The following is a 144,179-nucleotide window of genomic DNA, read 5'->3' as shown; positions in this document are numbered from 1 at the left end:
GTATTATTGAGATCCAAGGGGTAACATTTCTCATTGTGGAAAGTGACATGTCAAGCCTGACATGCCAAGGTGAGGAGACTTTTAAGCTTTGCATGCTCCTCTGAGAAATATGCAAATTGTCTCTTCAGAGAGGAGGAGGACTAGAACTCTAGTGCCACCTATAGGAAGTAGCAATCCTAAAAGTTTAGGATTGCTACTTCCAATAGGTGGCATTAGAGTTCTAGTCCTCTTCCTCTCTGAAGAAACAATTTGCTATTTATGATTGTAACGAGTGGACACGCTGTAAAAAATCAGATACAGCGAATGCGAAACATGCGTTGGGGCACGATCTGCCTGGTGTACTAGTATTTTGCTTATGCGTTGAGGATTTCTAGTTTATTTTTCACTGGTTTGTATTAGGCTAGAGTTACATGGCGACTTTGGTCGCGCGAGCGATGTTCATTCAGTGACACTGTTATATGCCGCCACTGTAGAAGTGAATTGGGTCGTATTGTGAGCCCTACACTACCACGACAAACAAGTGTCAAAAAATCAATTGGATTTGCGGTAGTGTAGGTCTCACAATTTGACCCCATTAACTTTTATAGTGCCAAGATATAGCCTCGCCATCTAGTAAACTTTGATTACATGATGACTTTCTCAGCTAAAGTCGCAGTGTAGACAAATGAGGAATGAGAGCTACATTGAATCTATTGTTAACCTTTCTCCTTGTCCTTATTTTTTTAAATGCCACTCGGCTTTATTTATTCTTCCTCTTTATTCTATGGATTACTGAATATTATATCACTATCATACCATTTTCAAACATGTTTGGCTATTATGTACTGGCTATTATGTATTTGGCTTTTTACGAAACAAAAGTGGTGTAAAAGCTTTGAAATATTGCCAAATTGTGTTGTGCAAAAAATGTTGGGACTTTTGGAGTTTCTATGCCACTTTGGATCAGCTTCGCTGAGATGGGTGAAGCTGGGGAGGAACCAAGGCAGGATTGAAAAAATTTGAAAAGTCGTAAAGTTTTTGCACAGCTTGGAATTGCACACAAAATGTTGGGACTTTTGGGTCTCCATGCCACTTTGGATCAGCTCCGCTAAAATAGGTGAAGCTGCAGAGGAACGGGGGCAGGATGGGGAAGCTTTAAAAAGTCGCAACGTTTTTGCACAACTCGGAGTTGCCCCAAATTTTTGGACTTTTGGAGTTTCCATGACACATTGGTATCTGCTTCAGCTTCACTGAAATGGGTGAGGCTGGGGAGGAACAGAGAGCATGGTCATATTTCTGGCTCATCGCACGGAAGCACACGCCCGTTAGAAGAGGTGTAGAATTCGTTAAGTGAATGAATGAATTTGGCACCATGTCCAATGTCAAAGCTGGCATAGCGCAAGCTCGCCTGACTAATCGGTCCCATTGAATGTCCTTTAACGCATGGGTTTTTGCTGTTTGTAGGTTTTCGTATCTAGATAGTTGTAGGAGAGTATGTTCACACACACATAGACGTGATATTCATTAGATCACCATGATTTATACTGCAGCTTTTGTTTCTTATCCAGAATTCTGTACATATAGAGCTGGTGTCCAATACAGCAAAGGCAGAAAAAAACAACAAATAAATCACCAAAGATAGAAAAAATAGCTGCACACGAACTGATATAAAAACCTCTTGGAGGAAACAGATAAGTGCTGGAAGAAGTGACTTTACACCAGGTCCAACAATGGAAAACTAGCAACAACGTGACTGCCACAAATACACTGATAAATCTGCCCCTTAGCAGCTGCTGTGAGTTATGATACTGCAGAGGGGAGGGTCTGTTACTGTGTATTGGCAGGAATGATTGATAGTCATAAATGTATTATCTGCTCCATTTTGACCCCAGGCATATAGAAATCCTGGTGAAATGTGCACTAACATGATGGAACGAAGGCAGATTACCGCACATTCTCTCCGCTCCATGATTGATATGTTCTTGCTATTTGTGCATCTCCAGGAATGAGACAGGAAACAGATTTGTAAATTAATAGCAATCAGCCGCTCCTCATTTACCCGAGGATGGCTACGCAAGGAAGGAACCGACTGCCATTTGTCAAAGAGAGACTTAATTTTGGAGAGAAGGAGCATTGTGTAAGTCAGTCACATCTCCAGGTTTATTGTTAGCTTCATGGGCGCAGACACTGACACGGAGACGCACAGCGGCCATGTCTGTATCCCAGTATACACTGTTTATATTCATTCATATATGAATGATCAGTGGAAGCTGCAGCATCTATTCAGCTTCTGCCCTAATAGATGGATGTAGGAGAGGTGAGGCTGGCATAAGCCACGGCTCACTGTAATTAAAATGTAAAAAATCGGATGGCACTTGGACCAATGTTATTCAATGAGCCAGTGTAGATTAATGTTTTTTTTTCTCTATCCGAATCTACATGGGAAAAAAATTGCAGCATGCACAAGATTCTTCTATAAATCGGATGAGACTCGCCCATTCAAGTCTATGGGTGCGTAAAAAAATCAGATGTCGTACAGAGCCACAGTATAACATCCAATTTTTACAGATAATACACTGATGACAAGTGAGAAAAAAATCGTCCCACTCTTCTGGATGAAAATCTGATTTTTTTATACACTCGTGTGAGCCTGGCCTAATATGAGGATTATCGAGATGAACAAGTTTTGGGGTAACTATCGAGATATGGGGTAACTGACCTCTGCAACATCCTGTTTGATTTATGTAATAAATTACAAAGCCACAAATAAGTTATTTTTTGGGGTCACTTCATAGAGTTTCTTTCTTGTTAAAACTATTGAATTTATATAATGTTACATAAAACAGAACAAAACATGTCATTCCAGGAATGATCATCAATTATTCTTCTAATCAATCAGACACTGATGTGTTAGGTTCAATTCCCACTATGAGTTTTTGGCTCTGAGTATTTTCGCTGCACAAAACGCAACATCTTAAAGTTCCAGCAAAGTGGACGGGATTTATAGAACTCTCCTGCCCTCAGTTATTCTGTCTTCACTCAACGTAAAGTGACCTGTGGTCCTAGTTTCAAATCCGCATCATGCTAATTTCTAGTTTTATATTCAGATTTTTCCCATAGACTTACATTAGATATGGAAAATCCACAGGTAAAAAACCACAGTAAAAACGCAAAGAACATTGAGAGAATCTAGTCGATATGTTCCCAATATGTAAGCTGCAATCACGTGACTACAGACTCCCACTGCAAATATAGTGGAATCATATAGTGACTACATTTTTTTTTTCAGCCTGGAAAAGGCCTTTAAATCATTGCTTCTGAACCAGTTTTGCTCTTCCTGGCAGAACACTATTTTTTCAACTTTGGAATGCTTTGCTGAATCCACTGATTCTGAAATTTGCTTTTTTACACAACAGGTTGTCTTGCACCTTCCACCACCTCAATCATTGCCTCCTCCCGCACCACCACCATTGTCCTTTCCACCACTACCATCTTTGTCCTTTCCACCACAACCATCATTGCTTTCTCCCCCATCGCCCCATCATTGCTCATTTCAACACCTCCATCATTGCCTACCCCCACCACCTCCATCATTGTCTTTTCCACCACAACCAACATTGCTTTCTCCCCCACCGCCACCCTCATTGCCCATTTCAACACCTCCATCATTGCCTCCCCCACAACCATCATTGCCGTCTCCCCCACCACCCCATCATTGCCCATTCCACCACCTACATCACTGCCCATTTCAACACCTCCATCACAACACCTCCATCATTGCCTTCTCCCCCACCACCCCATAATTGCCCATTCCACCACCTCCATCATTGCTCATTTCAACACATCCATCATTGCCTAACCCCACCACCCCATCATTGTCCTTTCCACCACAACAGTCATTGCTTTCTCCTCCACCACCCCATCATTCCCATTTCAACACTTCCATCATTGCCTCCCACCACCCCATCATTGCCCATTCCAACACCGCCATAATTGCCCATTTCAACACCTCCATCTTTGCCTCCGCCCACAACCATCATTGCACACACAGCACCGCACCACTCTGTCACACACACACACACACAAAGCACCGCACCGCATACACACGCAGGCACACAAACACACACAGCACCACTCACCTCTCTAAACGTTCCCCGCGGCCGTAGCACATCCCGGCAGCATCTCCGTCGCTGGCAAATTTCTGTCTGAAACAGCCATGCGCTGAATGATGATGTGATGTCATCCAGCCATGCTGTGTGAGACAGGAAGCACCGGGCAGCGGGCAGGAAGCAGGACGGCATCGGATCCCTGCAGCTTCGCTCCGCTGCCAAACTGCAGGGATCGCTCCCTGCCCGCCGATTGCCCTCAGGGATAGCTGCCCTGGAAGGGGCCCACCTCCGGGGCCCTGATTCAGCTGCACCGGCTTTACATGTGGGCAGTGTTAGCCTCAGCCTGCGGCTAACACTGCCCGCTATTAAAGTGAAATAAATGTTCACTCCTCTCCATGTCCACGCCAGGCACCGGACAGACCCCCTTGACTCAGGGGCCCCATAGCTGCTGGGTGTGCTGCTATTAGCGACACACCACTGGCTGGGAGCCCCTGGAGCTGTGGTTCTCCGGTGGGCCAGTCTGACCCTGGTTGTGCAGAACTCCCGATTGCAGAACCCGCCGAGCTGGAGAATGTGGTAAAAGACTCCCGGCTGCAGGAGCAGTGTAATGGACTAGGGGCTCAGCGGACAAAACCGGTGACCACCTGCTGCCACCAGAAGTAGGACCGTTTGTTAGGCGGAGAAGCCTGAAGACTCAGCACCAGCCTCAGCTGGCATCCAAACAGCCATTGGACTCTGAGAGAGAAACTGACGACCGAGTCATGATAAGTGAAACTGATAGACTGTTAGTCCGAATAACTGTTACCCTGTTTAACTCTCAGCCCTTTAACTGTATTCCCCTTGTTTTCTCCCTGCGAAGAGGTTATTCCTGTATAGATAAAGTGAATAATTGTTTAATTACTGTTAGGGCAGTGAGAATCTGGAATTGCTTGCCTGAGGAGGTGGTGATGGCGAACTCAGTCGAGGGGTTCAAGAGAGGCCTGGATGTCTTCCTGGAGCAGAACAATATTGTATCATACAATTATTAGGTTCTGTAGAAGGACGTAGATCTGGGGATTTATTATGATGGAATATAGGCTGAACTGGATGGACAAATGTCTTTTTTCGGCCTTACTAACTATGTTACTATGTTACTATGTTACTATGTAACCCTTGCGCTGTGCATCTGTGTCACTGCATCCGTTTACCTGCTTTACATTTGGCGTAGTCGGCAGGATGCAGTCCTTGGACATAGACGCTGCAGACCAGTCCACTATGAGTACCCCCAGGTTCGGCTTGCCCTTGGGTGCGATGCTTAGTAATCTCCTAAAGTTCACGGAGAGCAACATGATGTTGTGGGAATGGACTGAAAGGGCTAAGATGCACCCCATGGCTCCTGCACGGCAGGCAGTTACAGCGTTAATGACGCTAGATGGCGAGACCCGGTATTCCGTAATGTTTCGCCCTCCACATGAGGGATACGCTGAATAAAGTGGTGCAGATCCTGGAAGAGATGCATGGGGACCCCACTGATGTTGGGGAGCTGCGGATATGTTTGTTTGGCTGCGTTCAGCGAGAAGGGGAGACGGTGACACAGTATATCAATGTGTTACAGGAGGTGCGTGCGCACATTGCTAAGAGGAAAGATGTAGGGACAATGGGAGTCGGACCCCTGATAGGATCTTGAGAGATCAGTTCACGTCAGGTCTTAGGGACAGGCCGCTTAAGCACTCGCAGGCCTTGCAGGCTTTGCGAGAACGCTTGCGCACTAGCCCACGTATGACCTTCTTAGAAGTGGAGGCAGAGTCACGGGTGCGAGAGCAGGAATAGGGGGTGGTAGCCATAGCAGGGATGGTCTGGAGCAAAGAAGTACCTACCCCGCCCACAGCAGAGCCGGAGTGGGCCTGTGAATTACAGCAGTAAATGCAAGAAATTAGGGCAGAAATATGGAGCATAAAAGAAACCCTTACTGCTACCTTGGAATCCAATCCCATACCCCGAGGTAACTTACTGTAGAAGATAAGAGAAATTAGAGGAGAAATACGGAGTGTAAGAAAAGCTCCAGCAGCAATCAGAATTTAATCCTATATCCTGGAATGAAGAACGATTACGGAGGTGGTATGCCACTCCCGGAGGACAGCGATATAGAGCGAAGCGCCCACCAGACATGCTCAGAAATGAGTGTTGGACTTGTGGAAAAATGGGACACGTCAAGGAGTTGCTCTACATGAGGCAGCCAATGACGAAGATTCGCCTACTCCCCCAACGGTCATGCCCACTGGAGAGAACGCTGCAGCAGGTAGGAGACTGTCCTTGGACAGAAAAGCCCGACCCTGAGGAACATAGTGGAGGGAGAAGGTCCACCCGTTGCAGAGTGACCATAGAGGATGGATGAAGACCTGGAAGGAATGGAAAGGTGAGCAGAGGGGAGTCTCACCTAGAGCAAGGCGGAGCCATGGCGGCGAACGCCTAGAAGTGAGGGAGAAGGTGTCGTTTGCCTGCAGCGTGATGTCTGCGTTACTCAGGAGCATGGAAGTGAATTGGGTGCAACCAGGCAACCCCCACATGTACTTATGCTGGCTAACAGATGTAAATCATTCAGCTGCGGCAAGAAAAACTAAAACTCCAAGCACTAAAAAATACTCGGAGGACCCCCGAGCATGCTCGAGAAATCTCGAGTAACGAGTATATTCGCTCATCACTAATAGAGACATACCCCAAGCGACTTGCAGCTGTAATCACAGCAAAAGGTGGCGCAACAAAGTATTAAGTTAAAGGGGCCGAATAATATTGCATGCCCCACTTTTTAGTTTTTGAATTTCCACAAAAAGTTAAAATAACCAATAAATTTCGTTCAACTTCACAATTGTGTTCCACTTGCTGTTGATTCTTCACCAAAACCTTACATTTGATATCTTATGTGCAGCGCCCCAGAGTTCTGTTCGTTGCAGTAACGTCATTCTTCCACCAGGGGGAGTGATATTACGTCTGAAGGTAATAAAGGAGATCTCTTTACCAGGTATCACAAACCATACACCACACTTCACACTCCAGTCCACCAGGGGGAGCCTTGCTCCTATCTATTAGGGCACTCCTCACAATAGGGTAAAACTGGTGGGCTGGATAGGAAGTTAGGCAGAAGCTGACTGGGCTTCACCCAGGCAGCATCCTGTCGGGCAGCCGGAGGGGAAGGAGGAACATCAGAGAGCTGCAGACACAGGGGTCCTTGACAGGGGTGGGATCCTGTCAGAAGCCTAGACAGAAGGCGATGGAGCTGTGCCTGCCCCACGTGCGGCAGCATCCTAAGGAAGGACACGAAAGAGAATCGTATTGTAGAGGGTGAGAAACGAAGTCATAGCACAAGGAGAGAAATCCAGAAGGAGTTCTGCCCTGCAAAAGGCTGCCTCCTTTCTGAGGTGCAGAATCCGGTAGCCGGAGCACCGAGGGAGTAATTGTCTCCAAGCCTTGCTCCAGAGATCGGCAGGACAGTTAATTCCACGTTAGCTGCCCGACCCATACCCAGGGGGCACGGTGGCAACTTGTGGGGGCCGGGGCGTGATAGAGTCCCTGTAAAAAGCCTCAGGCCACCAGTCATACGGGTTTGTCCTATCTAGTCCATCAGGGGGACAGAGAGAGAAAGAGACATAACATCTAGAACACCAACATCAGTTATGAGGACCTTACCGAGAAGCTCAGCAGGGAGGTACTACAACATCCAGGCGCTAGAGGAATGCTACTGATTTCCACCTGGATAAGGGGACTCTGGATTTGCCTTCAGACCGGCTGAACTCTGCCTACCCTGTGGTCTGTACCCTGGACTGTGGATGCTGAAGCCTTCAGTAAAGGTAAAGAGACTGCAACCTTGTGTCCTCGTTCTTCACTGCGCCTCACACCATCCACCATCTACACACTGGGAAGCCCTGGGGATACACTTCACCTGTGGGAAGGTATACCATCTAGCTGCCATCACATCACCCCAGCGGACCCCTAAGCAGCATCGGTCACCCTGACCGAATACCACCGGTGGCGTCACGAACATTATCCCTTTAAAGACCTTTCCCCCCATTTCTCAACGGACGTCCCTAGGGCCACGGACCGGGTCAGCCACCGTGACATCCCCACCGAGAACCGAAGGGCCCGGTACCGAGTACCCCATTGCCCTACTGGGGGCGCTCCATATGTTTGAAGCATGATATGTGGGAAAAGGTATTTCGCAAGGCACTGTATATTCCCCATCCTGGTATATGTCCCCCGATCTGCCACTGTTGTTTAATGTATAGAAAGAATAAACCATTATACTCACCAGGGCCGTACATAGAAGTCATGGGGTCCCATTGTGGAAGTATAATGCACTCATCATAGTTCTCCCTATTGTGTAATTCACAGCTCTAGTCCTCCCTATAGTATAATACACCCCCCATAGTCCTTCATATATTATAATGCACTCCCCATAGTCCTTCATATAGTATTAATCACCCCCTCCATATAATATAATGCACCCCTCATATTCCTCCATATAGTATAATGTGCTCCCATAGTCTGCAATATAGTAAAATGCACCCCGTAGTCCTACATACAGTATAATGCACCCTATAGCCATCCATATAGTATAATGCACCCCATAGTCCTCCATACAGTATAGTCCGACTACAACCACATTCGGATCCTTTAGACGGAACCTGAAAACCCACCTCTTCAAGAGAGCTTACAGCCTGCAATGTCTCTGCTGCTTCCTCACCACTACCGGAGCTACCACCTCACCAACATAGGAGCTGCTGCAAGTTGCAACCCCCCAACTTACTGTCTCCTTCCCCACATCCTATAGAATGTAAGCCCACAAGGGCAGGGTTCTCTGACCTCTTAATCAGTCTGTCATTGTTAGTTTGCTTACTGTAAGTGATATCTGTAATTTGTATGTAACCCCTTCTCATGTACAGCACCACGGAATCGATGGTGCTATATAAATAAATAATAATATAGTATAATGCACAGCCCATAGTCTTCCATCTAGTATAATACATAGATCATAGTCCTCCATATAGTATAATGCACAACCCATAGTCCTCCATGTAATATAATGCACAGCACATACTGTAGTCCTCCATATAGTATAATGCACAGTGCATATCCCACGTATAATATAATGCACAGCCTATAGTCCCTCATATAACAATGTGCAGCCTATAGTTTTCCATAAAGTATAATGCATAGCCCATAACCTTCATATAATGCACAGCGCATAGTACTCAATACAGTATAATACACAGCCCATATCCTTCATATAATATAATGCACAGCCCATTGTCATCCATGTAGTAGTATGGCCAGCGTGTACTAACTAAAAATAACTCACCTCCCCTCCCTGCCACGCGGTGTCCTCTTCTGAAGCCGGCAGTTGACTTCAGAGTGCAAGCGATGGGAGCGTATGATGTCACTGCCATGCATCCCCAGTCATGAGCACCCCAATGTCAGCTGCTGGCCTCTGATTGGCCATCAGCGCATATTGCCATGCACAGATCTGATGGGCCTGTGCACCACAATACACTTCAACTGGATGCACATGTGCAGCGCCCCAGAGTCCTGGTCGTTGCAGTACTGTGGCTCCGCCACTAAGGGGAGCTATGGTACGTCTGATGGCACTGAAGGAGTTCATCTGACCAGGTATCACAGACACCAATACATTTCACAGTCGGGCCTCCGGGGGGAGCTAAGGGTTCTATTCACTAGGCCACTCCCCACCATTGTGGGTAAACTGGGGGTCAGGCAGGAAGTTAGATCAGAAAGCTGACTGATTGGAACCAGGCAACACCTTGTGGCAGAGGGTGTTGTGGGGAAGATACAGTAGGGTCTCTGTCAGGGGTGGGATCCTGACAGAGGCTTGGCAACTTGAACGAACGTAACGGGACCGTGCCTGCTCAGGATAGCGGCGGTGCCCAAGAAAGGATCAGAAGCGAGATAGATTGTGCTGAGTGAGAAACGGGATCAAAGCAAGAGGAGAAATACCAGTAGGAGTCGTGCTGTAAGATCGAGGCAACATCCTACTGAGGCGCACTACCGGTGGCCGGAACGCCGAGGGAGTATTATAACATTCAGCTTCAAGCAATACTCCAAACAGTGGCAGGACAGTCAGTCTAAGGCGGGCTGTCTCACTTAAATCACCTATGCAGTCTTGGGGGGCAACTTGTGGAGAGGGGCGACTCTAGGGTCCCGGAAGAGCTCCGAGCCTACCCGTCAAACGGGTGCCGCCCTAACCAGAACATCAGGGAGGGACGGAGGATTATCAGAACATCATCTAATCGAGTTGTGAGGGAACTTAAGAAACAGACACAACAGTTGTGGGGACTTTCTGTAAGCACAGCAAGGAAGGACCACAACACATAGCGCTAGAAGGAAGGCACAGATTTCCACCTGCAAAGAGAGCTCTGGAGGTGCCATTGGACCGGCCGGACTTGCGCAGCCTGGTAATCCGGATTTCGGACTGAGGGCCCAGAGATCTTATTCTTCAGTAAAGAGGTAAAGAGACTGCAAACCTGGTGTCCTCGTTATTTATTGCACTGCACCATCACCATCCACATCTATTATTGAACGGTGCGCCCCTCGGCAGGGTCACGGACCGGGGCCTAGCCGCCGTGACAACCCCAGAGCAGAGACTCAGAGGCTCGGTACCGGGTACCCCTCGGCCCTGCGGCAGTGGGGGCGCTGCAAATTTGGCGTCACGAACAGGATCTACTTAAGCCTGAAGAATTAGGTCATGTGTGCCTTGGAATTGTGATTTACTGTGCTCGAACTGTATTTTATTGCAAAGACTGTGTACTGCCATTTACCGCCAAAAGTTCCCGCCAAAAGTCGCCACCATTGCAGCGCCACAGGGAGCGCAGAGGAAGAAGAAGGGCGTGCCATGGGAGGATACTACCAAAGTGGCGCCAGAAGTGGCGACCGCCCCCTCCAACTCATGCTGTGAGAGGACGACCTACCCAGCAGTAGAGCAGAACCGCCCCCCGACGTGCAATGGTGGGAACGAGGTGAAGGAGGAGCCGGACCTCGGAGAAATGGCGGAGCCAGGTGCATGCATTGCCGCCGAATGCCAGACAGCGACGACGAGCAGCAAGTGCCCGAACAACGGCGAGGTGATCCCGGCTCACCCTCACCCATCAGAGGCGGACTCGCGTCCACCGCCGGTGGGGGACCTGAACTCCTTGGAGCCGCCAGTGGAGGAGCCGAGTCTACCTATCCCAGCCACGGAGCCATGGAGGGCGGAGCCACATCAAGAGGCCACTCCAGAAGAGCCGCGGTCCGGGCTGCAGCCGATTCCAGTGTCCTTGTCAACGGAACAGATCGACATCGGTGGAATCACATCAGGCGCAGGTATGGACGGCACCCCTACTCCCCCGGCCGATTCTGCTCCCCTGACCAATCCGGCTCCCCTGACCGATCCCGCTCCTGTGAGCGCTCCTCACCCCAGCAATAATCGTTTCTTCTCGGTGGAGCGGGTGATCCTCACCTCTAACGCGATGGGGAAGCTAGTGCCTCCGCTACCAACCAAGATGGGAGAACCCATAGATGTGAGCCCAGATGGGGTGATCCTCCGGTGGGACACCCCCTGGACCGGGCCGGATGGAGCCCGGGAGGATGGCCTCACCCTTGCCGTGCTCACTTGGGAGCAATATAAGCAATGTCTAATCCACCACTGGAAGGATCGAGACGAGGCCGAACAACATGATTCACAACGTAGAAAGTCTGCACACGGCAGGAAAGACGGGGTAAAGCGGGGAACTGTGCTGGCCTACCACCCGAAGAGGGGATGGGGCTCCATACAGGAACCGGGACTACCAACTGATGTCTTCGTTACTAGTTACAACGTGAAAACCCCCTGCTGCAGTCGAGATGGTGACCCGTTGCAAAGGGGGGATCAGGTGACCTACACCCGTCACCGGAATGCACAAGGATGGTGCGCCCGGAACGTACGGCGGTGTGAGCCTGAGAGGGCGCCCCCTGTTGCCCCGATCATGACTGAGCCTGATTTGCCAGATCTTGTTACTATCACCACCGTGCGCCTTGTAGCGGCTACCGAACTTGCAAGCAGGATTAGCCTTCAAATCCAGACACCGGCTGATCTGATGGCATCAGAGAGACCAACTACCAGTACAGGTGCTGCATCAGCTGGGGAACAAAGGCCACCCCCAGACTTGGAAGGATAAACCTCGATACCATGAGTATGTATATAGTTACTGTTCTTCTGTGTTGCTAAACCCGTCCAGGGTTAACCCTTAAAGGGATCCCTTAGTTTACCCGGGATCCCTATTGCTTTTATTTTTGTTTTTATTTTCCTTTTGCTCCTTGTTTACCCAAGTTTCCAGAACTGCCGCAATCATGAACAGTGCATGATACAAACTCTCTGTAAATAGTTTGCACCTTATTAAGGGTGCTCCCTACTGGTTTTACTTCAAAAAGGACTCTTTGTGAAGATACCACACTGGAACCTTTGCTGAGTATGGACTGGTAGCTTGAGAAGATATGCTACCTCATAGAGACTTGGTCCCCTCTTAAAGGGGACGTTCATGTGTTGCACCTAGAGAGTAATATTGCTTTAAGACTGAGAGATAGCAATAATGTTTCGCTAAAGAGAACGTGATGATAACGTTTATGTGAGAAGGTTATATGTATCCAACTAGTTAATTGTAAAGAAATGCTGATGATGTTCTTGAAAGAAAGTGGAAGCTAGAAGAAAGTTTAATGTTCTATAGGAAATGCTTGATAATGTTGATAGATAACGAAGATAGAAGGTGAACCCTGAGTCCTCCTTGGAGTCATGTAGAGATGGCTCGGTGCTCTTAAACTGAAAGTAATGTTATGTTCTATACTGTGTATAGTAGCTGAAAAGACAGAAGGCTCGGGCTGGAAGGAGCGGTCCTGTAAGAAAGGAGAGGCAGTAGGTCTGGTGCCATAAGGACAGGCGGTCCTGCAGATTTAAAGAAGGAGTATGAAGTTAATTGCCTTATAATGTGTTATAAGAAGGTCTTTAGTGGATTTAGAGTGTACATCCTTAAAGGCAATGTTAAATTATTGTTCAACAATTTTGCACTAAGTAGAATACCCGGTTGGGTAAAAGAAAGTTGTCTATAGCATGTTGCTATAATATTTAACCATGTTTTGTAACGTTTAAGTGTCCTCACCTCCCATAAAGGGAAGCCTGTTTAAATATGCTTACTGTTATTGCACTCACAAAAATTGTATGTCTTTTTGCTAACCTGTATTGTTGTTTTCTTCTCAGTCCCGGAGTACTGTGTTTAACCAGGGGGGAGTGCAGCGCCCCAGAGTCCTGGTCGTTGCAGTACTGTGGCTCCGCCACTAAGGGGAGCTATGGTACGTCTGATGGCACTGAAGGAGTTCATCTGATCAGGTATCACAGACACCAATACATTTCACAGTCGGGCCTCCGGGGGGAGCTAAGGGTTCTATTCACTAGGCCACTCCCCACCATTGAGGGTAAACTGGGGGTCAGGCAGGAAGTTAGATCAGAAAGCTGACTGATTGGAACCAGGCAACACCTTGTGGCAGAGGGTGTTGTGGGGAAGATACAGTAGGGTCTCTGTCAGGGGTGGGATCCTGACAGAGGCTTGGCAACTTGAACGAACGTAACGGGACCGTGCCTGCTCAGGATAGCAGCGGTGCCCAAGGAAGGATCAGAAGCGAGATAGATTGTGCTGAGTGAGAAACGGGATCAAAGCAAGAGGAGAAATACCAGTAGGAGTCGTGCTGTAAGATCGAGGCAACATCCTACTGAGGCGCACTACCGGTGGCCGGAACGCCGGGGGAGTATTATAACATTCAGCTTCAAGCAATACTCCAAACAGCGGCAGGACAGTCAGTCTAAGGCGGGCTGTCTCACTTAAATCACCTATGCAGTCTTGGGGGGCAACTTGTGGAGAGGGGCGACTCTAGGGTCCCGGAAGAGCTCCGAGCCTACCCGTCAAACGGGTGCCGTCCTAACCAGAACATCAGGGAGGGACGGAGGATTAGCAGAACATCATCTAATCGAGTTGTGAGGGAACTTAAGAAACAGACACAACAGTTGTGGGGACTTTCTGTAAGCACAGCAAGGAAGGACCACAACACATAGCGCTAGAAGGAAGGCACAGATTTCCACCTGCAAAGAGAGCTCTGGAGGTGCCATTGGACCGGCCAGACTTGCGCAGCCTGGTAATCCGGATTTCGGACTGAGGGCCCAGAGATCTTCAGTAAAGAGGTAAAGAGACTGCAAACCTGGTGTCCTCGTTATTTATTGCACTGCACCACTGCACCATCACCATCCACATCTATTATTGAACGGTGCGCCCCTCGGCAGGGTCACGGACCGGGGCCTAGCCGCCGTGACAACCCCAGAGCAGAGACTCAGAGGCCCGGTACCGGGTACCCCTCGGCCCTGCGGCAGTGGGGGCGCTGCACATGCAGTTGAAGTTTCTGCTTACGTCGGTAGGAACCTACCCACACAGGGCCACTGTGACTGCGGTCGTTACACCCATGGGCCTTCATGAGGGAACACCTTTCCTTCCCCAGGGGTTATGGTATGGGATGGCATAATGTTTGGTAGCCGGACCCCTCTGATCTTCATTCTGGGTGCACTTACAGCTCGGAGTTATTACTCATACTACTATGAGTAGCCTGCATGGCCTAAACAACATGCTACCATGGCCTGCAGCATCTCTGGACTTATCTCCCACGGAGCTCATCTGTAATGTCATTGGTCGGTAATTGAAAAGGGAGCTGCCAGCAGCGGGTCTTGATGATTTCCACACCTAAGTGTATTCAGAGTTGCAAAACATTCATCAGACAACCATTAATAACCTCACTAGTGATGAGTGAACGTGCTTGCCACTACTCACCCAAGTATCACTATGCTCGTGTACTCGGCGAGCACCGTGTATTTCCGGGATTATTTGGCGGGAGCTCGGGCCTCCGCCCTGCAATTCTGGCGCTCTTTAGAGCACCAATGACAGTGCAGGGATTGTCAGCCATGCACTGTAATGCCGCAGAAATCTTTACTGTGGTATTACAGTGATTGGCTGGCTGCACAGCATCATCAGGTCTATAAGAGACCTGACGCCGCCCTGCTCGCCGCATTCTGCTCCGGACTTAGCGAGTGTAGGGAGAGCTGCTGCTGAGAAAGGGTCAGAATCGTGGTTTTAAGAGTTAGTGTAGGTCTGCAATTGTTCAGTCCACAACTCCTGAGAAACCAATAGTCCTTTTTAGGGCTAATTTGGGGGTCCCGGGATTGCAGCGCTAGGTAGGCAGGGGAGTCTATGTGCGCATATCCACATCAGTGCAAGGCCTGCAGGCACTGTATGTGAGTGCATAGCTCTCACTGCATACCTCCAAAAGCTCCATTACTGTCTTCTCCTGCTGCTTATTTAATATATATCTAGCTGCAGTTTTCTGTGGGTTTTTTTTTCTTCACCTGATACCTGCTCCTTTTATTCTAAAGCAATCCATTGCCCCCATATTTTAACATATATTTGCTTGTTCACGCTGGCTACTACAGCCAGGTTATTGAAATCTAAGAACATGCAAATCTACCATTTTTTTTTGGCCCCAGACACCAGATGTGAGTGCCCCCAAAAATATTTTTTTTTGTATCATAGCCAACTTGTTGACACAATTTAGTTGTGCCCAAAAAAATCAAGGCCGCATTTACAATTAAGTCCATATATATTTGGACAGACACAACATTTTTCTAATTTTGGTTATAGACATTACCACAATCAATTTTAAACAAAACAATTCAGATGCAGTTGAAGTTCAGACTTTCAGTCTGTTATGTCAGGCTGAGGCCTGTTGTATCTGTAGTGGAAAAATCGTAGTTTTGCAGGCACAAGTTTCATAGTTCTGTCTGCTAGCCTTGTTCCACTCTTTTTTTGTTATTTTAAAAATTCTCCAAACCCCCCCCAAAAAATTATACACTCTGTTATGTCAGGCCGAGGCCTGTTGTATCTGTGGTTTAAAAATCGTAGCTTCGCAGGCATAAGTTTCATAGTTCTGTCTGCTAACCTTGTTCCACTCTATTTATGTTATTTTAAAAATTTTCCAACCCCCCCAAAAAAATTATACAGTCTGTTATGTCAGGCTGAGGCCTGTTGTATCTGTGGTGGAAAATTCGTAGGTTCGCAGGCACAAGTTTCATAGTTCTGTCTGCTAGCCTTGTTCCACATTTTTTTGTCATTTAAAAAAATCTCCAACCCCCCCCCCAAAAAAAACATTATACAGTTTGTTATGTCAGGCTGAGGCCTGTTGTATATGTGGTGGAAAAATCGTAGCTTCGCAGGCATAAGTTTCATAGTTCTGTCTGCTAGCCTTGTTCCACTTTTTCTTAAAAAAAAAAAAATATCCAAAAACAAAACAAAAAAATATAGTCTGATATCTCAGGCTGAGGCCTGTTGTATCTGTGGTGGAAAAATCTTAGTTTCAGAGGCATGCGTATCATAGTTCTGTGTGCTAGCCTTGGTCTCCTTTTTTTCTTTTTTTTTTTTAAATTCACCACAAAAAAATGTATATTTTATACAGTCTGTTATGTCAGGCTGACGCCTGTTGTATCTGTGATGGAAAAATCGTAGCTTTGAAGGCATACTGATCAGATAAAATTTTGCTCCAAATAAATACATTTGTGTTGAGCTTTTCAAATAGTTCAGTAGTCCATTTAAAATGGGCAAGTCAAGGGGCAAGGGATGGGGACGTGAACGTGATGCTAATGGTGCATGCAGAGGACGTGGCCATGGCCAGCTGAAAGTGGGTCACAACAAAGACCCACATCTTCTCGCTCAACCTTCCTGTCCAGTTTCTAGCGGCTCGCAGCACACCACTATTGAAGCCAGAGCAGTGTGAAACGGCTGTTGGTTGGATAGCAGATAATGCTTCCAGTCACCACCACCATGTCTTCCACACGGTCAAGTCTGAGTAGCCGTGAGTGTGGACCGGATACTCCTCACCCTGTTCCTCCTTCCTCTCACGATGCCGAGTGCCCTGAAACAACTGATCCCACACTTAGACACTCTGAAGAGCTGTTCGGTTTTCACTTTCAAGTTTCCGTACTCTCGGCTGGTCAACTCGAAGTGGGGCCAGACGAGATCGCATGTAGCGATGCCCAAAGCTTTGACCAGCCACGGTCACACGAGGGCGATGGTGGGAAAGTGTCACAAGAGGTGGACGATGATGAGACACAATTGCCAGAAAGTCAGGAGGAGGAGAAGGGTGCAGATCTAGAAGACGAGGTGGTGGATAACATAGTGACTGACCCAACCTGGCAGGAGGACATGCAGAGTGAGGAGAGCAGGCACACATTGGGAAGGAGGCATATCACCCCAACAGGCAGGAAGAAGCAGTGTGGTGACAACAGACAGAAGGCGTGCATCTGTTCCCTGCAACATCAACATGAGGGTGTAACAATTATAGGGGATAATTCAGGAGACTCTTTGCGTGGAACAAGACAACAGGACACAGTTTTATAAGTGGTAAAATTTATATTATCACACGGTGATTCAAACAGGTGCAGAGAGAAACTCAAGTCCACAACACTTGGTGCAAATAATAAACGCAGCTTAGCAGTCAATAGGAAACTTCAGAGGTAGATGCAAACAAACAGAAAGTCTATGAAGCACAGTTATTCTTGAGGAAACTTGACACGAATAGATCCTTGACTTAGTCCAGACACAGATAGATATGCTATAAGACAGTTCAAATCATATCTTAGCTCAACCAGGGAGGCCTGGTTAATAGTCTCAGGTTTTGCAGAGCAGCAAACAGCTTACATGTCCAACAAATGCAGATGGAAGTAACACGAGCAGCAGATGAAGGAGGATTACTGAACACTGGTGTATGCAGCAGGAACTCAGAGCAGAGTGGCAGGATCTCCAACAGGTTCACAGGAGCAGGTGCAGGTGCAAGGCCAAAGAGTAATCAGGAGCTGGATGCAAAGCAGAATAATCTAGCACAGACTGAAGGCTGGGGTGGAGTTTTATAGCAGGAAGACAAGTGCACATGAGACCAAAGACGCCATGTTGGAAAAGGGCAGTAATGCACAAAAGGTAAAAAATGTTCAGAGTCCTGACATAGGGAAGTGGCCATTCCAACTGTTAGATCTTCCCAAGTCTGGTTATTTTTTAAATACTCTGCTAATAACCCCAAACAGGCCATTTGCAGCACCTGCCATGCCCGCATCAGCAGGGGTAGCAAAACTACCAGCTTGACCACCACCAGCATGATCAGGCACATGGCAGCAAAGCACCCGACTTCGTGAGTCCTGACATTACTCCCTCCTTAGAAGCGGCCTCAGGACGATCCTGGACCTGGTTTCTCAGGGAATCTCTGATGAAAATGAGAAATCTTCTGTTGCGCATTGATGTTTTCCACAGGTTCCCAAGAGTCTTCCTCAGGGGGATATCCCTGCCATCTTATCAGATATTGGAGCCGATTCCTGCGAATCCTGGAATCAATAATTTCCTCCACCACAAATTGTTCTTGCCCATCAAACAACACAGGCTGCGGAGGTGGCACAACACGTCCCTGGAAGGTATTAGGAGATACAGGCTTTAGTAAAGATACATGAAAAACTGGGTGTACCTTCATTGTCCTAGGTAACTTCAGCCGGCAGGCCACAGAGCTCACAATACCGTTGATCTTGAAAGGGCCAATGAATTTCTGTCCAAGTTTTTGTGAAGGAACGTTTAACTTCAGATTTTTAGTTGCTAACCACACGGAATCTCCTACCTTGAACATGGGTGCAGGTTTACGGAATCTATCAGCCGATCTCTTATAACGTTCTTGAGCCGTGGTCAGGGAATCCTTCAGAACCTCCAGATTTTGTCTCATCGCAGTCAGCCTTTCCTCCACTGCTGGAACCGGAGAATTAATTGGAGACCTAGGTAAAATACACGGATGATAACCCAGATTGGCAAAGAAAGGTATAAATTTAGTGGAGGCGCTCTGAGAATTATTATATGAAAATTCGGCTAACGGCAACAACTCCAACCAATCATCCTGGAGATGGCTGACATAGCATCTTAGATATTGTTCCAGCGTCTGGTTAGTACGCTCAGTCTGACCATTTGTCTGGGGATGGTAAGCAGAAGAGAGACAGACATTAATATTGAGTGCAGAGCAAAACCCCTTCCAGAATCTTGAAGTGAACTGTACTCCACGGTCAGAGATGATCTCATCCGGCACCCCATGCAACCGAAAGACATTCTGTATAACTAAGTTCACTTTATCTTTAGCTGAGGGGAGGCCGGTGCATGGAACAAAATGAGCAGCTTTAGTCAGGCGATCAACTACCACCATGATTGTATTCATGCCCCCCGATGTAGGCAGCTCCACAATAAATTCCATTGATATAGACCCCCAAGGGCGGGATGGAACAGGTAATGGTTGTAGAAGACCCGTAGGTGCCACATGAGGAGTCTTGTAACGGGCACATACCTCGCAAGAGAGAACATAGTCCTTGGTATCCTTCAGGCAAGTTGGCCACCAGAAGAATCGTCTCAGGAACTCTTGTGTCTTCTGTACCCCCCTGTGACCAGCCAACTTGGAGTCATGTACCAACTTGAGGATCTGCAGACGGACGACCTCCGGGACATAGATACGTCGATCTCTGAACCACATGCCACCCTTAAAGACAAGATTAATATCCACAGGTGGGTTGGCCAGAAATACATCACCTTCATAGGCCTCCCTGCACTCCTTCCACAAGTCCTGATCGTGGATAACTCCGATGAAATTGGCATCAGATAGAATGGTCTTGGACGGGGCTCCAGGTACAGAATCTGCAGCATGGATTCGGGATAAAGCATCAGCCTTCCCATTACGAGAACCTGGACGGTACGAGATAACAAAGTTAAATTGATTTAAGAATAAGTTCCAACGAGCCTGACGAGGAGAAAGACATCTAGCGGATCTAAGGAACTCTAGATTGCGATGGTCAGTTAGCACTATGATCTGTTGTCCAGCTCCTTGCAGATGATGCCTCCATTCTTTGAAAGCCGCAATAATAGCCAGCAATTCCTTGTCTCCCAAGTCGTAATTCTTCTCTGCTGAGGTTAGTCTACGGGCAAAGAAAGCACAAGGATGTAGCAGACCCTTCTCTCCAGTTCTTTGGGAGAGAATAGCCCCCAATGCATTATCAGAAGCGTCCACCTCCACAATGAAAGGATGTGTTGGATCTGGGTGTATCAACAGCGGTGCTGATGTGAAACAGATCTTAAGCCGATCAAAAGCTTCTTGAGCCTGTGATGACCACTTAAAGGGCTTTTCCTTCTTTGTCAAGGAAGTAATGGGACGGACAATATCAGAAAAATTTTGAATGAAGCGTCTGTAGAAAGTAGCAAAACCAACAAAACGTTGGACCTCCTTAACATTCTTGGGTGCTGGTCAGTCAAGGATAGCCTGAATCTTACCAGATTCCATGTTCAGCCCCTGGGGAGAGATGATATAACCCAAGAACTGTATCTCAGAACGATGGAACTCGCATTTCTCCGGCTTGATATACAGTTGGTTCTCTTTCAGACATCTTAAAACAGTTTTGACATGTTCTTCATGTTCCTGTAGAGAGTCAGAAAAGATTAGTATATCGTCCAAATAGATCACCACAAACTGGTCCAACAAATCTCTGAAGATGTCATTAACAAGGTGTTGAAATGCTGCAGGGGTGTTACAAAGCCCGAAGGGCATCACAAGAGATTCAAAGTGTCCATACCAGCATCTGAATGCTGTCTTCCACTCATCCCCTGGACGAAAACACACCAAATTATAAGCCCCACGAAGATCCAGCTTAGAGAACACCTTAGCATGGCGGACTCTTTCCAGTAATTCAGGAATCAGAGGCAAAGGGTAACGGTTTCGTATGGTTACCTTATTGAGTTCCCGATAGTCAACACAGGGTTTCAGGGTCCCATCCTTCTTCTTTACAAAAAAAATGGGTGCTTCTGCTAGTGAGGAAGAAGGACGTATGAAGCCTTTGGCCAGATTTTCATCAATATACTCCTTTAAGGCTTGAAGCTCAGGTGCCGCCAAAGGGTATACGTGACCAAAAGGAATATCTGCCCCAGGAAGCAACTCAATGGAACAGTCATAATGCCTGTGTGGAGGAAGCTGATCTGCATTCTTCTTGTCACAGATGTCAGAGAACTCTTTATATGCTGGAGGTAAAGAAAATACCTGTACATGTGGTTTCGTAGCCGTGGACTCAGGGACAGCTTCTGTTAACGCTGAGTTGCTCCTTGTTTGAAAGATAATCTCCTTTGTCTCCCAGTTGATAATTGGGTTCTGAGAACGCAACCAAGGAATGCCTAAAATCACAGGAAAATGAGGAGAAGAAATTAGCAAGAAAGAAAGTTGCTCCTGATGATTAGGCTCCAACAAAATTTCAAGGGGTACGGTCTCCTGATCCACAGGCCCAGAGATTAAAGGTGACCCATCCACTGTTTCCATGGTAATTGGAGAGGCTCTTTGCTGAATTTTAATACCATGTTCCTTGGCAAATGCGATATCCATGAAATTGCCACCTGCACCAGAGTCAATCATAGCTGAACTGGAAATCCACTGTTCTGAACACAGGATCTTAATAAGGAGAGAACAGTGAGAGTCCTTTTCCTTCAGCTCATTGGGGGGGGTGAAGTCATAGAAAGTGAATGGAATACAGCGTTTAAAGGCAGGCTACATTCAGAGATGTCAGATTCATCATCACAGTTGTCATACTCCCCTAATGCTGCTAGCACCTTGTTAGGCCGTCTAGGACACTTAGGACAATTGATCAAGAAGTGGTCAGACTGGCCGCAGTAGAAACATAGACTTTCACGAAGGCGATGCTCCCGGCACTCATTGATCTCGCGTCTCTGAACAAAATAAATTTGCATGGGCACCTCCTCCACTTCCCGAGATGTTTTACCTGCAGGCTCTTTGGAAGGAAGGGAAAAGTTAGAAATACGGTTATATGCAGCAAATTTCTCCTGCCTACGCTCAGTAAGGCGAATGTCTATGCGCACACAATGCTGTATAAATGTCTCTAGTTCTTGTGGTGACTCCGAGCGAGCTAGTTCATCTTTTATAATACTAGACAGACCCCTTTTAAAAATAGGCAATTGTGCATAACTGTCCCAATTGGTATCTACCGCCAATCTCCTGAATTCAGTAGCATACTCAATAACAGAACGTTTAGCCTGGCGTAAAGACAACAAAGCAGATTCAGCGGTTGCACGGTGATTAGGGTCATCAAACATTAATGCCATAGCGGCCAAGAAATCATCCAAGTCATTTAACTGTGGGTCACGAGACTCAATCATCGGATTCGCCCAGGCGAGCGCTCGTGAGGTCAGTAGCATTATTACACACAATACTTTGGATCTATCAGTAGGAAAACGGTCAGCATGCACATCAAAATATAGCATACATTGATTCACAAAGCCACGAAATTTTCACGATCACCATTAAATCTGAATGGGGGCAACTTAGGTGGGCTAGCTGGTGGTGGTTGCCCAGAGGGTAAAGTCACTTGTGCAGCTATTTGCGTGCTTATGTCCTGAAAAGCCCGTCCATACTGGGACTCTATGCCAGCAAGTTTGTTTTCCTGGGCTGCCATGCAATTGCTTAAGTCCTGCAAAGTTTGTCCAAACACTTGTTAATTGTGTTCAAAGCTTCCAAACTTCTTTTGCAGACCTTCCACATCTTTCTGCAGTGATCTAATTATGGAAAACACCTGCTCTAATCTGCTCTCTGCAGTCATTGTTCCAGCAGTCTCCTTTTTTTTTTTTATGGCTAGATTATCCTGTAACAATTATAGGGGATAATTCAGGAGACTCTTTGCATGGAACAAGACAACAGGACACAGTTTTATAAGTGGTAAAGTTTATATTATCACACGGTGATTGAAACAGGTGCAGAGAGAAACTCAAGTCCACATCACTTGGTGCAAATAATAAACGCAGCTTAGCAGTCAATAGGAAACTTCAGAGGTAGATACAAATAAACAGAAAGTCTATGAAGCACAGTTATTCTTGAGGAAACTTGACACGAATAGATCCTTGACTTAGTCCAGACACAGATAGATATGCTATAAGGCAGTTCAAATCATATCTTAGCTCCAGGGGTGAAAGTAGCAACACTGCTGCCTGAGGCGAACTTCAAAACTGCACCCCCCCAAACACATATACAGTACAGCCCCCTATAGGGATCCCATCTCATATACAGTCCCCCCATACATTACATGAGTGATAACTATTGTACATTCTACAATAGGTCATAAATCAGACAGTATAGTCCTCCATACAGTATTCTGGGCACCACAGCGCCCCATACAGAATAATGAGCCCCATATATTGCTCCATACAGTATAATGAGTCCCATATATTGCTCCATACAGTATTGTGGGCACCGCACAGCGCCCCATGCAGAATAACATGCTCCATACAGTATGAGCCCCACATGATGCTCCATACAATATAATGGCCACACAGTGCTCCATACTGTATAATGGCCACACATGATGCTCCATACTGTATAATGGCCACACAGTGCTCCATACTGTATAATAGTCACACATGATGCTCCATACTGTATAATAGCCACACATTATGCTCAATACTGTATAATGGGCACACATAATGATCCATACTGTATAATGGTCACACATGATGCTCCATACTGCATAATGGGCCCACATGATGCTCCATACAGTATAATGGGTACACATGATGCGCCATACTGTATAATGGGCACACATAATGCTCCATACTGTATAATGGCCTCACATGATGCTCCATACTGTATAATGGTCACACATAGTTACTCCTACACACACGGCTGCGCTCCGTACACCTTGCACTCACGGCTCCACTCCATACTCATGCAGCTTCGCTCCATACACCTCGCACACACCCAGCTCTGCTCCATACACCTCATACACACACAGCTCTGCTCCATACACCTCGCACACACACTTACCATGGCAACCAGCACAGCAGAGTCCTGCAATCCATGGAGGTCCCGATCATGTGACCTCTGACTCCTCCCCTCCTGTGACCTCATCACAGGTCCTGTTTGCACAGAGCAGCCAAGGTGCAGGGATGACCGGCTGGTGGGTTGTGAGCAGGGGCGCGCTTGGGACTGCAAATGTCAGGGATTATGGAGAGTCGGCACCAGGTGTTCTGGCTGCCGCTCTGCCGCCCCCTGTCTTTCAGTGATGACTGCCACCTGAAGCAAAGGGCTCAACTTGCCCCATGATAGCGGCGCCCCTGCTTAGCTCAACCAGGGAGGCCTGGCTAATAGTCTCAGGTTTTGCAGAGCAGCAAACAGCTTACATGTCCAACAAATGCAGATGGAAGTAACACGAGCAGCAGATGAAGGAGGATTACTGAACACTGGTGTATGCAGCAGGAACTCAGAGCAGAGTGGCAGGATCTCCAACAGGTTCACAGGAGCAGGTGCAGGTGCAAGGCCAAAGAGTAATCAGGAGCTGGATGCAAAGCAGAATAATCTAGCACAGACTGAAGGCTGGGGTGGAGTTTTATAGCAGGAAGACAAGTGCACATGAGACCAAAGACGCCATGTTGGAAAAGGGCAGTAATGCACAAAAGGTAAAAAATGTTCAGAGTCCTGACAGAGGGAAGTGGCCATTCCAACTGTTAGATCTTCCCAAGTCTGGTTATTTTTTAAACACTCTGCTAATAACCCCAAACAGGCCATTTGCAGCACTTGCCATGCCCGCATCAGCAGGGGTAGCAAAACTACCAGCTTGACCACCACCAGCATGATCAGGCACATGGCAGCAAAGCACCCGACTTCGTGGGCCGACCCCCAGGCTCAACAGCAGAAAAAAAAGGCAGCAACACTTACCTGCCCAGATCTTGGAACAAATGCACTGCAGGGTGCAGCCAGCCCATAAAGCAAGATGTTAGCAACACAGGTGCAAAACACCAGATCAACAGCCACTCTCCACATACCCACTCCTGGAGGGGGTGACTGCCCAGTATACAATTGCACACTAAAGGCCCACATAGGGCGTTGTTCACACAATGGTACTGCTTAGTGTCTTGTTCACAGCCTATTAGTCACGCCCCTACTTTTCGATTAGGCGGGCTGGCCAGCACACTCTCAATGCATCCCAGTGCAAACACTCCTTATGCGAGACCAAACGTGTTTGGGCTTGGCTGCACCCCGAAAAATATAGTGCAAAAAATATACAAAAACAGAGAGGTATTGGTTGATATTTTGGCCAAAATACGCAAGCTCGTAACCCACGCCAAGGGTCCCCACGCTTACAAGTCCTACACTAAACTAAACGGCAAAGCCACTAGAGACTCAACGTCTCCAAAAATTAAATTTTCAACAGCAAAACCCCCAGGCTCCAGGAACACTGTCTGCAGGGGACACCACCTCCTCTTCCACTGTTTTGCATAGAAGCCAATCCCTAGTCCACCGTGCATGTGAAGATGCAGCACCATCATCAAGCCCGTCCACGTCCTTGTCCCTGCATAGCCTTCAGTTGTCTATACCCCAGTCATTGGAACGCAAGCGGAAATACCCAGCCAATGCCCCACAGGCCACAGTCCTAAGTTCTAACATTTCTCTTCTGCTTGCACTCGAAATGTTGCCCTTTAGGCTCATTGAGACAGAAGCTTTCCGCTACCTGATGGCGGTGGCTGTCCCAAGGTACTCGGTCCCCAGTCGCCACTATTTCTCCCAGTGTGCTGTACCGGCATTACACCAGCATGTGTCCCACAACATTACCTGTGCCCTCAACAATGCTGTTATTGGGAAAGTCCACCTAATCATGGACACGTGGACAAGTGCTTGTGGCCAGGGACGGTACATCTCACTGACGGCACGATGGGTTAACATAGTGGAAGAGGACCCAGTCGGACCTTGGGATGGAACACATCCTCCCCACGCTGAGGATTGCGGGCCCTACGTCAATCAGGTTTGCCCCCACAGTCTACAGCTCCTGCACCTCCTCCTCCTCTTCATCCTCCATCTCTGAAATCAACACATCAGTCAGAAGCTGGAAGCACTGCGGCACTGCCTCAGCCAAGTGGCAATGGACTGTGCTGAAGCTAATCTGCATAGGTGACAAACCGCACAATGCTGAAGAGTTGTGGACAGTGCTGAAAGAGCAGTCAGATATTTGGATGACACTGCTGAACCTATAGCCAGGCATGGTTGTGTGTGACAATGGCCAGAACCTGGTGGTGGCTCTGAGTCAAGGTGAGCTCACATATGTACCTTGCTTGGCCCATGTGCTTAACCTCGTGGTTCAACATTTTCTGAAAAGCTATCCGGAGTTGCCAGATCTGCTAGTGAAAGAACGCCGTCTGTCTGCCCATTTTAGAAAGTCAGCTACAGCTTCAGCAGCCCTTGCCATGCTTCAGCAGCGTTTGCAGCTTCCGGCTCACCAACTGGTGTGTGATGTCCCCACGTGCTGGAACTCTATGCTGCATATGTTGGAAAGGATTTGTGAGCAGAAGTGAGCAATTGTTGACTACCAACATCAACAAGGCCATCGATATTCAGTTCAGACTCCACACATAAGACCTGTTATGGACCTGGTGGTTAGGAGCACCCGGAATGACCTGATGAGTAAACTCAAAATCAGAACTAGCTCTGGGAAAGTGGAAACTCTGCTGACCGCAAACTCTACTCTTTTAACACACACTAGAAATAGCCGTGGAGCGTACCTAACTCTCCCTAGACGCCTCTTCACAGCCTAAGAGCTAACTACCCCTAAAGATAGAAATAGAAGCCTAACCTTGCCTCAGAGAAATTCTCCAAAGGTAAAGGCAGCCCCCACATATATTGACTGTGAGTTAAGAGGAAAGTCACAAACACAGGAATGAAACAGGTTTAAGCAAAGGAGGCCAGACTCACTAAATAGTCAGAGGATAGAAAGGAAACTATGCGGTCAGCACAAAAAAACTACAAAAACCACGCAGAGTATGCAAAAAGATCCCCACACCGACTCACGGTGTGGAGGTGCAACATTGCACCCCAGAGCTTCCAGCTAGCAAGGAAATATCATGATAGCAAGCTGGACAAGAATTTAGCAGTACAAAGAAATATATTCAGGCAGCAGTAACAAAATAGCTTACAAACGAAAAATAACCCCCATAAAATGGAATACTTTATTCAATGATGTACTAAAAAACCAAACCCCTATCTAATAGGTCAGTATTGAGGGGGCAATAACCCCGACATTCATAAATAAACACCCTATACTGGAACAATACCAGAGATAAATAGTATAAATGCCCTATGGAAGTGATAAAGCGTTAGTGGTATACAATATATAGCTAAAAGGATGTGTGGATGTACGTGCACTACCCCTACCGATCAAGCAAATAATAATTTGCGACCCTAGGGTCTCTGAGAGGTTTTCTGCGGAGTTTTTTTGCCCTGATTCACTTTGTGAGCCACTATTACTGGATGAATGATCGGCTGGGGTTGATTATTGCAGCAGATGAGTATACTATAACTATTACTAATATGTATCTCTACTACTTACTGCATTCCCTATTGAGCTGATTGTATTAATCTATTTATATCCAGGTACATTTGGTGGGGGCTTGTTCTGGTTATTTCTTTTTATGGCATTAGTATTTGCTATGGCATGAGTATTTTTTATGACTATATACTTGTCAGCCCTTTACTATACTGGTTATACCTTGTATGTGCATTAGATATTATTTGTCCTATGGTTTCAGTTTATCATCTTATATCAAGTTATATTTAGTTTCTATATCTATCCCTACCTTACAGCACATTGCGGGGTGTGGGCCTGGTATGCTGTATTAGTGGTATCACATATTTTTACAAGTTATTGACAGCCACCTGGCCTTCTGTTTCACACTCTATCCCTTATAGGGAGTTTATAGGAGACCAGGGATAGCCATCGTACGAGCGGGGGCGCCACTCTCGTCTTTTCGTAGGGTGCCAACCCCCGCACCTGGGTAGGTAGAGACCCTAGGGTCGCAAATTATTATTTGCTTGATCGGTAGGGGTAGTGCACGTACATCCACACATCCTTTTAGCTATATATTGTATACCACTAACGCTTTATCACTTCCGTAGGGCATTTATACTATTTATCTCTGGTATTGTTCCAGTATAGGGTGTTTATTTATGAATGTCGGGGTTATTGCCCCCTCAATACTGACCTATTAGATAGGGGTTTGTTTTTTTAGTACATCATTGAATAAAGTATTCCATTTTATGGGGGTTATTTTTCGTTTGTAAGCTATTTTGTTCTTCCCTCAGTTACATATTTGTTGTTTAGTAAGGCAGCAGTAACAACAAATGAACTAGCAGGGACTTAGCTTCTGCTGGAGTAGACAGGTCCTCAGAGAAGTCCAAGAGAGATCTGAACCAATACTGATACATTGACAGCTGGCATGAAGTAACGATCTGAGTGGAGTTAAATAGGGAAGCCAGCATAGCAATAAACGAGAGCAGGTGATAAAGCCAACCTCAGTGACCAGCAGTTACGCTCGAAGCCACCAGAGGGAGTCCAAGAGCAGAACTAACCAAAGTACCATTCATGACCACAGGAGGGAGTCCGAGAACGGAATTCACAACAAAGACCTCAGCAGTGGACATAGATGTCAGACATATGTACCATCCTACAAAACTTTGAGGACTGCACCAAGATGGTGAGCGGCGATGACGCCATAATTAGCGCAAATAAATAACACGGCACTCTGGAATAATACTGCTGTTGGTGCTCAAGTTGGGTGTCCAACCCATATAATTAAGCAAAAAAATTACTTGGCACTCAATATTTGAAAAAAATTGATTCCTTTTTTTATTGTACATCCAGACCAAATAACTTAAATCAAAAGTTTTTGGTCCGTCATAGAACCTTCATCAGAATATTCTTATTGGAGAAAACTGGAGGACATATGAAATTATGGGAATAAAGGTGGCTGTATGCAGTCTGGTGACGGTAATGCCAACTGGACCTGGTGGGGCTATTCACATAACAGGAGAGGAACAGCGCTACTTGAATATGCAAAGGACTTGCGACAGGAATGGCGCTAAGTGCCTCGGTAAGTGATATGGCAAGCCCGCCCTTCAGTAGGGACGCCCAGGAGGGGGAAAGCTAATGTGACCCTGTGGGGCTGTGACGTGGTAAGAGATAAACAGCACTCCAGTACTTGGCAAGAAACTTGCAAGGGGTATGATTCTTATTGCCCAGGTACGTCATGTGGGGATACCACCTGTGAGTTAGAGGGCTCTGGAGGACGGCTGCCATAATTAGTGTCACCATCCCGCTTCTCAGCATTCTGAAAACCTCTTTGCTCACAATTAAAGAGGATGCATTGCAGGCAGAGCACGAGGACATGGATCAAGGAACCATACAGGGAGATTCAGCATCACAGCCTCATGTCTTCCCAACGTGGATTGGTAGGCATTGAGGAGGAGGAGGAAGAACAGGAGCTACTTTCATGCGCTATAGAGGGTACTACAAGCACAGCTGTCATACCGTCTGCTCAGCGTGGATGGCCTGAGGACATGGAGGAGGAGGATGAGGAGGAGGAGAAGGACAGCATGGTCAGTCATCCTGTTGGTGAGGACACAGAAGTCTTGCCTGTTAGCAGTCTGGCACGCATGACTGACTTTATGTTGCGCTGCGTTTCACATGACCCTCGCATTATAAAATTTTTTGGTGACACTCATTACTGGTTGGTGACACTTCTAGACCTACGCTACAAGGAGAACTTTCAATCTCTTCTGCCAGAGGCAGAGAAGTGTACTAAAATGTTGCAGTATCAGAAGGCCCTTGTAGCGGATTTACTTAGAAAATTCCCATGTGAGAACACTGGCAGCAGACGTTAGAGTTTGTTGTACAACCAAGGAGTCCAAGCGAGAGAGACAGAAGTACAATCCAGCTTGGGCAGGGGAAAAATGGCAAAGTTCTGGGACAGTTTTCTCAGACCCTCCCATCGAGTCTGGACAGAGGCAAGGGGTGCTGTCACCAGAAGTGCAATGTTTGGGAAGATGCTGAGGGAGTACCTTGCAGATCGTGGCATGAACTGGCTCTCTATGCCTTGTAGGTCCTGGTTTTGTCAGAGCGGGTATTTAGTGCAGCTGGTGGAATTATAACAGATAAGCGCATCCGCCTGTCAACTGAAAATGCTGATAGGCTGACTCTTATAGAAATGAACAAGGGCTGGATTGGGAAAGCCTTCTGTATACCACCAAGTTAAAACAGCAAAACATAATCTCTAATACATTCTCTTTTTTTGGGAGGTGTATTCTCATGCACCTCTTCACAACCACACATGGGTATACGCTTCCAGATTTGGTCTGTTTGTTGTTATCCTCCTCCTTATCCTCATCATCCACAACCAGTAGAACACCAGGGTGAACGGATTCCATGATGCCAAAGTCACAATTTTTTTTGTGCAAGGGTGTTTTTATGATGCCCGTTACTAATTGGAAACCAAAACAAATGTTACTCCCATTGGGGAAATGTCATAAAAAAGAGATGTACGTCTATTATTCCCATTTATTCTTATATTTTCCATTTTCCCTATCTCTGGCTAGTCCTTTAATGAGGCAGTGTATACCTCTACAATAGAAAATTATTCAAATACTTTTATATTATATTTTTATTTATAGCCCTGTCTCTGAGCTGTTGCTAGGGGCAAACATATCTCGTTGGACACATTCTGGCTTCAAATATATGAACCTGTGTTCGCCCTTCCCTTTTGTTATTTACTTTCATCAGTGGATTCACATTTTTTATTTATTTGTTTGATTTCATTATGATTTATCTTTGTCTCCTCATTCTCCACCACTAGATCACCAGGCTTAACGTCTTCTGTGCTGCTACAGGCAGTCCATTTTTTGGCAAGGGTGTATATGATGCCCATAGTATATTTTTAAAAAATGTATCCCCCTTGGGGAAATGTTTGTCAGCCCATGCACTGCGTGGATGGGCATTACAAGTCTAGGAGACACACTCCTTTACATTGGGCCTAGTTTTTAATGAGGCCTTCAGCAATGTCACCTCATTCTCCACCACTAGATCACCAGGCTTAACGTCTTCTGTGCTGCTAGAGTCAATTTTTTGGCAAGGGTGTCTATGATGCCCATAGTATATTTCAAAAAAATATATCCCCCTTGGGGAAATGTTTGTCAGCCCATGCACTGCGTGGATGGGCATTACAAGTCTAGGAGACACACTCCTTTACATTGGGCCTAGTTTTTAATGAGGCCTTCAGCAATGTCTCCTCATTCTCCACCAGTAGATCACCAGGCTTAACGTCTTCTGTGCTGCTACAGACAGTCAATTTTTTGGAAAGGGTGTCTATGATGCCCATAGTATATTTTTTAAAAATGTACCCCCCCATGGGGAAATGTTTGTCAGCCCATACACTTAGTGTATGGGAATTACAAGTCTAGGAGACCCGCTCCTTTAAATTGGGCCTAGTTTTTGATGAGGCCTTCCTCCACCTCTCATCATTTCCCACTACTAGATCACCAGGGTTCACGTGTTCCGTGCTGCTACAGACAGTCAATTTTTTGTCAAGGGTGTCTATGATGCCTATAGTATATTTTTTAAAAATTTACCCCCCTTGGGGAAATGTTTGTCAACCCATAAACTTAGTGTATGGGCATTACAAGTCTAGGAGACATGCTCCTTAACATTGAGCCTAGTTTTAAATAATTACTTCCTCCACATGTCATCATTCTCCGCCACTAGAACACCATGGTGAATGTATTCTGTGCTGCTACAGCCATTACATTTTTGGTCAAGGGCGTCTATGATCCCCATAAATAATTTTTAAAAAATGTAACCCCCATGGGGAATGTTTGACAGCCCATATGAGTCGCCCATCAGGGTAGTGGGGTACTTGGCACCGGGTCCGGTCGCACTTAAAGGGGATGTCACGGTGGCTGCGACCCGGTCCATGGCCCTGGCACTCAAGTAAAAGGGAAAGGTCTTTGAATGGTATTTTGGAATAAAGTCTACTCGTGACGCCACCTGTGGTTCTCGGACAGAGGGGACTGACGCTGCTTAAAGGGGTCCTCTGGGGTGATGTTGTTGCAGCAAAATGGTGGCGCTTCCCACAGGTGAAGCGGGGTCCCCGGGGCTCCCAAGGTGTATGGCAAAGATGGTGGGTTGCAGTCTTTACCTGGTTTACTGAAGTAGTGGTTAGCCTCAGTCCAGGGTACCAGCAACAGGTGAAGAAGGAGTCCAATCAGCCTGAAAACAAGTAGAAATCCCCTAGGCAGGTCAGGTTGGGAGCCTTCCACTATGCGCTGGTCTTCTGGTCCTTTGCTACCTATAGTTTGCTGGCAAGGTACCCCTTTCTCTCTCCTGTCCTGGGACAGTACCTGCATGGTAGGCAACTTGAACAGTTCCCTTGGGGTCTCAGACGCGGTGACTCCAGGCTCTAACAGCTGCTGTACCTCAGGCATTATATGGGCAATTTACGTATAGTCCTATGCCCTCCAGTTCTGCTGTGGAACTTGCAGTTGTCCACAACCTCGGGCTTCCGGTGCCCAGATTCTGCACTCTTGCTCACAGAAGGCCCAATCGCAGCCTCCTCGAGCTCCTAATCTCTCCTCTCCTCCTTCCCTGTCTCTCTGTCCACTCTCCACTCAACTGAACAGACTCCTCCTCCAGACCAGGATCTTTATTGAGGGAAGTTCCCCTAAAACCGGGTTTTGAGCTTCCCGTTCTGGCCTGGATTCAGAATGTGTTGTGTGTAAGATTACCTGCCAAAGGGATCCCACTTGTCTTCAGGCATGGCACTACCCTCCCCGAGAGGAAGGCAGCACCACTGTGGTACCTGAACTCCTGGGGTGCCACACATACACTTAGTGTATGGGCATTACAAGTCTAGGAGACACACTCCTTTGTAATGGGAAAGGTTTTTTTATGACCTCCTCCATGTTTCTTCCAAAAGGGATTGGGGTGCATGCAAATTTGGGTCAAGGTGGAACTTGCATTCAATGTATAAGGAAACAGTATGGCAGGACCAACTGAAGAAGGGAAGTGGCTTTTCCTGTGGCCATCCAGTACCTGGGTTCAAAGGCTTATTGGGGTGCATATAACTTGATAGCAGGGCAGGCCTTGCAGGTAATACATAAGAAAACAGTATGGCAGGACCAACTGAAGAATGTGGAGTGGCTTTTCCTGTGGCCATCCAGTATCTGGGTTCAAAGGCTTATTGGGGTGCATATGACTTGATAGCAGGGCAGACTTTGCATTCAATGCAACATTTTTTCAGGAGGCCCTCCTGTACCTTTCGTGAAAGAGGTATTGGGGTGCGTTGTAATTCTTGGCAGCCCAGCCACTCACTGCATAGGCAATAGCAGCATAGGAGACCCACTGTTTAATAATGGCCCTTTAAGAATATTAATGCCGCCTGATGCCCCTCTAAAAATAGGCTTTGTGACTTTCAAAGTCTCTCCTTCATAATTGAAACAAGATGTGTCTCCTTATGTGTCACACACCACATGGCCAGCTAGGGTTGTTAAATGTTACAATGACATTTCCCAGTGAATACATTTGTATTGGTTAAAAGCAATGTTAAAGTTGAAAAATGCATCACAAACGCTGCGTGTGAACACAGCCCAAGTGGTGGAGGATTTGGTCTGGGGTTAATTATTTTGCCTTATATACAAGTCATTACCCTGGAAAGGATGTACCTTAACATCTTTCCCAGCAAAATCCATTTTGTTTCATTTTTGTATGTTTTTTGGTGCACCTGTAAAAATGGCATGAAACTCTGACAATATTGCTTACAGCTGTGACCTTGGAGTCAGAAATGCTTCCGGGGGTGATCCCCATGATGTTCCCATGTCATTTGAGCATGTTTTTAGACCTTAAAAGGCCCCCCCCGGGGGGAAGGGGAGGGGAATCGTGGTAAAAATACTCGGGTTTCCCATAGACTTACATTGGGCTCGTTGCTCGGGCCGAGTACCTGAGTATTCCAATTTGCTCGACCCGAGCAACGAGCACGCGAGCATTTTAGTGCTCACTCATCACTAAACCTCACTATTAGCAGCCAAGGCTGTAAGTGCGGGGATTTCGTTCTGCCCCTTGAAGCTCATATTCCATACTGAATAAATCAAGATGTTTTGAAAATGTTTTTTTTTTATCATTTGACAATCCATTTGACATTATCTATCCATTCCTGTAATTTCCATAATTCCACGACTTTTATGTATATTTATGTATATGTGTTTTGTGTGTACATGTGTGTATATAATCTTTTCTTGACTAGAGTGGCCAATATAAGAAGCTTGAAATCTAATTACTCTTGCCCCTTTCACTAGGTCATATAACCATGATTGTTCCCCCCTGGAAAAAGTACCAGTTTGATGAATTAACATTTTTAACCACCATGTAATTACTTTACAGCATCAATAATGGGGATGGAGAAGGATATTTGGCGCTATTTGGGGTTTTATTCCAGGTACCTCATAATGTAAGCATATACGGCTTTTGATCTCCAGATACCGTATATCAGTTTACTTTATTCTGTTCCCTTTAGCCAGTGTTGACATTTTGAGTATTATTATGTCCTCTGTACTGGTGAATGAATAGGCCCATGGTAAAGACAACACTGTTGTCCCCGATTGTCTTACTGTATGCAAATCAATGCACATTTGAGCTGTGATTCTCCCCATCAGGACAGTAAATAACACACATCCTGCGCTGATTTTCCTTAGCGGCATAACACATATTTCAGCTAAAATACCAGAATGCAAAATTTTTTTTTTATTCCATGATATGATTAATGGGCTCCATTAATTCATGTTGTTTGACCAGATGGTAAATCACAGAAACTTACTGTACTTTGTGAAGCAAAGCACTTTTTATAAAACTTGGAATGCCTTCATGAAATAGCAGGTCAAACAATGTTACTGCATAGAAGAGCATTAACTGGAGGCACTCCGCAGCCGCTTTCTGGCATTCAGGGTCACAGCAGCGACCGGGGCAGTGGGCTGTCATGATATTACCTATGATGTAGTTCTTTACAGAATGATGAATCACTGAAGCCTGAGAAATGATCGTTACAGCCAGAACATATTTTATCACGGCAATAGCTACACCCTCAGGTTCATCAGCTTTGTGCAAAGTCCTTTATTCGGACATTGGTCATTGTTGGATCTGATGATTCTGGTTCTGGATTATTCCTGGTTTTGGAATCTAAAATACTTTAGCTTCTTCCACTTTCCACAGCAGAATATCAATGGTCATCTATAAGATCTCCTTTCTCAACAAAGCCCACCTGCCAGACATAACAAAGGCCAGCTGCAGTGGTATAGAGGCCTCACATATTTGTATTGGTCCCTCTGGATGTGTGTGAAGCCCCCAAGTCCTAGTAGAAGTTTTTTGTTTCCTGATATTAAAATGAATCTTTCAGCAGAATTTTGCACCCCAAACTATTTATATGTCCATGTAGCTCTTTGAAAGACAAATCCCGCAATACCTTTACATGGCCAGTCCGTTCCTCTGTTGCTGAGATAATCAGACTTTTAATTGAAATGCAAATGAGGCTGAAGTGCTATGACAGATCTAAAGTTTTGGTCACTCCAGTTCTATTTCCATGCCCTACCCTGCCTCCATCTGCTTGACTAACAGCTTCTATGTTGCCTGACGTCAGTCAAAGGAGCCATCAGTCAAGCAGGAAGAGGCGGCACTGAGCGGAGGAGAATAGAGCTGGAGTGACAGAGTCTTCAGATCTTCAAATGGTTCTTCAGCTTCATTTGCATACATGTCATCCTTAGGGAGCAGTCACAGGTCCATATAAATTGGTCAAAATCAGAATGCAGTTCACAGGCTAGCAGGCGGTTCTTCTGGCCGAAGCGTGACCGCTGCCTAGAAATATTTGAAGCTGCCACTCTTGGGGCAGAAGAGTCACCAGCTAGTCTGTGCATTGCAGTCCTATTTGCACTAACGGCTGACTGCGCCCTTATACTGGTAACATGATACCCCATAATGGTCCCATTTCTCTGTTCCTTCTGGATGATGATGAATAGAATGGGGAGATGTCCATACAGCCTTGGATGACCCATGATCTCTGTAGTAATGCACTTTATTTAGCCATGGTCCCATAGCATCTAGCAGAGGGACAGAGATTTTCCATCTTTTATTCTTTCCTAGGCCCAGAGCCGAGCAACTGTTTCGTATTGTTTGCACAAGATCTTGACATTATTTTAAGTAATGATGTCTTGGAGGCCATTTGTCAACCAAATGCCTCATATCATCAGAATACTGTGGAATGCAGCCCCGCAACAGGACCAAGCATTTATTAGAGAGACAGGCTTATAGTGAGATGTCATCAATCAAATTTACATCTGTATAAGGAAAAATGCAAATGGTTTCACTCAGCTTCTTGCGTGCTCTTGTTATATGTAAGCAGATAATGATCATTGGCTTCCAGGACAAGGTCTCTGTTAGGGATCACTGCTAAGAATCTGGGGAGCAGGGGTCAGATGTACTCCCCAGTGAAAAATAGTGTTGGCAGATTATGGCTGTAACCAGAGAAGATCCTTTGGCACTAAAGTACAAAGGTTGCTCATGGGCGCTGCTGTGGCTCTTTATCTGCTACTGATTGAAGGACATTTATTGTAAATTCTAAATTTGCTATTGTTTGTTTCTATTTCTTCTTACAGTGATTTATTAATGCCTGTACATCCATGACGATTGCATCAGCACACTAATACAGTCAAGGTATTACCTCATTCAACAAGATGTAATCAGCCAGGTCAAAAACCTTGTATGGCCAAGGAAAGCATCAGCACCTCACTTAGGCTAGGGTCACATTGCGTTAAGGCAGTCCGTTTAGCGCATAGCGCTAAGGACTGCGCTATCGCAATGTCCCGATCCCCGATCTGCGCAAGCAGCGTTCGCGGGCCGTCACTCAAATGACGGCACATCGCTAGCGCACGCCCAATGTGGGCGGGCGCTAGCGACGCGTTCACCATTACAGGCTATGGCGGCGTTAACGGACTACGTTAACACCGCGTTATGCCGCGATGTAACGTAGTCCGTTAAACGCGGTCACATAACGCAATGTGACCCTAGCCTTAGTCTTTCAGATTATTACTAGTGTAAGAAACTATTTTAAAGACTCCCCAAAAAACAGCTTTAGCACAAATGTATGTCCAGTTGTCATCTTAATTACATCCTGTATTATACTCCAGAGCTGCGCTCACTATTCTGCTGGTGCAGTCACTGTGTACATACATTACATTACTTATCCTGTACTGATCCTGAGTTACATCCTGTATTATACTCCAGAGCTGCACTCACTGTTCTGCTGGTGCAGTCACTGTGTACATACCTTACATTATTTATCCTGAACTGATCCTGACTTACATCCTGTATTATACTCCAGAGCTGCACTCACCGTTCAGCTGGTAGAGTCACTGTGTACACACATTACATTACTTATCCTACACTGTTCCTGAGTTACAATGTTTCTGATACTTCTGTGACTATTCTGAGGGTTCCAGAGCAGTATGCATTTCCTTCTTGTTTAGTGCCTGCGCAGAGCTTTATTTTTAGTTTGGGCTATTTGCATCAGGCTCTGTGCTGTTATATGAAAAATTCACTCCGCTAAGTAGGTAGGGATAAGTTCTGCCCACAAGCTTTCTGACTCCCTCCAAGTTAATCAACTATTTCATTTTGATTATTATGCAACTAGAAAATTGCAGTCAGTGGTGGAGCTATGCACTGGCGGACACTGACAGAAGAGGTTCCTGTGCAAGAACAATATATGGGTCCTCTGTAGTCCAATTGCTCCTCAATGTGCACAATTCTACCAGCTTTGGAGGTGATAGTAGCCCCCTAATTTCTTGGGCCCCTGTGCAGCTGCACAGGTTGCACCAATGATATTGTAAGAGGAAGCAATGGCACCCCTGAAGAGCCCTTGGGTGACATGACATTAAAGAGGTAGGACTGCCATCTGCTGGTAGGATGAGATCAAGAGCACCAATTAGCACCAGTAGAATTGGAAGGGGGGACCAGTTCTTCTGCTGGACCTGGTCAGGAGTCTCACATAACAGATTTCCTGGGTATAAAAGCCATGTGTGCCAAATGGCAGGAGGATTTGACACCAAGCAGAAAAGCAAAGTGGACGCAAACCAGGGTCAGAGCTGAGGCCAGTATGACAGGCCTTAGCAGAAAGCGCACGCCACCAAGGTGTCGGTTATTGTCCGACAAAGTCCAGGTAGCGCCAGGTGAACTACAGAGGCCCAACTACACCGGTTAAGTCTCAGAGTTTTACGCCGGTCAAGACCCAGATTCCAGACTGTGCTGGTCAATACCAAGAGCCAAACAAATCCGTTGACAATCAGGACTTAGTCTTTTCCACCCCATGCCTAGGAGACCTTCGCCAATGTTCAAGCACCAAAGATCCGCGAGGAGACGACAACCAGAAGTGGATGCCTTAGGTCACAGAAGGACTTTACACGTGAGCAAAGCTGTCACTTCCAGCTATGACTGACATATGGTACCAGGGTTGGCCTGGGTTAGGACAGCAGGTGAGGAGGGGACTGGTTGGTGCACGGGAAGCTCAACTCGCCTTGGTAGACTTTGTCATGAGGACTTGCGGCCTAGCGGGAAATCCCGGTGACACCCGCTAGGGCCAATATTCCTGGAAGAACTAACGTGGTAGCTCCCATGAACGGGCGTGCCACCCTTATAAGGAGAATATTAGCATAATATTGCGAGGAACTTTCCCTGTTATTATAATTGTATTGTTGTACGGTTCACAGTTGATTTGCATTGTTTGATATCATTAATTGTCTCTTATCTACTCTGAAAAGAATGAAACCATCCATTGACTGATCCTGCCTTGTGCATTCTGTTACCTTGCATCCGGTCACCTGCATTACAATATGTCTGCCCCTGGAGCTACAGATGAACATAACCATTCTTCTTGATGTTCACAATGCAGAAATTTGGCTTCAGAAAGGTGGTAGCTCTGTATAGTGAGGAATTTATGCGCAGACTGCTCGCAGCTCTCCACCATCGTTGCATAGGATTCCTTGTCACTGTAGGGACAGAATTTTATTTATTTAGTTTTTTTTGAGAGGGAGGTTCAGATATGCTGGCCTTGGTATAGGATATCCACTACAGTACTGGTTGGGGAGGGAGTAGTTCCCTTTCATTTGCACCGCTATGTGAACAGATGTCTGAGATTCATCCATGTGACATGTCCTTCAGCTTGTTAACTTCCATTCAGATCTTGAAATATTGTAATTAAATCATAATATTGCTGAAGAGGCTGATTCTTGAATGTGAGCCAAATGTTAGAAAATCAGCAGGGAGGACTACATTTCTAGAGCTCTGATGGACAATCCATAATGATTCTGCGCACTTGACTACCTGCCTGTTAGTTCTTAGCCCCATACACAAAAATAGGAAACGTTCTGAATAACCTCTTTAACTATGATGACTTGTCCATACCCATATCATGCACTCACATGCCAATAACTCACATACTTATAAATGGCTGGTAAATATCTATAATTAAGAGCACAGTATGAGGGATTTCGAATGGTCATGATTGAAGTCATGTATCTAAATGGAGATGGGTAAAACGACTTGCACCTCTCTTGTCCGGCATCCCCTTTGGTACTCTGTGGCAGCTGGACCAAGGCAAAATTAACAATTCCTGGTTGCTTCTTGCAATTAGACTGGGTTCACACTGCGTCTGTGGCGTCCGTTAGACGAACTACGTTACATCGCGGCATAACGCGGTGTAACACAGTCCGTTAACGTCGTCATTATGCCCTATGTCAAACGCATCGCTATCGCACGCCTACAGTGGGCGTGCGCTAGCGCTGTGCCGTCATTGAGTGACGGACCCTGGGACGCGAGCTGCAGCATCTGCTAGCTCTATCTGCGCAAGCGTGATGGAATGTCGGCACTTGCGTTAACAGCAGCCCGTTAACGCATGTGTTGAATGGGCTGCTGTTAACGCAATGTGAACCTAGCCTTACTGGTCCCTGTCGTTTGAGGACTAGTAATCTCAAGAGGTACCCTTGATGCCATCATTCGAATGTCAGCCAAGGAAGTTCACGCTGCTGTGGTTCGGCTAAAAGCCTACAAATATCAAAGGTAGGTAATAAAGGTCACTTGAGTTCAGTGGGCAGTCCTATTCATACTAGATGGTGGCCCGATTCTAAGGCTACTTTCACACTTCCGTCTTTTGCCCTTTGTCGCAATCCGTCATTATGGGCAAAAAACGGATCCTGCAAATGTGCAACATCCGTTGGTACGTCGGGCCGACGGTTTGCAACGGCCCCGTACCGACGGATGTGTGAAAGTAGCCTAACATATCGGGTATTCTAGAATATGTGTGTAGTTTATTTAAGATTTAAGATCCTACTGACTGCATAGCGGACTGCAGGAGAGAAGTCAATTCTTCATCACTTTCAAGATCTCTGGCAATGGGAACAGCCATAGTTTAAAAGTTCTAGGCTCAAAACCAGGCTATACAGGCACCTGTGGTGCAGCATATCAGTGTGAGCTTAACATATCAAATCCCTCTTTTTGACCAATTTAATATATCAATGTAGGTAAAATGTATAACTCTGGAGACATATATAGATACTTAGAGAGACAGTAGTTATTTAAAAGGAGTCTGCCACCACTAAAATGTGTTTTAGACTAACTATACAGTGATATAGGGGATTTCACATATGCATTTTGAGGACTGCCGTAGCTTATGATGGGCAGTGACAGTTGTGTGCACATGTGCAGTGATGCTGGCTGTGTCGGCCGCACACACACAGTGGCTGGGTGCTTTCTCTTTCCTGGTTCCTCTCTGCCAATGCCACTATATACCAAAAATGTAGCAAATGGCATCTGGAGAGAGCCAGGTAAAAGACTGCGCCCAGCCATGGTGGGCACGCGCACTTGGCACAGCCAGTCTGAGGCACGCGCATGTCACAGCGCATGCACACACACGATGCAGATTTCGCTGTATGAGTGAGCGCAGTCCATCACAAGCTAGGGTTGTATCCGGGATGCAAATTAAGGGGTTGTAACATTGCACTCAGCTGATCGCTATGACATGGGTGCACTGAAGCTCCCTCATTTGCATATAGATTAAAACTTATTTTCATAAGCACCATACCAGTAACAGTTATATTACTAGTATGATTTTTATAAGGGTGAAGTCCCCTACATCACTGTATAATTAGTCTAAACCCATTTTATGGGGTGACAGACTCCCTTTAGCGTGGTTGTCAAATACTTGTAAAATGTTTGGCAAGCCATTAGGTCTTAGTACCGCAGAAGTTTTCACATTTGCTTACTTACCTTCACGTGTTGACAAGATTCTCAGCTGTGTCTCTCAATAAAACATTGCAAGATGCGGCTGAGACTCAAGTTGACAATTCACCGCTGGAACCAGCAAACAAATCCATCCTAGCCATCCTATTGGATACGGCAAAGCCAAAGTAGCCGAAGATTTCACCAGAGGTGGACAACCCCTTAAAAAAAAATATATGTTTAATGGTTCCAATTTTTGCATCTCGTTCATTAATACTTTTCTGTTTCCTAAATAAATTGTTATTGTTGAAAACCGTGTTCTACACAGCCCGGGATGTAGTGTGGTGTAGCACGCCTCTTATCTGTGCAATCTCAACTCTGATAACAAGATGATTGATTCCAGTGTGGCTGCACATGGATATTACCGATCCATCCTCAGCTAATACACAGATATTAAGTATGCAATGAGTTACAGCTTTTGTCAAAGTGGCAGGATATGAAAATATATGAGGACAATCTGTACAGTGGACAAGCTGCTTGTTGTCACATTTGCGGCAGGATCACAAATGGTGAGCGAACTTTTAATGCCAATATGCCTGCCAGTGCTGCAGAATGATCACCCATCGATGACTGATTTCTGAAGGGTTTAACAATAGTCACGCAGTTTAACATGCAGACACCATTTCATGAAGAACCTGAATCCTCTGAATAGTATTTGGCACATCTTATTACAAAATGATGAAAGTTGTTCAACTGCAAATATGACACAATAGGAAGACAGTACAACTTATATGAAAAAAGCCACAATTGCATGACTTTGTAGCTACTTAGACAACTTTCTGCAGTGGATGTGTAACACCCCAGGTAACCGATTGTTACAGTGGTATTGCCTTCCTCATGGGGAGGGTGATGCCATGCTTGGAATCTAGGAAGGATCCCTTTAACAGGTAACACATACATGCAACATGTTCTGACTCCAGGCCAGAAGGGGGACCTCGGGGCCCGGATTCAAGGGAACTTCCCTATATATTCTGGCTGGAGGAGGAGTTAGAGAGGAGTCTGTAAGAGGAGAGTGAGGAGAGAGGAAGCAGACAGAGAGAGTCTGAGAGAGGAAAGCTGGGGCCATGCAGACAAGTGGATCTGCAGCTCCTGGAAGGAGAGAGAAACAGAGCAGTCTGTAGGAGACTGAAAGGAGAAGAGAAGCACAGGGGAAGTGAAGAGCTGGAGGGAAGCTGCGACTGAGCTTCCTCCATGCTGAAGTGCAGAATACTGGTAGCCAGAAGACCAAGGTTGTGGGGGTAATTGTATGCCCCACAGCAGAGACCAGCGGACAGGAGATTGCAGGTCGCCTGTCCACCATTAACACCCGAAGGCACAGTAACACAGAGAGCCCGGAGTCATCCTGAGAGACACCTGTAAAACGGCTCGAGTTACCTTCCATGCGGGTAGTGTCCTACCAACAAGGGGGACAGAGAGAAAGTGAGGACCTTGTGTGAGGCCTAAGGCAGCAAGGGACTACAACACAGCGCAGAGAGGAAGGCTTCCAACCCCACCTGGCTGGGGGGATTCCTGAATTGCTTCCAAACTGGCCATACCACACCAGCAACTGTGATCCGGTACCCTGGACTGTGGCTGCCTTACACCAGTAAAAAGGTAAAGAGACTGCAACCTTGTGTCTAGTTCTTTCTACACCATCTACCATCTGTCCCTACTACACCGGGAGCCCTGGGGACCCAGCTTCACCAGTGGGAAGCCATACCATCCTTGCTGCAGTACCATCACTTCCCAGAGGACCCCTTTAAGCAGCGTCGGTCACCCCTGATCGAATACCACAGGTGGGGTCACGAACATTCTTATTTCTGATAACCCCTTTAAAGACCTTCCCTTGAATTTGGATGCCCAAGGCCACGGACTGGGTCGCTGCCACCATGACTTCCCCTTTAATGACCACCGGACCCAGTACCGAGTAACCCCAAGGCCCTGGCGGGTGCTCCACATGACTGGTATGACTTGATGTAAGCTGGACTATAGGTTTATTATTATCAAAATGTTTTTTTATTATGCACATTACCTTTAGTGCACATTTGTGAAAGAGTACCACATTTCCAAACTGAAAACGCTAAGACAGAAAGGAAAACACACAAAATGGTTGCAAGATTCCTTATAAATCTTACAAATTTAGTATATTAGCAAAACGTACTAAAATCCGGTGTTTGCAATAAATCGATTAAGCAAGAATAATTTAAATATTTCAACACGGCTAAAATAACAAATAGTTTCTTCAAATTCATCACAAAATGCCACTTTTTCTGACTACTGTAGTCTGGGGTTCAAGTGAAGCTGCTGACAACAACTTCAGATTCTCTTAGGAATTCTTCTAAAATGAAGCTTTGGAGGACTTTGAGGTATGCTTGGGATCGTTGTCTGTTGGAAGGTCCAATGGTGCACACAGCTTCCTCACAGAAGGCATAATATTTTCTCCTAGGAATTTGTAATAATTCCTGATATTTAACTGAAACTATCTTGGCCTGCAGCCCCAGAACATCACCGAGCCACCACCATTCTTCACTACAGGAATTCGTCAAGCCACCATCATGCTTTACTGTAGGAATCACAAAACCACCGATATACTTCACAGTAGACATCACCAAGCCACCGCCATGATATACTATAGGCATTACTGAGTTACCACCATGTTTCACAGAAGATGTCACAAAGCCATCACCTTGCTTCGCTATAGGCATCACTGAACTCCCACCATGCTTCACTGTAGGTATCACTGAGCCACTGCCTTGCTTCACTATAGGCAACACCAAACCACCACCATGCTTCAATACAGACATCTTCAAGACACCACCAAGCTTCACTCTAGGCATCACCGAGCCCCCATCATGCTTTACTATAGGCATCATTGAGCCACTGCCATGCTTCACAGTAGGCATCACCAAGTCACTGTCATGTTTCACTATAGGAATCACCAAGGTACTACCATGCTTCACTGTAGTCATCACCATGCTCCAATATAGGCAGGGTGTTCTTTTCAGCATATGCTTCATTCTTCTTCGTCCAGACATACTAGTACCTAAAAGTTTCACTTTCATTTCATCACTTCATAAAAAATAATTCCAAAACTTCTGTGGCTTGTTTACATGGTTTTGAGCCAACTTTTCTTATGCTTTTTGGTCAGTATGAGTGACACCTTTGTGACTTTTTGTACTGCATTCTTTTCAATTATGTATTCTCATAACACTGTCAAAAGCAGCAGGGCATAACAGACAAGGGTAGTCTAATAAGAAATAAAGGGGTTGAATAATTTTGAGACTACAGTAGTCATTATGAATTACATTTTGTGATGAATTTGGAGAAACCTATAGTTATTTTACTCATGTCTAGCTATTTAAATTGTTTGATTGGTTTATTGCAATCAGCACAAAGGTAGTACATTTTTAATAATAAATCAGATTTGCAATGTTGCTTAAATAATTTTGATTGCAACTGTATAATCTGTACGTCATTCATTTCTAGCTCACCATTGTTTGCGCCATGGTCCTGGAAAGTCATCCTGCTTTTTGTAGATGTACTCAAAGTGAACGTTTCGGAGAGACTTTATAGACAAACCTGAGTGATTGGGGGTCGGGTCCTATTATTGGGCATTCAAACTTTAGAAAGGACTCATTAATGATTACAGATTTCATTGTGGATAATACCTTGTCTGCACATCAATTACTATACCTTCTAGAGACACTTTATGCAAAAAGTGTACAGTATATTACGCCAAGTGCGAGGCCTGAAGAAAAATGGTGTACTTGCAATATTGGGCTTAAACGAAAAGCCTTGGATATCTTCCCTCAAATATTCTTAGCTAAACCAAGATTCCCAATGTTGGAGCCCATATTATGCAATCTAAAATCATGAACCTCAGTGATATAAAGCTTCCATGCCATGCTCCAGTCTATCGCCACCTTTAGTGTCCTACCACACGGGTAATGTCATCTTCAAATAAATGATCATGAAAGAGAAACAATGCAGGCACAATGCATCCTCTTAATGTTCATTACCTTCATCGACAATGGGTTCATCTGAAGGGTCATTCGCTTTATAGGTCGGTGTCTTAATTACAAGGATACTCCTCTTCCATAACAGTCTGAGATCCTGGATAGCTCCATAAATCATTGACAGCGTACTATCTTCCAAATGAATCATACTGACACTCATTTCATTAAGCTGCCAGACTAAAAATGGATGTGAAAGTCAGGCAGAGCGCTTATCAACCTTCATCTACACAAGTCACCACACAGGGGGTTATAGGGAAGCAGTGGACGAACCCCTACAGACCCAACAACTATTATCATCTATATTGGAAGAACTCGGTGGCACTTTAGACTTCAAATGCCACTTACATTATTTCAGCGTCCAGTTTCATTCTTCCTCATATTTCCTTATACATTAGTAAAGGACGGTTCGTGAAGTTTAGATATTAGCAGCACACTTCTGGGTGCAATTACAGTGTAAGCAAGCTAATGAGCAAACAAAGCAGCTCAGAAAGTGAATGAATAATAGAAGAAAGACAGGTGGTCACCCAAAATACCAGGTGAAGCAGCAACAGATACAAGTCAGGGACGTAACCGGACCTGTGCTGGAGGAGGGCAGGCCAACACCATCAGCCATTTCAGCTAGATGTGTGTCCGATGAAACACATTCAGCTGAAATGTATTGCACCACAGAGGCCTGACAGGTCACACTGATGTCCGTGTGCAAATCACTGGCAGCGGGTGCATGTGCAGTGACGTCATGCCTTGCCTGTCAGTTGTTGGCTTCTGTGACGGTTATGGAAGAGGACAAAGCACGATGTGGGAGTGGGGTCAGGTATGTACAATTGTTTATTTTTTTATATTTGTTGGAGAAGAGTCGCAGAACAGGGACATTGTTACTGGAAGAAGCTCAGGATGGGGCACGTTACAGTAGGATGGGGGACATACAGTGCCTTGCGAAAGTATTCGGCTCCCTGGAACTTTTCAACCTTTTCCCACATATCATGCTTCAAACATAAAGATACCAAATGTCAATTTTTGGTGAAGAATCAGCAACAAGTGGAACACAATTGTGAAGTTGAACGAAATTTATTGGTTATTTTAAATTTTTGTGGAAATTCAAAAACTGAAAAGTGGGGCGTGCAATATTATTCGGCCCCTTTAACTTAATACTTTGTTGCGCCACCTTTTGCTGCGATTACAGCTGCAAGTTGCTTGGGGTATGTCTCTATCAGTTTTGTGCATCGAGAGACTGAAATTCTTGCCCATTCTTCCTTGGCGAACAGCTCGAGCTTAGTGAGGTTTGATGGAGATCGTTTGTGAACAGCAGTTCTCAGCTCTTTCCACAGATTCTCGATTGGATTGAGGTTTGGACGTTGACTTGGCCATTCTAACACCTGGATACGTTTATTTGTGAACCATTCCATTGTAGATTTTGCTTTATGTTTGGGATCATTGTCTTGTTGGAAGACAAATCTCCGTCCCAGTCTCAGGTCTTTTGCAGACTCCAACAGGTTTTCTTCAAGAATGGTCCTGTATTTGGCTTCATCCATCTTCCCATCAATTTTAACCATCTTCCCTGTCCCTGCTGAAGAAAAGCAGGCCCAAACCATGATGCTGCCACCACCATGTTTGGCAGTGGGGATGGTGTGTTCAGGGTGATGAGCTGTGTCGCCTTTACGCCAAACATATCGTTTGGCATTGTTGCCAAAAAGTTCGATTTTGGTCTCATCTGACCAGAGCACCTTCTTCCACATGTTTGGTGTGTCTCCCAGGTGGCTTGTTGCAAACTTTAAATGACACTTTTTATGAATATCTTTGAGAAATGGCTTTCTTCTTGTCACTCTTCCATAAAGGCCAGATTTGTGCAGTGTACAACTGATTGTTGTCCTGAGAACAGACTGTCCCACCTCAGCTGTATATCTCTGTAGTTCATTCAGATTAATCATGGGCCTCTTGGCTGCATCTCTGATCAGTCTTCTCCTTGTTTGAGATGAAAGTTTAGAGGGACGGCCAGGTCTTGGTAGATTTGCAGTGGTATGATACTCCTTCCATTTCAATATGACCGCTTGCACAGTGCTCCTTCGTATGTCTAAAGTTTTGGAAATCATTTTGTATCCAAATCCGGCTTTAAGCTTCTCCACAACAGTATCACGGACCTGCCTGTTGTGTTCCTTGGTTTCATGATGCTCTCTATGCTTCAAACAGAACCCTGAGACTATCACAGAGCAGGTGCATTTATACGGAGACTTGATTATGTAGCGCCCCCACTGCCGCAGGGCCGAGGGGTACCCGGTACCGGGCCTCTGAGTCTCTGCTCTGGGGTTGTCACGGTGGCTAGACCCGGTCCGTGACCCTGCTGAGGGGCGCACAATGATAGATGTGGATGGTGGTGGTGGTGCGGTGCAGTAAATAACGAGGACACCAGGTTGCAGTCTCTTTACCTCTTTACTGAAGGCTTCTGGGTCCTCAGTCCGGAGTATGGTTAACCAGGCTGCGCAAGTCCGGCCGGTCCGATGGCACCTCCAGAGTTCCCTTTGCAGGTGGAAATCTGTGCCTTCCTTCTAGCGCTTATGTGTTGTGGTCCTACCCTGCTGTGCTTATGGGATAGTCCCCACAACTGTTGTGTCTGTTTCTCGTGTTCCCTCACAACAACTCGATTCTGATGTTCTTCTTAATCTCGTCCCCCAGATCTTATGGTAGGACGCACCTGTATGACGGGAAGGCTCGGAGCTCTTCCGGGACCCTAGAGTCGCCCCTCTCCACAAGTTGCCCCCTATGTCTGCGTAGGTGATGTAGGTGAGACAGCCAGCCTATAGCTCTCTGTCCTGCCGTTGGTTTGAAGTAATGCTTAGAGCTCTGTACTTCCTCGGCGTTCCGGCCACCGGTTAGTTACGCCTCAGTAGGATGTTGCCTCGGTCTAACAGCACGACTCCTACTGGTATTTCTCCCTGTTGCGTTGATCTCACTCAGCACAATAAATCTCGCTTCTTGTCCTTTCTTAGGGCACCGCCGCTATGAAGTGCAGGCGCGGTCCCGTAGCTTTCTCTCTGATTGCCAGGCCTCTGTCAGGATCCCACCCCTGACAGGGACCCTACCGAATCTTCCCCTACAACACCCTCTGCCACAAGGTGTTGTCTGGTTCCAACCCAGTCAGCATTCTCCCTAACTTCCTGCCTAACCCCCAGTTTTACCAGACTGTGAGGAGTGGCCTAATGAATAGTACCCTTAGCTCCCCCTGGAGGCCAGACTGTGAAATGTATTGGTGTCTGTGATACCTGGTCAGATGAACTCCTTCAGTGCCATCAGACGTACCATAGCCCCCCTTAGCGGCGGAGCCACAGTACTGCAACGACCAGGACTCTGGGGCGCTGCACTCCCCCCGGTTAAATCCAGTACTCCTGGACTGGGAAGAAAACAACAATACATGTCAGCAAAAAGACATACAATTTTGAAAATGCAAGTACAAGTCAACTTTTTAACAGAGCTTCCCTTTATGGGAGGTGAGGACACTTGAACGTTACAAACATGGTTAAATACTTTTAAATAACTTGACTATAAATAACTTTTCTTACCCAACCGGGTATTCTACTAAGTGCCAAATTTTTTGAACAATAATCCAACTTTGCCTTTAAGGACGTACTTGCTAAATCCACTAAAGACCTTCTTATATCACATATAAGGCTAATTAACTTTTATGCATTCTCCTTCTTTAAATCTGCAGGACCGCCTGTCCTAACTGCTCCAGACCTACTGCCTCTCCTTTCTGTTACAGGACCGCTCCTTTCCGCCCGAGCCTACTGTCCTTCCACTACCATGCACAGTATAGAACATATCATTTTTCTTTCAGTTTAGGATCACTGAGCCATCTCTATATGGCTCCTAGGAGGACTCACTACTAATCCCTACGGGTTCACTTCCTGTCCTCATTCTTCTATTAACATTATTGAACATTTCTTACAATCAACTAGTTGGTTACATTTTAACTTTCACATATCAACATCATCAGTACTTTCTTTTCAGGACATTATTGCCATTCAACCATCTTAAGGCAACACTGTTCATAAGTGCAGGATGCGAACATCCCCTTTAAAAGGGGACCAAGTCTCTATGAGGTAGTGCAACTTTTCAAGCTGCAAGTCCGTATGCAGCAAGGACTCCAGTGCAGGTTCCAAGAACCGTATCTTCGCAAAGAGTCCGTCTTTTATGTAAAACCAGTAGAGAGCACCTTTAAGAAGGTGCAAACTATATACAAGGAGTTTGTATCATGCATTGTTCATGATTCAGCAGTTCTGGATAACTTGTGCAAAAAGTAGAAAACAAACAAAAACAATAGGGATCCCGGGTCAACAAAGGGATCCCTTTAAGAGTAACCCTAGACGGGTTTTAGCAGCAAAACGGTGAAAACAATTAACTTATTTACAGTCATTAAAGCATTTTTGCTTACTCTGATGGTGGCTGTGCAGAAGGTGGTCTTCTGTCCCTGGCTGATGCAGCACCTGTGCTGGTAGTTGGTCTCTCCGGTGCCATCAGATCAGCCGGTGTCTGGATTTGAAGGCTAACCCTGCTTGCAAGCTCGGCGGCTGCTACAAAGCGGACGGTGGTGATAGTAACGAGATCTGTCAAATCTGGATCAGTCGGAGTTGCGGCAACAGGTGACGCTCCCTCAGGCTCACACCGGTGAACGTTTCGAGCGCACCATCCTTGTGCATTCCGGCGGCGAGTGTAGGTCACCTGATCCCCCCTTTGCAATGGGTCACCATCTCGACTGCAGCAGGGAGTTTTTACGTTGTAACTAGTAACGAAGACATCAGTTGGTAGTCCCGGTTACTGTATGGAGCCCCAACCCCTCTTCGAGTGGAAGGCTAGCACAGTCCCCCGCTTTACCACGTCGTTCCTATTGTGCACAGGCTTCCTGCGTTGCGTCTTCGGCATATCAGATTGCTCTGTTTCGTCTCGGTTTTTCCAGTGTTGGATCAGACATTGTTTATACTGTTCCCAAGTGAGCACAGCAAGGGTGAGGCTTTCCCCCGGAGCTCCATACGGCTCGTTCCAAGGGGTGTCCCACCGGAGGATCACCCCATCTGGGCCCACATCTATGGGTTCCCCCATCTTGGTCGGTAGGGGAGGTACCAGCTTCCCCATCACATCGGGGTGAGGACCACCCGTTCCACTGTAAAGGCGCGGTTATTGTTGCTGGGGTGAGGAGCGGTCACAGGAGCGGGATCGGTCAGGGGAGCCGGATCGGTCAGGAGAGCAGAATCGGCCGGGGGAGTAGGGGTGCCGTCCATACCTGCGCCTGATGTGATTCCACCGATGTCGATCTGTTCCGTTGACGAGGACACTGGAATCGGCTGCAGCCCGGACCGCGGCTCTTCCGGAGTGGCCTCTTGATGTGGCTCCGCCTTCCATGGCTCCGTGGCTGGGATAGGTAAGCTCGGCTCCTCCACTGGCGGCTCCAAGGAGTTCAGGTCCTTCACCGGCGGTGGACGCGAGTCCACCTCTGATGGGTGAGGGCAAGCCGGGATCACCTCGCCGTTGCTCGGGCACTTGCTGCTCATCGTCGCTGTCTGGCATTCGGCGGCAACGCATGCACCTGGCTCCGCCATTTCTCTGAGGTCGAGCTCCCTCTTCACCTCGTTCCCGCCGTTGCAAATCAGGGGGCGGTTCTCCTCTGCTGCTGGGTGGGTCGTCCTCTCGCAGCAGGAGTCGGAGGGGGCGGTTGCTACTTCTGGCGCCGCTTTGGTAGTCTCCTCCCATGGCACGCCCTTCTTCTTCCTCTGCGCTCCCTGTGGCGCTGCAATGGTGGCGACTTTTGGCGGGAACTTTTGGCGGTAAATGGCAGCACACAGTCTTTACAATAAAGTACAGTACAAGCACAGTAAATCACAGTTCCAAGGCACACATGACCCGATTCCTCAGGCTTAAGTAGATCCTGTTCGTGACGCCAAGTTGTAGCGCCCCCACTGCCGCAGGGCTGAGGGGCACCCGGTACCGGGCCTCTGAGTCTCTGCTCTGGGGTTGTCATGGTGGCTAGACCCGGTCCGTGACCCTGCTGAGGGGCGCACAATGATAGATGTGGATGGTGGTGGTGGTGCGGTGCAGTAAATAACGAGGACACCAGGTTGCAGTCTCTTTACCTCTTTACTGAAGGCTTCTGGGTCCTCAGTCCGGAGTACAGTTAACCAGGCTGCGCAAGTCCGGCTGGTCCGATGGCACCTCCAGAGTTCCCTTTGCAGGTGGAAATCTGTGCCTTCCTTCTAGCGCTTATGTGTTGTGGTCCTACCCTGCTGTGCTTACGGGATAGTCCCCACAACTGTTGTGTCTGTTTCTCGTGTTCCCTCACAACAACTTGATTCTGATGTTCTTCTTAATCTCGTCCCCCAGATCTTATGGTAGGACGCACCCGTATGACAGGAAGGCTCGGAGCTCTTCCGGGACCCTAGAGTCGCCCCTCTCCACAAGTTGCCCCCTATGTCTGCGTAGGTGATGTAGGTGAGACAGCCAGCCTATAGCTCTCTGTCCTGCCGTTGGTTTGAAGTAATGCTTAGAGCTCTGTACTTCCTCGGCGTTCCGGCCACCGGTTAGTTACGCCTCAGTAGGATGTTGCCTCGGTCTAACAGCACGACTCCTACTGGTATTTCTCCCTGTTGCGTTGATCTCGTTTCTCACTCAGCACAATAAATCTCGCTTCTTGTCCTTTCTTAGGGCACCGCCGCTATGAAGTGCAGGCGCGGTCCCGTAGCTTTCTCTCTGATTGCCAGGCCTCTGTCAGGATCCCACCCCTGACAGGGACCCTACCGAATCTTCCCCTACAACACCCTCTGCCACAAGGTGTTGTCTGGTTCCAACCCAGTCAGCGTTCTCCCTAACTTCCTGCCTAACCCCCAGTTTTACCAGACTGTGAGGAGTGGCCTAATGAATAGTACCCTTAGCTCCCCCTGGAGGCCAGACTGTGAAATGTATTGGTGTCTGTGATACCTGGTCAGATGAACTCCTTCAGTGCCATCAGACGTACCATAGCCCCCCTTAGCGGCGAAGCCACAGTACTGCAATGACCAGGACTCTGGGGCGCTGCAATTACACACAGGTAGATTATATTTATCATCATTGGGCATTTAGGACAACATTGGATCATTCAGAGATCCACAATGAAATTCTAGAGTGAGTTTGCTGCACTGAAAGTTAAGGGGCCGAATAATATTGCACGCTCCACTTTTCAGTTTTTTAATTTCCACAAAAATTTAAAATAACCAATAAATTTTGTTCAACTTCACTATTGTGTTCCACTTGTTGTTGATTCTTCACCAAAAATTTACATTTGGTGTCTTTATGTTTGAAGCATAATATGTGGGAAAATGTTGAAAAGTTACAGGGAGCTGAATACTTTCGCAAGGCACTGTATATTACTGGAAGTTGCCCAGGATGGGGAGCATTATACCAGGATGAGGGATATACAGTATATTACTGGAATGGACCCAGGATGGGGAGATTATTTCAGGAAGGGGCCAGAATAGGGGCCATTATTACAGGAAAGGGGCACAGGATGGGGGACATTATTACAGAAAGGGGCCAGGATCGAGGAATTTTATGACAGGATGGGGACATTGTTGCCTGAACGGGCGAATACATATGTCTCCACAGAATCTGGAATGCTACAAGGAACCATACATCTGACAAAAATGCAGGTGAGGGTTAAGTTCCAAATTTTGCACCATGGCCCATCCTCTGTAGTTATGCCGCTGATAAAAGGCAATATGGATAAATCCTATGTTTAGCCTTAATGAGCAGTGCTAAATAATAAATAAATATAGGACAGTGAAATGAGTATGATGACAAAATTCACCATTGAGATGGTGCTACAAAGTAAACTGTAAACAATTGGCCCTGTAAAGTCAGTGTCACTTAGTGACTAGGAACTATAGGTGCCTATCCAATCCCTCGAAATAGGGATGCCATAGTCTTTCCCTGCCCCCTGGATTACTCCTTAAGGTGGAGACATCGGGGTCATGTGCCTTGCTATGCTCCTATATTAACCCTTATCTGTTCCCTCCCCCACCCAGGGAGGTGTGAGGCAGAAGTGTATAAGATAACACGAACCAGACAAATAAGGGAAGATCAACAGGGATAAATGAATACTACAACATACAAAATGCACTCACCAAACAACAGAGTGGAACATAGGGGAGGCACAGAAAGGTGAAACCAAATAAGAGAGGATGAGGGTGAACACACAAACAAACTCCATGCAACATTCTGCTGAACAATTCTCCAAACACATACTCTAAATACAAACTTCACCTCTAACTCCTATCCAGGCAATAAGAACTAACACTGGCAATTCCCAATTGCCAGTGGTGAGCAAATATAACAGTGGGGAGTGGCTAACACTGAACAGCTAAGACAACCCAGGTTGGCGAGATCCAGGAGATTAACTGAACTAATTTACCCTTGCGCTGCCAATGTAAGGAAAAAACCTGCACTGTTGAATAAATTGGTGAAGTAGTTCTAATCAGTGCAGGATCTCAGGACCCTCAGAACTAGGTTTATCTTGATGTGAAGCGTGATAAGACTGGACCAACCTGATTGCATGGACATCCAACTTTGGTACCCACATTTTCTCCTCTGGACCGTGACCCTTCCAATGTTCCAAAAATTGAAGAGACTGGTGTACAAAGCAAAAATTGATCATCTTTATTATCTGGAATTCCAGATTCCCATCAACAATGACTGGGGAAGGTGGTGGTGACAATGATTCATAGAAAGCAATTTATTTATTGAGAAGTGATCGGTGAAACACTAACCTCCACGCAACCTGGGCTTCTTATTTTTCCGGCGGCTGTTTGTGGTAATGTAGGGATGGGCCAACAAAATGACCCATCCTCCCACAAAAAAAACCCACACTCCCCTTTTGTAGCAAACTGCTGGTGGACCCTTGTAATAAGTTGACCCCAAACGCATAGGTTCCTCAATGGACTCAGGCCTAGGTAAATTAAATACATGACTCCCTGAAAATTGAGATGTTACCGTTTGTCTATCTTTGAGTCGGTGGTCTACACGGATCATTAAAGACATGGCAGTCTCCAGGGAAACTGGGGTCTTATTCAAGACAAAGGCATCTTTTACCTTTTCTGACATCTCTTGACAAATTTCACTTCGGACCAGGGGGTCAGTCCACCTAGTGTCCGTGGACCACTTACGGAACTCAGAGCAAAACTCCTCTGCTGGCCAATATTGCTGCTGAAACTCACTTAATTTAGACTCGGCCAGATAGACTTGGTCGGGATCATTATAGATTAGACCCAGAGCTGTAAAAATACCTCAACTGCTTTAAGCGACTGGAAATCAGTTGAGAGAGAAAATGCCAAAGCTTGAGGGTCGCCTTGGAGCAGTGAGATTACAATCCCCATTCGTTGCTCCTGAGAACCCGAGGAGTGAGGACAGAACCTAAAATAAAGTTTGCCGGCATCCCTAAAGAACACAAACTTGTCCCGACCCCTATTGAACCTATCCGGCAAAGCTATCTAGGGCTCCACCAGGAGTTGCCCGGGAGCTGCGGGCTCAAAGCCTGGAGTCAATGGGTGCTGCAAAGCCACAGAGCATAAGTCGAGGCTGAGTTGTTGTAGTTGCCCTGCCAGAGCAGCCACATGATTCATCATGGATCCAAAAAGGTACTCACTGTGACACTGTGTCACAGTGACTAGGGACTGAGGGCACCTTTCCTTCCCAATCCCTTGAACTAGGGGTGCCCTACTCTATCCCTACCCCCCAAAATTACTCATGTGACGTCGGAGTCACATTTCTTGCTATGCTCTGATATTAATCCGAATCTATTCCTTCCTCCACCCAGGGAAGTGTGAGGTCAAAGTGTGATGGATAACACTTACCAGACAAACACGAGAAGTACAGGGATAAATAAATACTACAAACATACAAAATACACTCACCAAACAACTCTTCAAACGCCTACTCCAAACACCAACTTCACCTCCAACTCCTAATTAGGCAGTAAGAACTATCACTGGCAATTCCTAAGTGCCAATGGAGAGCATATATAGCAGAATGAGATCAACCGAACTGATTAACCCTTGCACTGCCAGCAGATTAGCCAGTTTTCACCATCAGTGTTTCATCAGTAAAATTTCTACTGATAAAAAAAGATAAAAAATGCAAAGTTTCTATCCACTATGATGTTAAAATGCATTGCACACGGATGGCATTGCACATGGATGGCATCTTCGTGCTGGTCATGATTTTTATGGACCCATATGGGTGATTTTGCTCTCAGACTTGGATCAAAACATACACGTATTCCTAATTTTTTTTGCAGACACTCAGCCCATGAAAAAAAAAATGAACATGTTAACAGCACCATAGACTGTAATGTTTCGGTGTCATAGTCCTTCAAAAACACAAATAGGACATGTACTAGATTCTGAATGAGGCATTGCTTTCACGAGTGTGTCACATCGTCCTAGGAGATCTGTGGTTATGAAATCATTACATATTGTGAATTGCAGGTCTTCCATATAGCCTTTGTGTTTTGTTCTCAATATTAAATGGATGTCGTTTACTTTGGTGCTGAAGAGGTTAACGACTCTTTTTTATGCTAGTTAGAGACATGCAGCTTCATCTCCTGACCTACTCATTTCCACTCTATAAAATCTGGCCAGACTTTCTCTTCCTCGCCACTAAAGTTTACTTCCTGGTTCGCTGGAGTTGCTGTGCTAAAGTTGGAGATCGTTGTTGTTGCTGGAGATTGTTGTATGCTGTTTTTGGGTGTATGCTTTCTTCATTATCTTATTCCCATTTGGTTTGTACAATCCTACCCTTCCCTATATTCCTCTCTACCTCTGGTGAGTGTTTTTATATGTGAGCTGTTTTTGTTATCCCTGTTTGTTTTATGCACTAGCATTTCTGTCCCAGGACTCCAGGGGGAGGGGACAGCTTAGAGTATAAAAGGAGAACAGTAAGGCTAGTGGCCCAAACCTCCTCACCTTCAGAGGCATCTTTGGGAGCAGGGATATTTAGGGCCCCAGCCCTAGGGATGGTGCAGTGCCCCTTTCCCTATTCACGTATAGTTACAGCAAGACAATTACAGGTCACATTTAATCAAAAACCCTTCAGGGGCAATGAAGGGTAAAAAATTGGAGTAATTTTTTTGGGACTGGAAGAAAACATTTTGACAATAAATCGAATTAATGCTTGTGCTTTGAAACAACCTTCTCCCAGCTTCTTTGAAGATAAGAGAAGAATGGATTATTATATGGTCAATGTAAAGCTTACAAAGTTTAGAATCTCAGGACACAGTACACTTTCTGCCCCATGGATCCACACCAACCTAAATGCTCTTTTCACGGGCTCACTCCTCTTATACGTAAACCCTAAAACCATAAGTGCCCTTTTAGTGCCCTCTTTCCCCCTCCAGACCGTGTCCTCTCCTACCCTGCATTCACTGGTTATCTGATTGACTGTTCATTTGATAATCTTGATGGATAATTTATCTCTTTAAGATGTAGAGTTACATTCCCTGATGATGGTGTCCAATCACATATGTGATTCAGCATTGCAGGACATGTTGGGAGTTGTAGCTATACTGAATTGTCACTGGCTGATCTTTGTGGATGCCAGGCTTTCATTTTTCAAGGTACCCAGGCGGCACCTACTGAGCAGACAGCATTCACTTTGTCTCCATTATAGATCGGAGCTGTGCCGACTCTTCTCCGCTCAGTAATGCGCTGAACAGACATCAGTGCCATCTGATACAGTGACTGCGCCGTTACCTTACCCTGAGTGACTCATCCCCCCTCACAATTACAATTTTGAGCATTAATGCCTAGCTGGGATTATTTATTTTGACAGGACACTGCAGGATAAACAGAGTCGATGAAATCTATATTGACAGTTACCATTATGTTGCTGTTATGACTAATAGAAGCTGACGAGAAATAAAACTAAATACGAGGAGGCGGGATATTGGGTCAGAGATGGAAATTCCACCGGCCTAGAGTAATTCTTAGTGGTAGCAGCCTGATCTGATCATTTCGGATCAATGCTGGTAATGATTGAAGCGCCTTGTTGGATGGATATCCAGACCGGGACTCTTTATCACATGTCAGAGGCTCATCACATCTGTCAATCATGTCTAAATGGTGCATTGGCCAACAACGCCGTCTCCACAAGGGTTCACTAAACTGCTCCATGTAAATGCCAATAAGCATTACAGGGAACGGCAAGTAAAAAAAATCAGTACTCAACACTATTGAGAACTCATGTAGGGTACATCAACATCAGTAACTCCACATACATTAGTGGGGTATCATGCCTCATAAGGCACCTTTATTTTTTATATCCTATTTCAATCAATTATTTTGTTGGCACCACAAATGTAAATATTATTTACGTCTATAATTAATATTTATCTCATTAGCGCATTCTAATGATAGAACCTGATGATACTACAGAGGTAAGCAGACTCTAATTATGTCTTCCGGATGAAATAATCTGTCACAGATCACTTTTACATAATGTTAGAGATCCCTTGAAGGGAATCCGTCAGCAGCTTTTTGCTATTAAACCTAAGAGCAGCATAATGTAGGGGCAGAAACCCAAGTAATGTGTCACTTGCTCAGCAATTTGCTGTAGTTATAATACAATCAGTGTTTTATCAACAGGAGATTATTTCTAGCGGACTAGGTCTCACATACAGACCAGTCAGGCTAATTTTTATAACCCCACCCCCACCAGTGATTGGCAGCTTGCCGACAATATACACTGTACACAAGAAGCTGCCAATCAGTGGTGTGGGCGGGGTTAAACACAGCTCAGCATTGGCACCACTTCTACATCTACAGCAGAGAAAACAGGGATTGTTAATGAGTTAATGAGACACAGATGCTGACCCATCACTGCCATCATCTATACTCCAAGTGATTAAACTGTGATATCAATACAGTTAGATGCAGGAAAACAAACTGGGAAAAGCAGGGGTTTAGAAGCCATTTATATTTAATTGTTTTTTTTTTTAAAGGAAGGCAGCCCCCTAATAAACTGATTTGAAACATTTTATACCTTTCCATGTTGGACAAAATTATAGATATGAAAAAAGTATATTACTCTTTAAATACAAAGCTGGGGCTACCCGGTAATGTCAAGCAACCAAAACCAATACAATTTTGCTATAAAAAAAAACAGATAAACTGCAGACAAGTCACAATTGCATGTAGCTTCCTATAGTAAGACATGTGTGCGACCAGCAACGAAAAAAATCCAATATATTTAGAATTATTTGATACCTTGTGTTGCAGTTGCACCATAAAAAAAATCATTATCTCAATGTCATGCAGCCCTAGCCTATATAGATCAATGGTGAAAACAAAGCAATTTCTGCCTTACACTTTAAAAGAGGTTCTGTGGCAGCTGAGGCTTGGATTATAAAGTAAAAAATATTATAAATGTTAAGACTAATTTAAGTCACTTTAGAGTATTGTGACCATATAAAAATATGAAGTTGTAGCCAGACTGCATTAATAAAGGTCCCAGAACTCGGAGGTAAATCCTAATATTATTATTATTTATAGCTGACCAGAAATGATCCCACATACAAAATAAGAAATGATATCCTAGTGTGCTGATGTTCCAATTTTGCTGCAGACAATAGTAAAGCTGAATATTTCCATTGCGTGATTACTGTACAACAAATCCACTAATGGTCAGATCCGGCATTTACATTATTTATAAGGAATATTGTGTTTTTGGTGTTTGGGAAATAAACATGTTATTATCAGGAAAGGCGGCTTTAATTTCCGCTCGTCTCCCTATTAGTGCAGCATGATCATTAACACCCAGTTGTTCAGTAAACCAAAGCAGATAGCCAATTAAATTAAATGAGTAGAGCGAGGGGCCGGGAGATGTTCCTTCATCACTTCCACGCCGACAGCGCGCTGAGAAATGACAATAGAATCTTTTACAAGCAACTAAAATTAACATTTTCATTTCATTGTCTTCTGCGAGCACTTAAAGCCCATTGTCCACACAAAGCTGCGTTCATGAATTTCTAAAACTAGTTAATGGGATGGAACCTGATCTCGATTTAGTGTTTAACTAGTTCAAAGCTCGAGGATTTCCTTATAGTATAGATTGTCTTTGTGTGTGTAGAGAACTCATGCTAGTATTTATTATTATTATTATTATTATTTATTATTATAGCGCCATTTATTCCATGGCGCTTTACATGTTAGGAGGGGTATACATAATAAAAACAGGTACAATAATCTTGAACAATACAAGTCGCAACTGGTACAGGAGGAGGGAGGACCCTACCCGCGAGGGCTCACAGTCTACAAGGGATGGGTGAGGATACAGTAGGTGAGGGTAGAGCTGGTCGTGCAGTGGTTTGGTCGATCGGTGGTTACTGCAGGTTGTAGGCTTGCCGGAAGAGGTGGGTCTTCAGGTTCTTTTTGAAGGTTTCGATGGTAGGTGAGAGTCTGATATGTTGTGGTAGAGGGTTCCAGAGTAGGGGTGATACGCGAGAGAAATCTTGTATGCGAGTGTGGAAAGTGGAGATAAGAGGGGAGTAGAAAAGGAGATCTTGTGAGGATCGGAGGTTGCGATTTGTTGAGATTTGTGAAATCTCCTGTAGATTCATTAATTTTTCTCTATATATACATTTCTGGATCATTTATAAACATTTGAATTATAAACGACTTTAGTGCAGCGCCCCAGAGTCCTGGTCATTGCAGTACTGTGGCTCCGCCACTATGGGGAGCTATGGTGCGTCTGATGGCACTGAAGGAGTTCATCTGACCAGGTATCACAGACACCAATACATTTCACAGCTGGGCCTCCGGGGGGAGCTAAGGGTTCTATTCATTAGGCCACTCCCCACCATAGTGGGTAAACTGGGGGTCAGGCAGGAAGTTAGATCAGAAAGCTGACTGGGTTGGAACCAGGCAACACCTTGTGGCAGAGGGTGTTGTGGGGGAAGATACAGTAGGGCCTCTGTCAGGGGTGGGATCCTGACAGAGGCTTGGCAACTTGAACGAACGTAACGGGACCGCGCCTGCTCCGGGTAGCGGCGGTGCCCAAGGAAGGACTAGAAGCGAGATAGATTGTGCTGAGTGAGAAACGAGATCAAGCAAAAGGAGAAATACCAGTAGGGGTCGTGCTGTAAGACCGGAGCAACACCCTACTGAGGCGCACTACCGGTGGCCGGAACGCCGAGGGAGTAGAATAACATTCAGCTTCAAGCAATACTCCAAACAGCGGCAGGACAGTCAGTCTAAGGCGGGCTGTCTAACTTAAATCACCTATGCAGTCTTGGGGGGCAACTTGTGGAGAGGGGCGACTCTAGGGTCCCGGAAGAGCTCCGAGCCTACCCGTCATACGGGTGCCGTCCCAACCAGAACAACAGGGAGGGACGGAGGATTAGAAGAACATCATTTAATCGAGTTGTGAGGGAACTTAAGAAACAGACACAACGGTTGTGGGGACTTTCCGTAAGCACAGCAGGGAAGGACCACAACACAGCGCTAGAAGGAAGGCACCGATTTCCACCTGTGAGGAGAACTCCGGAGGTGCCATTGGACCGGCCGGACTTGCGCAGCCTGGTGAACCGTATTCCGGACTGAGGACCCAGAGATCTTCAGTAAAGAAGGTAAAGAGACTGCAACCTGGTGTCCTCGTTATTTACTGCACCGCACCACTACAGCCTCACCCCCATCTACATCATCCACTCCTAGTAATCCCCTGTGCGCCCCACGGCAGGGTCACGGACCGGGGCCTAGCCTCCGTGACAACCCCAGAGCAGAGACTCAGAGGCCCGGTACCGGGTACCCCTCGGCCCTGCGGCAGTGGGGGCGCTACATTAGCAAAAAATTCAGTGTGAAGACAGGGTCATTTTTGAAGAAATAACCATGCATGACATGATGTCTTACCTGCACGTATGATCGGGGAGGTTTCTGTTAGGCCGTTCCCACCAAGGTGAGCATTACAAGAGCTTGATTGCCAACCATGCGTAAGAAACATTGTATGGCGATTTGTAGGAAACATGGTTGTCGATGTACTTCTACTGTCTGTTTCCATGGACAAGGGGTAGACAGAGTAAGCAACCGCTGAGGGCACCTTTGGAAAAGGATGGTGCACTGACACATATTGTGTCTGGAGTGTATTCAGACTTTAAAGCCTGGTGAGTCCCAAAAGGCTCCTTTACCCTCTGCACACTTTTGTTTTGTGTGTGTGTGTGTATGCATATGATTAATGAGAGCTTGTGGCAGCATTCCTAAGGAATCTTAGTCCTTGTCTATTGGCAGTAGCTTCCAGTTGACTTATGCTTTATTCTTGAGTTGTCCAGAGAGTGGTCCAAAACGTTAAGGGAAGAGATCACTGCTTTGCAAAACTGAGGGAAAAGGACACAAAAAGACACAGACGCATTTGAGTTAGAGTATTAAAAGGGTCACACTGGCGCTCATCCTAAGAGCCAAAAATTAACCTCAGCTGCTGGGATCAGGACAAAGTAGTGCCAACTGTGTCTATAATCATAAAACTGTAATACTGTATCCATCCCGCGCTTAAGGATAAACCACAAGAGAAAAGTTTCCAGTAGGTCTGACTACTTACTTATACCAAAGCCTCAAATTCCACTCAGGTAAGTAACTGTGTAAATACCTGCAAAAACAACTGGTTACGAACACCACTATAGTGTATGCCTGACAATTCTACCCACTGACCACAGCGGTCAAAACAGTATATAGCTGCGAGCTTACCTATGTGTATTGGGTGCTGCGGCGTGCAATGTAATTTGATATCTGCGCGGTGCAGGCTCCCTTGTTCAAGGCAGGCGTCCGGGGCTGTGGCGCTGTATACCAGATAGTGGAGCGTGATGTGCTGCCAGGGATGCTCCGGCCGGTAGCGTGCCTGGATATCGCGCGGTGCAAAAGAAAGATGGCCGATAGGCTCCACCTACTAGTGATGTCACGTTCAGGATGGAGCGCTGTGGTGCTCAAAAAGAAAGGGAATGTAGCTAACCAATGCGTTTCAAAGAGACACGATCTTCTTCCTCAGGGTTATCGCTCCCTAGAATGTCCCTGCCATATATACTCTCTAGCTGAGTTCATGTGCCACCCATTCTTTTAACCCCCGACTATCTAGTGCTTGTGTGTTAATGTATTCACACCCTAACACCAATCATAAAAGGTTAGTAAAAGGCTAAGACATTTGCCTACAAATATATACATGATGGATATTGAACATATGCACTCTATAATAATCAACTGCATTAATTTGTACTCTCTATATGCATTTTAAAACCACATTTTTTTATAACATTAAAATACAAATATTCCCCCCAAGTCAGTGATACATACAGCTATAGAAGGGTCATTTTCCAGTGTATATAATATTATTACTGTTCAAGAAAAAATATAGTGAAGCATGATGGTGACTTAGTGATGCCTACAGTGAAGCAGGGTGGTGGCTCGGTGATGCCTACAGTGACGCATGGCAGTGGCTTGGTGATGTCTGCAATAAAGGATGTTGATGCCTTGCTGATGCTTTGGGCCTGCTTGGCGTCCTTTGGCACTGGAAGCTTGCAGCATGTGGAAGGAAATTGGATTCAATCAAGTATCAAAAATTTCTAGAAGAAAATGTCATGTCTTCTGTGAGAAAGTTGAAGCTTTCATCAGAGCAACAGCCCCAAGCATATCTCAAAGTCCCCATGGCCTGGTTTCAGATGAAGTCCTGCATGATTCTGGAGTGGCCATCACAGACACCTGACTTGAACCCCATTGAAATTTTTTTGTGGAATTTCAACTGATGGTTACAGCATGCAAACTCAAGAATATTGGCCATGAGAAATGGCATAACATCCCACAAGAACATGGCCAGAAGCTGCTGTCTGACTATGCATCACGTCTGCAGCAGGTTATTACAGCCAAAGGTGCTCTGCTAAGTATTAAAGACAATTGTCAAGAAGGGGTGAATTATTATTTTTACTATAGTAGTCAGTAAAAGTGGCATTTTTTGCAATTGTGATATGAATTTTATTGAGTTACTTACATTGTTCATATTTCAAAATGGCAGAAAGTTTTATACAAACCCTCAGGAAAGGAAGAAGGGCTGGATTTCTGGAGTCTGTAAGAAAAATTTATAAAGGCTTGAACACCCAGTTATATCCCTGTTATAATGGTTTGACAAATGAGGCACTTTAAAGACCACACAAAGGAGTATGAAGAGTAATAACAAAATGAAACTAAAATAATTTTATAGAAGGGATAAAATCAGATTTTTATAATTATTACTATTATTAGTTGGGGCAGGGGGTCTGCCCTCCGTGCTCAGAAAGGGTTGTATGATACTAAATTTTGTCATATATTACACAAGTATCACTCATCATATGGATCCAGGTTAAAATCTAAGAGGAAGATCCTGGTTAAATTATGACAATGAGATTTTGTTATGAGCTTCAGTAAATCCAATGGGCGCTTGAGATAATAATATTGTCCTGTAATACTGTTGGGCGGCACTAAATCAGCACGATTCACGAGCAGCAGGAGGGGTGCATCTTATTGAAATTCATAAGGTCAAAAAGAAAGCTAAAAATCAATTTAGAAGCTATGAAAATGTAGGTTACAACTATATTCAGCAGCAATAAAAAACATATAGGAAAAAAAAATCAGTTACAGAACATGAGGGGCCGGGGGACGAGAGAATTATTATCTGTACATATGAAGGAGAAGGAGAACATTTCATTTTGTCAGATATTACCAAATTCCTGAGTGTAATATAGGAGATTCTGTGATATGCACCTGGCTGGTATAACCTGGGCATCTTATGGCTATACTTTTCTATGAACATCTTGTATAAGGTTATAGAGCTTTTTAACGTGATATGGAGCATGCTGATAAAACCTGGGTATATTCTGAATAAATATAGGTACAGCTTGTTATATACTGGTGCGTACTGTGGTACACACACAGTATATACACTGCTCAAAAAAATAAAGGGAACTCTAAAATACCACATCCTAGATATCACTGAATGAAACAATCCAGTTGAAAATCTTTATTCATTACATAGTGGAATGCATTGAGAACAATAAAGCATAAAAATGATCAATGTAAATCAAAATTAATATCCCATAGAGGTCTGGATTTTGAATGATACTCAAAATCAAATTGGAAAAACAAATTACCGGCTGATCCAATTTCAGTGGAAATGCCTCAAGGCAAGCAAATGATGCTTAGTATTGTGTGTGGCCTCAATGTGCCTATATGACCTTCCTACAATGCCTGGTCATGTTTCTGATGAGGCAGCGGATGTTCTCCTGAGGGATCTCCTCCAAGACCTGGATTAAAGCATTAGTCAACAGTGTGTGGTGCAACGTTGCGTTGGAGGATGGAGCAAGACATGATGTCCCAGATGTGCTCAATTGGATTTAGGTCTGGGGAACGAGCAGGCCAGTCCATAGCATCAATGCGTTCATCATGCAGGAACTGCTGACATACTCCAGCCACATGAGGCCTAGCATTATCATGCATCAGAAGGAACCCAGGGCCCACTGCACCAGCATATGGTTTGACAGTGGGTCTGAGGATCTCATTCCAGAACCTCATGGCAATCAGGGTACCTCTGGCTAGCACATGGAAGGCTGTGCGGCCCACCAAAGAAATGCCTTCCCACACCATCACTGACCCAAAGCCAAACTGGTCATGCTGGATGATGTTGCCAATCTTGGTGTTTGTTGGAAAATGTCAATCGCCCTGCACGGTGTTGAGCTGTAAGCATAACGCACACTAGTGGACGTTGGGACCTCATACCACCCTCATGGAGTCTGTTTCTGACAGTTTGAGCAGACACATGGATGTTAGTGGCCTGCTAGAGGTCATTTTGCAGGGCTCTGGCACTGCTGCTCCTGTTCCACCTTGCACAAAGGAGGATGTAGCAGTCCACTGCTGGGTTGTTGCCCTCCTACAGCCCCTTACATGTCTCCTGCTGTACTGCTCCATGCTCTGGACATAGCTACCCTTCTTACCTCAGCTCGCATTGATGTGCCATCCTAGATGAGCTGCACTACCTGAGCAACTTCTGTGGGCTGTGGACACTGCCTTATGCTACTGTACAGTACCTCTAGGGGTGAGAGCAAAGACAAAATGCAAAAGTGACCAAAACAAAAGCCAAAAAGGATGAGAACATAGAAATGGTCTGTGCTCACTCCCGACAGAACCACTATGGGGATTGTCTTGCTAATTTTTACCTGTTGTCTGTTCCATTTGCCAACAGCAGGAGAAATTGATTCACAATCAGTGTTGCTTCATAACTGAACAGGTTGATTTCACAAAAGTGTGATTGACTTGGAGTTACATTGTGTTGTTTAAGTGTTCCTTTTATTTTTTGAGCAGTATTTATATAGCAATATATAGATACCTCTCAAGTATCTTTTTCTCTTTTTGTCTATATTACAAGTGTGTTTCTGTGTCTGTTTCTTAAGATGCCTTGCTTACTTTGTTATACCATGCCAGATGAAGAGAGTTAAGCAGTCTCAAAAGCTTGCTTTGCAACATCATTTCTGTTAATTTTTTTAGCTATGAAACAGAACCTGTGATGTAAAAAAATGCTATTAACCTTCAGATATTGGGTTAATTGTACAATACCTCTAGGGGTGAGAGCAATGCCAAAATGCAAAGTGACCAAAACAACAGCAAAAAAGGATGAGAACAGAGAAATGGTCTGTGGTCACCCCCTGCAGAAGCACTCCTTTATTGGGGTTGTCTTGCTAATTGCCTATCATTTCTACCTGTTGTCTGTTCCATTTACACAACAGCAGGGGAAATTGATTCACAATCATCTCTCCATAACTGGACAGGATGATTTCACAGAAGTGTGATTGACATTGTGTTGTTTAAGTGTCCCCCTGTTTTTAGCAGTGTATACATATATATCTTTTATCCTGGTACATGAGTTACATTGTGTTGTTTAAGTGTTCCCTTTATTTTTTTGAGCAGTGTATATGGAAATATATACACATATGCAGCTAGTATAAGCAAATATTTGTGAAGTGTAAAGTAAAGGTTACAATGTTTTCTAAATATTTTAAAAATCTAAATCTTAATAATGTGACGTGAATTTGTATTCAGCCCCCCAGTCAATACCTTGTAGGACCATCCTTTGCTGCAATTACTGCTGCAAGTCTTTTGGGGTATGTCTCTGCCAGCTTTTTACATATAGAGGCTGAAAGCGCTGCCCCTTGATCAGCAATCTTCAAGTCTTGAAACAGATTATCTACTGTATCGGATTAAGGTCTGGACTGTGACTGGGCCATTCACACGCATGAATATGTTTTGATTTAAATCATCCATTGTAGCTCTGGCAGTATGTTTTGGACTATTGTCCTCCTGGAAGTGAACCTACGCCCCAGTCTCAAGTCTTTTGCTGCTTCTAACAGGTTTTCCTCCTGGATTTCTCTGTACTTAGCTCCATCCATCTTCCCATTAACTCTGACAGCTTCCTTATCCCTGTTGAAGTAAAGCCTTCCTACAGCATGATCCATGTTTGATGGTGGAAATGGTGTTTTCAGGGTCATATGCAGTGTAGGTTTCCATCACATATAGTGTTTTGCATTTAGCCCCAAAAGTTCTTCATTGGTCTCATCTGACCAAAGCACCTTTTCCACATGCTAGCTGTATCCCTTTGCTGCTTTTTCAAACTGCAACTGGGACTTATGGCTTGCTTTCAAAAATGGCATTCATCTTGCCACGCTTCCATAAATGCCAAAATTGTGAACTATACCACTAATAGTTGTCCTGTGAACAGATTCTCCCATCTGACCTGGAGATCTCTGCAGCTCCTCCCGAGTGACCATGGGCCTCTTGGCTACTTCTCTAATTAGTGCTCTCCTTGCTTGGCATGTCAGGTTAGGTGGACAGCCATGTCTTGGAAGGTTTGCAGTTGTGGCATACTCCTTAGATTTTTTGGATGATGGATTGAACATTGCTCCTTGGGATGTTTAGAGCTTGGGCTATTCTTTATATAACCTAACCCTGCTTTACTCTTTTCCACAACTTTATCCCTGACCTGTCTGATGTGTTCCTTGGTTTCATGATGTTGTTTGATCCCTAGTATTCACAAACAAAGGTCTAAGGCCTTCACAGAACAGCTGTAGTTATACTGAGAATTATGCACAGGTGGGCTCAGTTTACTATTTAAGTAACATCTGAAAACAGTTGGTCACTCAATATTTTTTTAGACTGCAGATGACTGAATACAAATTGATGTCATAATTTTCACATTTATATTTTAAAATAATTAGAAAACCATGTACTATTTCCTTTAGACTTTATATCACGCAACATCCCCAAAATAATACATTTAAGTTTGGAACAGGAAAAATGTGTAAAAGTACAAGGATTAAGAATAAGTTTTCAAGGCATTATATATATCTTCTTGTATATAGTGATGTGGAGCATGCTGGTGTAACCGGGTATATTCTGTATACAATTATGTATATATAACTGTTATAACCTGATTTCAGGTGAATGTATGTTAGATTTAGCTTTTATATCTTCTACATAAAAATGAATTTGGCAGCTATGTGTATAGGATCAACCTACTATCTCCTGATGTTCACTGTGAGCTGCTCCAATAAATATATATTTTCTGTGGCGGAAGTTTACAGATATTAGCTGGTAGTTGTTGAATTACAAGCAAAGAGAAAAAAAGCTTTTATTCAAATATTCTTTGCCTTCTTTAAACAAATCTTTCCAGTTTTATTAATGTAAATCAGACATTTTGTAATACATCTATAACTAGTTGTGTTCCCTCTCAGTTATTTTTGACCAACAGTTCATTTAATGTTATTTTTTTCACAATAACAATCTAGTTGCTGATTTGCCCTTTCTGCCATATAATGACTTCTTTCCTTTAGTAATAGAAGGGGCATCAGGAAAGGTGAGCACGCTGCCTCTAAATGACTCTCTAATCACTACAGCCGTGGTCTTATGACCCTTTTATCTAATTTCCTAATTGTTGATTTAGCCTTATGACCATGAAGCCAAATATTACCAGTAATGGAAATAAAGTAAAAAGTCGTATTTCAAAAAAAATCAAAAAAATCAGAACCTTCTGAATTTGTAGCTATGGACTGCGAATATGTAAAAAAAAAGCTTACTCCAGACTTTGCCCACGCTGAAAACCTGCAGAATGAATAAAGAGAGAATCATTCATATGCAAAAAACAAAACATTAAAGAAGACTTCACATATGAGAGGCAGAAATGAAAGAATAAATTAGAGAAGGTTAAGATCCTCGTAGAGTTTTACTAACAAAGCTCGGGGGGATTCTGAAATTCTGTGTTCTTTTAATCAAACAGGGTAAGCGACCATAGAAAGTTGAGATAAATTAGCATGAGGAATAGGAGCTTCACAGAACCAGGGTCCCAAATATAGATCAAAGGAACAGGTTCAGACATTGGCGAATGAGTGCGAAAATAATGTTTAGCACGTCCTGGTGCTACAGTCACCATGTACCCACATGTGTGGCTTTATCAATGGCTCAAGGGGCAGACATTTCTTGTAGATGTCAGCAAATAGCTAGAAGTTATATCATAGGTCATGTTGGAAAAACTTTATAGTTGACCTAATGTTTTATAGATTTGGGCCATAGGAAAAAATTTACCTGCATAGTTGATGAAGTTCTAAAACTTTCATTTAACAAATGCCTCAAGAAATTTGGAGAAATCCTCTGTAGGTCCCATTTGGGGAAGAGCACTGGTGATAAATCAGTTATTTTTTGATCACCCATGTTGACCACCGTGATAGACTTGCTAGGTAAGATCTAGTGTGTCTTCTGATCTTTGGTCTTGCACAGTTTTGCGGCAAAGACCAGACTGTAGACGTGAGCAGATCAATTTATGGAAGATCGAGGTCAAGATGAATTTTCTGAAATTCGCAGTTTCACGTGAATTCAAATACTTTGAGATCTGATTCGTCGTTCACATAAAAAGAAAACTTGCCCGTGGCATCACCCACACTGCTGAAGCCTTCGAGAGCAGGCTAACATCATATTGCATGACCTCGCAGTCTTCCCTATAATGCCTTGCTGCTATGACATCTAGCAGATTATCGCACCTTGTGCAGTGGTGCTCACTACCGTGGCCATTACAGATCAGTGGTTTCTAACACTGCATAGGCTGTTCCGCTTTTTTCTATCTCCAGAGTCACTGGTTAAAGGGAGCCTGTCACCCCCAAAATCGAAGGTGAGCTAAGCCCACAGGCATCAGGGGCTTATCTACAGCATTCTGTAATGCTGTTGATAAGCCCCCAATGTATCCTGAAAGATGAGAAAAACAGGTTAGATTATACTCACCCAGGGGCGGTCCCGGTTCTGTTCTGGTCCAATGGGCGTCGTGGTCCGGGGCCTCCCATCTTCTTACGACGACGTCCTCTTCTTGTCTTCACGCATCGGCTACAGCACAGGTGTACTTTATCTGCCCTGTTGATGGCAGAGCAAAGTACTGCAGTGCGCAGGCGCTGGGAAAGGTCAGAGAGGCCCAGCGCCTGCACACTGCAGTACTTTGCTCTGCCCTCAAGAGGGCAGACAAAGTACGCCTGCGCTGGAGCCGCAGCGTGAAGACAAGAAGAGGACATCATCGTAAGAAGATGGGAGGTCCTGGACCGGACCACGAGGTCCATCGGACCAGAACAGAACCGGGACCATCCGCCCAGGTGAGTATAATCTAACCTCTTTTTCTTATCTTTCAGGATACATCGGGGGCTTATCTACAGCATTACAGAATGCTGAAGATAAGCCCCTAATGCCGACGGCCGCAGCTCACCTTCGATTTTGGGGGTGACAGGTTCCCTTTAAGTGTCTCCTGTAGTCTCCTGGCTGTCATTTTTATTACATTTCTCGCTTGAAAAAGGCCCTTCATTCATCTACCTCAATTGTATTTCACCTTATGATTTTTAAGGATGGAACAAAGGTTATGTTTTATCCCTATTTTATCTGGTGCCTCTGAATTCTTGGATTTTTTTCTCCTGTAAAGTGTAAGCTCTTAAGGTTAGACTCAGCAGGGTCCTCTTACTCTCTCTTGTAGAGTGTATACCCTTATGATTAGCTGGGTTCTCTCTCTGCTGTAGAGTGTAAGCTCTTATGGTCAGCAGGGTCCACTTATTCTCCCTTGTAGAGTGTACCCTCTTATGATCAGTAGGGTCTTGTCTGTCTCTAGTGGTCAGCGGAGTCCTCTTTCTCTCCTGTAGAGTGTAAGCTCTTACTGTCAGGGCTGTCAGGGGGTCCTCTCTCTCCTGTGGAGTGGAAGCTATCATGGTCAGCAGAGTCCTCTCTCTTCTGTAGAGTGTAAGCTCTTATGGTCAGTGCGGTTCTCTCTCTCTAATAGAGTGTAAGCTCTTATGGACAGAGAGATTCTATCTCTAATAGAGTGTACGCTCTTATGATTAATGGGATTCTCTCTCTTTTCTCTCCCTCCATATATTTTTAAGAGCAATTATAAGCTTTGCAGCATTGAGATTTCCATGAATATCTTCACAGCAAAACTAAATTTTAGGGAAAATTCGGCAGAGCTGGCAAATTCGAATTTCAAGATCTACTCATCTCTACCAGATTGGTATGTCCTAGAGCAATATATAGTAAACACTTTATAGTAAATGTATTATTTAGTACCACAAGAATGACATTTTGGAGGTACAGAGAGACAGACAGATTTGGGTCAAGGACTGAACTCCCCTGTCGCATTAGTGTCAAGATTTACAGCTGGTAGATCTATGGCAAGTCTTGAGTATATAAAAAATTGTTTTAATCTGTGATACTTTGGAGTCCACTGTCTTTGATCAGGTGGCATCACAGCCAGAAATGTTGCACTAAAGCCCCAATCTTTATCTTCATAGTTCACTGGTGTGGCTCTATTCTGGTTTTGGCTGACAGCTCCTTGCCTTCTCTACTCGATCAAGGTAATTCTTCTGTGATTAGACTGGAATACGATTTATGCGTCTTTGCTTTGGTTTAGAGAAAATTGTTTCCAATGTGTCTAATTTATATAAATTGTAAAAATAGATCACATCACTGTGTTACCATTGGGACAAATCCATCAAACATAGCATGGATTTTAAACTGCTTTTGACTAAGAGTTCTCTTTTAGACGGTGGTCGTCATGTTGGAGTCTTTCAGATGTTTGTGTAAGGAGAGTTGAGTACACCTGATAGTTTTTTTATTTTTTCATGTCAGACAATAATTGGATAACAATAAGCTATATACAAGATCCCGTTGAACATGTAAAGGGATAAATTGGCCACGATGTTTGTACAATTCATCCCACTGTCAGCTTAAAGGGATTGTCCCATAAACAACATACCAGCTTTTCACGGGTGATAACTTTACGATCATTGGGCAGTCTTGTTCTTTGGATCTGTGGAGTTTTGGGCAGCCATTCCTCCAGTAATTATAAATTTATCATCCATTCTGTGGATAGATGACATATTACTAATTCACCAACAGGTCCTGTTGTAAAAATGTTATTTCCCAGATCTAAGATCATCAGAGCAATCAAGGAAAAAAGCAAGATTTCTGGAAGATTTTAGCTCAGAAGTTGGAAATTTTATAAAGTTACTTAAAGAGTAATCATCATTCTAATTTTTATTTCATGAATCAATAGTACACATGAAAAGAAGCAGCTTTGTAATATGTTTTATCTGAGAAATCTGCTTCTTTTACATCAGGAGACTGATTTTTCACTCTTAATTTTTGGGTAAAAACATGTATTCGGTCTGTACAGATTTTATTACTGAGATAGAAGATGACTATTGTTGCTCGTAAAATTCTGTGGAGGAGGAGGAGCTGGAGGCGGACACACATTCTGCGGCAAGTTCTCCTGAAATGACAGTTACAGTTCTCCATAGATCTTTATGAGCACCAACTGCCATCTCCTACTGTATCTCAGTAATGGGAACGTCTGTCTTCACTGAATACAGATTTTACTTATGAATTGAGAATTTTGAAAATGAAAGATCAGTCCAGGAGGAGAAAGAAGCATATTTCACTACTAACTAAGATATATTAGAAAATGTTTCTTATTTTCATGTGTACTATTAATTTATGACATAGAAATTAAAGTGGTGGTTATTCTTGCACATTTGCATAAATTATTCTATGTGCTCGAAGGTGGACATAAGGGACTGTCTATGAATTTTCTTTATTATGATACTAGATCTCTGCTTATGTTTTCTATCATACGTTATTATTCCTTCCTATGTTGCTATGTCGTCTATGTTTATCAAGCGCATTATAACTAATGACTTTTCATGTGATGTGCAGAAGCCATAACGCTCCCCTCCCCCCAACATAAAGACCATCACTTATCATTTACAAAGCTGAACCTGGTGGGAGCTGTTAGTTATGTGTATGGATGGGAGTAGGGTGTGGATGTCCCCAGCAAGGTAATAATTGTCTTAGAGCCTCACATCATGGACACCGGCATCATCCTCAGCCGTTCACACATTAATAATAATTCCTTTTATTTCTCTTGGAGGCAGATATGAAATATGTTTTCAATTTGCCCTAGAATCCTGTATATAGCGCACGTATCACAATGTGCGCACGGCATCCTCAGCGTTCATCATTAACAAACTGTCCTCTCTCTCCTGCATTAGACCAAAGCTAGCACATCAATCTGACCATTTCTAATGAGATATGGGATAATACTGCATGGCGTACATTCCCTGTCAGCCACTGGCTGATGGCTTTAGAATAAGAAACGATCCTTCATTAATTAACCTTCACTTTCTATGTAGATTCACTCATTGAGATGCAGGTAATTAAATCAAGGTCACCCCAAGGACTGACAAGAAAAAAAAAATAGAAATGGAAAAAAAAAAAAACAGCCGCGTCTTATGTAGTCGTAGTGAAGACGTTTTGGTGAAAAGAGGGAAAATTCTGCAGAAGTGTCACATTTTGTAACCTGCTTTACTTTCAGGTCGTATTTTGCTTTCGTACCTCTATCATACAGGGAGATGATGAGCGAGTGATGGCGCCCTCATGTTTGCTGGGATCAAAGCCGCCATAAATTACTTCAGTACTAATGGAATATTCCCTTATATAAATAAAGTAAGCTTCTCAGTTCCCATCATCAGGCCACGGGGCTCACAATTGGGTCATTGTAATCTTGTGGTTTCCAGGAGTGTTAAAGGGGTTGTATCACTGATGACCCAACTTTCAGATAGGTGATCAATGTCTGATCATTAGGGGTGGACACTCGGCACCTGCCCAATTCAGCTGCTCTTGGTGACTGCTTAGTTGTAGAGGTGCACACCACAGCTGCGTCGAAGAAATAGTGGCCGTGGTGGGGTACTGCACATCCACCCCTATTGTTTTGAATAATGAGTGGATGTGCAGTACCTGGTCGCCGCTATTATTCCGTCGACAGAGCTGTAACTAAGCAGCTCCTAGCCGCCGAAACCGGGAACAGCTGATCAGCGGAGGTGCTGGATGTCACACCGCCACCACTCAGACATTGATCACCTTTCATAAGGATGGGCCTGCGCCGGAGCGTGAAGACAAGAAGAGGACGTCATCATAAGAAGATGGGAGGCCCTGGACTGGACCGCGACGCCCACCGGATCGGACCGCCCGCCCAGGTGAGTATAATAAAACCTATGTTTCTCATCTTCCAGGATACATCGGGGGCTTAGCTACAGCATTCCAGAATGCTGTAGATAAGCCCCTGATGCTGGTGGGCTTAGCTCATCGTCGATTTTGGGAGTGACAGGTTCCCTTTAAGTACAAATTTGGCAACATTCCAAGGTGTTTTATGACAGAAATCTGGGGAAATCATTTTTATGAATCGAGCTCTTTGTGTTTCAATTTATCTTTTATTTCCATAATCTCTGCTTGCTGACAGAGATTGGGAATGCTGAATTTCAGCTCAACTGGTGCAGCCTTCAGCTTTGTAAGGCTACTTTCACACTGGCGTTAACTGCATTACGTCGCAATGCGTCGTTTTGCCGAAAAAACGCATCTTGCAAAAGTGACTAAGTAACTAACATTAGCGACGCATTTGCGACGCAATGACACACGTCGCAACCGTCGTGCGACGGTTGTGCCGTGCTGTGGCGGACCGTCGGGAGCAAAAAACGTTACATGTAACGTTTTTTGCTCCCGACGGTCCGCTTTTTCCGACCGCGCATGCGCGGCCGGAACTCCGCCCCCACCTCCCCGCACTTCCCCGCACCTCACAATGGGGCAGCGGATGCGCTGGAAAAATGCATCCGCTGTCCCTGTTGTGCGGCGGAGATAACGCTAGCGTCGGGAACCTCGGCCCGACGCACTGCGACGGACCGAGCCCGACGCTAGTGTGAAAGTAGCCTTAGGTTATACTTACACTGCGTTTGTAATACAAGCTCTGCATATGCATCACAAAAGCTCTGAGCCATAGGCTCTAATTAAAATCAGAGTGTCCCATTTGGTGAAGTATATGCTGGCATTGTGTACTTTTATGTACAGAGGTGTCCCCCAAAAAATGTATACTGTTCTGTATATATTTAAAAAAAAATGGATAGCTATGTGTGATGTATGGCATAGATTAACATAGGTCAAAATCTTCCATTGGCGGTATACATGTATGTTGAGATATCTGTTGTGTATCCGCTTTTTGGGCTCCCCTGGTGGTTGCTGGTGGTACTGGTGACTTGTTTGCACTTTGCTGCTTCTGTTCACCTGCTTCCATCAGCGTTTGGGAGTTTCCTATTTAGCCTTGCTCTCCAGTCATTTCCTTGCCGGTCATCATTGTAACCAGAGCCTTCGGTTGCATGTTCCTGCTACTAGTCTGCTGATCAGCTAAGTGGACTTTGTCCTTTTGTTTTGTATCTTTAGTCCAGTTTGCAGTTTTTGTAATTCTCTGTAGCTGGAAGCTCTTGCGGGCTGAAATTGCCACTCCTGTGTCATGAGTTGACACAGGAGTCTTAAAGTAATTTCAGGATGGTTTTTTGAAAGGGTTTTCAGTTGACTGTGAAGTCCTCTTTTGTATCCTTCTGCTATCTAGTAAGTGGACCTCTCTTTGCTAAATCTACTTTCATACTGTGTATGTCTTTTCCTCTTATTTCACCGTTATTACATGTGGGGGGCTGCTATCATCTTTTGGGGTATTTCCCTAGAGGTAAGCCAGGTCTGTTTCTTCCTCTACCAGGCTTAGTTAGTCCTCCGGCTGGCGCGTGGCATTTAGGAAGCCGTATGTATGCTCCCTGGCTACTATTAGTTGTGTGGTAGATTTAGCTCACGGTCAACTCGAGTTTCCATCACCCGAGAGCTCGTTTGTTATTTATATGTTTCTTACGTTCCCTTGCCATTGGGAACCATGACAGTATGACCGGCCATGTGTTAAACTTATTGGCAGAAGAAAGGAGAGAAAAAGGAAGTCTGTAAATTTTTTTTTTTTTTTCTTCTTTTTCCCTATGCTTGCTCCATAGTTGGATCAGTTGTATTTCAGCTCTAATTACTGCCTTTGCCTTTCTCTCCTTATAATCCTTGAATGGCTCTGAGCTCACCTGTTTAAAGATGGATCCTCAGAGTTTGGCTGCAGGTTTAAATAATCTTGCTACGAAGGTTCAAAATTTACAAGATTTTGTTATGCATACTCCTATTTCTGAACCTAAAATCCCTACACCAGAGGTGTTTTCCGGAGATAGATCTCGGTTTCTGAATTTCAAATATAATTGTAAATTATTCCTTTCTCTCAGACCTCACTCCTCAGGAGATCCTGTCCAGCAGGTTAAGATTGTAATTTCTTTGCTGCGAGGTGACCCTCAAAATTGGGCATTTTCATTGGCACCAGGGGATCCTGCGTTGCTCAATGTGGATGCGTTTTTCCTGGCTTTAGGGTTGCTTTATGAGGAACCTAATTTGGAGATTCAAGCTGAAAAAGCTTTGATAGCCCTATCTCAAGGGCAAGATGAAGCTGAGATATACTGCCAAAAATTTCGTAAATGGTCTGTGCTTACTCAGTGGAATGAGTGCGCCTTAGCGGCAAATTTCAGAGAGGGCCTTTCTGATGCCGTTAAAGATGTTATGGTCGGGTTCCCTGCGCCTACAGGTCTGAATGAGTCCATGACAATGGCAATTCAGATTGATCGGCGTTTGCGGGAGCGCAAACCCGTGCACCATTTGGCGGTATCTTCTGAAGAGACGCCAGAGAAAATGCAATGTGACAGAATTATGTCCAGAAGCGAGCGGCAGAATTATAGGCGTAAAAATGGGTTATGCTTCTATTGTGGTGATTCTGCTCATGTTATATCGGCATGCTCTAAACGTACTAGGAAGGTTGACAAGTCTATTTCAATTGGCACTTTACAGTCCAAATTTATTTTGTCTGTAACCTTGATTTGTTCATCATCAGTTATTACGGTGGATGCCTATGTGGACTCTGGCGCCGCTCTGAGTCTTATGGACTGGTCCTTTGCCAGGCGCTGTGGGTTTGATTTAGAGCCTCTGGAAGTCCCTATACCTCTGAAGGGTATTGATTCTACACCTTTGGCTTGTAATAAACCACAGTTCTGGACGCAAGTGACTATGCGTATGACTCCAGACCATCAGGAGGTGATTCGCTTCCTTGTGTTGTACAATTTACATGATGTTTTGGTGCTTGGATTACCATGGTTACAGTCTCATAACCCAGTCCTTGACTGGAAAGCTATGTCTGTGTTAAGCTGGGGATGTCGGGGGGCTCATGGGGACACTCCTATGGTGCCCATTTCGTCATCTATTCCATCTGAGATTCCGGCATTTTTGTCTGATTATCGTGATATTTTTGAAGAGCCTAAGATTGGTTCACTCCCTCCTCACAGGGATTGTGATTGCGCCATAGATCTGATTCCTGGCAGTAAATTTCCAAAGGGTCGTTTGTTTAACCTATCTGTACCTGAACATGCTGCTATGCGCGAGTATATTAAGGAGTCCCTGGAAAAGGGACATATTTGTCCTTCTTCATCACCTTTAGGAGCCGTTTTTTTCTTTGTCTCTAAAAAGGATGGCTCTCTGAGGCCTTGTATTGATTATCGACTCCTGAATAAAATTACAGTCAAATATCAGTATCCGTTGCCCTTGGTGACTGATTTGTTTGCTCGCATAAGGGGGGGGCTAAGTGGTTCTCTAAGATTGATCTTCGTGGGGCGTATAATTTGGTGCGAATTAAGCAGGGGGATGAGTGGAAAACCGCATTTAATACGCCTGAGGGCCATTTTGAGTATTTGGTAATGCCTTTCGGCCTTTCTAATGCACCTTCTGTCTTTCAGTCCTTAATGCATGATATTTTCCGTGAATATTTGGATAAATTTATGATAGTGTACTTGGATGATATTTTGATTTTTTCTGATGACTGGGAGTCTCATGTTCAGCAGGTCAGGAGGGTTTTTCAGGTTTTGCGGGAGAATTCTTTGTGTGTAAAGGGTTCAAAGTGTGTTTTTGGGGTTCAAAAAATTTCCTTTTTGGGGTACATTTTTTCCCCTTCTTCTATTGAGATCGACCCTGTCAAGGTTCGGGCTATTTACGACTGGACGCAGCCTACTTCTCTGAAGAGTCTCCAGAAATTCTTGGGCTTTGCTAATTTTTATCGTCGATTTATAGCTGGTTTTTCTGGCGTTGCTAAACCTCTGACGGATTTGACTAAAAAGGGTGCTGATGTTGCCAATTGGTCCCCTGCTGCCGTGGAGGCCTTTCGGGAGCTTAAGCGCCGCTTTTTGTCTGCCCCTGTGTTGCGCCAGCCTGATGTTTCCCTTCCCTTTCAGGTTGAGGTCGATGCTTCCGAGATTGGAGCGGGGGCGGTTTTGTCGCAGAAAAGTCCCGACTGCTCAGTGATGAGACCTTGTGCGTTCTTTTCGCGAAAATTTTCGGCCGCCGAGCGAAACTATGATGTTGGTAATCGGGAGCTTTTGGCCATGAAGTGGGCATTTGAGGAGTGGCGTCATTGGCTTGAGGGTGCCAAACATCAGGTGGTAGTTTTGACTGATCACAAGAATTTAATTTATTTGGAGTCTGCCAGGCGCCTGAATCCTAGACAGGCACGTTGGTCGTTGTTCTTTTCCCGGTTTAATTTTGTGGTCTCGTACTTACCGGGTTCTAGGAATGTGAAGGCAGATGCTCTTTCTAGGAGTTTTGAGCCTGACTCTCCTGGGAATTCTGAACCTGCTGGTGTCCTTAAGGATGGAGTGGTTTTGTCTGCTGTCTCTCCTGATTTGCGACGTGCTTTGCAAGAATTTCAGGCGGATAGACCTGATCGTTGTCCGTCTTGTAGACTGTTTGTTCCTGACGAGTGGACCACTAGAGTCATCTCGGAAGTTCATTCTTCTACTCTGGCAGGTCATCCGGGAATTTTTGGCACCAGAGATTTGGTGGCTAGATCCTTCTGGTGGCCTTCCCTGTCTCGAGATGTGCGTGTTTTTGTGTAGTCTTGCGATGTGTGTGCTCGGGCCAAGCCTTGTTGTTCTAGGGCTAGTGGGTTGTTGTTGCCCTTGCCTATTCCGAAGAGGCCTTGGACGCACATCTCTATGGACTTTATCTCGGACCTCCCTGTTTCTCAGAAGATGTCTGTCATCTGGGTGGTGTGTGACCGTTTTTCTAAAATGGTTCATTTGGTGCCATTGCCTAAGTTGCCTTCCTCATCTGAGTTGGTCCCTCTGTTTTTTCAAAATGTGGTTCGCCTGCATGGTATTCCGGAAAACATCGTTTCTGACAGGGGTACCCAGTTCGTGTCTAGATTTTGGCGGGCAGTCTGTGCCAGGTTGGGCATTGATTTGTCTTTTTCGTCTGCATTCCATCCTCAGACCAATGGCCAGACGGAACGAACTAATCAAACTTTGGAGACTTATTTGAGGTGTTTTGTGTCTGCGGATCAGGATGATTGGGTTGCCTTTCTGCCGTTGGCGGAGTTTGCTCTTAATAATCGGGCTAGTTCTGCCACTTTGGTTTCTCCTTTCTTTTGCAATTCAGGGTTTCATCCGCGTTTTTCATCTGGTCAGGTTGAATCTTCGGATTGTCCTGGAGTGGATGCGGTAGTGGATCGGTTGCATCAGATTTGGGGACAAGTGGTGGATAATTTGGAATTGTCCCAGGAGAGGACTCAGCAGTTTGCTAACCGCCGTCGTCGTGTTGGCCCCCACCTTCGTGTTGGGGACTTGGTGTGGTTGTCTTCCCGTTTTGTCCCTATGAGGGTTTCTTCTCCTAAATTTAAGCCTCGGTTCATCGGTCCTTATAGGATTTTGGAGATTCTTAACCCTGTCTCCTTTCGTTTGGACCTCCCGGCATCTTTCGCTATCCATAATGTGTTCCATCGGTCGCTGTTGCGGAGATATGAGGTACCGGTGGTTCCTTCTACTGAACCTCCTGCTCCTGTGCTGGTGGAGGGTGAATTGGAGTACGTGGTAGAAAAGATCTTGGACTCCCGTATTTCCAGACGGAGACTTCAATATCTGGTTAAATGGAAGGGCTATGGTCAGGAAGATAATTCTTGGGTAACTGCCTCTGATGTTCATGCCTCGGATTTGGTTTGTGCCTTTCATAGGGCTCATCCAGATCGCCCTGGCGGTTCTTGTGAGGGTTCAGTGCCCCCTCCTTAAGGGGAGGGTACTGTTGTGTATCCGCTTTTTGGGCTCCCCTGGTGGTTGCTGGTGGTACTGGTGACTTGTTTGCACTTTGCTGCTTCTGTTCACCTGCTTCCATCAGCGTTTGGGAGTTTCCTATTTAGCCTTGCTCTCCAGTCATTTCCTTGCCGGTCATCATTGTAACCAGAGCCTTCGGTTGCATGTTCCTGCTACTAGTCTGCTGATCAGCTAAGTGGACTTTGTCCTTTTGTTTTGTATCTTTAGTCCAGTTTGCAGTTTTTGTAATTCTCTGTAGCTGGAAGCTCTTGCGGGCTGAAATTGCCACTCCTGTGTCATGAGTTGACACAGGAGTCTTAAAGTAATTTCAGGATGGTTTTTTGAAAGGGTTTTCAGTTGACCGTGAAGTCCTCTTTTGTATCCTTCTGCTATCTAGTAAGTGGACCTCTCTTTGCTAAATCTACTTTCATACTGTGTATGTCTTTTCCTCTTATTTCACCGTTATTACATGTGGGGGGCTGCTATCATCTTTTGGGGTATTTCCCTAGAGGTAAGCCAGGTCTGTTTCTTCCTCTACCAGGCTTAGTTAGTCCTCCGGCTGGCGCGTGGCATTTAGGAAGCCGTCGGTATGCTCCCTGGCTACTATTAGTTGTGTGGTAGATTTAGCTCACGGTCAACTCGAGTTTCCATCACCCGAGAGCTCGTTCGTTATTTATATGTTTCTTACGTTCCCTTGCCATTGGGAACCATGACAGATATCTCCAACGGAAGACTCCATTTCAATGTGAACATAGCTTTAGTTTACTGTAAGAAACAATGTTCCTGTCAATTAGCAACAAGAAGGGATCTTGTAAATGGTAACAAATCAAATATAAATATATTTATGGTAGTTTGCCAGCACAAAATAAATGTTCAGTAAAAAATTATTGTTGAAAACAAGCACCGACACTCAGTGCACCCTTGGTGTGGCCAAATAGTTCAGTGCACCCTTGGTGTGGCCAAACAGATCAATGCACCTTACCACTTACTTGTTTTCCCTAAATCTTTCTCTGGCCCATGTAAAGCTGGAGCTTTCAATCAAGGAAGAGGAGATAGATGTAAGATAAGTATGTGGGAAGGTGCTGAACTTTTTGGCTATGCCAAGAGTGTACTGAATTGTTTGGCCACACCAAGGGTGCACTGAGTGCTGGTGCTTGGATTGGACACTTATTTTCTGGTGACACACTTCCTTTAATTGATATATCTGTAGAAAACTACATGTGAATTCTGACCAGGTTTTGGCGGATAAGCAGGTGTTGGTTAACCAACCAGACATTGTGATAGTAGACAAGGATCAGCAGATAGCAATGATAATAGGTGTGGCAGCGCCAAGTGACAGTAACATCAAGGAATATGAGAAGCTGGAGAAACACCAGGGCCTCAAAGTAAAACTGGAGAAGATGTGGAAGGTGAAGGCAACAGTGATTCCAGTGGTGATAGGAGCACTTGGAGCAGTGACCCCTAAGTTGGGAAAATGGCTACAACAGATCCCAGGAGCAACATCTGAACTCTCTGTCCAGAAAAGTGCAATGCTGGGAACAGCTAAGATCCTGCGCAGAACCCTCAAACTCCAAGGCCTCTGGTAGAGGACCCGAGAATGAGGAAGGACAAAAAAGACCACCCCCATTGGGGTGTGAGAAGGAAGTATAAATATATACATATATATATTCAGAACAATCATAAAGTAAGTGTCTTATGTCTATAATAAATTTGGCATAATCGGCCCCTAAAGCCCCGAACTAAGGGCTCTAAGCCTGAAATATCCATGACAGGCAATATCTGGATTATTTCCCAGATTTGACAGGAAGACCAGAACAATTGTGATCGGCTCCTATTTCCTCTCTGTGTTTGTCTGTTTACAGTTTTCCCTGAAAATCCTCACAGCTCAGATGAGCCTGAACACAGCTCTAAATATTTCAGGCTTCTGCCAAAAGTGTTTCGAGCTTAATTAGATTATGATATTTCAAAGCTCGCCCAGTTGTTGTAATTTGTTTATGATACAGAGCTGCTCTTTGATCATGCAAGCTCATTTTTATGGAAACCATGTTAGCGAGCGCAGGATAAGAAATTAAGTGCATTGAGTTTGTGGTAGGAAAATACAGGAAATTAAGCACTTCTTAAAACGAGCTTATAAATAATAAATTGGGCCATGTCTAGCTCAGGAAGATTTAAGAAAATATTTTGTCTTTTACATCAGCACAAGTTCATAAGTATGCAGATTAACCTATATTATTTCCTCTGATGTCTTATCGCTGGGTATATTATTAAACTTACACTAGAAGTATAATCAATAGGACACCTTACCAACCTTAAGTAATGTAGACCGGCTGAGGGTTTGCCTATTATGCCTGGAGTTGTGTTTATTAGTCTTGTTAGGTCTTATGCACATGGCAGACATACAGGGAGTTTCAGCGGCTGTGTACTGCTGTAGGCACCCCGTGTGCTGCTGCGTGCTTTCTCCATATGGCGTCTGATGGAACATGACAGAGAACGAGCCTCTGCCTGACATCAGCAGTTTTTGGAGGAAGAGTCAGTCTCATTAAAAGTCTAGTAGATGTCGAGTAGGTTGTATGAAGCTGGAATATATATACTTGTGCCCCCTACATTTGTGTAAGAGTTACATAGCATTTTTCCTTTATGTTTGGCATATATCAAACATTTCCATTGGGCCCTAACAGGTGCCAAAAAAGTGCCACCCCAGTATACCATTGTCCTAAAAAGCATAGCCTCCAGGACTTTCCGAAAAAGAGACATGACTTCGAAATGTGTGACTATATCGGAACATCATTAAGGAAACCAAAGGCCATCAATTCACCCCACCACTAACCAAGTTAAATAAAACTATCATACTGCTTGACATTGGCTGTAATGGTCACAGCATTAATTACAGATCAATATACAAACAAAGCATAGCCACCAGAAAGGAGGGGGGACTGAGTGTTCAAAAAACACCTTTATTTGTGATAAACAGCTCCTCCACACCATCTCCACCAGCACCTTACCATCTCAAGGGCAACCCAGCTGAGTGTTACTAAAATATCCCACTGAAACCTTAGACCAGTAGGGATATGCTTACAATTCTGTAGGAACCACATGGAAGTCACCCATTCGTGCACTGGACTCCCCCTGTATTTCAGTGCAATATACCACCTTCAAAGACCCGTTTCCTTTTCTGCCAACTACTTCGACAAAATTACAAAATCTCCTTTAGCAACCCTTAAAAATAGAATCCTATAGGGTGGGCAGATGGGATGTTCCGGGTACAAAGGCCACTATTGGAGAATGGGTGCCACTTTAGTGACCTTGTAAGGGGGTGCAGAAACTGTTCCATGTCCCTACCCCCTTGAAGTAGAATATAATGTTTTACTGCCGTGTATATATGTCATTCTGCTATGTATGTATGTAAGTAGAGATAGGGTAAGTGTAGTACCCTGAATCAGACACTAGATGTGACACATTAGTGTACATAGTTATTTAGGAGGAGCTAGCTGTGGTTAAGAGAAGTCTTCCCGTTGTTATGCAGAAGGGGCCCAGGTGCCCGTGTAGGGCGGATAGCTCAGCAACGTTAAAGCACAGTACCCAGCCATACAGCGTCCAGATGGACAGAAGGTCAGCTGAAGCAGCTGGTTGAGAGCAGTGTGGGGCAGAAGCGAGAGAGGAGGTCCTAAACAGTACGGGGACGCTGGTCGCTCATCATGTGGCAGCTCATTGCATGGGCTGATGCCCTCAGAGCCAGTTGCGAAACAGATGAGGGAACTCCCAAGCATAGTGAGTCTGGACAGGGAGGATGCTGTGTTACTGCAAGAAGCGCGTACTGAAGGATGTAGAAAGAAGTGGAGAGAAAGTAGAGAATGTGGACTGTATGCAACTGTATGCTGACGCTGTATCTGAAAAGGATGTGCTGCGAAAAGAGGAAAGTAAAGTTTTATGTTATAAATTTGAAATGGACTCTGTCTCTTTATATGCAACAATGCCGGCAGCAGTACTCCAGCTAGCCTGATGGGACTCTGATGGTGCAGAAGGTGAAGCAGAAGGTATGCTGCAGAAGGGACATTATATTCATGTGACGGGAGACCAGGGCACGTTAAAGCACATACTCTCAGCCACGATTACGGCTCTGGCCCTCCCTCACAACCCTTCCATGTATACCCCCCAAATAAGACCCTCTTACCCACCAATAAGGTAAGCACAAAATCCTTCTGTTCTTAGGCTATGGTCACATGAGTGTAGATTGTCTCATGCAAGAGAATTGGGTTGATTCTGTAGATAAGACTCGAATCAAACTCTGCTCAGACTGTCAGCTTAGTGTGATCCGATTCTCTTGGATGAGAGAATCGTAGCACAGGTGAGGAGAAGATTTACTCCGGGGTCACACAAACCTATAGTCTCTCTGGGAGAGAATCTGATTGATTATGTTAATGACACTCTGCTTAAACTCTGCTCAGAGTGTCAGCTTAGTGTGACCAATTCTCTCAGGTGTGGGGAAGATGGAGAATTTAATTTAGTATGGGGAAATCAGACTGCACTAGGTTGTCATCTAAGTGCAATGCCATGTGTAACACGCATCCATAGACTTGTATGGGTGCGCGTGATCCGATTAGCGGATCCACTTTGAGGGGCACTTCAACCCATTTATGTATGTCCCCCTGACTGCTGTGTCCCGTTTGAAAAGGGTTAATAGCTCATGTCCAATGTTCCGTTTTGCCTTATCTCCTCCCTTCCTATTTGTCATATGGCCCACCTCCTTTCCTCCTCCTTTTATGCCCCCTCTTATAATGGACTCTCCTGCCTCTCTCCTCACAGTAGTGGGACCCAAGGTTGCGTTGCAAGTCACATTCAAAACACGTTGCATTGTCCTCTTGCCCCCCCCCCCCCCTTCCTTTTCTATTTTCATGTCAAGGTTCTATTTTTAAAAATCTGTCTTTCAAATAAATGCATTGGTTTTAACTGGAGTTGAACTTCCTCATGGCTTCTGCAGTTTCTATGTCTGGTCAATACGGCACCCGATCTCCCCACACAAACTATGGCAGGTGAGCTGGCTTTCACTTTTTGCATTGCACATAAATATCCTTGGTCTCCTGGTTTTATCTACCGATATCTTCTAGTTTCATCTACCGTATCTCCTGATTTAATCTACTGGTATCTCCTGATTTCATGTTCCTTTGTCTCCGTGTTTCATCTACTGCTATCTCCTAGTTTCATCTAGCGGTATCTTCGGCAGTGCACTGCACCCCATCTCTCAATTGTTTGGTCCATGAGACTCAGAGCATGTCCTATTCTCATCCATTTTGTGTCTAAGACTAGGCCATAAAAGTGCAAAATGGAAGACAAACTAAAGACAGACTGTGTACTTCAGTTTTCCATCCCAGTTTCATCGGTTTTCCATTGATCCATCATTAAGAGTCAATGAATAAAAAAAGTCCAGACAGAGTACACCTGCTTCATTGAAACAAAAATGATGATAAAAAACATGGAAGGAACAATGATGCAACTAGGCAGCCACTAAAATTATATCTGAGAAAAATTGTTTCTTTTTCTGGGATGGTTATGCTCACACGGATGTGTGAATGTAGCCTTAGTGTGATCATGCACTTGAGCCTTTTATGGACAAGAACAGTGCACGTTACGGCACACAACTACCGCACCCATCTGTTATGTGAACAAGTGCATGGAGCAACACGCGGAACGAGACACATCTGCAATTTGGGAAAGTGACCTGTCCGATAATTTCAATGTTCATCTGAACCCGGCCTTTCTTTCACCCCAAAGGTTCACGACTGCCACTTTTTATGATTGTGCAAGCAGCGGCTTCATTCTCTGGTAAGCAGCTGCTCTCAGTTACTTGGCGGGAGCCATCATACAGACGCTCATAGTAATAATTCACACTAGAGGCCAGAAGGCCTGTCATGTAGCAATGACACTGACGCGGCAGTACTTCATCATGGAGCCGGTAAATCAGGTATTTGTGGGCCCATATGCCAGCAATGCTTGATCCCTCAGACACTGTAATAATCTGCTTCTCTTTTGATTGATTCGTGTACATCACTGCTCATCTGGCTGCCAGAAAATAAACTGCCCTTCTTTTTTTATCGATGGTCTTTCATGGAGGGCAATGGGGCAAGGAAGGCTTATCTGCCCAGGAATCGAGAGGATTCTGTAGCTTGGGGTGAACTTTATCACTTGTGGCAGAAGCCTGAGGCCAATATATCAACAAGAGAAGGATTGAGTGCGCCATAAATACCTCACTGCGTATCTCTCACAAGAATGCAAGAATAATTCATAGAAATAGGCAAGGTAACTTTGCAGCAGAGAATTACAGCCCCTATAAAGCAGAGATGTGCCACTCTATTACAGCTCCTCTGTGCTGCATGCACGCAAGAAAAAAATTACTTTCCAATAATATTTGGTTATTTGCAACCAGGAAATATATCATCCCAGAAGAAGGGCCCCAGAAGTGACCAAAACACAGACAGCCTCAGTGGGTACATGGCAGCTTTTGCTGTATGTAAAAAATAGGGAAATGTGTTCAAAATTGATGTTTACCAAATTCACGTAAATTAAAGCTTCTCCTCCAAATTTTTTCAACGCTGGATGTAGCTTTAGGCTGGGGTTACATTTGCGAGTGTAATGCGAGAAATTTGCGCGAGTTTTTCGCATCAATACCTGGCACTGCCCCTGGCGCTCGGGACCGGAGCGTTCAGCTGTGTTTCTATTTTACTTTTTCCCTGAGGAACACTGTGCACATGTTGCGAATTTGGCTGCGGATCCGCAGCGGATTTGACGCTGCGGATTTGCAGCAGTTTTCCATGCGTTTTACTGTACCATGTAAACCTATGGAAAACTAAATCCGCAGTGCACATGCTACGGATAATACCGCGCAGAAACGCTGTGGTTTATTTTCCTAAAAACGTATGAGAAAACCGCACAAAAACTGCGGTAAATCAGGGCGTTTTACCTGCGCATTTTTCAGAAAAATCTGCACACGAATCCGCAACGTGTGCACATACCCTGATTGTTCCACTCCTGGTTTTGGCTTACACATACTGAGGTAAAAAACTCACCAAATACTGAACATGTAAATGTCGCCATAGGCTATGTTCCCACGCTGAGCTTTTTTTTGCGAAAAAATGTAAGTACCATATATACTCGAGTATAAGCCGAGATTTTCAGGCCATTTTTTAGGCTAAAAGTGCCCCTCTTTGCTTATACTCGAGTCATTGTCCCAGGGGGTCGGGTCGGTGGTGGGGGGAGAACGGCAGGAATGGCGGCTGTCACATCATACTCACCTGCTCCCAGCACGGTCTCTGCACTTCCCTGTTTCTCCGATGGTCTCCGGCACCCGCAGCTCTTCCTGTGTTCAGTGGTCACGTGGTATCGCTCATTAAAGTAATGAATATGGACGCGACTCCACTCCCATTAGCGTGGAGCGCATATTTATTACTTTAATGAGTGGTACCATGTGACCGCTGAACACAGGAACAGCTGCTGGCACCAGAGACCATCTGAGAAGCAGAGACCGCTCCAGGAGGGGTTGAGCATGATGGGGAGGGTGAGCCATGCGATATTCACCTGTCCCTGTTCCACCGCCGGGCTCTGTCTTCCGTGTCCTCTGGCTGTGAAGTTCAGGTCAGAGGGCACGATGATGTGGTTAGTGCATGCCCTCTGCCTGAACAGTCACTGCAGAGACCCGGAAGACACAGTGGCGCGCGGCGGTGGAACAGGGACAGGTGAATATCGCAAGAGCCGGTGTCCTGAGCCAGCGGTGACTCCCGCACCTGGCCCCATAGCACGCTGGTATCCCCGCCTGCTCAGGACACCGGCACCAGACCCCCAGCGACGAGAGGTGAGTATGTCATTTTTTTTTTTTTTTATCGCAGCAGCAGCACATGGGGCATAATATTCTATGGAGCATCTTATGGGGCCATCAACCTTTGTGCAGCATTATATGGGGCATAATATTCTATGGAGCATCTTATGAGGCCCATCATTAACCTTTTATGCAGCATTATATGGGGCATATTTTAATATGGAGCATCTCATGGAGCCAGCATTAACCTTTGTGCAGCATTATATGGGGCTCCTAATTCAATATGGATATTCAAAAACACTTAGTATACTGATGTCTCAATCAATTAATCAATTTTACTTTTATTGGTATCTATTTTTATTTTTGAAATGTACCAGTAGCTGCTGCATTTCCCAACGTAGGCTTATACTCAAGTCAATAAGTTTTCCCAGTTTTTCGTAGCAAAATTAGGGGTCTCGGCTTATACTTGGGTCAGCTTATACTCGAGTATATACGGTAACTTATTTTATTTAATGGGTGGAGAAATGGTGGCGAAAATCTGCAACGTTAAAAACTCACCAAAAGCTCATGGAGCGTATCCTTGGGGTATGTGCGTACTGAGTCTTTTTGCTGAAATTTTGGAGCAGACACTGAGCAGGAACTCTACAAATTCTCCTCAGAACCTCAAAACTGTCCAAAATCTTGGAGGTTCTGCTCCGTTTCTGCACCGAAAACTCATAAAAACCCTCAGAGTGCACATACGATTAGGCTATGTTCATCTGCAGCACTTTTGTAGTGTTTTTTTATGAAAACAATAAGCTACGTATTACAGTACCAGCAAAAGCTATAAGGCTATGTTCACACGCTGCAGTTTTTGCTGCGGATCCGCAGCGGATTTGCAGCTGCGGATCCGCAGCCGTTTTCCATGCAGGGTACAGTACAATGTTACCCTATGGAAAACAAAAACCGCTGTGCCCACTTTGCGTTTTTCCGCTTGAAAATCAGCGCTGATTTTCTGGGGAAAAAAAGAAGTAGCATGTCAATTCTTTCTGCGGATTCCACAACGGTTTTCCACCTGCACCAATAGGAAACTGCAGTTGGAAACCCGCAGTGGAATCCGCAGAAGAAACCGCACAAAAAACCGCAGTGAAAACCACCACGGTTTTGCACTGCGGTTTTTCCAAATCCGCAGCTGAAAAATCCGCAGCAAAAAAAGGATAGTGTGAATAAGCCCTTAGATTTCAGAAAACTCATGAACACACTTGTTTTTTCTCAAGACTGAATTTGAGAATAGCGGTGTTTTTGAAATCTGCAGTATGTCACTTCTTTCAGCAGCTTTTTCATACATACTAAAGAATGAGACAAAAATGAGTGCAAAAAATATGGCAAGAAACCACAGCAAACAGATTTGCTGTGTTTTAGCTGGGTTTTGTGCTACATTTTATGTAAATAAATTAACTTTTTAAAATATGCACTGTAGACAAATCAAACGTGTTTCGCATCAAAAACGCTGTTAAAGGATGCCATGAAAAACAACGCAAAATGCAACAAAACCTCAGTTTGAACGCGTCGTTTTTACTGTCAAGAGAGCAGGCTTTGGCTGCAGAGAAAAATAACTTTGCATGTGAACATTGTCTTAGGATATTTTTTCACAATGTGTATTTGGGGAGTTGTTGATGTTGCAGATTTTCTAACCTATTAAGTAAATAATTAGATTACTTGTGTTTTTTTTCATTGTGTTTTTGAGTGCATTTTTTTTATTTGTTTTTATCGCATTTTTGATGCAGCTTTATTTGCCTCTTTTTGGTATGTCATGTTTTAAATAATGCTGCTTTGTTTATTGCCGTATATTTCATGACATTTGGCTTTGACAAACCCTGACATTGGTATTGTCGATGACCAGGTAAGGGCTACATTCTTAAATCGTCAAACCCCAAGCCCCTAATCGGAGCTCCCACCAACCAAATAATGACAGAACTCCAGCATTGGATAAAATTGGCCATAGCGGCCTTTATTAAAAACGTACAAAACACATAACAGTAACATAAGCTGGGAAGGGTTCTTGAAGCTCAAAATCTGGTGTTAACCATACGAGAAAATTAGTGGACATAAACCAACCATAATTTACTCTCAGCCGCTACCCTACTGGCTCGAGAGCACCAAAATCCCCCTAAGGGTTACCATTGTCCACTTACAACTTAGGGAATCTGGCCCACCATTGCCAAATTCCCCCAAATCACCAGACCCGAAACCAAAATTTATGCTAACTGAAGAATCCATATCCTGACGGATCCCACAGGCCAATTTAGCACCAACTCCAAGGACCCCTCCCACTGCCTAAAGCCTCTATGACCCAAAAACATTAAATCAAAAACCACCCTAAACAACAATCGACAAGAGGGTGGGAGGGTGGTACTGCTCCAATGCCTCCTGAGTGGGAAGTGACTAAGTCCCACCCCTAGAATCCCTATAAACCCTTTCCCATCCATATTCCTCCCATCCCTAATAACCCCACCCCCTTACCCTTCCTCCAAACCCCCTGTCATGCCCCCTTCCACATACTCCGCCTGTGGGGGAGGGTGGGGCGGCTCGCTCCAGCCTGTCCTTGACATTAGTATTGTCGATGACCAGGTAAGGGTTACATTCTTAAATCGCCAAACCCCTAGCCCCTAATCGGAGCTCCCACCAAGCAAATAACGACAGAACTCCAGCATTGGATAAAATTGGCCACAGCGGCCTTTATTATAAACGTACAAAACACATAACAGTAACATAAGCTGGGAAGGGTCCTTGAAGCTTAAAATCTGGTGTTAACCGTACGAGAAAATTAGTGGACATAAATCAACCATAATTTACTCTCAGCCATTACCCCACTGGCTCGAGAGCACCAAAATCCCCCTAAGGGTTACCATTGTCCACTTACAACTTGGGAATCTGGCCCACCATTGCCAAATTCCCCCAAATCACCAGACCCGAAACCAAAATTTATACTAACTGAAGAATCCATATCCCGAAGGATCTCCCAGGCCAATTTAACACCAACTCCAAGGACCCCTCCCACCGCCACAACAAGGGTGCTTGAGTACCTCAAGTACCCAAGACCCCACAACCCTTGACCGCTATGGCTCTCTCAATACCATTCTTCAACCCGAGGGCCCACAAATCAATGCCCACCGCGTTCAAATGGACACCATCGCCCAAAAGAAATTCTTCACCCCATTCTCCAATTCAAAATGACGAACTGCAGGCCCCCATTTCTGACGACAAAACCAGATATCGCCCGATTAACCTTAATGCGAGCTTTATTAATCCTGACCATTGATCTAGCATGCCTCCAACACTTCCGTGGAACGATATCCGACCACACTATAACCATCTCTCGAAAAGAAACCCATAATCTAAGCAAGTCATGCTTAATATACCTTATCAACTCCTGAAAAGGGCGAACCCCCAAATCATGTCCACCAACATGCAACACCAAAATGTCAGGAGGCCTGTTCAACCGAACCCCATTATGCACCTCCTGTATAACTCTGTTCCAATTCAAACCCCGAAAACCCAACCACCTGATAACGGCCACCTCCCTGGAAAAACCGAGCTGTCTTCCATCCTGTCAAACGTCCGCATGCCTCGCGCCCCAATAAACGTAGGAGTGGCCGACAATCCAACCCAACAGAGAATTGGAACCTGAAAAACATAAGCAACTTAGAATCCACACAGATTAAAACAAAGTTGCCACCCAACAGAAATACACCCCTCAAGGTCTAACGTAACTCTTGTAATGGCCGGATTCCGATCTCCCAATCCTCTGCGCCACTTCAGAAGCCAAACCACCCAACGCAGCCTCAGTCATAGCCCCGATCCGCAAAGAATGGGAAGCAAACCTAGAAGACCAAGAGCCGATAAGGCTCACCGAAAAACCGCAATAAACTGGTATCTAGATAGAAAAGACCCATCCTCGTGACACAACAAAGGCCCATTTCTACACGGCTGAAAACTGTTGAAAGCCCGCCAACAATGAAGTGGACACATGGCAGAACCTGAAACAGCACCAAACACCACCTTTTTACCCTTCCCCACCTGGTCTGTTTTAGACCAACGTATCCAAAATTGCAGATGGCCCCCAATAACCAAAACATCCCTAGCCCAAAGCCCCCCTTGCCTGCATGTAGTAGGGGACACGATCTCCCCAGCCCTCAAAGCACCAAAAAAGCAAGGGAAAAAGCCAAACGAAAAAGGGCCACCTCGAAATTAGATACACAAATGTTATCCAAATGTGCGCCTAAAAGTTCCAACACACAAAAAGAAACCGGGCGCCTGTGATCCCCCAGTTTCCTGATCGTCTCAACCCATTAACTGCTTGCTTCACCAAAAATATCTTTGTCAAATCCCTTCAAATCCCGAAGCCGAAAATCAAAGGCCAAAGCCGCTGTAATCCTATCCACCTTTGCCGCCGACCAACCTTCATCAGCCCCGAGCCTCAACCATAACAACAAAGCACCCATTTGGTCGTCACCAACACTAGCAGCCCCACATGACACCAACCAAGTCTCCCAAGAACACCATACCGACCGATAAGCAGACCACGTGCTGGGGGCCAACGACACCTGAATCAAAGGTTCTGCAGCCCAGATACCACGTTCCAAAGCTACGGCGGGCATTCCAGACCCAGCTCCTCCGCGTCCGGAGCAAGCAACCAAAAACGCTCCCACTGAAAACGAGACAAAGAGTCAGCAATTGCATTTTTAACTCTAGGCACATGAGATGCTGTCACATAGGCATTAATGGACAAACAAGACAAAACCAACTGTCGAAGGAGGATGTCGTTAGACTATTAACGGCACAGACAACAGCCATATTGTCACAATTAAAACGGACCCGTTTGTTTTGAAAATCACCCTTCCACAAATGGACCGCAACCAAGATTGGAAAAATCTCCAGCTAAGTAATATTCTTCACTAAACCAGCTACAAACCATTCCTCCGGCCATCTAGCAGCACACCACCGGCCACCGAAAAAGGCCCCAAAACCAACACCAGAAGCGTCAGTAAAAAGATCCAAATCCACATAACCCACCGCCTCTTCCATTAACAATGAACGACCATTGTAACATGCCAAAAAACGGTCCCAAACTTCCAAGTCGGCCTTGTGTTCACATGATAAGCGAACAAAATGATGTGGGGCCTGAACCCCAGCCGTAGCACTAGCCAGCCTGCGCAAAAAACCCTCCCCATTGGGATAATCCTACACGCAAAATTCAGTTTCCCAAGAAGCGACTTAACTTCATGCAGCGGCAACTTCTTCAAGCGTCTCGCTCGAGCCACCTCACACCTCAAACCAATCAACTTTTCTTCAGGCAACCTGAACTCCCAGTTCACCGAATCAATAACAATGCCTAAAAAAGAGAGGCTCATGCATGGACCCTTGGTTTTTCCCGGCGCCAATGGGACGTCGAATCGCTCAGCTATCCAAACAACCGTTTTCAAAAGAACTTCACAACGCCTAGACTGACCCGGCTGAATGCACAGGAAGTCATCCAAATAATGTATCACCGAATCTAAACCGGGCACATCCCGCACCGCCCATTCGAGAAAAGAACTAAAGGCTTCAAAATATGCACACGACAACGAGCAACCCATCGTCAAACATCTATCAACATAAAACCCCCCGTTCCAATAACAACCTAACAACCTCACGCTATCGGGGTGAACCGGTAACAAACGAAAAGTGGACTCTATCAGTTTTAGCCAACAACGCGCCCCTGCCGCAACTACGCACCCATCGAGCAGCCTCATCAAAAGATGTATAAACCACCGAACTAAGCTCTGGCTCTATCCCATCATACACAGACTTCCCCCGAGGATAAGACAAATGCTGTATCAGCCTAAACTTGTTTGGTTCCTTCTTTGGAACCATGCCTAAAGGCGACACCACCAAATCGTCCAACGGAGGAATAGGGAACGGACCGGCCATCCTACCTAAGGAAACTTCCTTATTCAATTTTTCTGATACAACGTGCGCATGTAACTCTGCCGATCGAAGGTTTTTTAAAAACCTGAGGTATTGTAAAATAGGGAGCAGGTATACGAAAACCATCACGGAAACCCACCAACAGCAGCTCCACTTTATCCCCTTCAGGGAATCTATTTAGATAGGGGACCATAGCGTCCAGCCTCACTGGTGTCACCCCCTTTTGAATTACCCTCTGGCTTCCCTTCTTAAAACATCTGGCTGCGCCATGGGAAGAACCATTACAGTGCGAGCACAAGTGCTTGAATTTACAAGTGGTGCCAAACTTACACTGGCCCTCATTGAACTGCCAGCATACGCCGTGGTTTTGACCTCCAGATTGTCCTGACTGACCCCCGGTACCTGAGGAACTGCCTTGCGAAGGGGACTGGCCGGAAGTTCCGGCCCTGCTTTGAAAGGAATGACCAAATTTAGTTGGAGCCATAACACGCAACCACAGACCTATGTCCTTCTGATCCCACTGAATCGCAGGCCGGACTGCCTTCCGCTGTCTAAACTGTTCATCATAACGGAGCCACGCTTGGCCCCCATAGGCTCCAAGGGCCTCTCCTATTGAGTCCATGTAGAAAAACAAGGCAGAACAATTCTCGGGAGCCTTATCGCCAATTACACTTGCCAGAATCACGAATACCTGAAGCCAATTCACGAACGTCTGAGGAATAAGACGCCATTTCCATTTTTCCTCATCCTCCTTCTTACTGTCCTCCTTCTTATTCTTATCCAAATTAAATTTCTCTAGCGGCAGAAGCGAAAAAATCTCCACGCATTCATCCTTCCAGATCTTCTCACGCACTTCCTTCTTCAAGTGAGCCCCCAACAGCCCCTCAAAACAAACATACACCTCACCACGCACCTTATCATCCAAGCAAATCCCGCCATCTCTCTCCTTCTCAGTCTGCATGGACACCGTTACCGGCTCAGCCGACCTGTCCCGCGCCATACAACCGCTACCCAACAACCCGAGACCCAAGTCTGAAGGTCCCACCCAAGCCGCTAAAGGCGACGGCCCAGACCTAACACCCCCCAACCATGTCAACAGCTTTTGAACATTAGACAAAAGCTCCCCTACCCCTTCAATCCCCACATCAGACCGCACCCCAATTCCCTCACTCTGACCTACAGACCCCACAGCCCGACTAACAACAACTGATGGAGACAGTGAATACACCGGTAACGTAGGAGACACAGACTCATGCTCACCAGGCTGCAGGGGAGCAGTGATCCCCCCAGCTGCAGATGTCGTGGTCGTCCAGCCGTCCCTCGACCCCGATCCACTCCTTCGACCCTCCTGAAGCTGAGGTCTGCCTCCCAAAGAATATCTCGTTGTCCCGGCCGAATCAGAAGTCGCCGACACTGAGCCATCAGCCGCGGATGCAGCCTGATATGGGGGAAGCCCCGGACACAGGCCCACCTTCCAAGCCACTGCCATCTGATCTTCACAAACAATCCAGTCCCATCCCGGCCGCAGGTGAAAGAAGAGGTCCAGAATCTACAGCCAAGTCCAACAGCCCCGCAGCACCTAGGTGTTGTGAATTCCGCTCTTGGGCTCCCTCCGGTGGTTGTAAGTAGTACTTTTGTGAATTCTGCTCTTGGGCTCCCTCCTGTGGTTTTGAGTGGTATAGCTGCTTCTTGGATTTAGCATCAGCAGCTGCTTCCACTGATCGTCTTTCTGGCTCGGCTATTTTAGTCTGGCCTTATCCCTCAATCAATGCCAGTTGTCAATTGTTCCTGCCTGGAGTCTCTGCTCTTTTGGATTTCCCTGACACTCTGTCCAGTTCAGCAAAGATAAGTCCTTGCTTGTCCTTTTGTAGTCCACTTGTTGTGGACTTTATTGTTCAGCACATTCTATGTTTTGCTCATTTGTCCAGCTTATCAGTTTGGATCTATTCAGCTAAGCTGGAAGCTCTGGGCTGCAGATTTTGCCCTCCACACCTTTAGTGAGGTGTGGAGATTTTTGCATATCTCTGCTGTGGACTTTTTCTAGTTTTTGTTACTGACCGCACAGTGTTCTTTCCTGTACTATCTATCTAGCTAGAAGTGGCCTCCTGTGCTAAATCTTGTTTCATACTATGTATGTCATTTCCTTCTCCTCTCACAGTCAATATTTGTGGGGGGCTGTCCTATCCTTTGGGGATTTTCTCTGAGGCAAGATAGCTTTCCTTGTTCTACCTTTAGGGGTAGCTAGTTCTCCGGCTGTGACGAGGTGTCCAGGGAGTGACAGGAACATCCCACGGCTACTGCTAGTGTTGTGTTAAGATCAGGAACTGCGGTCTGTATAGTTACCACCTGCTCAGAGCTAGTCGCATGTCGCTCCTAAATTACCAGTCCATAACAGTACAACTGGCCAAAAATGACTTGAATGCATCTCAAAAGAAGGAAAAGAAAAAGAGTTCTGAGCCATTTTTTTTTTCTTTAGTCTGTTTTGTCTTTTTCCTTCCTCTTAATCTCTGGGTGGATTTGGGTACGGACATGGATGTTCAGGGTTTGTGTTCTCGTGTGGATCAGCTTGCTGCAAGAGTTCAGAGTATCCAAGATTATGTTGTTCAGACTCGAGCCTTAGAGCCTAGAATTCCTACTCCAGATTTGTTTTACGGGGATAGATCTAAGTTTCTGAACTTTAAAAATAACTGCAAATTGTTTTTTGCTCTGAAACCCCGTTCCTCTGGTGACCCCACTCAGCAAGTTAAAATAGTTATTTCTCTGCTGCGTGGTGACCCTCAGGACTGGGCATTCTCCCTTGAGTCAGGGGATCCGGCATTGCTTAATGTAGATGCATTTTTTCAATCGCTCGGATTATTGTATGACGAACCTAACTCTGTGGATCATGTGGAAAAAACCTTGTTGGCCCTGTGCCAGGGTCAGGAAGCGGCAGAATTATACTGCCAGAAATTTAGAAAATGGTCTGTGCTTACTAAATGGAATGAGGAGGCTCTGGCAGCAATTTTCAGAAAGGGTCTTTCTGAAGCCCTTAAAGATGTTATGGTGGGGTTCCCCACGCCTGTTGGTCTGAGCGAATCTATGTCTCTAGCCATTCAGATTGATCAGCGCCTGCGCGAGCGCAAAGTGGTGCACCATATGGCAGCATCCTCTGAACAGAGTCCTGAGCCTATGCAATGTGATAGGATTCTGACAAGAGCGGAACAGAGGGGATACAGACGTCAGAATGGGCTGTGTTTTTACTGTGGTGATTCAGCTCATACTATCTCTGATTGCCCTAAGCATATTAAGAGGGTCGCTAGATCTGTTACCATTAGTACTGTACAGCCTAAGTTTCTCCTGTCTGTGACCCTGATTTGCTCATTGTCATCTTTCTCTGTCATGGCTTTGTGGATTCAGGCGCTGCCCTGAACTTAATGGACTTAGAATTCGCCAGGCGCTGTGGTTTTTCTTTGCAGCCTTTGCAGAACCCTATTCCTTTGAGGGGTATTGATGCTACACCATTGGCCAAGAATAAACCTCAGTATTGGACTCAGCTGACTATGTGCATGGCTCCAGCACATCAGGAAGATTGTCGTTTTCTGGTGTTGCATAATTTACATGATGTTGTTGTACTGGGTTTTCCATGGTTACAAGTACACAATCCAGTGTTGGATTGGAAATCGATGTCTGTGACTAGTTGGGGTTGTCAAGGGGTACATAGTGACGTTCCTTTAATGTCAATTTCCTCTTCCCCCTCTTCTGATGTTCCTGAATTTTTGTCAGATTTCCAGGATGTATTCGATGAGCCCAAGTCCAGTTCCCTTCCTCCACATAGGGACTGTGATTGTGCTATTGACTTGATTCCAGGCTCTAAGTTCCCTAAGGGCCGACTTTTCAACCTGTCTGTGCCAGAACATACCGCTATGCGGAGCTATGTTAAGGAGTCCTTGGAGAAGGGGCATATTCGGCCGTCTTCGTCACCATTGGGAGCGGGATTCTTTTTTGTTGCCAAGAAGGATGGCTCCTTGAGACCCTGTATTGATTATCGCCTTCTTAATAAGATCACAGTCAAATTCCAATACCCTTTACCTTTGCTCTCTGATTTGTTTGCTCGGATTAAGGGGGCTAGTTGGTTTACCAAGATTGACCTTCGAGGGGCATATAATCTTGTTCGTATTAAACAGGGTGACGAATGGAAAACTGCATTTAATACACCCGAAGGCCATTTTGAATACCTGGTGATGCCTTTCGGGCTTTCTAATGCTCCTTCTGTATTTCAGTCCTTCATGCATGACATTTTCCGCAATTATCTTGATAAATTCTTGATTGTGTATTTGGATGATATTTTGATTTTTTCCAATGATTGGGAGTCTCATGTGAAGCAGGTCAGGATGGTATTCCAGATCCTTCGTGATAATGCTCTATTTTTGAAGGGGTCTAAGTGCCTATTTGGAGTTCAGAAGGTCTCTTTTTTGGGGTTTATTTTTTCTCCTTCGTCTATAGAAATGGATCCTGTTAAGGTCCAAGCCATTCATGACTGGATTCAACCCACATCTGTGAAGAGCCTTCAGAAATTTTTGGGCTTTGCTAATTTTTATCGCCGTTTCATTGCCAACTTCTCTAGTGTGGTTAAGCCCCTGACCGATTTGACGAAGAAAGGCGCTGATGTGACAAATTGGTCCTCTGAGGCTGTTGAGGCCTTTCAGGAGCTTAAGCGCCGATTTACTTCTGCCCCTGTCTTGCGTCAGCCGGATGTGTCTCTTCCTTTTCAGGTTGAGGTTGACGCTTCTGAGATTGGGGCAGGGGCCGTTTTGTCACAGAGGAATTCTGATGGTTCCTTGATGAAACCATGTGCCTTCTTTTCCCGAAAGTTTTCGCCTGCAGAACGCAATTATGATGTCGGAAATCGGGAGTTGTTGGCTATGAAGTGGGCATTTGAGGAGTGGCGACATTGGCTTGAGGGAGCCAAGCAACGCGTTGTGGTCTTGACCGATCATAAGAATTTGATTTACCTCGAGTCGGCCAAGCGGCTGAACCCTAGACAGGCTCGATGGTCCCTGTTTTTCTCCCGTTTCGATTTTGTGGTTTCATATCTTCCGGGATCTAAGAATGTTAAAGCGGATGCCTTCTCTAGGAGTTTTTTGCCTGATTCTCCTGGAGTTCTTGAGCCGGTTGACATTCTTAGGGAAGGGGTGATTCTTTCTGCCATCTCCCCTGATTTACGGCGGGTGCTTCAGGAATTTCAGGCTGATAAACCTGACCGCTGTCCTGTGGGGAAGCTGTTTGTTCCTGATAGATGGACAAGTAAGGTAATTTCTGAGGTCCATTGTTCGGTGTTGGCCGTTCATCCTGGGATTTTTGGTACCAGAGATTTGGTGGCTAGGTCCTTTTGGTGGCCTTCCTTGTCGCGGGATGTGCGTTCTTTTGTGCAGTCCTGTGGGACTTGTGCCCGGGCTAAGCCTTGCTGTTCCCGCGCTAGTGGGTTGCTTTTGCCTTTGCCTGTCCCTGAGAGGCCCTGGACGCATATTTTCATGGATTTTATTTCGGATCTTCCTGTGTCCCTGAGGATGTCTGTTATCTGGGTGGTTTGTGACCGGTTCTCTAAAATGGTCCATTTGGTACCTTTGCCTAAATTGCCTTCCTCCTCTGATTTGGTTCCATTGTTTTTTCAGCATGTGGTTCGCTTGCATGGCATTCCGGAAAATATTGTGTCTGACAGAGGTTCCCAGTTTGTTTCCAGGTTTTAGCGGGCCTTTTGTGCTAGGATGGGCATTAATTTGTCTTTTTCTTCGGCGTTCCATCCTCAGACAAATGGCCAAACTGAGCGAACTAATCAAACCTTGGAAACCTATTTGAGATGCTTTGTGTCTGCTGATCTGGATGATTGGGTGGCTTTCTTGCCGTTGGCCGAGTTTGCCCTTAATAATCGGGCCAGTTCGGCTACTTTGGTTTCGCCTTTTTTTTGTAATTTTGGTTTCCATCCTCGTTTTTCTTCAGGGCAGGTTGAGCCTTCTGATTGTCCTGGTGTAGATTCTGTGATGGACAGGTTACAGCAGATTTGGACTCATGTGGTTGACAATTTGACGTTGTCTCAGGAAAAGGCTCAGCGTTTTGCTAACCGCCGTCGGTGTGTTGGTCCTCGGCTTTGTGTGGGGGATTTAGTCTGGTTATCTTCTCGTCATGTTCCTGTGAAGGTTTGTTCCCCTAAGTTCAAGCCTTGGTTTATTGGTCCTTATAAGATTTCTGAGATTATCAATCCAGTGTCTTTTCGTTTGGCCCTTCCAGCCTCTTTTGCCATCCACAATGTTTTCCATAGATCTTTGTTGCGGAGATATGTGGTACCCGTTGTTCCCTCTGTTGATCCTCCTGCACCGGTGTTGGTTGAGGGGGAATTGGAATATGTGGTTGAGAAAATTTTGGATTCTCGTTTTTTGAGGCGGAGGCTTCAGTATCTTGTTAAGTGGAAGGGTTATGGCCAGGAGGATAATTCTTGGGTGGTTGCCTCCGATGTCCATGCTGCCGATTTGGTTCGTGCTTTTCACTTGGCTCGTCCTGATCGGCCTGGGGGCTCTGGTGAGGGTTCGGTGACCCCTCCTCAAGGAGGGGTACTGTTGTGAATTCCGCTCTTGGGCTCCCTCCGGTGGTTGTAAGTAGTACTTTTGTGAATTCTGCTCTTGGGCTCCCTCCTGTGGTTTTGAGTGGTATAGCTGCTTCTTGGATTTAGCATCAGCAGCTGCTTCCACTGATCGTCTTTCTGGCTCGGCTATTTTAGTCTGGCCTTATCCCTCAATCAATGCCAGTTGTCAATTGTTCCTGCCTGGAGTCTCTGCTCTTTTGGATTTCCCTGACACTCTGTCCAGTTCAGCAAAGATAAGTCCTTGCTTGTCCTTTTGTAGTCCACTTGTTGTGGACTTTATTGTTCAGCACATTCTATGTTTTGCTCATTTGTCCAGCTTATCAGTATGGATCTATTCAGCTAAGCTGGAAGCTCTGGGCTGCAGATTTTGCCCTCCACACCTTTAGTGAGGTGTGGAGATTTTTGCATATCTCTGCGGTGGACTTTTTCTAGTTTTTGTTACTGACCGCACAGTGTTCTTTCCTGTACTATCTATCTAGCTAGAAGTGGCCTCCTGTGCTAAATCTTGTTTCATACTACGTTTGTCATTTCCTTCTCCTCTCACAGTCAATATTTGTGGGGGGCTGTCCTATCATTTGGGGATTTTCTCTGAGGCAAGATAGCTTTCCTTGTTCTACCTTTAGGGGTAGCTTGTTCTCCGGCTGTGACGAGGTGTCCAGGGAGTGACAGGAACATCCCACGGCTACTGCTAGTGTTGTGTTAAGATCAGGAACTGCGGTCTGTATAGTTACCACCTGCTCAGAGCTAGTCGCATGTCGCTCCTAAATTATTAGTCCATAACACCTAGGGCGCTGCCTGCCGCCGCATCAAAAGATCTCCCCCGCTGTCTGCTTCCGGCGGATGAGGCAGGCTGCCTGGCTGGGTCATCACCACGGCGACCCACCGCAACATCACATGGGGCAAAAGTTGAACTCGCGCGTGCAGGCCCCGCCCCCCGGAGCAAGGGAGGAGAAGGCCTGGCAGCCGCTGCAGGCCCCAGCGCAGCTGGCAGATTCCTCCCGGACCGAGTCCTGTTTGGGCATTTGTGGGCAGGCACTCAGTCTGGAGGGTCCCTGGAGGGGCTCCTGCGCCGCCGCTGGGACGTGTGAGGCAGGTCGGGGAATCAACGCTCCGGAGTCCTGACCCGTCGGGACCGCCGCTCTCCTGTACCGCTCGCCGGGGGACCACCGCTGCCTCCACCAAGGATACCGGCCACCTGGAACTCTAACCAGCCGGGGGGCTGGTTTACAGCAGCCGGCCGCAGCCGTTCCAACACCTGATCGATGGAGCTCATCTTCGGTGAGTAGGGATGTCCTGCTCCAATGCCTCCTGAGCGGGAAGTGACTAAGCCCCACCCCTAGAATCCCTATAAACCCCTTCCCATCCATATTCCTCCCACCCCTGATAACCCCACCCCCTTACCCTTCCTCCAAATCCCCTGTCATGCCGGCTTCCACGTACGCCTCCTGTGGAGGAGGGTGGGGCGGCTCCTTTCTGCATTTTTAAGTGTTAAATATGTTTCACCTGTGCATATGCCATGTATGCTTGCCAATTGATCTGTTTACCACAGCCCCAAATTTTCGGAAACAATCTTGGCTATTTCAAGCATATCCCCTGGTCGAAATGGGTGGGATTGGTATAGACTTTGTATAAAAATAAACTTTATGATTTGTGCATACTATCGTATCAATTGGACATATGCTGTCCGATTTTTGATCTGATAGCACTTGTACAGCACTCTAACCCATGTTATTCAATAACACTGTTCAGATGACCAATTTTTCCCTTGGTTCGACCTTCTTTGCGATAAAAATCATAACATGCACTACTTTCTTACATATAACGAATGAGACTCGCTCATTCAAGTCTACTGGCGCATAAAAAAATTGGTTCCCACACAGAACAATTGTGGCATATGCCCATGAATAACCCCTGAGTGATTGATCCAATTTTGACCATTAAATGAGCAAGTAAAATTTTTGAAATCTGATCAATGTCTTTCTATGTGGTAATAACTCTGGAACACTTTAACGGATCCCACTGATTCTGAGACTGTTTTTTTCATGACATGTAGTACTTTATAACAGCGGTAAAATTTGTGCAATATGACTTGCATTTATTTGTGAAAATATAAAAAAAAATTAAAAAAATTTCTCAATTTTCAAACTTTGAAATCTTATGCCCTTAAACCATAGAGTTATGCTGTACAAAATAGTTAGTAAGTAATATTTCCCACATGTCTACTTTACATCTGCATAATTTTTTAAACATATTTATTTTTGTTAGGCAGTTAGAAGGGTTAAAAGTTGACCAGCAAAATCTAATTTTTCCAACAAAATTTTCTAAACCATTTTTGTAAGGACCACATCAAATTTGAAGTGACTTTGGGGGCTATATGACAGAAAATACCCAAAAGTGACACAATTCTAAAATTTGCCCTCAAAGTCCTCAAAACCACATTCTAGAAGTTTATTAACCCATCAGGTGCTTCACAGGAACTAAAGCAATGTGGAAACAAACAATTTTTACTTTTTTTCACAAACATTTTATTATAGCCCCCAATGTTTTTTTTTCACAAGAGTAACAAGTGAAGATGGACCCTTAAATTAGTTGCAAAATTTCTCCTGAGCATGTTGATACCCCATATGTGTGGGGAAATTCACTTTTGGGCGCACGGCAGGTCTCAGAAGGGAAGGAGCACCATTTGACTTTTTGAGCGCAAAAATGGCTAGAATCGAGAGCAGATGCCATGACGCATTTGGAAAGCCCCTTATGTGCCTAAACAGTGGAAACCCCTCAATTGACCCCAATTTAGAAACAAGACCCCTTAAGGAATGTATTTGGATGTGTGGTGAGTACCTTTAACCCCCAGGTGCTACACAGAAGTTTATAACATAGAACCATGAAAATAAAAAAAAATCACATTTTCCTCACAAAAATATACTTTTAGTCCCACATTTTTTATTTTAACAAGGGTAACAGGAAAAATAGACTCCAAAATTTGTTGTGCAATTTCTCCTAAGAACGCCGATACCCCATATGTGGAGGAAAACTACCGTTTGAGCGCATGGGAGGGCTCGGAAAGGAAGGAGTGACGTTCTGGAACACAGACGTTAATTGTCTGCAGGCGCCATGGAACGTTTGGAGAGCCCCTGATGTATCTATACAGTGAAAACCCTCCACAATTTACTCCATTTTGGAAAGTACACCCGTAATGGATTCTATCAAGGGGTATAGTGACCATTTTTAACCACCAGGTACTACACAGAATTTTATAACATTAGATTGTCATATTGAAAATTTTCATTTTTTTCATGAAATTGTTGTTTTAGCCACAAATTTGTAATTTTCTTAATGTATAATTAAAACAAATTATGAGGAGAAAACAGACCTCATAATTTGTTGTGCAATTTCTCCCGAACAAGATAATATCCCATATGTTGTCACAGGGCTACGAAAGGAAAAAGTGCCATTTGTCTGGGATAGATTGTGAATGCCATGTTGCATTTGGAGAGCCCCTAATATGAGAAAACAGCACAAACCCCCCACAAGTGATCCCATTTTAAAAACTAGAACCCTCAAGGAATTCATCTAGGGGTGTACTAAGCATTTTTAACCTATAGGTGATTCACAAAACATTATAACATTTAGATGTGAGAAGAAAAAAAATAAATTTTTTCCACTAAAATAATGTTTTAGCACCAAATTTATAATTTACACGAGGGGTAATGGGAGAAATTGGACTTAAGTTTTTGACACTGTTTCCCCTGCTGCTATTTCTCATGGTGCCTTACATTTTTCCCATTCCTCGTCACCCATGCGTGGTTGAGTCAGCATACTCCTGTCCCCACAGTGCACTTTCCAGGTCATCCCCCAGTTCCATCACTCTCATTCCCTTCTTTGAATGTCCACACCATTAGGCTCTTCCATCCCCTCTCCCTCAAAGTGGCGATCGTATACCGCTTCTATCTCTAACCACTTCTCTCATAACTTTCAACTTTTGAGACTTTGAGACACACAAAAATGGTAACAACCTTGATCTGGTCTTTGTGCAGCTTTGCTCATTCTCCTTCCTAGATAACACAAATCTTCCCCAGCTGACCACAACATTCTCTTCTTCACGCTCACAAATCCTTGCCCACCCCAGCACACTCCTACCTATCACACATTCAGAAGTCTACAAGCTGTTAACCCTCATACACTTAGAAATCCCCTTCACTCATAACTGTCCCCAATATCCTTTTTTCCTGTCCTGATCTGGCTGCATCACTACAATGACACTCTCAGAAGCACCGTGGACCAAATAGCCCCTTTTCTTCAGAACCTCCAAACACAGAGTAATGCAGCCCTGGCTCACATCACAAACTCGATGCTCTAGGAGTGCTGAACACCTAGGTAGGAAAACTCGCACATCAGAAAACTTTAGCCACTACAAATTTATGTTAAGAACCTATAACTGTGCCCTTTACCTCTCCAAACAGATCTACATCTATTCCTGCCTTATCCTTTACTTCTCCACTCACTTTCTCTTAAATCCAACACAGTCCGGTTTCTGCACCCTACATTCTACAGAAACTGCACTCATCAAAGTGACCAACGACCTTTTGACAGCAAAATGTAAGGGTGACTACTCTCTGCTCATTCTGTCTTGACCTCTCTGCAGCTTTCGACACTGTTGACCACCATCTCCTACTCTCTATGGTCCACTCTAAAGGCATAAAGGACACTGCTATTTCGTGGTTCTCTTCCTATCTTTCTGACCACTCATTCAGTGTATTGTTCACTGGATCCACTTCTTCCTCTCACTATTGGGGTCCCTCAGTATTCTGTCCCTGGCCCTCTTCTGTATACCCAGCCCTAATTGGGTAGACCATCAGCAAACTTAGCTTTCAGTACCATCTTTATGCTGATGACACACAACTATACATGTCATCCACTGACCTTACCCCCACTGTACTACAGAACACCAGTGACTGTCCACAGTTTCCAACATCATGTCCGCTCTCTATCTGAAACTCAACCTTTCCAAAACTGAAATTCTTCTGCTCCCACTGTCTACTCACATCCGTAAATCCGGGGTCACACTTGCGAGTGCAATGCGAGAAACTCGGACGAGCCTCTCTCATCAATACTCGGCACTGTCGCTGGTACTCGGGACTGGAGTGTGCAGCTGCATGTATTTATATGCAGCTGTACACTCCATTCCCGAGTGCCGGCAGCAGTGTCAGGTATTGATGTGAGAAACTCGCGCGAGTTTCTCGCATTGCACTCGCAAGTGTGACCCCGGCCTAAATCTGACATCTACCTCTCTGTGGGTGGCACCACAGTAACGCCTAGGCAGCAGGCTCGCTGTCTGGGTGTTATGTTTGACAATAATCTTTCACCTCCTGTACACAATCTCTTGCCCGCCCTTGTCGCTTGCACTTAAATATCTCTAGAATCCGCCCCTTTCTCATCATGGAAACAACAAAAACCTTCACTGTTGCCCTGATCCAATCCCACCTTGACTACTGTAATTCTCTGTTAATTGGCCTCCTACTCACTTGACTTCCCCTCTCCAGTCTATCCTTAATGCAACAGCCAGGATCATCTATCTGGCTAATCGTTACTCGGACACCTCTGGTCTGTGCCAATCATTGCACTGGCTGCCCATACTTTATAGGATCCGAATTAAGTTGCTTGTTGTCACCCACAAAGCTCTCCATAATGTGGCACCACCCTACATCTCCTCCCTCATTTTTGTTTATCGAACTACCCGTTCTCTATGCTCCGCAAGCGACTTTCGACCAACATCCGCACTAATCCGTACCTCCCACTCCCGGCTCCAAGACTTCTTCCGAGTTGCACCAATTCTCTGGAATGCTCTACTACAAGAAATTAGGACTAACCACAAGTTACACAGTTATAGGCGCTCCCTATAAACACATCTGTTTAGGGTAGCCTATCACATTCCCTAATCTAAGTCCTTTCATATATAGCCCATTTTCTATTTATCTGAACATAATTCTCCATCAGACTTCACCGCACCCAAAAAGCAATACAAATAATAGCTGGTGACCACTTCATGCAGCCTTTATCTATCCCCCATTTCCTCAAAATGGCTGGCCCATCATTGTAAATAAGCACCTGTACTTTGTGTCACCCCCATCTCATTGTCGATTGTAAGCTCTTACGAGCAGGGGCTTCATTATTTTTGCTTTAATTATTGTATTATCTTTAACTGTGTTACTTATGACTGTTGTATATGAACCTCTGAATTGTAAAGTACTGCAGAATATGTTGGCGCCATATAAATAAAGAATATTATTATAGCTGTTACTTTTTTATTTTTTGGCGAGCAGAGCTGTATCCGACCTTATTTCTTGACGAGTTGGGGCACATATTTTTTTAATGCTTTTTATTCAGATTTTTCAAACACAGAACGAACAAAAACCAGCTATTCAGTTATTGTTTTTATTTTTTATTCTTTGCGCCGTTCACCGTTCAGTAAAAGTGATAAGACCGATTTGTCCGTCAGGTCGGTACAATTACAACGATATCAGATTTATATTTTTTTATGCTATGCTATGTTTGCACACTAAAAACTATATTTTACAAAAATGAATTTGTTTTTGCATCGTCATATTCTGAGAGCTGTGACTTTTTAATTTTTTTGCTGAATGAGCCATATTAGGGCTTGTTTTTTGCAGGATGGTTTGGCATTTTCATTTACGCTATTTTTTACATAGGAATTTTTGATCACTTTTTGTTCACTTTTTTTGTGATTTCGTGATTTTTTTATGGCGTTCATCATATGGAATAAATAACATGCCAGTTTTATAGAGCAGGTTGTTCCATATGCGGTGATACCAATTACACTATGTGTACTTTTTTTTGTTTAGTTTTGTTTTATCACAAACAGTGTGTTTTGTGTGGTGAAATGACTTTTCGTGATTTGTGTGCAATTTTTGTGTTTTTTAACTTTTTTACATATTTTATTTTACTTTTTTTACTTTTCTACTTACTTATGGGACATGTATAGTTTTTATTTTGATTGCTGGTCTCATACACTGCAGTACTCATGTACTGCAGTGTATGAGAGCTGTCAGTGAGTCACTGACTCAGTCTGTGAAACCCAGCTTATAGCTGGATCTCACAGGCCACCATACCCTGGGGTTATCACATAACCTCAGGGTACTATGGTAACCATCGGGACCCGTGATTCTCATAGCGACGTCCGATGGTTTGTAAAGGGGTCTTGTGACTTCCTTGCAACCAATTAAATACCACTGTCGCGACTGACAGCAGTATTTAAGGGGTTAATCGGCCCCTATCGGTTAAAAAGCGGCGCTGCTGTTAAAGGGCGTATCGGCGGTCATTAAGGGGTTAACCAAGGAAACTGAAGTTGATCATGTGCATATTTGAATGCAGATGTATTAAAATGGATCACTATTGGTTTAGACATGGACATAAAAACCTGGACCCATGCATGGCACACGAATGACAATATGGATCACTGGCAGACACAGACAAAAAAAGGCCCCTGTGCAAGAACGATATACTGACCCTTTGCACCGTAAAAGCTCTTAAAAAGCAAATTTATACCTGCTTTGGAGGTAGAAATGGGCTCCATTACCTTTTGAGCTGCTGTGCGACCACACATGTTGCATTAATGATATTTCCACCCCTGATATGGATGAAAATTGTCAAGTTTTCTGGTTGAAACTTAGTAGCTTTTTCACATACTTATCCATCCCTGTCCTGAATGTCCCTAATTTACAAACCGAATAACGGGTAAATATGTCCATGCAGTCAAAAATGGCATGGTACATTGCTGCGTGGTAACTGGCACTACCATTAAATCTTGACTGGGCTTTGTGCTTAACAGTTTACCCTTGTTTCACATGTAGCGGTCACATGTGATTAAGGCTGGGGCTACACGGTGTTCTTTGTGGCCAAAGATTGCTATGTGTCGCTACTACATTGCAGCTCAATAAAAGTGCATGCAGCTGCATTGCAACCCTGAGGATACTGCTGACACGGCAAACAAGACGCAAATAGTCCAAATGGGATCTGATTTTTGGTGACATGCCTTTCGCAGTCGCGGTACCCTATGGGTCGTGATGTAACCACACTGACGTGTATTGCGCTGCTATGTAGCACCAACATATGATGAACAGATGTTGTGGCCAAAGTCGCTATGTATCCATAGCCTAAGACTACTGCTACATGGTGACACTGATATCGTGTGACAGCATATATTTCTATGCAGCAGGCACGCTCAGGTCAAGAAAGCCAACTGCAAGTCCGAGGATTGGGATGCAATCCTCGCGCAAGTCATATGGCAGTCTGTCTGTACCCCTAAAGTGATTATCAAAGTTTTTTTAAAACAATGGCCACAAAGCAGGGGAAGAAATAACATGAAAAAGCAACTAGAAGGGGTCTACACGATAATTTGACCAAAGTTTGGTGTATGGTGCTGCTACATTACAGCATAATATGGGACAAAGAGGTGACATTGAGACCCACAAGGTACAGCAACTAGTAAGTAAAAAAATTCAGTGTTTGGTGGATTTCTTTCAGCTTTCTTGTCAAAACTGCAGTACCTTGTGGGTCTTAAAGCGACACATTTCAGTTGTATTTTGCTGTGATGTAGCTGTGGCATAGAGAAATCTTTGGGTACACAATCTGTTGAATAACCCCAGCTTTATCGTCACCTAGTAAATTCTATGCCGCTGAGTTGGGATCATCACTCTTTGCTGCTGGTTCTATTGGTTGCCCCACAATTGCTGCAGCAAGTCACTGGATGTAGTGTGTTGTGGATTCTGTTTGTGGGCTCCCTCTGGTGGTTACTGCTGGTACTGGGTGACTTTGGTGGGTTGCGGCCTTTGGTTTCCACCTGTCCATCAGTGGCTGGGTGTTTCCTATTTTACCTGGCCTTTCTGTCATTTCCCTTGCCGGCTATCAATGCATTCAGATGTGCTCTGTTTGGTTCCTGCCTACCTGCTCCCAGATCTTTCAGGATAAGCTAAGTGCTGATTTTCAGTTGTTTGGTTTTTTGTCCAGCTTGCTTATTATGTCTCTATGCTAGCTGGTAGCTCTAGTGGACTGAGGTTCTCCCCATGTGCCATGAGTTGGCACATGGGTTCTTGTAATCTCAGGATGGTTTTTTTGATTAGGGTTTTTTGCTGACCGCTCAGTCCCCTTTTGTATCGTTCTGCTTTCTAGTTTACAGCGGGCCTCAATTTGCTAAAACTATATATATCATCTCTATGTGTGTGCCTTCCTCTCATTTCACCGTCAATACATGTGGGGGGCAACTATATCTTTTGGGGTTCATTCCGCTGGAGGCAAGTGAGGTCTTAATTTTCTCTGCAGTGCTAGTTAGCTCTTAGGCTGGTGCGTGGCGTCTAGAACCAACGTAGGCACGCTCCCTGGCTATCTCTAGTTGCGTTTGTCAGGCGTAGGGCAGCGGTCAGCCCAGGTTCCATCACCCTAGAGCTCGTCCGTAATATATTTGTACTTTGCTTGTCCTGTGCTATCCCTAGCCATTGGGATTCATGACAGTATAGCCGGCCCGCAAAGTGTTAATTGTTTGGGCTGAAGCAGGAGAAAGAGAAGTGTTTAAGGGAAATGTTTTATTTTTTTTTCCCTTCAGAGTTTTGCTGCCTAGCCCTTAATTGCTGTCTAGCTGCTTCTTACCTCCTCTTAACCCTTGAATGGCTCTGATCTTAGCTGTTTAACATGGATGTCCAGAGTTTGGCTTCCAGCCTGAGTAATCTCGCGGCAAAAGTTCAAAACATACAGGATTTTGTTGTTCACACTCCCATGTCTGAACCTAGAATTCCTATTCCAGAGTTCTTTTCTGGAGATAGATCTACCTTCCTGAATTTCAGGAACAATTGTAAATTGTTTCTTTCTTTAAAATCTCGCTCCTCTGGAGACCCTGCTCAACAGGTCAAGATTGTAATATCTTTCCTGCGGGGCGACCCTCAGAATTGGGCATTTGCATTGGCACCAGGGGATCCTGCATTGCTCAGTGTGGATGCGTTTTTTCTGGCATTGGGATTGCTCTATGAGGAACCTAACCTGGAGATTCAGGCTGAAAAGGCTTTATTAGCCCTCTCTCAGGGGCATGATGAAGTGGAGATATATTGTCAGAAGTTTCGGAAATGGTCGGTGCTTACTCAGTGGAATGAGTGCGTCCTGGCTGCAAACTTCAGAAATGGTCTTTCTGAGGCCATTAAGGATATTATGGTGGGGTTCCCTACGCCTACAGGTCTGAATGAGTCTATGGCTATGGCCATTCAGATTGATCGGCGTTTACGGGAGCGCAAACCCGTGCACCAGTTGGCGGTGTCTTCTGAACAGGCACCTGAGACTATGCAATGTGATAGAATTCAGTCCAGAAGTGAACGGCAAAATTATAGGCGGAAAAATGGATTGTGTTTCTATTGTGGTGATTCAGCTCATGTTATATCAGCATGCTCTAAACGCACAAAAAGGGTTGATAAATCTTTTGCCATTGGTACTCTGCAGCCTAAGTTCATTTTGTCTGTGACTCTGATTTTTTCACTGTCTTCCATTTCCGTCGATGCCTATGTGGATTCGGGCGCTGCCCTGAGTCTTATGGATTGGTCATTTGCTAAACGCTGTGGTTTTAGTCTGGAACCTCTGGAAGTTCCTATTCCTCTGAAGGGAATTGACTCTACACCATTGGCTATGAATAAACCACAGTATTGGACACAAGTGACCATGCGCATGACTCCCGTTCATCAGGAGGTGATTCGCTTCCTTGTACTTTATAATTTACATGATGTACTAGTGCTTGGTCTGCCATGGTTACAAACTCATAATCCTGTCCTGGACTGGAAAACAATGTCTGTGTTAAGCTGGGGATGTCAGGGGGTTCATGATGATGCACCTCCGATTTCAATTGCTTCATCTACTCCTTCTGAGATCCCTGCGTTTTTGTCTGACTATAGGGATGTTTTTGAGGAGCCTAAGCTCAATTCGCTCCCTCCGCATAGAGATTGTGACTGTGCTATAGAATTGATTCCTGGCAGTAAGTTCCCTAAGGGTCGTTTATTTAATCTGTCACTGCCAGAGCATACTGCTATGCGGAATTATATTAAGGAGTCCTTGGAAAAGGGACATATTCGTCCATCTTCGTCCCCTCTGGGAGCAGGTTTTTTTTTTGTGGCAAAAAAAGATGGTTCCCTGAGGCCTTGTATAGATTATCGCCTTCTGAATAAGATTACAGTCAAGTATCAGTATCCATTGCCATTATTGACTGATTTGTTAGATCTTCGCGGTGCGTATAATCTGGTGCGGATAAAACAGGGTGATGAGTGGAAAACCGCATTTAATACGCCTGAGGGCCATTTTGAGTATTTGGTAATGCCTTTTGGACTCTCCAATGCTCCGTCAGTCTTTCAGTCCTTTATGCACAATATTTTCCGTGAATATCTGGATAAGTTTATGATTGTGTATTTGGATGATATTTTGGTGTTTTCTGATGACTGGGAGTCTCATGTTCTACAGGTCAGGAAGGTGTTTCAGGTTCTGCGGGCCAATTCTCTGTTTGTGAAGGGCTCAAAGTGTCTCTTCGGAGTCCAGAAGATTTCTTTTTTGGGGTACATTTTTTCTCCTTCTACTATTGAGATGGATCCCGTCAAGGTTCAGGCGATTTGTGACTGGACACAACCTACATCTGTTAAGAGCCTTCAGAAATTCTTGGGGTTTGCTAATTTTTATCGTCGGTTCATTGCTAATTTTTCCAGTATTGTTAAACCTTTGACTGATTTGACTAAAAAGGGTGCTGATGTTGCTGATTGGTCTCCTGCGGCCGTGGAGGCCTTTCAGGAACTTAAGCGCCGGATTTCTTCTGCTCCTGTGTTGTGTCAACCAGATGTTTCACTTCCTTTTCAGGTTGAGGTTGATGCTTCCGAGATTGGAGCGGGGGCGGTTTTGTCACAGAGAAGTTCTAATGGCTCGGTGATGAAGCCATGTGCATTCTTCTCTAGAAAATTCTCGCCCGCCGAGCGCAATTATGATGTGGGTAATCGGGAGCTTTTGGCCATGAAGTGGGCATTTGAGGAGTGGCGTCATTGGCTTGAGGGTGCTAAACATCGTGTGGTGGTCTTGACTGATCACAAGAATCTCATTTACCTTGAGTCTGCCAGGCGTTTGAATCCTAGACAGGCTCGTTGGTCGTTGTTTTTTTCTCGTTTCAATTTCGTGGTTTCATACCTGCCAGGTTCAAAGAATGTGAAGGCAGATGCTCTTTCCAGGAGTTTTGTGCCTGACTCTCCTGGAGACTCTGGGCCTACTGGTATCCTTAGGGATGGGGTAATATTGTCCGCCGTATCCCCAGACTTGCGACGTGCATTGCAGGAGTTTCAGGTGGATAAACCGGATCGTTGTCCACCAGAAAGACTGTTTGTTCCGGATGATTGGACCAGTAGAGTCATCTCCGAGGTCCATTCTTCTGTGTTGGCTGGTCATCCTGGAATATTTGGTACTAGAGACTTGGTGGCCAGGTCTTTTTGGTGGCCTTCCTTGTCTAGGGATGTGCGTACCTTTGTGCAGTCTTGTGAAGTGTGTGCTCGAGCTAAACCTTGCTGTTCTCAGGCCAGTGGGTTGTTGTTATCCTTGCCCATCCCGAAGAGGCCTTGGACGCACATTTCCATGGATTTTATTTCTGATCTCCCGGTTTCACAGAAAATGTCCGTTATATGGGTTGTGTGTGACCGCTTTTCTAAGATGGTTCATTTGGTGCCCTTGCCTAAGTTGCCTTCCTCCTCTGAGTTGGTCCCTTTATTTTTTCAGAACGTGGTTCGTTTGCATGGGATTCCGGAGAATATCGTTTCTGACAGGGGATCCCAGTTTGTGTCTAGATTTTGGCGGACGTTTTGTGCCAAGATGGGCATTGATTTGTCTTTCTCGTCTGCATTCCATCCTCAGACGAATGGCCAGACGGAGCGAACTAATCAGACCTTGGAAACTTATTTGAGGTGTTTTGTTTCTGCTGATCAAGATGATTGGGTTGCTTTTTTGCCACTGGCCGAATTTGCTCTTAATAATCGGGCTAGTTCGGCCACGTTGGTCTCTCCTTTTTTTTGTAATTCGGGGTTTCATCCTCGTTTTTCCTCTGGTCAGGTGGAGCCTTCGGATTGTCCTGGAGTGGACGTGGTGGTGGACAGGCTACATCAGATTTGGAATCAGGTGGTGGACAATTTGAAGTTATCTCAGGAGAAGACTCAGCAGTTTGCTAATCGCCGTCGCCGCGTGGGTCCCCGACTTCTTGTTGGGGATTTGGTGTGGTTGTCTTCTCGTTTTGTCCCTATGAAGGTCTCTTCTCCTAAGTTCAAGCCTCGGTTCATCGGTCCTTATAGGATCTCGGAGATTCTTAACCCTGTATCTTTTCGTTTGGATCTCCCAGCATCGTTTGCTATTCATAATGTGTTCCATCGGTCGTTGTTGCGGAGGTATGAGGTGCCCGTTGTTCCTTCGGTTGAGCCTCCTGCTCCGGTGCTGGTGGAGGGAGAATTGGAGTATGTTGTTGAGAAGATCTTGGATTCTCGTGTTTCCAGACGCAAACTCCAGTATTTGGTTAAGTGGAAGGGTTATGGTCAGGAGGATAATTCCTGGGTGGTCGCCTCCGATGTTCATGCGACTGATTTGGTCCGCGCCTTCCATAGAGCTCACCCTGATCGCCCTGGGGGTTCTCGTGAGGGTTCGGTGACCCCTCCTCAAGGGGGGGGGTACTGTTGTGGATTCTGTTTGTGGGCTCCCTCTGGTGGTTACTGCTGGTACTGGGTGACTTTGGTGGGTTGCGGCCTTTGGTTTCCACCTGTCCATCAGTGGCTGGGTGTTTCCTATTTTACCTGGCCTTTCTGTCATTTCCCTTGCCGGCTATCAATGCATTCAGATGTGCTCTGTTTGGTTCCTGCCTACCTGCTCCCAGATCTTTCAGGATAAGCTAAGTGCTGATTTTCAGTTGTTTGGTTTTTTGTCCAGCTTGCTTATTATGTCTCTATGCTAGCTGGTAGCTCTAGTGGACTGAGGTTCTCCCCATGTGCCATGAGTTGGCACATGGGTTCTTGTAATCTCAGGATGGTTTTTTTGATTAGGGTTTTTTGCTGACCGCTCAGTCCCCTTTTGTATCGTTCTGCTTTCTAGTTTACAGCGGGCCTCAATTTGCTAAAACTATATATATCATCTCTATGTGTGTGCCTTCCTCTCATTTCACCGTCAATACATGTGGGGGGCAACTATATCTTTTGGGGTTCATTCCGCTGGAGGCAAGTGAGGTCTTAATTTTCTCTGCAGTGCTAGTTAGCTCTTAGGCTGGTGCGTGGCGTCTAGAACCAACGTAGGCACGCTCCCTGGCTATCTCTAGTTGCGTTTGTCAGGCGTAGGGCAGCGGTCAGCCCAGGTTCCATCACCCTAGAGCTCGTCCGTAATATATTTGTACTTTGCTTGTCCTGTGCTATCCCTAGCCATTGGGATTCATGACAGTAGTGGTGATGAGTTAACCATGCCTCCATCACTGAGGGTAGTCAAAACGACGCCCTACAGGACAGCTAACAAAGAGTGGTAGGACTGTTTTTTTATTACATACCATGATTTGTGGTTATTTTATAAAAGTAAGCTCAGCCATATTTCTGAGAGGCCTTCCCCATCCACCCCTCAATTGTTCCCTTTTAGTCCACTGTGCTGACGGACTGAATCTTCCAGATCATATTGGATTCTCAGTTATTACTGGGGAGAATGGTGGGTTCCATAACCACAAGTATGAGATTTGCATACTTATGGTCACAATTCGACTAGATGTGCCTGGCTTCTCTTAATACAAGTTAATTGAAAGAAGCAAGCACATCTAGTAGGCATGTGACCGCATGTATGCAAATCACATACTTGGGTTCAAGTGACTGTATTATTGTCATGTTTGGAGGAAACAGAATGGTGATTTGCATCCAAACAACACCATACCTACTGTGAAGCATGGGGGTGGCAACATCATGCTTTGGGGCTGTTTCTCTGCAAAGTGACCAGGACAACTGATCCGTGTTAATGAAAGAATGAATGGGGCCATGTATCGTGAAATTTTGAGTGCAAACCTCCTTCCATCAGTAATGGCATTGAAGATGAAACATGGGTGGGTCTTTCAGAATGATAATGATCCCAAGCACTCCACCAGGGCAACGAAGGAGTGGCTTCGTAAAAAGCATGTGAAGGTCCTGGAGTGACCTAGCCAGTCTCCAGACCCCATAGAAAACCTTTGGAGGGAGTTGAAAGTCTGTGTTGCCCAGCAACAGGCCCAAAACATCACTGCTCTAGGGGAGATCTGCATGGAGGAATGGGCCAACATACCACCAACAGTGTGTGCCAACCTTGTGAAGACTAACAGAAAATGTTTGACCTCTGTCATTGCCAAAAAAGGATATATGACAAAATATTGAGATGAACTTTTGTTAATGACCAAATACTTATTTTCCACCATAATTTGCAAAATAAATCTTGCCAAATCAGACAAGGTGATTTTTTTGGATTTGTTTTCTCATTGTGACTCTCATAGTTGTGGTCTAGCTATGATGTCAATTACAGGCCTCTCTCATCTGTTTAAGTAGGAGAACTTGCACAATTGGTGGCTGACTAAATACTTTTTTTCCCACTGTATACTCCTTATCCTATGCTTTTTATATATGAATAGATAAGTATGCAGATAAATATTTCTCTAAAGGATCTACAAAGCTTTCTTATTGGTTGCAATACACAGATAAGTATTTCCTTAGATATATGAAATGGATATTTTTAAATCATCTTAGACTCCTCCACGTATAAAGGATCAAAGAAATGCCGTAAAGGTAAAACCTTCGTTCAAGTCAAGAGGACTCTGTGAGTTCAACCTATAAATCCATCTTGTTTCTTCCTGCAAGACTAACTTATCTAGATTCTTTTTATGGGGCCCAGCGTAACATGTCTTATACCCCAAATATTAAGATCCAATGGATATATTCGATGATGGTGTCTCATTTGTACCGATAAAGGGGTATTATTCTTGGTATTGATGGAACTTATGTGTTTAGATAGCCTCCTTCTAAATTCTTGCAGCATTTTTCCGACACAAAGTTTCTGGCACGGCGCATAATTGCATAAATCACTCCCTTTGTCTTACAGTGTATACAATCCTTTATGTTGCATCTCCTGTTATCTTGGGGCTGACAAGTTCTTTCATTTTTGGCAAGAATATACAGAAACTGCACGATCTGCATGGATTTGACCCTTTCAGCAATCCTTCTAGCCAATTCATTCCATTCCTTTTCCTTTGAGTAGGGATAAAGTGACTGTGTCAGATGTACCCTTACATTTTTCCCTCTACGGTAAGTAATATTTGGGTTCTTTCTTGCAACACCCCTAATATCTGGGTCCACTTTTTAAATAGGTCAATGTGTTCGTAGGATGTTTAAGGTACTAGTACTTGTTCATCATATGTGTGTTACGTTGTGACAGTCTTAGATAGGGGAGGAGGGCCTCAAACTTTCCTTGGAACTGGGATCCTAACTAACCCTGTCACGGGAATACTCTTGATGGTGGAGAGGCCCGAGTCTCCAACCTCACTATGCTCCTGTTAATTCCTGATCTGTCCCCTCCCCCACCCCACGTAGCCTGGGAGAGAAATGTAATGTGAACAAGACACAAAAGACAAAACAGGGATAACAGAAACCCTCTATCATACAAAAGCACCAACCAACAATGGGAGGGGGGATAAGGATAAGAAGGATTAAACTAAACGGGGCCAGGAGATAAACACACACGTGCAACAGCAAACTACAGAACACCACAACTCCAACTCCAAACTTCAACTACTTAGCTATAGCATACAGCACAGGAAGACGAATCTCCAATAGCAACAATGAGCTCCTATTCAGCACTTCGTCTCCAAAGGGTAAGGAAGCAGAGCTTACACTGCCAAGGCAGAGAGGGTCTGGCTAGGTGTTATAGGAAGATTTAAGCACCAGATCAGAAGCAGCTGAAATTGAGTTGAATATTTCTGACCAGCACATAAACAGTCATTATTAACCTCTTCAGCACCAAAAGAAACCAAATTCATTTAATAAGGGATCCAAACAGACAGGCTAAATGGAAGATCTGCAATTCGCAATACTCAGTGATGTTCTGCCCCCAGATCTCCCGGTTTGCGTGACCCACTCGTGACAATGTTCCAACAAATCAAATTATTTTATCTTCAGTTTTTTTCTGTGTTCAATTCAATCTTGGTTGGTCACTTTCGCTCTATTGAAGGCTTTATTTAGAACCTATTTAGGATAGCCTCTATAGGTAAAACTTTTAAAGAGATTACTACTTTCCTGGCCAAAGCTCATATCATCAGTCAATTACATTACGGCTTAAGGTATTACTGGAATTCCCGCCTTCAAAGCCAGAGGATAACAACTATTATGGAGCAAATTATTGCAAACAGTGGGCTTATGATAGATGTTCGTATGAATATTGCCATCTCCGTCAATTCATATTATCAGATTCAAAGAAATAAATGCTCTTATTTCCAACGTTGTATATAAAGAGCATCACTATGTCAATGTTTTTGAGAACTGAAACAAAATCCAAAAATAAATTTGTGTCACCATCCCATAATATTAGCAAATTGTCTATGTACCTTCTCCAAAATAATAAGTGACTCGTGTAATAAGATAAGGACAATATATTAGTATAGTATTATAACCCTACACTGACCGCAAAACAGAATTTATTTGTATTGCATTACAGCCTGCTCTCGGCACTTTGAAGCTGGCCAGATGGCTGGATTTGGCCAACTTTAGTCCTCTTGCGCTTCTCCCATGCTGCAAAGGTAAAGTTAGCAACCTTGGAGAGCACTCAGTTCAGAGAAGTGTCATGACCATGCCGCTAATCCAATAGAAATGAAATTCAGCCTTAGGCCTCTTTGCTAAAGTAACAGCCTTAAAATTCCTACCTCACCACTGACTTTAATGGCGGTCTTAAACTTTTTGGTGTTTGATAAAGGTCATGTCGACGGAAATGTAATGTTCTATGCACCATGATGGCCTATTTATATTGAATAATTTTCACCTTCATTCATATTTTGGAGTTCCAGATTTCCTTTCTAGTGTATTACCACGGGTTAGACTCTATCTGGATATCCAGAAGCCTAGAAGTACCGTATTTCCTATCTATACTGTTCATTCCGCTGATCCGTCAATCTTTAGGAGTGCACCATCATAGCAAATCTGGAAGCAGTGCGCTCCTGAAGAAAAGAAACTGAGACAACCCCATTAAGGAGAAAAAATACTGTTTTACAGTAGTGCACAAGTATTAGTATTTGTGGCCCTCGGAGTCCTCATTCACTGATGTCGATGTGATTGTGGTGACATGAAGTTGTTTAGCATTTTCATTTGCATTGTGCCTCCGATAGCAGCTTTTCATCCAAATCACCAGCCAGGATTCAGATCTTATCTGCATATCAAAGGGAGTCAGTATATAATATATACAATGGGAGCTTTCCGCTAATAAGGAGTAGCAGGTGTACACAGACTGCAGCACATCTGCACAAAAGAACCTAGAATTATTAGAGGTATCTGTTACTGAGTGGTCTGTTAGATTTTTCCCTAAAGCCACAATCATATGACAATACCTGTTTTTTTTGTGGAAACTTCCATGTGTCATATGTTTTTAACAGAGACTTGTAAACTTGTATGGATGAGTCTAATCTGCAATAATTTATCAGGATAGTACATGCACAAATTTACAGATGGATCCATTAATTGAAAAAAAAAAATAATTCTAAATAATTCATTTAAATTGTATGGGTCAATGTGTTGTTAATTTCTAAAACGGACAGCACATGGACAAGAAATATTTTCATGTAAATACACCTTCATATTCATTGTATTATGTGCACCCATATTCTGCTCTGTCGGGTGGCTTATTAAGAGAACTATTTTCCCGAAAAGTGGTATTCCCAAGTTTGGAATTTATACCCTATCAATGGAATAATGGAATAACTTCCCTATCGCTGGGGGTCCTACTACTGTTTCCAAGAACCAGGGTTCTAAAGAGGTCGATAACCACTGCTATTCCATTCATTCTTAATGGGACTGACAGAGATAGCCGAGCTCTGCTCCTGGCTGTTCTTCGACACTCCCATAAATATGAATGGAGCGATGGTGCGCATTATGAACCAATGCTCCATTCACACTGGTCTTTAAGACTCGGTTCTCAGGATTCGGGGGCTCCCATGAAGAGGGGATAACTTCCAAACTTGAGAATACTCCTTTAGGACCCTTATACACACTAGACTAACATCAGCTGAACCCACCAATATCAGTGTGCTCAACTGAATCTCTAATGTATATGGCAGCCCCCTCATTATCCCCCTACAGATGATGTTGGGGGAGATAAGGATCAGTCATGTCCATTTTTGAGTCATGTCCAATAAGCCACTGTCAGTGGTGTCTGGCAGCTCCTCTCTCATAGAGAACACATGATCATTAAGCAGGATGAGAGCTCCTGTCTATGGAAGAGTGGGCGAGATAGCTGATTGCCAAACCATCATTTGGACGACAGCTGTCTATTGGGTAAGGGGCTCCTTACAATCAATGCTGGTGATGATCCCTCCATAGTATGGAATCCAGTAGAGAATGGGTCAATTTTTTTTAGAGCCCCCAGTGAGCTTTGTTTTCTAATGTAGAGAACAATGGAGAAATATTTTTACAAAAATGCCAAGTAAATGAGACAAATCATTAAACTGCTGCATGTCACCAAATCATTGCTCTGTAAGACTCATCGACCTGCGGTAAAGAGCTATCAGGTGGCAAGGAATATTTAAAGAGGACTTATCGACCACTTTTCTCTCAATACAAGACATTTTCCTTCATACATGTTTGAGGTCTACTTTGCTGGGGCGGAAGTATCATTGGTGCAACCTGTGTGGCCACACAGGGTCCCAAGATGTAAGGGGCCCTTTTCCACCTCTAAAGCAGGTGGAATGGACATTATGATTTGTTATTGAATTATTCTTGCATAGGAGACCTTTTCTGTCTGTGTCTGACAGTGCTAGCTTGCACCCACCACTTGCGACAGCAGGGTTAGGCCACGGAGGTTTGGTAATGTTCAAGTGTTATGGGGCATTGGCATAATGAAATGTGTCTAGAACATCTAATGAGTTACAGAAAGTTTACTCTGTCATTGCACCATTTTGATACATTTCGCACAATTTCACAATTTTACCAACTCCTGTTTTTTTTAATTGGTGAAGTTCCCTGATTGTTTCTATTCTTTCTATAGATTCATATGAAGGAGACAATTATCGAACAAATATGTAATCTGTTCAGCCCGAGACCACGAGATAGTAAGTTTCATTTTTCTTGACGGAAAGTTGAGCAAGTGACCGGTTAAAGGTCCCCCGGTCAGTCCCTAATATACAACCTCCCATCTTTGCAGTTTTTATCCCTCCTCCCGCAGCCATAGTGATAGTAAATAAAAGCAGCGGCTGATAACGTGGAACGACCAGAGTGCTTATGCTGCCCTGAGAGATCGTTTACATCAGCCCCGCGATCAAAGAGCGGCGCAGATAGAATTTGTCATGGGGGATTTCCTTACAAAAGAATTACAGTAGAGAAATGGCCAAATCGATAGCATAGATTTTCACTGCAGGGGCTTATAGTCCAATTGCTGCTCGACGTACACACACAGATAAGAGGGCACGACGGCCACTTTGGCAGGCAGCTGATTCAGCACCCGGGCTGTCAGGTATTTATAGCGAAAATGTTACAGAATTATCACCTTGCAGTGCCCAGGCTCTTGTTAGCTCCTGATTGCCTTCCTTTATGGGGCCGCTAAATGCAGGTGAATGGTGAAAAAAATGATACCTTTCAGCCTGTCAAAATACCACAAAACTGCAGACCTAAATCTGCTCTCCCCCAACCATTAAATGGGTAACAACCTTCTATATATCACAGCACTGACACCGCACAGCTGGAATTTACCAGCTCTGCTCCACTTAAAGGAGAACGATCAGCAAGATGAGAAATGTTATTCTATGGGGTCATGCACATGTTTGATTTTTTTCCTCAGATAGACTGTCCCAAGAAGAAATGCACTAATTTGCATCCGATTAAGATCGCATTCAGACAAGCAAGTCAATCAGTCTGTGGAAAACATCGGACTGCACTTGGATGGCATCGGTCCGATTTTCATGCACTGACACAATGGAGAAGATGGAGACTTTTTTTCCATCTTCTCATTGGAGAAAACCGAATCACACTATGATTAAACCCTGATAAGAGTGTGATTAGCATAATCGTCCCGATTCTCTTCGATGACATGGTCGTGTGACCCTAACCTAATTATCAGCAATGTCTTTTTTTCTGTAGCATGCAGGATATTCATGACACAGATGACCAAAATGTTTGGACACATTTGTATTAACCCCTAATGACCAAGGGTATTTCAGTTTTTTAAATTCTTCCCAAAGCCATAACTTTTTTTTTTTTCGGTCAATATGGCAATGGGAGGGCTTGATTTTTGTGTGACAAGTTGTACTTTTGAACGACACCATTGGCGTTAACAAATCATGTACTAAAAAACGGGAAACAAATTCCAAGTGTGGTGAAATTGCAAAAAAAGTACAATTCCACAGGTTTTTTTTACCATATTCACTAAATTCTAAAACTGACCTGCCATTATGAATCTCCAGGTCGTTACAAGTTCACAGACACCAAACATGTCTAGGTTCGTTTTTATTTAAGTGGTGAAAAAAAAATCCAAAATAGTGGCACCATTTTCTGAGACCTGTAGCGTCTCTATTTTTCATGATCTGGGGCTGGGTGAGGGCAACGAGCTGACATTTTTATTAATACCATTTGGGTATGGATACGATCTTTTGATCGATCGTTATTGCATTTTATTGCAATGTAATGGTGACCAATAAACATGTAATTCTGGCGGTTTAAATTTTTTTCTCATTACACCATTTAGTGATCAGGCTAATTCTTTTTTTTATTGATAGATCGGGCGATTCTGAACGCAGCGATACCAAATATGTGTATGTTTGAATTTTTTTATTGTTTTATTTTAAATGGGGCGAAAGGGGGGTGATCTGAACTTTTATATATTTCAATTTTTTTGACATTTTTAAAAACATTTTTTGTTACTGTTTGCTTACGTTAATAGTCTCCATGAGAGACTAGAAGCTGCAGTACTTTGATTCCCCTGCTACACACAGGCGATGATCAGATCGCCTGCGTGTAGCAGAAATGCTCACTTGCTATGTGCGCCAAACACAGGGTGGCACTCATAGCAATCCGGCAATGACAACCATAGATGTCTGCTGCAGACCTCTGGTTGTAATGCTGACCCATTGGTGACCGGCGATCATGTGACGGGGTCACCAATGCGCGGAATTTACAATGCGCTTCCGGCAAGTGTGAGTTAAATGCTGCTGTCAGAGATTGACAGCAGCATTTAACTAGTTAACAGCCGCGGGTGGATCACAATTACACCTGTGGCTGTTGCGGGCACATGTCAGCTGTATAGGTCAGCTGTCATGTGCCCGGAAAGGTGCGGTCTCAGTGCCAATAAGTTGCACAGTGCTAGATAGGAAAAATATGTTGAGTATTAAGTGCATAGGTAAGAGTGACTAAAAGGTACGTCTAGGAGTTATACCAATTCAGAGAGATGGCTGAAACATCCCCACGCCTAGTGCGCATTTCGCTTCTGCTTCTTCCAAGGCGTCCACCAAAGTTCAGCTTAATTTTGATGTTGGCTGTGGTCATAAATCAACAAAAATGAGTTCAGAAAAAGACTGATAAAAGAGTTGTAAACTCTCCCTTAGAAGAGCTCACCGACAGATTTTAGTTAACTCATACTGTAAGGCATTTATATCCTTTATAGAACTCTGAGTGAACAAGTGATCACAGACATATGGACAAGCAGCTGCACAGCTTTTTTTTGGCAACCTTGCAGTACAAAGCCAAGTCTGTGTGCCACCTCATGGTGCATGCAATGAATAATGCCACATTTGTTTTCTGAGAAATAGAAGACACAGAAGGAACCCATGACAAGTCTTTGGGTTTCCTATTATGTCTGTTTACAACTCAGATGCCATGCTGAGATGTAATATCGCCATGTGCATGACGCCTTAGGGTGATTTCACATTGTGTTCTGTGTCCCCATTGGGGCATACATCCAAAATCCCCCGCAAGACGGGGTCCGGACTCATGCGCCAATTGGGCCAAAGACTATACTGGTGACGACAGAGCAAACATGAGTTCTGCTGTGCACTTTTCGTGAGTGTACGACTACAGGAGGTGGACACTCAGACGCAGTCTACTATGCCTAAGTGTCCGCCTCCTGTAGGCTTACACTCCCGAAAATGATGCACTACAGAACTCATGTTTGATCTGTCGTCACCAATACAGTCTATGGCCCCGTCGGCGTATGCATCCAAGCCCCGTTTTGTGGGGGATTTTGGACGTATGCCCCGACGGGGACACAGAATGCAATGTGAAAGAACTCTTGGCTTAGTATGATCATCTTGATATTTTAGGAATAGGTTCTAGTATCTCTTATGTGTTCCGTCTGTGATCCAAGCAAACCGCGCAGGTCTGATTATAAAAAAGTTTTCTATTCACTGACAGTAAGCAGTGAGAATAATGAAAAATTGATAGAAAGTTGCAGAACTTTCATTATACATTGATTAACTTTCATTTACTGTTATTAATGGCTGAATTTAGGTCCAGACATTTAAAAGAAAACTTAAGACAAGCTGCAGAAAGGAAGGATCTATCATGATAAATCCCTAGGAACATCTGTCTTCTAGTCGCATATTTTAGATGCTAAAAACAAATGAATGCCAGCAAAATGGTCCTGGAGATAGAAGCATTGAGCGTGAGGAATGTCTCAGCCTTTGTAGAATAAACTGTGTCTCTCCTGTGTTGTGCCTGTGACATATAGCATATACCTTCCATATTCATATGGATGAGGAGATCCTTTGATCTATTTTAGATAAGACACTGCAGGATCTGCTCTTGGATACTTTGTCTCTTATGTGTCCTATATTTGGGATTTTGCCGATATGATATTTACCTTTTTTTTCGGAGGAACTCCGGCTTCAGATGAAGGTGAAAAGAGCAGAGTCGAGACAGACCCTTTCATGTGCATTGTAACCTGATAGATTTAGGTTTGAGGGACAGATTTGTACATCTCTATGGTCCTCTTGTCTTCTCTGCAACTTAAGCTTCTTTCACACACAGCTTTTTTTTTCACAATCTGCCGTAAAAACTGTATGATTTTCCTGCATTTATTAAAAGCATTATGTGGATGATATTTTTATTCATTCAGACATTGTTATTTCCATGTGTTGTTTTCCTATAGTAAGATGTTCTAAAAATAAAACACAAAACCTATAGTGTTCTTAGAAAACAAAAAGTCACGGAACTTAAAAACTCACCAAAAGTGTGCAAAAAATGCTTTAAAAAATCAAACCATAGTGCATTTAATTGTCCTCAAAAAACACCAGAAAATAACAGCACAAAAAAAACTCAAAGAAAGTCTTGGATTTTGGCACATATTAGTTCCAAAATCTGTTTAAAAAACAACCACAATGATAATGACATGCAGCCACCTACGAGTGTTCATTTATTGAACACTGAATTTATTACCTAAATATGAAAACCTAATTTTCTGAGAAAATTGAACTTACTATTTTTCCGCGTAATCCACCTTGATTTCAACACACCTATTCCACTTAGCCTCCAGTGATCGGATGGTTTCAGAATAGGAAACTTCTTCTGGTTCAAAAATCCTGTTACTGCCTCTTTGACTGCATTATCATCAGGAAGTTGTTGCCCACACAGAAATTTCTTTCTTCTGGAGTATAGGGTGGATAGTAGTGTTGAGCGATACCTTCCGATAATTGAAAGTATCGGTATCGGATTGGATCGGCCGATATCCAAAAAATATCGGATATCGCCGATACCGATACCCGACACCAATACAAGTCAATGGGACACAAATATCGGAAGTGATCCTGGATGGTTCCCAGGGTCTGAAGAAGAGGAAAATCTCCTTCAGGCCCTGGGATCCATATTCATGTAAAAAATAAAGAATAAAAATAAAAAATATGGATATACTCACCCTCGGACGAGCCCTGGCTGTCACCGCTGCAAGCGTCTGCCTCCGTTCCTAAGAATGCAGAGTGAAGGACCTTCGATGACGTTGTGGCTTGTGATTGGTCGCGTGACCGCTCATGTGACCGCTCACGCGACCAATCACAAGCCGCGACGTCATCGCAGGTCCTACACTCACTGCATTCTTAGGAATGGAGGCTGCCGGTTGCACCGCTGAGGTCCAGGGTCTGTCGGAGGGGTGAGTATATCCATATTTTTTATTTTTATTCTTTATTTTTTACATGAATATCGATCCCAGGGCCTGAAGGAGAGTCTCCTCTCCTCCAGACCCTGGGAACCATACGCACCGCACACGCCTGGGAACTTATAGGAACTTCCGATTCCGATTTCCGATATCACAAAAATATCGGAACTCGGTATCGGAATTCCGATACAGCGAATATCGGCCGATACCCGATATTTGCAGTATCAGAATGCTCAACACTAGTGGATAGTTAAGCTCCATGAAGCCGCATTCCCTAGTAGCACCTTGTGACTTGTGAGACTTGTGAGCTAACACATTGTCCTGAAGCAGCAACACACCTGCAAGAACTTCCCATGGCGTTTCTCTTTGCCTCAAGTAATGCCTTCATTGTTGAAGCAAAGGTGTCTTCAGTAATTGTTATCTTGTGTGGTATGAATTCTAGTAATAAAACACCCAAAAAAACTGTTGCCATGATCTTTCCTGCTTACTGCTGGACACAAAATTCCTTTGAAGTTGGTGACTCCTTGTGCTTTTGTTGCATGGACTCTTGTTTGGTCTCAAGATCATCATGGTGGAGCCATGTTTCATCACCCGTAATCAATTGACAATAGAAGTTTCCTAGATTTTCTCTCAGCATATCTAAATTCTGTTGAGGGCAGTTCCATGCTGAAAAGGAATATTTTCAAAATTTTCAAATATTTTGGAAATAGTTAATTTTTTGTAAGTTGGTACTTCATTACACATGGCAAAAGGTGGTAGCACTGTTTCTTTCAATTTCCATATATTTCCAAGATGGTAGAGGGTTGAATGTGAACACCTACTGTTCTTACTGGAATCATACAGTAACAAGCTATATTGGTAAGTGAGTTACTATTAACTAGCAATATGCATGACATAAGTAATGTAAGTAAATATAAAAGAAGTACTGTTAGGAAACCAAAATACTATAATATCTTGTTCTCACCCACAAAGCTCTCCACAGTGCGGCACCCCCTTACATCTCCTCCCTCATTTCTGTCTATCGGCCTAACCGACCTCTGCGCTCTGCAAATGACTTTCGACTAACCTCTGCACTAATCCGTACCTCCCACTCCCGACTCCAAGACTTCTCCCGTGCTGCGCCAATCCTCTGGAATGCTCTACCCCAAGACATTAGGACCATCCACAACTTGCATAGCTTTAGGCGCTCGCTCAAAACACATTTGTTCAGAGCGGCCTATCACGTTCCCTAATCAAACTCATTTTATGTTTTTGTGCGTGTGCAACCCATTCACTACTTCCATCTACCCCCACCCTCGGAAGATGGCTGGACCATCACTGTAAATACACCATTGTAAATACACACCTGTGCTTTGTATCTCCCCACCTCATTGTAGATTGTAAGCTCTCACGAGCAGGGTCGTCTTATTTTGTCTTATTTTGTCTTATTTTTGCTTTATTACTGTATTGTTAACGTTGTTACCTATGACTGTTGTGTTTGAAACTGTTAAACTGTAAAGCGCTGCGGAATATGTTGGCGCTATATAAATAAAGATTATTATTATTATTATTATTCAAGATTATTATTATTATTATTCCATTGTAGGTTTTGCTTTATGTTTGGGATCATTGTCTTGTTGGAAGACAAATCTCCATCCCAGTCTCAGGTCTTTTGCAGACTCCAACAGGTTTTCTCCTGTATTTGGCTCCATCCATCTTCCCATCAATTTTAACCATCTTCTCTGTCCCTGCTGAAGAAAAGCAGACCCAAACCATGATGATGTCACCACCATGTTTGACAGTGGGGATGGTGAGTTCAGGATGATGAGCTGTGTTGCCTTTTACGGCAAACATATTGTTTGGCATTGTTGCCATGCCAAAAAGTTCGATTTTGGTCTCTTCTGACAGAGCACCTTCTTCCACATGTTTGGTGTGTCTCCCAGGTGGCTTGTTCCAAACTTTAAACGACACTTTTTATGGATATCTTTGAAAAATGTCTTTCTTCTTGCCACTCTTCCATAAAGGCCAGATTTGTGCAGTGTACGACTGATTGTTGTCCTATGGACAGACTGTCCCACCTCAGCTGTAGATCTCTGCAGTTCATCCAGAGTCCAGAGATCATGGGCCTCTTGGCTGCATCTCTAATCAGTCTTCTTCTTGTTTGAGATAAAAGTTTAGAGGGATGGCTGGGTCTTGGTAGATTTGCAGTGGTATGATACTCTTTCCATTTCAATATAATCGCTTGCACAGTGCTCCTTGGGATGTCCAAAGTTTTGGAAATCATTTTGTATGCAAATCTGGCTTTAAACTTCTCCACAACAGTATCACGGACCTGCCTGTTGTGTACTTTGGTCTTCATGATGGTCTCTGTGCTTCAAACAGAATCCTGAGACTATCACAGAGCAGGTGCATTTATACGGAGACTTGATTACACACAGGTGGATTATATTTATCATCATTAGACATTTAGGACAACATTGGATCATTCAGAGATCCACAATGAACTTCTGGAGTGAGTTTGCTGCACTGAAAGTAAAGGGGCCGAATAATATTGCACGCCCCACTTATTAGTTTTGGAATTTCCACAAAAATTTAAAATAGCCAATAAATTTCGTTCAACTTCACAATTGAGTTCCACTTGTTGGTGATTCTTCACCAAAAATTTACATTTGGTATCTTTATGTTTAAAGCATGATATGTGGGAAAAGGTGCACTGTATCGTGGAGTGGCTACTGAGGTTGCATGCAATGAGATGAAAGTGAAAACCATGGAACTCTATGGCAAGAATAAAAAGTTCCTGGAAATGGCCATCTAAAGATGATGAAATTTATTATGATGTCTGTCAAATTTTAATAAAGGTTGATCCTCCTCTGAAAATGTGTTCTAGGGACATTTGGGAATTTTTTGATTAGGCAGGAAGTTAAATGAGCAGTGAGCTCTGCAAAAATGTTGACAACTGAAGTATGAATATTGATTGATTACATTTTTATATTCAATTTTAGTTTACATTTGTAGTTCACAGTTTCACACCAATGAATTCACATGTAGCCTATGTTTTGTCTAAATAAAGTCAAATTGCCTTCTCAAATATGAACAGTGACAAAGTTGAACACATTGTTTGTTTTGTAACGTAAGTTACTACATTGTGTTGTAACGTAAGTTACCTACAATTCTTGTAATAAAAACTGTTGCATTTAACTTGAGAGATTAAAATAAATTTTTTAAAGTTGCTGGGACTATGGTGTTTTAATACAATAAAAATAGTGCTTCTCCCCTGTTTACCAGAACAGAAAATTTGTCAGTCTCGTGATATGGACAATTGCCTTTCCTTTTTGTGTAACGTAAGTTACCAAGTAATAGCACTGTATTTTGTATTTCATTTGTATTGTTGAAAAATCAAACTGTGTTGAAATCTATTGAGAATAGTTTAATGCACAATATACATTCACTCATTTTTATGGCTGCCTTCAAAGAACAGTCTGTAGCCATTATTAACTCCGTTTTTGGCTTGTGAATGTAACGTAAGGTACCATGGAACTGCCCTTGACTAAATTGCTGGTGACTAAATTCTGGTGACATGTTTTTTGCTCAGGTGTTAACATTCGTGGCATATACCGGGAACTGACCTTTGACGTCATCAAAAAAGTCACCCTAGGATTTTTCTTTAAGACAAAAGATAGAGGGTTGTGTCATTGTTTGGATTTTAGAGAAATTAATAAGATTACTGTACGTAATCCTTACCCACTTCCTCTTATTCCTGATCTGATTAATCAACTAGCAGGGGCCAAGCGGTTTTCTAAACTGGATCTGAGAGGGGCATATAGCATTATATGTATTCGCCAAAGTGATGAGTGGAAGACTGCCTTCAATAAACCCAAGGTCACTTTGAAAATTTGGTGATGCCTTTCGGTTTGACCAATGCTCCAGCAGTGTTTCAGAACTTCATAAATGATAGTTTTTCTTCTTTAGTGTTGTTGATTTTAGTGATATACTGTATGTGGATAATATCTCGATTTACTCAGATTTATCTGAGGAGCACTAGGTGCATGTTCAATAGGTACTTCAAGTTCTTCGTGACAATAATTTATTTGCCAACTAGAGAAGTGTCAATTTAAGGTGCATCAGATTCAGTTTTTTGGTCGTTTGGTTTCTGCTAAAGGTTTTCAGATGTATAATGTTAAGGTGCAGGCTTGTCTTTGATTGGGTACAACATACTAATCTTAAAGCTTTACAAATGTTCTTAGGTTTTGCTAAATATTATCGTAAGTTCATTAAGAACTTTGCAGTCATAGTCAAACCATTTACTGATATGACCAAGAAGGGTACTAACTTTACTTCTTGGTCTACTGAGGCTGTTGATGCTTTTGCTGCTCTTAAGACAGCCTTTTCTAAAGTTCCAGTCCTCAGTCAACCCAATGTTGATGTGGCTTTTGTGGTTGAGGTAGATACCTCTTCTGTGAGGATGGGTGCTGTTCTTTCACATAAGGACTTTTACTTTCATCCTTGTGCTTTTTTTCTCGGAAATTCTCACAATCAGAGTCCAAATATGATATAGGCAATCGGGAACTCTTGGCTGCTAAGAGAGCTTAAGGTAGGAGATTTTGTTTGACTTTCTTCAAAAAATCTTCTTCTAAAGGTCCTGACAAGGAAATTTGCTCCTAAATTTGTTGGTCCCTATAAGGTAATTAAAATCATTAATCCTCTGATGGTCAAGCTCTTCCTCCCGTTTGTGTGGAGGATTAATAATTCCTTTTATTTCTCTCTTCTTAAAAGGTTTGAGGGGGTGCTGGGTCCAGTGACCCCCTCGTAGAAGGGTGGGTACTGTCATGCATCGTGGTTCAAACCCTTGAGCCTGTGTATTGTGGTCGGCTTCTCTATCCGCTACATCATAGTAGATACACCCTTTTTCCAGGCATTTATTGCTTGCTATCCTGGCTTTAGTCTTTTTAGGTTAACATGTGCTTTAATTTATTCATTTGTCTGCCCAATTACCTTTTGTGTGCGGCTATACAGTTGTGTGAAAAAGTATTTGCCCTCTTCCTAATTTCCTATTCTTTTTCATGTTTGATCACCAAACAAATTTAAATATTAGACAAAAATAACACAAATAAACACAAAATGCATTTTTTAAATGAAGGTCTTTCTTATTATTTTTCTCTTGGAGAACAAAAGGATCAGTAGTTCGAAATCAAATATGCTAGATCCTTATTTTCCCCGACAACATCTGTCGTGCAAGAGTGGGGTGTAGTGATAAGCGGGTGTACTTGGTACTCGGGTATTCCGAGCATGCTCGGGTGGTCTGAATATTTTGGGCATGCTCAGAGATTATGTTTGAGTCGCTGCAGCTGCATGATTTGTGGCTGCTAGACAGCCTGAATACATGTGGGGTTTCCCTAACAAACAGGCACCGTCCACATGTGTTCAGGCTGTCTAGCAGCTGCAAATGATGCAGCTGCGGCGACTCAAACATAATCTCAAAGCACACCCAAAATACTCGGAGACCATCTGAGCATGCTCGGAAAACCCGAGTACCGAGTACACTCGTTTATCACTAGTAGGGTGCCCTCATACACATTAGACTGTCAGCTGATCCCATTGATATTATGTCTTATGATTAGAGGGATGATGTATCTCATTTTTCAGTGATGCATATGTTTTATAAATCACAAGTAAGAGCTGTAATAAAAGTATATAGCGAAAATTGACACGAGAGGCCATGCACACGTTCTCCAGCTGCAAACATCCCACAGATCTCCCAGCTCTTGTTCTCCCTCTGTAGTTCCTATAATGTGCACTAAGAAAATAAGCTGAATAAAATCACATCTTGCAAACAATAACATAAATTCCCTATTGCTTTGACAAGTACGTAATTTTGTGCAGCGATGCTCTTCACGTTTGGAGAGTTATGAGGCAATTTCATTCCCATCTGACAAATTTACAAAGAAACATTAGAAGGAAGGGATTAGCAAAGCGAGAAAATCTTTATAGACCTTTTCCTCAGGCTTTATTTCCTTCCATCGGGTTTTTTTTTCAGCCTCTTCCTTGAGGAATTTGTGTAAATGACTCACATTGTGGTAGAAGCGATACAAGATTAAGGGGGGTAAGGAAGACTCTTCAAACAAATCTATTGTTAATATCTCCGGCTTTTGCCAGGGCTGGCGTTACGGCTATGGATGAATCTAGAAGGTGTTTCTGTTTCGGTCTTTCTTCTCCTGGAATTCTGCAATTTTAATGTATAATAAAAAATATGATTTACCAAAACATATATGTGCTGGGAATGCAGATCTTCTTCTCACATAGGGTTTCTGTGCAGGTCACACTGCATATACTATAAATCAGATTTGATGTAGAACTCAAGAGGAGTTGTGCACCAGGACCACAAAATACCACTCCAGAATATGAATCAGATGGGCCAAAGTTTCTTCTCATTATTTGCAAATCAGAGCAGATGTTGGCTGGTGCAGTCTGGTCAGGTTAATTCAGTGAGAAATCAATCATATAAGTCCACAAATCCAGTAAGGAATGGTCAGAAGGCCCCTTTGGTAGGAATGATAGTTGGTCTTTAAAGGGCTTGTCCACTAACCCCAAAATAAAATAATAACACCTGTACTCACCTCTGGTACTGGTGTCATTCAGCGGTGTCAGCACTGGCTTTCCCGGGGCTCACGTGACATTGTTGTCTCACGAAATCCATGTGGCAAATCTGTAGCCACTTCACTGTCTCCTACTTCGAACATATATGATATCCAGGGCATCTTGCTGTATATTTTATGTCTCAGGCTAAAATTCTGGAAGAGGAGGTAAACAGAAACCTCTGAGGGGGAATAACGGAGCAGACAGGTTAAAATCTTTCCTCTCATAGTCATGAGATTGTCAGTGGAACTCATCAATATTAGCAGGATCCACAAAAATCTGATATCTATGTGGACAAATCTGACATTTTTTAGAGGAACAAAATGATTTATATATTGTGGCTCCACATCTTTCTTGAGACCTCTTGGGAACAAAGATGGTTAAGGTAAAATGTTGAGCTCATTTCCACGAAAACAAGAGTAAAACAGAGTAATTGGTAACTATACCAACAATATAAATCAGGTAGTTGGACTCTATCATCCAACCTACAAAGCCTTCTTAATGGAACCTATAAAACAAGACTGAAATTGACATGAAAACATGATTGACAGCCAGTACTTAGAGCGGTGTTCCCTAAGTGTAATCCTCAAAAGCCACCAACAGATCATGATTTCAGGATTCACTCAGTATTTCCCAAGTGATAATTCCATCAATACTGTGCAATACTTAGGAAATCCTGAAAACATGATCTGTTGTTGGCTCTTTAGAACTGGCTTTGGGGGACACTGCCTTAGATCATCTCCAGAATTAAGAGAACATCATCTAGACTGTCCATTAAAGCATGCTGGAACCATTTATCACATGTATGTAAGAGGTGGAGCCTCTTGAACTTGTTAATTTCAAAATCTCTGATGGGATGAGACGTCCATAGATTCTTTGAGGTTTTCAGTTCTCCAAGATAACAAATTGATAAGCCATCAATATCGGGGGCCATATTTTCATCCGGCCTGCTGCTAACCTGATCAAAGAACACAACACCAATAATATACCCTAGGGTGGTTAGCCGCACATCAAATGTATACCTATAGAAAAAGGCACCACACATTGATAATATGAAAAACCACTTTATTAGTATCAAAGGAAAAACCATAAATGGTCATAAAAGAGCCTAAATAGGCAGCAGGTAAGAGACGACAAACACAGAAAAGAAGGTAGACACCTGGCAAAAGATCACAAAGATGTATACATAAATATACTGGTATATCCATAAAGCTCACATTGCATACAAATTACATGAAACATTTCAAAGAATGGTTAAATATAGCGTGGCAGTCTAACAAAAAAACTTAATGAAGTATTACATAAGGATTCAATATGCGGTCTCAGTGTAAGAGGCTAATATGCCATGTAAATCCACATATAAAAAGTATCCAAAAAAACTATAGTTAGCTATACAGACATTTATCTAGCATATTATATAACACACCAGCACATATTTACCAGACAATGGAGGAGTAACCAGGAGTCCACCACACCCGACGCGCGTTTCGCAAGGAATTGCTTCGTCCAGGGGTCGAAGCAATTCCTTGCGAAACACGCGTCGGGTGTTAAAGGCAGGAAAAGGCAGGAAAATAGACTGCGGAAGACCAGGGAACCAACTAAGTTAATATTTTTTCATAGGAATGAAGACAAATTCCCTAATAAAGTGATATGCAAAGTTTCATAACTTTGTACACTGAACAAAATTGTTAAAAAAAATAAGGTTTAGTTATTAATAGGCATGGTAGCTCAACCCCATTCATTTGAGTGCCACAGATCTTTCAATCAACTGATTAGCAGGGGATAGGCAATAGGCAATCAATTTAGTTGCCCAGGAAAATCTCTGTATCTGTCACTTTACAAGCATCGTGAGTGTCTAATAACATATCTAGAAATATAATGATGTTTTTAATTTTGAGATTCAAATTTTAACCAAGCTTGTGATCTCCCGTCTACAGGATGGTCCAGCAGGCATCTTGGCTCATCTTGACAGAATATTGGAAGGAACCTTCTCAGATTAACCTATCATAGGGCAGGAAATGTGTCTGCCTATCCACTTTTTCACACTCTTACTGATGAAAATATGACCTAATATAATAAACCCCCTGCGACAGCCAATCAGGCAAGGAATTATCCCTCCACTGTCATACTGAAGTGGTAAAGTAGGTCAGATGTATTACATTGTCTCCTCGTGTAAATGAGATGGAAGAGAGACAAACTGGGTGGTCCAAATGTTTCTTATTTGCCATCAAATCCTATATTTCTATTAATAAAATTAATCTGCCAGCTCTGTCATTTTGCCTCCAAGCAAATCTGAGCAAGAGAGCTTCCATCCTTCGAGATGAAGCCAAACACAAGACATTGCTTGAGGTTCCCTTAATTGGCCAAACTGCCTCATTTAACAAGTTTAAATCTGCAAGTTGTGTGTGTGCGTGCGGCTCCCCGAACCCACTCCAGTGCCGAGTCAAGATCACATAATTAGTAACACAAGATCCTAATTGCCTCGACCAGATTTAGAAGTTTTAAAATATCGAAATCCCAAGTGATTCAAGATGTTTTTGACACTAATAACAATGCCATTGTGCATAAAACATACACGCAAAAAAAACACACAGACGTGTCACCCCAGCCGAATGCAACTCGTTGAAACTTCTCTCGACATTTCACTGAGAGCAAAGCAGAACAGTTATGCTAATGATCATATTTGTGATGGAAATTTGTGTCCCCCCCCTTTCCAATCCTCGCTGCTAAATAACACTGAAAAGGAGTTTTCTAAAAAAAAATGACATGAACTCAGAATTTACTTGTGTGGGAAGGAAAACAAATTTTAAAGCTGTGAAGTATAAGAGACGAACTTAGTGGAGTTGAAACAATTAACTTTCCCGGATACATAGCAGTAATTGTCAAATCCCTGATTGTTTCTTCTCCAATATCCACTTCTTGCAGTCTGGATGTAAGCATTTACATAGTGTATATATGTGTGTAAGTATATACCATGTATATGTCTATATACCTACTGTACACATAAAGGCTAGGGTCACACGAACGTAGATTCTCTCATCTGAGAAAACTGGATCAATAATGCTAATCACACTCTGATCAAATTTACTCTGATAAGAAGATGGAAAAGAAACATGTCTCCATCTTCTCCATTCTCTCAGTTCGTGTCATACGAGTGCAGTCCGATGTTTTCCACAGACTCAATGACTTGCATGGCCGAGTGTGATCCAAATATCGGATCAAACTCAGACATGCTCTGATTTTTTTCTCCTGGCCAGCTCTGTCCAAAGAAAAAAATTAGACATGTGCACCGCCCCATAGACTAATATTGGTTTGAGAGCAATTTGATGTTTTGTCAGATTGCCCTTGGACCTAAAATACTATCGTCCGCACGAGCCCAAACTCATAGAAATAAGGGGGATTGAATGAATGAATGAATGAATGAATTAATAAATTAAATAATTAAATTAATGGGGATTGTGTGAACTCTGACCATGTTTTTTTCTGGCACTGTAATCCTTGGTAAACCCCTTTAGTGAATGATTAGAACTCTGCATCCAACCTGCACACATTTCTAATGTCTAATTGTCAGAAACTGGGGGGCCAGAGGTTACTTCTAAGTCACATATTAGTGATGAGCTAGCATGCTAGTCATTGCCCTATACTCGATCTAGCATCGGGGTGCTCGGGTACGCTTGTTAGTCAATCCGCTTGTTAGTCAATCGAGTATCACGGGTGCTCAAGCGTTATGCTCAATCCCTACACTGCATGTTTTGCAGCTGTTACACAGCCAATAAACATGCGAGCATTGCCTGCCATACACGGTAATGCCATAGCCATGCTGGCTACTGACATTACTGTGATTGGCCTGTCGCATCATGTCATCAGTTCTTATATAAGACCCAGTGATGCGATGCCCAGCACACTCTCCTCTGGAAACAGTTCACGGAGAGTTGATCTAGGAGGGAGTGCTTAGATTAGAGCAGGCATATAGGTAGTGTTTAATTGCTATTGCTCGGTATTGCAGCTTCCTCCCTGTCCGGCTTGACTACCTTTAGGAATTCCCTTGTCCATTTTGCCCCAGACATAAGGGCATCAGGCCAAGTAGTAAGCTGCCACATTTTTGGAACGACCTGCGGTACTGTCCTGCTGTGACTCCTGCAGTAGCCTCTGCTCTCGCCACTGATGTCAACGCTATCTGCTGTCTCTGCTGCTGGCCAATATAGGCCCCTGGACAGCTGGGCTATTCTCCTTAAACGATATGGAGTCCAGTCACCCTGCACGGGCTCCCTGGACCTTCTGCCTTAAAACAGGAAAACTCTCTATCCTATACACGGTTGGCTCCTCCTATGTTAACTGGTTCCTAACTCTATGTACCTTTCTCTATAGTACTCTAACATGCCCCTCTCTAGTGGCTGAACTGCATACTACGCCAAGTGTGCTAATTAAAGTACTGCACTTTCCCTATATCAGATTACATGACTCAGTAAAAAATCCCTGCGTGATGCTTCCCTATGCCGCCGGAACACTGCGATCATCTTTGATCGCAGTGTGCCTGGGGTTAATGTGCCAGGAGTGGTCCTTGACCGCTCCTGGCACATAGTGCCAGATATAAATAACAAGGTCCCAAATGTCTTAAATACCTTAAACAAATATTTATACAACAACATTCCCTCTGATTGCGGGGAAAATAAAGGCATGGACAAAAATTAAAATAAAGATACTTTATTAATAATTATACAAAATAATGAAGACAAACAAGGAGAATCTCAATAAAAACAAGCAGACACAGGGCAAAAACCAATATGTGATTTAACCTTTTGTGAGTGTAGATGATATGTGTTGTATAAACTACTGGATGTGCAACAGCAGATGTATGATGTGGACTAATGAAATAAATAAAGAATATACAACATCACCACAAGGGCATGCTTGCAAAAATATGTATGCAGCAATGATGAAAACATGTTTAAAGCAGGCAGGATCACCTGGGCAACTATAATAAAAATAGCTGAATATGAATCTATATACGAGGTAAGTAACCAAGTGCAAAAAGTGCTAATAGCCCATAGCTGATATGAAAACTAATAGGCAAAAGGTACTATACCTATGATTATCTATATGCATTCAATATATAGCCGCCAACATAATGTGTCCATAAATGAACCATGAATAAACCAATACTGCAACACCTATCTCAAAGGCTAATACACAAAAGGACTGAATAAACTTACGTGAAAGTTGTGGTATGCCTGTGTCTGCTTGTTTTTATTGAGATTCTCCTTGTTTGTCTTCATTATTTTGTATAATTATTAATAAAGTATCTTTATTTTAATTTTTGTCCATGCCTTTATTTTCCCCGCAATCAGAGGGAATGTTGTTGTATACATAGTGCCAGATGTCAGCTGCGATAGTCAGCTGACACCCGGCCGCGCTCCCCCCGTGAGCGCGGCTGATCGTGCTGGATGTACTATTCCGTCCTTGGGAAGTAGAGCCCACCCCACATGGATGGAATAGTAAGTCCAATGGTAGAAAGGGGTTAATTAGCTGTCCAATCTATATAATTTTGTCTATGCGTAATAGACATCCTCATTGGCACTGACGAGGTCTTTCACTTCAAAAAGGAGCTGCCTGCATGTTAATTACGATTGTCACTATCCAGCTATACCTAATTTTCTGCTTCTCTATGCATACTGTACTCTCCCTCCCTAATTCTAGGAGTTTCAGACTGTCAGCTATTTTTGCTACTGCAATTCCGCATGGAAAGAGGAAGAGGGATGGGGGTTAATACCCCCCTCACTAGTGGCTTCAGATGAAATTGTGCCTGTTGCGGGAGCTCAGCAAACATGCTTATCCATGATACTTAGCTTCCTGTTCCACTTTGCAGTGGGGCACGGCACCCCTCTCTTTAATCCAGAACAATTGAAACAGGTGGTCGGTTGGATGGCTGATAATGCTTCCAGTATGTTTCTCAGCATCATCCTGTCTTCCAAATGGTCCAGTCTCACTAGCCAAGCATCTGGACCACATAATCCTCACTCTGATCCTCCTTTCTCCAACCATTGCGAGTCTCAAGAGACCTGTAATTCCACACTCGGACACTTCATAGAGCATTTTACATTTCCGCTTATTGATTCTGGCCTTTTGCCCTGAACATTTCAAGAGGGAAATGAGCAGATAGTGGGTAGTGATGCCCAAATATTTGAGCAGCCAAGGTCAGAAGAAGCCGACGGTGGGGAACGTAAATTAATGTCTCAAAAGATAGATGATAATGAGATACAGTGTATGAGATCCTCCTCCTTTATATCTAATACAGAGTGTATCAGAGTCCCTCTTGCTTATCATTTTTTGCAGTTCTTGCAAAAGGCTTTGTGAGTTTCAGAGTCCCTCCTTCTTAAATTGAACAGGATGTGTCTGACAACGTCACACACCACATGCCCAGATAATATAGTAAATGTTAAAATTACATTTACGGTGACTACTAGCAGGTGTAGTTTTATTTCCACCCTCTACTATGCCATCAACTGTAGTCACAGGCAACGACAAAATACGGTGAGAGATGGCACAGCTATTAAGGGGTGGAAGAGATGTTTTTATTTTCTCTTTCTAATTTTGCCTTACATACAAATCATTATTATACATGAAGTAATTGTTCCTAACACTTTTTCCTGTAAAATCCATTTTATCATAAGTTTTGTTTGTTTTATTGTCACTGTAAAAGTGGAGTAATACTCTGACAACATTGTTCCCAGCAGCGACCTGTGAGTCAGAGATGCATGCAGACATTTTCTCCATGATGTTCCCATTCTATTTGAGCACTGTCCCCAACCCTCCTGTTAGAGTCTTCCAGAAAAATGCTCAAGTTTTCCATCGACTTCTATTATACTTGGTACCCAAACCCTCCCATGCATCTGACCTGCTCAATTCGAGAAACATCAAGCATTTTAGTACTCAATCATCACTATTACATATGCCAAACTCTGGCCCGAGGGCCAATATACGATACCGGGGAAGGTCCCCTGAGTATATTCAGCCCATGATTCTGTGCGGGTTCTCATTCTAGATGTTAATACAGTTGAAAGCAATGATGTAGGAGGAAGCATCAGTTGACTCTCCCTCTCTCATCATTCCCCCTCTGCGTCTGATGTCTGTGTGCAGTGGGCAAGATGACGTCCTTACAACGTGACCGCTGTACTGAGATATGCAAAGACTCTGAAGACACCATGAAGAGATCGGAGCAGCGGGGGAATGGGCAGAGGTGGGTATCTTTTTTCTATTATATTATATATATATTATACTGTATGGAGCACTATGTGGGGCCATTATATTATATGGAGCACTATGTGGTGCCATTATATTGTATGGAGCGCTTTGTGGAGCCATTATACTGTATGGATCATTATGTGGGCCTATTATACTGTAAGAAGCACAATGTGAGTCCATTATACTGTATGGAGTACTATGTGGGGCAATTATACTGTATGGAGCACTACGAGGGGCCATTATACTGCATAGAGCACTATGTGTGGCCATTATACTGTATGAAGCACTTTTTGTGGCCATTATACTGTATGAAGCACTATGTGGGTCCGTTATACTGTATGGAGCACTTCGTGGGAGCATTATACTGTATGGAAGGCAATGCAGGGCCCTGCTATACTGTATGGAGGACTATGTTGGGCCTATTATACTTTATGGAACACTATATGGGACCATTATACTGTAGGAAAGGCAATGCAGGGCCCTGCTATACTGTATGGAGGACTATGTGGAGCCTATTTATACTGTATGGAGCACTTTTTGTGGCCCTTAGGCTACGTTCACATTTGCGTTGTGCGCCGCAGCGTCGGCGCCGCAGCGCACAACGCAAACAAAAACGCAGCAAAACGCATGCACAACGCTGCGTTTTGCGCCGCATGCGTCGTTTTTTTCATTGAATTTGGACGCAGCAAAAATGCAACTTGCTGCGTCCTCTGCGCCCCGACGCGGGCGCCGCAGCGACGCATGCGGCGCAAAACGCAAGTGCGCCGCATGTCCATGCGCCCCCATGTTAAATATAGGGGCGCATGACGCATGCGGCGCCGCTGCGGCGCCCGACGCTGCGGCGCTGGCCGCAAATGTGAACGTAGCCTTACACTGTATGGAGCACTATGTGGCGCCCATTATACTGTATGGAGCATTATATGGGGCCCAGTATACTTTATGGAGCTCTTTTTGTGGCAGATATACTGTATGGAGGACTATTTGGGGCTATTATACTGTATGCAGCACTTTTTGTGGCCATTATATTTTATGGAGGGCTGTGTGGGGATTACAGTTGGAAAATCATGCTATGATGGGGTCACCATTTGTTGTCGGGGGGATTGAGGGTGGGGATAAAGTAGGGTACTGTGTGTGTGGAGGGTACTGTGGAGGAATTCACTCTGGGGGTATCATGCTGTGCTTTGAGGCAGTTTTGTTTGCATCATACTTTATTATTTGTATTATTCAAGATTTATTATCCTTTGTTATTACATATTTAAATTTGGTCACTTGGACCTATGCTTTTACTGCTGTTACATAACATATCATTATTTCAAAATTTTATTCTAAGATCTATTAAGCAACCCCGAAACGGCCACCGATACATCTTTTAATGTCGGCAGTTAAGGGTACTTATTCCTCAGCGGCGCTTTTTAATGGCTCTGAGAAATAAGTATATAGCGCCCACCCAGCTTCAGGATTAGGAGAATATGATTTGGGTCGGTTTTTACTGACCCCAGTGCTGCAATCACCGTTATTAACAGAATAACGGCGACCACAAAAAGAAAAAAAAGTCTGATTTCCCATTTACTTTCTCTCTCCTCTGATGTGATCGCACATCAGATGAGAGAGAAATGAATTCCCCCGATAACCCCCGGTACCTCTGGTTTCCCTGCATCCTCCCGTGAAGTCACCCAGCTGGCTGCGTCTTCTTCCGGGAAGAAAATGGCGAGTGCATGCACAGTGCGCCCACCGAGATCTGCCGGCCGGTACCCGGCAACAATTTTTCCTATTGGTTCATTTTGATCACTGTGACAGACCCTATCACAGTGATCAAAACAAATAAAATAGTAAATCAAACCCCCTCCTTTATCAACCCCTTAGTTAAGTAAAAATAGTAAAAAAAAATGTATTTCCATTTTTCCATTAGGGTTAGAGTTGGCCTAAAGTTAGGGTTGGACTAAAGTTAGGGTTAAGGTTGGCCTAGGGTTAGGGTTGGGCTAGGGTTAGGGTTGGAGCTAGGGTTAGGGTTGGGGTTGGGCTAGGGTTAGGGTTAAGCTAAAGTTAGGGTTGGACTAAAGTTAGGGTTGAGCTAGGGTTGTGTTAGGGTTAGGGCTGTGGTTAGGGTTGGGATTTGTTTAGGGGTGTGTTGGGGTTAAAGTTGTGGTTAGGGTAATGGTTAGGGCTGGGATTAGGGATAGGGGTGTGTTGGGGTTAGGGTTGAAGTTAGAAATGGGGGGATTCCACTGTTTAGGTACATCAAGGGGTCTCCAAACGCGACATGGCGCTGCCATTGATTCCAGCCAATTTTGCATTCAAAAAGTCAAATGGTGCTCTCTTCCTTCTGAGCCCTGCCATGCGCCCAAATAGTGGCTTTCCCCCACATATGGGGTATTGGCATACTCAGGAGAATTTTCACAACAAATTTTGTCATCCACTTTCTCCTGATACCCTTGTAAAAATAAAAATAATTGGTTCCAAAGAAAATTTTTTGTGAAAAAAGTAAAATATTCATTTTTTCTTTGCACATTGCTTTAGTTCTCATGAAGCACCTGAAGGGTGTTAGGAGTCGAGTTCCCACAGCTGCACAGGGGTAATCTCGAGCCATGTCTGCTGCGGTGTTGCATTCTGCTTTAGCTGCAGTATAGCCTGCTCAGCGGAGACGTCGGTCCCAGTGTCTCGCTCAGCCTGATACTGTGCAAAGGGTTACTGCTGCCTTTCCAGGTTCTGCTTTTGTAGCCAGCACTGGTCAGCGGCATGCAGGCTTTTCTGGGACTAAGTCCTGCTTTGCACACACTGAGAATGCCCACGGGAGGACCTCTCATTGGAGGTCTGGGGTCACACGCTCAGGCCCTGTAGCAGCTCCTATTGGACCACTTGGAAGGTCCTTGTCTGCTACAGCTATAAAAGGTTCGCCTGGCTGCACGGCCATGCGCTAGTATCAAACCAAGGTCTATGAGCTCAGCGCCAGTGTGGTCATGTCTGGATGTGGTTAGGGTTTGGCTGAAATAAGCCACTAAAATACCGGCACCTCCGGTGAGGAGTTTGTGTGTATTCAGGGCCTTGGTTGAAATAAGCCGCTAGAATACTGGCACCTCTGATGAGGAGTTGTTTGCCTGTTTCTCTGACTGCATGACCACAGTTTTGCTCTGTTTGGTAGCTGTGTACCTCTGTGAGGTTAACAGGGCACAGCATCTTGTTTCTAGCGAATCTGTGAAGTTAACAGAGTTCGCTTATACTGCCATATAGCGCCGCCATTTGCCAGCAGCAGATTCCTCTCCTGCAAGGTGGACCCCGGGTTGCGAACGCACCTATTAATACATATATATATATACTCGGTGTGTTCCGCCAACCCTAACAAAGGGTTAATAAACCTCTTGAATGTGGTTTTGCGCATCTTGAGGGGTGCACTTTTTAGAATGGTGTCACTTTGGGGTATTTTCTGTTATATTGACCCCCCACACTCACTTCAAATGTGAAGTGGTCCCTAAAAAAATGGTTTTGCAAATTTTGATGGAAAAATGAGAAATCGCTGGACAACTTATAACGTCCTAACAAAAAAATTATGTTTCCAAAATTGTGCTGATGTAAAGTTGACATGTGGGAAATGTTATTTATTAACTATTTTGTGTGACACCACTCTCTGATTTAAGGGTAAAAAAATTAAAAGTTTGAAAATTGCAAAATGTTCAAAATTTTTTGCCAAATTTCCATTTTTTCATAAATTAACGCAAAGTATATAGAAGAAATTTTACCAATAACAGGAAAGTACAATATGTCACATAAAAACAGTCTCAGAATCAGTGGAATACGTTGAAGCATTCCAGAGCTATAACTTCATGAAATGACAATGGTCAGAATAGTAAAAATTCTTCCGCCCCCGGAAGAAGCAGGCGGCGAAATGTGCGTCGGGGTGAGGGGACATCAGAATAAACCACACATCAGGTACCTATCAACCTTTATTTTCTATTGTACCACCCTAATCATCAGATACCAGGGGAAGTTTGTGGGCATATATATAATATGGAGACCATGCAGTGTTGTATAAAGACAGGTCGCCTTTTCCCTGTTTGTTAACCCCTTAATAACAGCCAATACGTCTTTTAACTGACCTGAGATATAAGAGAATAGCATCCCCATACAGGTGACAATCCAGCAGCTGTCGGCTGTACACTATAGCTGACAACTTGCTGTATCAGCCACGATCAGTGTTTGCACCGTCCATATCTGTTTAACCCCTTAGATGCTGCTGTCAATAGTGACTACATCATTATAAATGGTTAACAGAGTGTGGGGGCTTCCTCTTTATCCTAATTGGTGCCTTCAGATCATGATTTTGTGGTCCTGATGTTTGCCATGGCAATTCACAACCAAATAGTGGCCTAAGAATCTAACGGCTGTAGTAATCTGTTCAGAAGTTAGAGACATTTAGGTGATAAAAATACACATTTTCATTTCTGTCATGCCACTTTGCATTAATTCCTGTAAAGCACCTGAAGAGTTAATAAACTACTTGACTGCAGTTTTCAATACGTCAGGGGGTGCTGATTTAAAAATGGTATCACGTTTGGGGGTTTCCCAATATATGAGACCCCTAAA

The 144,179-nt window shown here is 44.3% G+C and overlaps 1 long non-coding RNA gene across 1 annotated transcript; it reads left to right on the top strand.

Annotated features, from left to right (window-relative positions):
* Positions 1–46,182: 46,182 nt before the first annotated feature.
* On the top strand, positions 46,183–116,706 carry LOC143769212 (uncharacterized). Its single transcript, XR_013214269.1, has 4 exons — positions 46,183–46,212; positions 70,867–70,991; positions 71,272–71,334; positions 116,517–116,706. It is a non-coding gene; the product is annotated as an uncharacterized LOC143769212 (long non-coding RNA).
* Positions 116,707–144,179: the final 27,473 nt, after the last annotated feature.

The sequence above is a fragment of the Ranitomeya variabilis genome, chromosome 4, assembly GCF_051348905.1.
Source record: "Ranitomeya variabilis isolate aRanVar5 chromosome 4, aRanVar5.hap1, whole genome shotgun sequence".
NCBI lineage: Eukaryota > Metazoa > Chordata > Amphibia > Anura > Dendrobatidae > Ranitomeya > Ranitomeya variabilis.
Note: the sequence above shows the minus strand (reverse complement) of the source record. Positions and strands in the feature narration are given on the sequence as shown.